General features: G+C 41.1%; 2 protein-coding genes, 1 long non-coding RNA gene and 1 pseudogene across 26 annotated transcripts; 2 read left to right on the forward strand and 2 right to left on the reverse strand.

Moving 5' to 3' along the window:
- Positions 1–32,208: 32,208 nt before the first annotated feature.
- Positions 32,209–34,506, reverse strand: LOC121818600 (uncharacterized). Its single transcript, XR_006058582.2, has 2 exons — positions 34,417–34,506; positions 32,209–34,103 (listed from the first exon to the last, which is right to left on the reverse strand). It is a non-coding gene; the product is annotated as an uncharacterized LOC121818600 (long non-coding RNA).
- On the forward strand, positions 33,417–115,435 carry SPIN1 (spindlin 1). Of its 20 annotated transcripts, XM_060409020.1 has the most exons (9): positions 33,417–33,485; positions 33,732–33,923; positions 37,438–37,635; positions 66,839–67,052; positions 73,590–73,668; positions 89,319–89,367; positions 102,805–103,058; positions 107,738–107,971; positions 111,925–115,435. In XM_060409020.1, exons 4-9 carry the CDS (start codon positions 67,047–67,049, stop codon positions 112,122–112,124), a joined length of 822 nt encoding a protein of 273 aa, XP_060265003.1. In that variant the 5' UTR covers positions 33,417–33,485; positions 33,732–33,923; positions 37,438–37,635; positions 66,839–67,046; the 3' UTR covers positions 112,125–115,435. The 20 variants fall into 20 exon arrangements, with proteins under 20 accessions (XP_060265003.1, XP_060265011.1, XP_060265008.1 ...); XM_060409028.1 differs by lacking the exon at positions 73,590–73,668; XM_060409018.1 differs by lacking the exons at positions 33,417–33,485; positions 33,732–33,923 and adding an exon at positions 34,656–34,748.
- On the reverse strand, positions 86,681–87,342 carry LOC121818558 (small ribosomal subunit protein uS3-like; annotated as a pseudogene).
- A 7,421-nt stretch (positions 115,436–122,856) lies between the features above and the next one.
- Positions 122,857–137,696, forward strand: LOC105608991 (uncharacterized). Of its 5 annotated transcripts, none has more exons than XM_060409015.1 (3): positions 122,857–123,741; positions 124,166–124,248; positions 128,576–137,696. In XM_060409015.1, the coding sequence occupies exon 3, from the start codon at positions 132,354–132,356 to the stop codon at positions 133,557–133,559; it is 1,206 nt and encodes a 401-aa protein (XP_060264998.1). In that variant the 5' UTR covers positions 122,857–123,741; positions 124,166–124,248; positions 128,576–132,353; the 3' UTR covers positions 133,560–137,696. The 5 variants fall into 5 exon arrangements, 1 of the variants encoding a protein (XP_060264998.1); XR_009599131.1 differs by lacking the exon at positions 128,576–137,696 and adding an exon at positions 124,338–128,448 and having other exon boundaries at positions 122,876–123,741; XR_009599132.1 differs by lacking the exon at positions 128,576–137,696 and adding an exon at positions 127,843–128,448 and having other exon boundaries at positions 122,876–123,741.
- Positions 137,697–140,583: the final 2,887 nt, after the last annotated feature.

The raw sequence follows: 140,583 nt of genomic DNA on the forward strand, positions 1-140,583 counted from the left end.
TGTCTCTTCATTCTTTCTGGAGCTATTTCTCCACTGATCTGTAACAGCATATTGGGCACCTACCAACCTGGAGAGTTCAGCTCTCAGTTTCCTATCTTTCTGCCTTTCCATACTGTTTGTAGGGTTCTCAAGGCAGGAATACTGAAGTGGTTTGCCATTCGCTTCTCCAGTGGACCATGTTTTGTCGGAACTGTCCACCATAACTCATCTGTCTTGGGTGGCCTTACACGGCATGGCTCATAGTTTTATTGAGTTAGATCAGCCTGTGGTCCATGTGATCAGATTGGTTAGTTTTCTGTAATTGTGGTTTTCATTCTGTCTGCCCTCTGATGGTGGAGAAGGCAATGGCAACCCACTCCAGTACTCCTGCCTGGAAAATTCCACGGACGGAGGAGCCTGGTGGGCTGCCATCCATGGGGTCGCAAAGAGTCTGATATGACTGACGACTTCACTTTCACTTTTCACTTTCATGCATTGGAGAAGGAAATGGCAACCCACTCCAGTGTTCTCGCCTGGAGAATCCCAGGGATGGCGGAACCTAGTGGGCTGCTGTCTATGGGTCGTACAGGGTCGGACTCGACTGAAATTACTTAGCACCAGCAGCAGCCGTCTGATGGAGAAGGATAAGAGGCTTATGGAAGCTTCCTGATGGGAGAGACTGACTGAGAGGGAAACTGGGTCTTTTTCTAAGGAAATGGCAGCGCACTCCAGTATTGTAGTCTGGAAAATCCCATGGACCGCAGAGCCTGGTAGGCTACTGTCCATTGGGTGGCAAAGAGTCAGACAGGACTGAATGACTTCACTTATGCTAAGTAAATCCTTAATCCAATTTTCTGTTGATGGGTGGGACTGTGTTCCCTCCCTGTTATTTGACCTGAGGCCAAACTATTGTGGAGGTAATGAAGATAATCAGGACCCTCTTCAAAAGGTCCCATGCAGGCACTGCTGCACTCAGTGCCCCCAACCGTGCAGCAGGCCATTGCCAACCCACACCTGTACCGGAGACTTCTGGACACTCATGGGCAAGTCTGGTCAGTCTCTTGTAGGGTCACAGCTCCTTTCTCCTGGGTCCTGGTATGCACAAGGTTTTGCTTCTGCCCTCAAAGAGTCTGTTTCCCAGTCTTGTTGGAATCTGAATCTGCCCTTTAGAACTCAGGGAAAAAGTCATGGAGGCTGGAATCTTGCCTACAAGCAATAGGGGACAGAAAGGCGTCTGTGCTTGGGAGTCATACAGGGTCCTGCTTGGTTTCAACAGTAGGAGAATTCACTTTCCTGTTTTATTTAATTCCAGTACTTTCCTAAAGTTTAGCTGACTGCTAGACTGGCACATAATGCTCAAAAAAACAAAAAAAACTTTAATTCAATGATTGCACAAACCCCATTATTCCTCTCTGAATAGGAAAGGAAGGTGTGGAGCCCTGTGCCAAGGTCACAGGGATGGGGCCCAGTAACAAGGTCACAGGATAAAAATCTGTGGAACTGACCAAGCCCCATAGCAACTGTTGCCATGAGCCTCTGGATGTAAACCAGCCAATTCCCTAACCCCATATTAGTTAAAATACCCACACTATTATACACCCTATTGCATCCAATGGGTCATGGACTGTAGCAGTACCTGCCTGGGATCTTTTGAGGGAGGTCACTATTATCTTCATTAACCTCTACCATAGTTTCAGTTCAGTCCCTCAGTCGTGTCCAACTCTTTGCTACCCCATGAACCGCAGCACGCCAGGCCTCCCTGTCCATCACCAACTCCCAGAGTTCACTCAGACTCACGTCCATCAAGTCAGTGATGCCAGCCAGCCATCTCATCCTCTGTCGTCCCCTTCTCCTCCTGCCTCCAGTCCCTCCCAGCATCAGAGTCTTTTCCAATGAGTCAACTCCACACAAGGTGGCCAAAGTACTGGAGTTTCAGCTTTAGCCTCATTCCTTCCAAAAGAAATCCCAGGGCTGATCTCCTTCAGTAGCATATTGGGCACCTAATGATCTGGGGAGTTCCTCTTTTGGTATCCTATTATTTTGCCTTTTCATACTGTTCATGGGGTTCTCAAGGCAAGAATACTGAAGCGGCTAGCCATTCCCTTCTCCAGTGGACCACATTCTGCCAGGCCTCTCCACCATGACCCGCCCGCCTTGGGTTGCCCCATAGGCGTGGCTTGGTTTCATTGAGTTAGACAAGGCTGTGATCCTAGTGTGGTAAGATTGACTAGTTTTCTGTGAGTATGGTTTCAGTGTGTCTGCCCTCTGATACCCTCTTGCAACACTTACCATCTTACTTTGGTTTCTCTTACCTTGGCATAGGGTATCTCTTCACAGCTGTTCCAGCAAAGCACAGCCGCTGCTCCTTACCTTGGATGAGGGGTATCTCCTTACCGCCACTATTCCTGACCTTCAACGTGGGATAGCTCCTCTAGGCCCTCCTGTGCTGCGCAGCCACCACTCCTTCCTGTGAAAGTGCTGCACTCAATTTGCCAGCAAATTTGGAAAACTCAGCAGTGGCCACAGGACTGGAAAAGGTCAGTTTTTATTCCAACCCCAAAGAAAGGCAATGCCAAAGAATGCTCAAACTACCACACAATTGCACTCATCTCACATGCTAGTAAAGTAATGCTCAAAATTCTCCAAGCCAGACTTCAGCAATACGTGAACCGTGAACTCCCTGATGTTCAAGCTGGATTTAGAAAAGGCAGAGGAACCAGAGATCAAATTGCCATCATCTGCTGGATCATGGGAAAAGCAAGAGAGTTCCAGAAAACATCTATTTCTGCTTTATTGACTATGCCAAAGCCTTTGACTGTGTGGATCACAATAAACTGTGGAAAATTCTGAAAGAGATGGGAATACCAGACTACCTAACCTGCCCCTTGAGAAATCTGTATGCAGGCCAGGAAGCAACAGTTAGAACTGGACATGGAACAACAGACTGGTTCCAAATAGGAAAAGGAGTATCTCAAGGCTGTATACTGTTACCTGGCTTATTTAACTTCTATGCAGAGTACATCATGAGAAACGCTGGACTGGAAGAAACACAAGCTGGAATCAAGGTTGCCGGGAGAAATATCAATAACCTCAGGTATGCAGATGACACCACCCTTATGGCAGGAAGTGAAGAGGAGCTAAAAGCCTCTTGATGAAAGTGAAAGAGGAGAGTGAAAAAGTTGGCTTAAAGCTCAACATTCAGAAAACGAAGATCATGGCATCTGGTCCCATCACTTCATGGGAAATAGATGGGGAGACAGTGGAAACAATGTCAGACTTTATTTTTTTGGGCTCCAAAATCACTGCAGATGGTGACTGCAGCCATGAAATTAAAAGATGCTTACTCCTTGGAAGAAAAGATATGACCAACCTAGACAGCATATTCAAAAGCAGAGACATTGCCGACCAAGGTCCATCTAGTCAAGGCTATGGTTTTTCCTGTGGTCATGTATGGATGTGAGAGTTGGACTGTGAAGAAGGCTGAGAGCCGAAGAATTGATGCTTTTGAACTGTGGTGTTGGAGAAGACTCTTGAGAGTCCCTTGGGCTGCAAGGAGATCCAACCAGTCCATTCTGAAGGAGATCAGCCCTGGGATTTCTTTTGGAAGGAATGATGCTAAAGCTGAAGTTCCAATACTTTGGCCACCTCATGAGAAGAGTTGACTCATTGGAAAAGACTCTGATGCTGGGAGGGATTGGGGGCAGGAGGAAAAGGGGACAACAGAGGTTGAGATGGCTGGATGGCATCACGGACTCGATGGACGCGAGTCTGAGTGAACTCCAGGAGTTGGTGATGGACAGGGAGGCCTGGCGTGCTGCGATTCATGGGGTTGCAAAGAGTTGGACACTACTGAGCGACTGAACTGAACTGAGCTGAACTGATCTCCTTCAGAATGGACTGGTTGGATCTCCTTGCAGTCCAAGGGACTCTTTGGCCCCAGGTAAATAGCAAGAAGGGAACACAGCTTCACCCATCAACACTTTTTTTGGTTTTTGTTTTGATGAACCCACTTTTTTTTTCTGTTTATTTAAATGAATCCATTTGTTTTTGTTTGTTTAAATGAATCCACTCTTTTTTTGTTTGAACGATTAGCACATTCTTATGGAGGCCCCACATGTATGTAGTATGTAATTAAATTTTATTTTCTCTTGTTGACTTGTCTTATGTCAGTGTGATTCTTAGACCAGCTAGAGGAACCTAGAAAGAGTAGAGGGAAACTTTTTCCTTCCCCAACATGGCATCATGCACTTCCTTCTGGTGGGCATGATAATGCCTCGTTCACTTTGCTGCTGCTTTTCCGTATTCTGGAAAACACAGCAGGTCCCCAAGGCATAAGCGATGTCCAACCCCATTACGAGGAAAGGTATTGGCTCTGTAGGGGAGGAAAAACTCTCTACCTCTCCCTTCCTAGGTTCTCCAGCTGGGGCCCTGCAAAATAGACTGATAAGAAAGATAGACTAAGAAGAGAAACTTGAGAGTTTCCTTGTGGCCCAATGGTTAAAACTCCACACAGCCAGTGCAAGGGGTCCAGGTTCAATTCCTAGTCAGGGAACTAGATCCTGCATGCTGCAACTAAGGCCCAGTGCAGTCAAAGAAAAAAAGAGAGAAAAAACTCAAATAGAGTTTGTTAATGTGGGTAGCACATATAGACCTAGGGAAACTCAGGGATGTGGGCATTTAACAAAACAATAAATTTCTAGAGAAGTGACCAGACTCAGAAAATGATGTTCAGGATTTAAAGGTAGCAAACTTTGGAAGGTAAATATATGGGGAGAACTCATGGGAAAGAAGAGTTGTTTTAATTGGCTCATTACCTAGATTGCTGTCCTGCTATTTCAAGGGCTCGGAAGAGACTCAGATCCATCCTCCTCTTCCTGGTACAGGACAAGGAAAAAGCTTTACAAATGGGAGTTTATATGCTTTTAGGCAGATGAGGGAGGTGTTTGGCTCCTGCTGTTTCTCAGTTGTCTTTAGCTCAAAATAATCTTTATGGCCACATGGCGTATTTTTGGGGTGGCCTGTTCTGACCCTTACACCCCTTAATAATCTCAAATCTTGACTGATGGCCAAATACGCTGCCTACATTTGAGGACAATCACGGTGATGCACAATTTATGTACCGATAGTACAGTAGAGTTTAAGACACCCTGGAAAGAGGTGGGGCAGACTGTCACCTTGTTCCAGAATTTTTAGGGAAAGCCTACCTAATGTAACAGGTTCTATGTCCTTGACTCTGTCAAAGAGTTAGATTTCTTTCTGCAAGCCTTTTAGTGAGTTGCACTGAATGCCTGTGATGTGCATCGAATTCTGGTTTAATGCTTTTATTCAATAATAATAATATATATTTTCCTTTCTACTTCTGTGGAGCAGTTTTTTGGGGTGGGAAAGAATTTTGCAATTGTATTTCTCTCTCACTGGTCAAGAACAAGCCTCAGCACACCTGGCCCAGAGCACCTCCAAGTGGTTGCAGACAGCCCCCTGACCCAGTGAGTGCTCTTCTCCTTGCCAAACCTAAAGCACTAGGGTGCTCTGGAAAAGACCAAGGCCCTGTGGGAGCCCAGGCCAATTATCACTGATCAAAATTTCTGGGGTAAAGCTTCCCTGATGTCTAGGTGGTAAAGAATCATCTGCCAATGTAGGAGACACTGGTTCAACCCCTGTAGATCAGTAAGATCTACATGCTACAGGCCAACTAAGCCTGTGCACCACAACTACTGAGCCTGTGCTCTAGGGCCTGGGAACTGCAACTACTATGCTCACTGAACTACTGAAGCTGCAACTACCGAACCTGTACATTAGGAGCCTATACTCTGCAGCAAGAGAAGCCACTGCGATGAGAAGCTCCTGTACCGCAACTTGAGAAAAGCCCGATCGGCAACAAAGACCCAGCACAGCCAAAAATAAACAAGGTAATAAAAAATTTAGAAAGTAAAAATTCTGGACTAGAGCTGGGAAATCAGTTGTTGTTGTTGTTCAGTCACTAAGTCATCTCCAATTCTTTGAGACCGCGTGGACTACAGCACACCAGGCTCCCCTCTCCTTCACTATCTTGAGAAGTTTGCTCAGATTCATGTCCATTGAGTCAGTGACGCTATCTAACAAATCTCATCCTCTGCCACCTGCTTCTTTTGCCTTCAATCTTTCCCCAGAATCAGGGTCTTTTCCAATGAGTTGGTTCTTTGAATCTGGTGACCAAGGTATTGGATCTTCAGCATTAGTCCTTCCAGTGAATACTCAGGGTTGATTTCCTTTAGGATTGACCAATTTGATCTTGCTGTCCAAGGGACTCTCAAGAGTCTTCTCTAGCACCACAGTTCAAAAGTATCAATTCTTCAGTGCTCAGCGTTTTTTCTGGTCCAACTCTCAAATATGTACATAACTACTAGTAAAACCATAGCTTTTACTAGATGGACCTTTGTATCTGCTTGTTAATATGTTGTCTATTCTTGTCAGAGCTTTTCTTCTTTTGATTTCATGCCTGCAGTCACCATCCACAATGATTTTGGAGCCCAAGGAAATAAAGTTTGTTACTGATTCCACTTTTCCCTACTATTTAATTCCAGAAAAACATCTCCCTGGCTTCATTGACTATGCTAAAGCCTTTGATTGTTTGGATCACAAGAAACTAGAAAATTCTTAAAGACATAGGAATACCAGATCAACTTATCTGCCTCCTGAGAAACCTGTATGCAGGTTAAAAAAAAAAAAAAAAAAAAGCAACAGTTAGAACTGGCCATGGAACAATAAACTGGTTCAAAATTGGGAAAGAGTATGTCAAGGCAATATATTGTCACCTTGATTATTTAACTTATATACAGAATACAACATGTAAAATGCCAGGCTGGATGAAGCTTAAGCTGGAATCAAGATTGCCAGGAGAAATATTAATAACTTCAGATATGCAGATGACATCACCCTTATGGCAGAAAGTGAAGAGGAACAGAATAGCCTCTTGGTGAAAGTGAAAAAAGAGAGTAAAAAAGTTGGCTTAAAGCTCAACATTCAAAAAACTAAGATCATAGCATTCAATCCCATCACTTCACGGCAAATAGATGGGGGAAAAAATGGCATCAGTGATATTAAATGCAACACTTTAACAGCATTGTCTTTTAGGATTGCAAATAGCTCAGCTGGAATTGCATCACCTCCACTAGGTTTGCTCGTAGAGATGCTTCCTAAGGCCCACTTGACTTGACACTCTAGGACGTCTGGCCCTAGGTGAGTGATCACACCATCATGCTTATCTGAGTCATTAAACCCTTTTTAGTACAGTTCTTCTGTGTTCTTGTCACCTTTTCTTAATCTCTTTTGCTTTTGTTAGGTCCTTACTGTTTTTGTCCTTTATCATGCCCATCCTTGCATGAAGTCTTGATAGCTCCAATTTTCTTGAAGAGATCTCTAGTCTTTTCCATTCTATTGTTTTCCTCTATGTTTTTGCATTGTGCATTTAAGAAAGCCATCTTATCTCCCCTTGCTATTTAGAAATATTACTACATTTAGAAAATGAATGAATGAATCATTAAAATATAGACATAGTGACTTCCAAGCATTTATGCACTGATTTGCCTTGATATTATTTTGAATTTATTAATAACATGCTTTGAGAGATGAGAACTTTGTCTACTTACCTACATTAAAAAAATATATAAGCTGCCATTGGAATCTGTCCAAATAACTCTTCTATCCTACTTTTTCATTTCTAATTAATTTTATTTTTGGTTGTGCTGGGGCTTCATTGCTGCATGTGGGCTTCTCGAGTGGAAGCCAACTAGAGAAACTAGAGGGGGCTTATCTCTAGCTGCCATGCTTGGTCTTCTCATTTCAGCGGCTTCGCTTACTGCAGAGCGTGGGCTCTAGAGTGCATGGGATTCAGTAGTTGCAGCTCCCAGGCTCTAGGGCACAGGCTCAGTAGTTCTGGCATAGGGGCTTAGCTGCCAGGAGGCATGGAATTTTCCTGGACCAGCGATGGAACCCATGTCCCTTGCGCTGGCAGGTGAATTCTTAACCACCGAGTCACCAGGGGAGTCCTCTTCCATCCTACTTTGTGCCTTTGTTGGCTTGACAGCCAGACATGAGAACCAGGTAATGTCAAATTTTTTCTACCAAAAATGGATTGTCCTTTGGTTCAGTTAAAATTTTAAACGAGTAACTCATACATGCGTCATGTGCTTTCCTTTCCTGACTGTGCAGTGGGCTCTCTGGCTTCCGCACTGTCTACGGAAGCTGAAATGAAAAGACATTCAAAGCTCAGTGTTTGAACAGTCTAGGATTAAAAAAGCTTTACAAGTAAGTATTAATGTAGCTTTATATTAAAACCAAAATGAGACCCCAAAAGAGGGAGGCCTTTTGTTAAATGGTATGAAAATAATATGTGATCAAGGATCCCTGTAGTAATAACTTTGTAGCAATTGTTCTAGACCTAAAGGCAAGCTAAAGAATGCAGCATTTTTCACGCCATGTATACATGGGATTGCTGTTTGACTGGCATTCCATTTTGCTCATATTAAACTAGTTAAACTAGAATGTGAATTTTATTGTTCTTGAGCTTGTTTCCTGAGATAGCACGTAACATGTGTATGAAGTAACAGGTGAGATGGTTAAAAGTAAGAATGTGACTGAGTAGAGCTAGTGGATCGCCCAGGGGCTGCTTCTGGTCCGTAATCCCCTCATTCAATAAACATGAAGGTCCTAGAGGACTGACCATTCACAGATCACAAAGGAAGGGATTCTCCTTTCGGTAAGAGTGGAGTAAGGGGGACAGAAATTATCTTCTACCTTACCCAAATGAGAAACAGACCAAATATAGGAAAAAGCTATGGATTACTGCCTTGTTGGTTTGCTATCCATGGAGCATAATGGGGGTCCCAGATGTAGCTCCGTAGTGGCAAGACCCCTGGGTTAAGGAGACACAGCTCAGAGATGGAGGTGGCCAAGGCAGCCATGCTTCACAGGTGAGAGTGTCCAAAAGAAGAGATCTCCACAGAGCACTCCCCAAATCTCTCTGCAAACATGTGAAAGAGTTCTGAAAAATGTAGGTATGTGAAGAGAAGGCCAGAGAAACATCACCAGAGAGGATCAGGGGAACAATCCCCACTCACACAGTCCAGGAATAATTCATGTTCCACCAGCCAGACTGGGAAGATTCCCAATAAACAGAGTATTGAAAAAAGTAGTCAATACTGTATTGTCTTAGGAGTAGGGACAAATTAGCCTTAGGGTAAAAATCAAGTCTCAGAAATATCAAGCTATTTCCAAGTACTTACAGTACGTATCAGAATAAAGGCTAGTAACATTTAAAGGAATGATAAAAAAATTCCCACACTCAAGAATATATTTAACATATCTATCATACAATTAAAAATTTACCAAATAGGCAAAGATCTAGGAAACTATAACTCATGATTAGTAGAAAAATAAATTGATACAGTTCCAGAAATGTCACCAATGATGGAATTAGTAGAAAAGAATGTTAAAATAGCTACTATGAATGTTTTTCAAATGTTCAAGAGAGCAGAGAAAATTATATGTATAGAAGAGTTATTGGAACATATGAAGAAAAAATAGACCCATATAATAGAAAGAGCCTCAAGAAATGAAATACATGATGCCTGAGATGAGGAGACATATGTATTACTATGGCTGATTCATGTTGAGATTTGACAGAAAACAACAAAATTCTGTAAAGCAATTATCCTTCAATTAAAAAATAAACAATTTTTAAAAATAAGAAAATTACAGTGGATGGAATTAATAGCATTTTAGACAATGTCCAAGAAAAGGTAAGTGAACTTGAAGACCTCGTAGCAGAAATCATCTGAAATGAAAGACTATCAGTGAACTGTGAGACAATATAAATGACAGTAGTTTTGGAACTTGAATCCTAGGGAGGGGATTTGATGAAAATCATAAAACTACAGCTTAAACAAACGAATAAGAACAAAAATAAAACTCAACAACCCCAAATAGAAGGATCATGAAGAAAATTACTCCAAGTTATATCATAATAAAACTGCTTCAAGTGATTGAGGAAGAAAAATCTCCCAGGCATCTGGAAAACAAAGGGCACATTAACAACAGAGAGATGAGGATGGTGGGGGCGGAGGGGGGTGGAGGAGGTGGGGGTGGGGGTGGGGGGTGTGTGGCCAGTGAACCTAGGATCCTCTGCCTGTAATGTTTGTATGTCCCTCATTTGTCCTCCTGGGCCCAGATCACAGGCCAGCTCCTGTGAGAGACAGGAAGGGACACTGCAACTCTTGATTTTTAGGGTCTGTTTTACTGATGTGGCAGGTGAGGGAAGATACCCCTCTCCCCTCACTATGTATCTGTCTCTCCGAACTGTCTTTGTGTTTAGAAGGGGTAGAGCAATAAAGACTTGCCCTAGCTGGATCTATGAAACACACTGACAACAGACAGAGTAACCAGAACAAAAAGTATGTAAATTAATTTATTAAAAACAATTTATTTATTTGGCTGTGCCAGGTCCTAGTTGCAGTACTCGGGGTCTTTGATTTTCATGAGGTATGCAAGATTTTTAGGTCCAGCATGCCAGTTCTTAGTTGTATCATGTATCTGTTTCCCTGACCCAAGATCAAACCTGGGCTCCCTACATTGGGAACATAGAGTCTTAGCCACTAGGGCACCAGGGAAGTCCCCCAGATAATTTATTTTTAACATCACAAGATTGGAGGAGTCTCAGGGAGAAAAAAAGTGAATACCCAAAATGGTGATGAGATTTGAGATCTTATATACTATCTTCATATGGGAAGGGAAGAAGGGAGATGAACGTTTTAGGGGAGAGTAAATTATTTTAAAACAACAACAAATACAAGAAAAAAAAAAGATTCAAACAGATGGAAGTTATGGTCATTTGTCTGAGTGTGGTGGTGACTTCCAGTCTTTTCTCCTATGATAAAAATTAATCTTCCCTGCTGGGTGAAAAACTCCTGGGAAGGAAGTAATGGCAATTGAGTTCTTTTCGGAGGATTTGTCTTCAGGCAGATAAGCACTTGCTTTGTTCAAGTGCCTTCGGATCAAAATAATCAATATACCAAAGAAGCATATTTTGGGGTGGTGTTCCTGAATTCCTTCAAAGGACCTGGGAATTTGTGGGTACAGAGTTAGACAGACTCCAAGTAACATCACTTAAACATCTAAAGAGTCACAAAAGACAAAGATTAAAAAAAAAAAAAACACCTCGAAAGGATGTTAAAAACCATATTAAGGGGGAGGCTGCCAATCTTAAGATAGGAGAATTACATAATGTACAACTTGACTGATCAAAACATGGGCTGGGAGAGCCTTTGGCACAGAAATATGTCCCTCATTTTGAGAAGGATCATCTGGAGTTTCTGGAGCTGAGAGAATAATCTTGCTTGGGATGGTTACTTCATGCCATTCAGGTGGGATCACATTCTTGTGTCTTTACAGTGTCAATGTGTCTTAGTCCAGAGGCTTCCCTGGTGGCTCAGCTGTAAAGAATCTGTCTGCAATGCAGGAGACCCCGGCTTAACCCCTGGGTCAGGAAGGTCCCCTGGAGAAGGGAATGGTTACCCAATCCGATATTCTTCCCTGGAGAATTCCATGGACAGAGGAGCCTAGTGGGCTACAGTCCATGGACTTGCCAAGAGTCTAACACAGTTGAGGAAGATTTAAAAATACTAGTATTTAAAATACTATACATAAAATAGATAAATAATAAGGACATACTATTTAGCACAGGGAATTCTACTCAATACTCTGTAATAACCCATACAGGAAAAGAATCTAATAAAGAGTGGATATATGTATATAAATAACTGACTCATTCTGCTGTACAGTAGAAAACATACCATTGTAAATCAACTATATGCTAATAAAAATCAATTTTAAAAAGTGCTAAAAGTATGTGTAGACCTGATTCATAAATCAAGAATATACTGTTAATATTTTTGTGCATACTTAGTATTTTATGTATTTTTGAAGTTTAGGAGATTTAGGGACCAACAATCTTGCAATTTCAGTTTAAAATGTGTAATTAAATAACTGATTAGACTATTTTTAATTTTCAAAGAAACTCCTAAACTTTGTAAACAATATTACCATGTAAAAGAACTTATAATTTATGAATCTATGAAGATTGATGACTACTTGGGAAAATTTTGTTAATTAATCAAACAACTAAAGAACTTATAAAGGAAATCAAATTTTTGCTTTTCTTAAATTGATGAATAATTGATGGAAATCAAGTATATTGTTAAATGCTTAAGGAGACTTAGGTTATATAAAAGTATATCATTAAAGTTTATTTAAAGATTGGCTAGATTTTGGAATAAAATAATATGAATTATGTTTGCTTAAAGAAGAACTAGGTTTCTACAACTTTAGGATTCACTAATATTAAATTTGTAACTTTGATAAACCAAGTCAGTTCAGTCAGTTCAGTCGCTCAGTCATGTCCAATTCTTTGCAACTCCATGGACTGCAGCATGCCAGCCTTCCCTGGCCATCACCAACTCCTGGAGCTTGCTCAAACTCATGTCCATCAAGTCGGTGATGCCATCCAACCATCTCATCCTCTACCGTCCCTTCTCATCCTGCCTTCAATCTTTCCCAGCATCAGGGTCTTTTCCAATGACTCAGTTCTTTGCATCAGGTGGCCAAAGTATTGGAGTTTCAGCTTCAGCATCAGTTCTTCCAATGAATATTCAGGACTGATTTCATTTAGGATTGACTGGTTTTATCTCCTTGTAGTCCAAGAGTCTTCTCCAACACCACAGTTCAAAACCATTAGTTCTTCGGTCCTCAGCTTTCTTTATGGTCCAATTCTCACATCCATTCATGACTACTGGAAAAACCAAAGCTTTGACTAGGCGGACATTTGTCAGCAAAGTAATGCCTCTCCTTTTTAATATGCTGACTAGGTTTGTCATAGCTTTTCTTCCAATTTCATTGCTGCAGCCACCAGCTACAGTGATTTTGGAGCCCAAGAAAATAAATTCTGTCACTGTTTCCGTTGTTTCCCCATCTTTGCCATGAAGTGATGGAACCAGATGCCATGATCTTAGTTTTCTGAATGTTGAGTTTTAAGCCAGCTTTTTCACTCTCTTCTTTCTCTTTCATCAAGAGGCTCTTTAGTTCCTCTTCATTTTCTTCCATAAGGGTGGTGTCATCTGCATATCTGAGGTATTAATATTTCTCCTGGCAATCTTGATTCCAGCTTGAGCTTCAACCAGCCTGGCATTTCTCATGATGTACGCTATATAAAAGTTAAATAACCAGGGTGACATTATACAGCCTTGAAGTATGCCTTTCCCAATTTTGAACCAGTCCATTGTTCCATGTCCAGTTTTAACTGTTGCTTCTTGACCTGCATACAGATTTCTTAGGAGGCAGATCAGGTAGTCTAGTACTCTTATCTCTTTAAGAATTTTACAGTTTGTTGTGATCCACACAGTCAAAGGCTTCAGCATAGTCAATGAAGCAGAAGTGTTTCTGGAATTCTCTTGCTTTCTCTATGATCCAATGAATGGTGTTAATTTGATCTCTGATTCCTCTGCCTTTTCTAAATCCAGCTTGAACATCTGGAAGTTCTTGGTTCATGTGCTGTTGAAGCCTAGCTTGGAGAATTTTGAGCATTACTTTGCTAATGTATGAGATGAGTGCAATTGTGCAGTAGTTTGAGCAAACTTCGGCATTGCCCTTCTTTGGGATTGGAATGAAAACTGACCTTTTCCAGTCTTGTGGCCACTGCTGAGTTTTCCAAATTTTTTGGCATATTGAGTGCAGCACTTTCACAGCATCATCTTTCAGGATTTGAAACAGCTCAACTGGAATTCCATCACCTCCACCAGCTTTGTTTGTAGTGATGCTTTCTAAGGCCCACTTGACTTTGCATTCCAGGATGTCTGGCTCAGGTAAGTGGTCACACCATCGTGGTTATCTAGGTCATTAAGATATTTTCTGTATAGTTCTTTTGTGTATTCTTGCCACCTCTTCTTAATATCTTCTGCTTCTGCTAGGTTTATACCCCTTCTGTCCTTTATTGTGTCCATCTTTGCATGAAATGTTCCTTTGGTATCTCTAGTTTTCTTGAAGAGATCTCTAGTTTTTCCCATTCTATTGTTTTCCTCTATTCCTCTGCACTGATCACTGAGGAAGGCTTTTTTATCTCACAGTGCTATTCTTTGGAACTCTGCATTCCAATGGGTATATCTTTCTTTCTCTTCTTTGCCTTTCACTTCTCTTCTTTCCTCAGCTATTTGTAAGGCCTCCTCGGACAACCATTTGGCCTTTTTGGTTTTGATCACCACCTCCTGTACAATGTGCTGGTTTTCTCCTGGCCATAGGCAACACCTCCTAGATGTTTGTTATCTGCTAGGATGCTGAAACAATGGAAACAGTGACAGACTTTATTTTCTTGGGTTCCAAAATCACTGTGGATGGTGACTGCAGCCATGAAATAAAAAGGCACATGACAAACCTAGACAGCATATAAAATAGCAGAGATGTGTTTGAAGATGCAGGATCTATCAGTTCCAGCTCCCCTGGGGTCCCTGCTATCTGTCCCTTCCCCAGATGGAGTCATGAGAACAGGGCCCAACATTTAGGAAACCCCAACGCAGGTTCCCGTGACTGCTCTGGGGTCAAAATCCCCTGATTTTCTGAAAGAGAGGATGAAGGGCCTAGGGCATCTCAGTGCACCTGAGCCTTGATGCAGAGCACATCTGGGGCCAGGGGCAGGGACAGATGGCCATTCTCACTGTCCACCGTATGCAGGGGCCATGGACATTCGTGGACATTCGTGGCCAACCTTTAAACTTTCAACATATTAAGTTCAGAGAGATTAAAAAAGTGAGTGAACCCACCCCAGGGGAGGGAGAGACGGCAGGGATCCCAGGGGAGTTGAAGCTGACAGATCCTACATCTTCAAGGCCAAGGAGATAGGGGTCATGATCTTTTCCAAGGTGGGGGGGTAGTCGCCCTCCCCCTCCACCACCTGGGGAACAATGACTGTCACCTCCAGTGGACATGGCTGTACTTCACACACGATTCTAATATTACTAACCTCCACCCATAGTTCTTTAGGCACTCTATTATATCTAGTCCCTTAAATCTATTTCTCACTTCCACTGTATAATCATAAGGGATTTGATTTAGGCCATACATGAATGGTCTAGTGGTTTTCCCTACTTTCTTCAATTTACATCTGAATTTGGCAGTAAGGAGTTCATGATCTGAGCCACAGTCAGCTCCCAGTCTTGTTTTTGGTGACTGTATAGAGCTTCTCCATCTTTGGCTGCAAAGAATATGATCAATCTGATTTTGGTGTTGATCATCTGGTGATGTCCATGTGTAGAGTCTTCTCTTCTGATGTTGGAAGAGGGTGTTTGCTATGACCAGTACATTCTTTGGGCAAAACTGTCAGCCTTTGCCCTGCTTCATTGTGTACTCCAAGGCCAAACTTGCCTATTACTCCAGGTATCTCTTGACTTCTTACTGTTGTATTCCAGTCCACTATGATGAAAAGGACATCTTTTTTTGGAGTTCGTTTTAGATGGTCTTGTAGGTCTTCATAGAACTGCTCAACTTCAGCTTCTTTGGTGTTAGTGGTTGGGACTTAAACTTGGAGTACTGTGATACTGAATGGTTTGCCTTGGAAACCAACAGAGATATTTCTGTCATTTTTGAGATTGCACCTAAATACTGCATTTCAGGCTGTTTTTGTTAACTATGAGGGTTACTCCATTTCTTCTAAGGTATTCTTGCCCACAGTAGTAGATATAATGGTCATCTGAATTAAATTCACCCCTTCCTGTCCATTTTAATTCACTGACTCCTAAAATGTTGATGTTCACTCTTGCCATCTCCTGTTTGACCACTTCCAATTTACCTTGATTCATGGACCTAACATTCCAGGTTCCTATGTAATACTGCTCTTTAAAGCTTCGGACTTTGCTTCCATTACCAGTCACATCCACAGCTGGGTGTTGTTTTTGCTTTGGCTCCATCTCTTCATTCTTTCTGGAGTTATTTCTCCACTGATCTCCAGTAGCATATTGGGCGCCTACCGACCTGGGGAGTGCATCTTTCAGGGTCATATCTTTTTGCCTTTTCGTACTGATAAAGCAAATATTGACTTAAAAAACAAAGTTTGCTCCACAAAGTAGGTGAAATGTGTATGAAGAGCTATTCTCAAGGATATCTGAAAGGGGCTTTGAAAAGAAAGAACTTTCCCAATAAGAGAGGGGCTCTGTAGGTCAATAAGTACTTTCCCTGAACAGTAAAGGGGCAGGTGGAGCTCATTTTATACATTTCAGGCATTCTTTGTATCTTTTACAACATGTATGCATCAACTTTCTGATAAGAAAGTGTTTTAACTAGAAAAACAATTCTTTATCTTTCCTTTGTGCCCAAGGATTACCTATCACTCATGTTGACTTACAAAGATCACACACAATGTGAGATCCGTGAGTTGAGTATATTCAGGATCTTACTGAAGATTATAGCCTGGGAGATAGTCTCTCAGCTCAGAGAAACTGTTCTGAAGCAGTAGGGGAGAAGCCAGGGTATATATGAAGTTTTTGCTGGAAAACAAAACCAAGCAAAAAATGAATAATCATGGAGTTAACATCAGATTACTGCTAATCCTAAAGAATAAACATCTTAAGTTAATTATTTTAGTGCTTTTCTGTATATAAAAAGAAGCAAGAATCTGGGATCATTGAAAGTTTTCCTTAGATATGCATTTTAGCTATTAAGGGATGGGTACCCAAAGCACAGACTGCTTCCGGTTTTTCTCCTTTCTGAATTCCCCTCAGGTGCACTGTCATTGAGCAGCTGCAGTGACTAATGGCTTGATCTTTGTAGAACTGGAAGAGCAGGTAACATTTTATTTTCTTTACACTCAGAAGTCTAACTTCATTTGCAGTGATGGAGGAGGGGTTCTGGAGCCTGCTGAGGAGCCTGCTCACTGCTTGGAACACAAGAGGTGAACAAAGGTAATAATGGAATGATTTGTCGGTTACTACTCCAAGAAGAGCTTCCAGGGGCCAGTTGACATTTTTCCTTGAGAACCAGAAATCATCTCTCCCGGAATTAAAAATTCTTCACCTCCTATTAGCACAAGCAGGTCGATTCTTTACTGTCTGAGCCTTCAGGGAAGCCCACCTATTATCTCAGCATTATCTTTAACACAGAGTCACTGCAAGTATTCTAGCTGAGTGAACTTATTCTGAATTTAATTGACATCCAAGGCAGAGAAGCAAAAGCTATGCTTTGCCAATTTTTTATATACAGATTAGCAGTAGTAAATATGGACACACATTAGGAGCACATTCACTCATGGGGTACTTGTGCAAAAGGTTTTCAACTTTGAGATCAAACATGTTTGGCATTCATGTATTTAGAACATCCCAACTATCCTGCTTCCCAGGAGAGTTGATTGTGAAAAGACTGGAGATAACAAAATTATTGGCTTTTGATTTATAAAGTAGGATTCTGAGGTCTCAAGGCAGAGATTCTAGTTTGAGTCAAAAAACTTGAAAAGTATACAAACTGGTTTTGAGACTCAAATGCCAAATCACTAGGGAATCACAGATTTGGGGGATAACAAAAGAATAGATGAAACCAGCTTTTCCCCATCCTCCTGAAATGCAGACACCCTTTTCCTTCCAGAAAGCTGATGTTGCTTTGAAAGATAGAGGGCACTGGGGTCAGGGCTTGGGAGAGATTATTCCTGGTGGGAGCCTCTCTGCCTCTAGGCTGTCAAGGCCTGGAAGCTAAAGTTTTAGCTACTTTTTCCATTGGTGTTGGTTTCCTCTTGGCCATAGGCAGCACCTCCTAGATTATTATCTGCTAGGATGCAGAAACAATGGAAACAGTGACAGACTTTATTTTCTTGGGTTCCAAAATTGCTGTGGATGGTGACTGCAGCCATGAAATTAAAAGATGCAATGAGAAACATAGACAGTGTATAAAAAAGCAAAGACATTACTTTACTGGCAAAGGTCTGTGTAGTCAAAGCTATGCTTTCTCCAGTAGTCATGTATGGATATGAGAGGTGGACAATAAGAAAGGGGAGCACCGAAGAATTGATGCCTTCAACTGTGGTGCTGGGGAAGACGCTTGAGAGTCCCTTGGACTACAAGGAGATCAAACCAGTCAATCTTAAAGGAAATCATCCCTGAACATTCATTGGTTAGACTGATGCTGAAGCTGAAGCTCCAATACTTTGGCCACCTGATGGGAAGAGATGACTCATTGGAAAAGACCTTGATGCTGGGAAAGACTGAAGGCAGGAGTGAAGAGGGAAAGTTAAAATTTTACATAACCTCTGCTCCTTCTACCTCGGTAACTCAGCTTGCTCCTTACAAAGTCTGGATCATGTAGGTCACATAGTCTCAGAAAGTGGGGACTCACAATACTAGGAACTGGAGCTTATCTCCCTCACCCTTGTCCTGCTCTTTGTAATTGCCCAGCCCCTGCAAACCCACTTAATCATGCCTGTCTGTGTATAAAAACTCTGCAACCCCTTTGTTCAGGGCTCAGAGTTTAGAGTGTTAACTCCTCTGGGCCCACTGGCATAATAAACCTGAGTTCTCCAACTTGCCGAGTGTGGTGCTTGGTTTCTCGAGTACTGGTTTCTGCAACATTTCTGGAGGCCCCAGAGAGATTCCAACCATGCTGGCCCCTTGAGCCACCAGACTGGTGGCTTGGCTGGGCTGGAGTGAAGGAACCCAGAGAGGAATGAGGAGGTGTGCCACCTGATGGTATTCTGGGTTCTCTTTCGGACCAGTGTTCTGACTCTCCGAATGGCCGAGCCCCATCCATACACATTGGAGGGTCGGACCATCTCACCAGGAATGGCCACAGGATCAGGTAAGGCCCCGGGGCCAGTCCCAAGTTAGGTCCTATCCCAACGGGTAGAAGAGGAGACTGATCATCTTCTTGGAGTTCCCAGGAAGGGAGCATCAGATAGGGAGGCATTGTGACTGATAGCTTCCTTGGCACTCTCAGGACAGGAGCAACAGTTAAGGAAAACTGGGGACTTGGAAGAAGGGAGGCATCGTGATAGCCTCTGAGTGATGGTGAGTGTGTGATTGCTGATTGAATGGAGTGAGAGAAATTTTTCTTCTGGAAACTGCAAAACCAATTCTTTTTGCATATGCCATTAAAAACATCTAGCTTGTTAAAAGGCCTGCCTAGGGAAAAGCTTGATGTTAACCTTTTCCATGTCCTTGAAATACACAGCCCACTTTGCCTGAGACCTCAGCCTAGGGCAAATTAGAAGTTCAAGCAAGGAAAAAACAAGGGGGTCAAAGAGATATTTTAAATCTCAAACAGAAAACTATAAGATCTCTGTCTGTCTGTCTGTCTGGATTTATGTATGTCTCAGGGTATGCCTTTTTTTTCTGATGATATAGTTAAAGTTAAATGAGTTCTAATTTAATGGGCCTAAAAATGTAAGCTCTTACAAAGGAAACAATTCTAAATACAAGAAAAGTTAACCTAAATAAATTTCAGATGTGTGAACTGGGAAATATTCAATATTAAATATCTAGTATTAAGGTTTGTTTGCTAATCTAATAAGGAAAATAGGATGTATGTTTTTAATAAAAAAGGTATAAAAAATAAAATTACATTTTATGAAGGGAAAAGAAAGTAGGTCTTACTTACAGGTGGCTGTTACAAAAAGTGATTAGAAGGTAGGTGGAAAGTGAACCCTGAAAAAAAATTTTGCGTATGGTTAGGATTGACTAAGTTTAAAATATGTTTAATTAAGTTTACCTAAATGAGTTTAAAGTAAGCTGGTATAAAAACGTGAATTTGGCCTTTCTCTCTGTTAAGAGGACATATTTTCTTCAGATGCTGAACTACTTTTAATGGTAGATTTAAGTTTCTTTACCTCTTAATTGATCTGTTCTATATTTACCTTTGAAATCTTTTGTTAACTTTGGCTAAGTGAATAACTCTTATGTTATAAACCCTTTTGACATTTATTGACAAAACTTCCTAAATAACTTGACTTCTAGCTAACTTTGGGATGCTTCAGAGGGACCCTGAGACATTCCAAAGAGCTATTAAGCTACCTTGGTTCACTGGACATGTTAAATTACATGAGAAGTACTTTTAAAGGGGTGATAAATCTTTTCAGGTTATACTGTATGGTTGATGTTACTAATATAGACATCCTAAAATTATGTAAAATTCATATAGATGTGATATGCCTTGATAAAATATGGTTAATTATAATTCTAGTTATCATATTAAAGTGTTACATATCACAACAATGACCAAGTTTCTTTGTCAATTGCAATAGAATCAGATTTTAAACATGCCTTCTATGGTTTTACTCTCATGCCTTTAGAAGAATACTGCTAGTTCTTCAAGATTTATGGAAAAGACTTTCTAAGATTAAACAGATAAACAGATTTTGTTATTAACAGTAAGCTGCTGAGAGGGTAACAGGCAGGAAGGCCAGGGGTCTTCAAATGGAGGAAATAGGCTGCAAGTGTCAGACATTTTTATCTCTCTTAAGCGGCAGGAAGAAACAAACTAGTGATATTTTTTTCCTTCTCTACAAATTTAAAAGAAGGTTCCTCTTAAAATACTGTGTTGCCATAATTACACCTGGTTTCACCTGAAGCTAACTATTCTCAAACCTTGAGTTAACCAATGCATTTTTCTTATGGAAATGTTTGTCTTAAGCTATGTTAATGTACTGTGCATTTACCCCAAACTCTGTCTTCAAATTGGTTCTGCCTAATGGCTCAGAACCTACTTGACAAACCAGTATGTTATACTCAGATATTGTTCCCCTAATCTATGTAAACGAAACTATTTGTATGGTAATCTGCCCTCCTACAAGATTCAAGTCAATCGTTTTATGGCCCAGGATGAATCATCTGGTGCCAAGATTATGGATGGGGGGCCTGGTGCCATTCTGAGTTTTAAGACATTCCTTTCTTTCATTAACAGACTACTAGATCAGTCCTGGGTGTTCATTGGGAGGACTGATGCTAAAGCTGAAACTCCAGTACTTTGGCCACCTCATGCAAAAAGTTGACTCATTGGAAAAGACCCTGATGCTGGGAGGGATTGGGAAGGGGAAGGGGACGACAGAAGATGAGATGGCTGGATGGCATCACTGACTTGATGGATGTGAGTCTGAGTGAACTCTGGGTGTTGGTGATGGACAGGGAGGCCTGGCGTGCTGCAATTCATGGTGTCATAAAGAGTTGGACATGACTGAGCGAGTGAACTGAGCTGAACTGAGTGACTATAAAACATCCAGCTGAAGACTAGCAGGGGAGTACTCTTTCTGCCCCCTTCTGATGCCTATGTCAGAAGCTTTCTCTATCTCCTTTGTACTTTAATAAAACTTTATTACACAAAAGCTCTGTGCAATCAAGCCTTGTCTCTGGCCTCGGATTGAATTCTTCTCCTCAGAGGCCAAGAATCCTGGTGTCTTCTCGTTCAGCAACAATCTTTTACTGGTACCAGACTGGAATTTGGTCTTTTTTCTGTTTAGAGAACAAAGTCTTCTTAGAATGCAGCTTTCAATAACAGATTATGAATTTCTTTGCTTTTAAGTGATTTATATTTGTTTTAAAAATCTTTTTGTTACTTTGGTAAAGTAAATAAACATTATTTAAGATGATGGTACATGTACATAAAGCTCATTCTGCTTCTACAAAAAATAACCCCTCAAGATTAGACTTTTGCTATCCTGATGTCCTTTTAAAACATGGCAATAGTCTGCTCCTAAATCAGGAAATTAAAAATGGGTAAACAACAGCTAAAAATCAAAGAGCCAGGGCTATGGGAAATCCAAGACGGCTGCTTGGCTTTTCCCGGCTCCCAGACAGACCTCATTTTTATTTGATGGGCTAAATCTTCCCCTGGCTACAGTGTTAATACCCTCACAGTGAGTTTTCCAAAAAAGAAAAAATTATGTTTCATTGAATATTAAGTACTAGTTCTGTTAATTAAGGTCTGTGCTTACTAAGACTCACTTCTGAGATAGTTCCTTGTTGTGTTATATTACTAAAAGATTTAATTAAGTTATTAAAAGGACACTCTAAGATTGTTTCTAAAGCTTATCTCAGTAACCAATCTTTGGATAAAGGTCAGATGCTCCATGATGTAGAACCAGGAGATTAACATTTGGCTATAATCATTTAACTGAGTCAGATGACCTGGGGTATACCAGGCTATACCCAATGAAAGTTCTTGACTTAAATTCTTGCTTGTGACCTTACTAATACCTGCTGCTGCTGCTGCTGCTAAGTCGCTTCAGTCATGTCCAACTCTATGCGACCCCACAGACGGCAGCCCACCAGGCTCCTCCGTCCCTGGGCTTCTCCAGGCAAGAACACAGGAGTGGATTGCCATTTCCTTCTCCAGTGCATGAAAGTGAAGTCGCTCAGTCATGCCCGACTTCCAGCGACCCCATGGACTGCAGCCCACCAGGCTCCTCTGTCCGTGGGACTTTCCAGGCAAGAGTACTGGTAGCTTTTTTTTTTTTTTTAATGTAGCTTGCTTCAGAAGATTATTTCTTATGTTACCAAATGTGTGACTAAGCCTGTGATAAAATGCTAATATGCAGTTCCTTATGAAATCAATAATTGTAATAATGTAACACTAGATATGAGAAGGAACAAGAGGAAATATTTTTCTGGATCAAGAGGCTAGTAAGACAGGTATGGTCCAGAGACATTTGCTACTTACAAGGCCTGGTCTAGTGACAACACTCTGAATGGCTTGTCAATGGAATCTTTGTTAGACCTGGGAAAGAGCCTTCCCAGCACCGTGGGACACACTGACCATGAAATGCCCCCAAAACATGGTCAAATATGTGGCTATGAAGGAGCCATGCTGACTGGAATGTGGCCCTTGCCAGCTGCCTCTACAAAGATTAAGTTAAGACCACTACAAGATGCTGACTTTCAACATCCCCTTGAAAGGAGTTCAGGGTGGAGACAAAAAAGTGAGGCACTCTGTGCTCTAGGAGAAACCTGGAAAAACAGGCCTTCAGATAATCAGAGGTTTTCAGGTAAAGATTTTTATAAGTCCAAATTCTTGCATCTTCTCATACTTAGAGAAAGACTAATGTCACGAACCAATGTCTGGACCTGGTTTTCCTGGCTAGCCCCACGACAGCTTTCCTACTTCTATTAATCTTTGGGCCCTATATCTTTAACTTTCTTGTTAAGTTTGTTTCTCCAAGTAGTAGTACAACAAGAATATCCCCCAGCCAACACCCAGACAATGCTGAAACAAACTGCCTTATCATTCTGTGGACTGTCATCTCCCTCTGTAAATGCATCCCGAGGTCCTCAGGCTATTCTCCCTTAGAGATCTTATAAGGGAGACCATTCCCAGTGATAGAAAACCTCAAGAGAGACCACCAACAACCAGCTCACCTGGAAATGTCCCAACACCTCCAGGCCCTGGGAAAAGTCTTCTGTCATATCGCCCGATAAACCTTAGAAAGGACATCCATTCCGTTGGGAAATTGAGTTCATCTCTATCAGCCAGGAGATGTGGTATGGGTTAAAGATTAGGGGGAAAAAAAAAAAAAAACCTTCAGCCAGTTTGGACAGGCCCTCACACAGTTGTCCTGGCAATCCCTACTGCTATTAGAGTTATAGGTGTCATCCCTTGGATCCACCACTCCAGAGTCAAGAAGGCAGCAACTTCCTGTGATGAGGATACCTGGAAAGCAATTTGGGATCCGAAAAACCTTCTCAAGGTCCAGTTCCAAAGACAACAGCCCTCACCCACGAAGGATGCTGAGCCCTGTTCTAGTCACTCTAGAAGCTGACTAGTCAATGCATGGCAGAAGCTTGAGGATTCTTCAGCCTTACTCCAGCCACACTCTAGCAGCTGGCTGGTCAATGCATGGTGGAAGCTTCAGGATCTGGCTATCAGAATATCGATGAATTTTCATTGTCAACTCTGGCCTCTATGCCTAATTGGTATTATTGCTGTACTCTTCATTACAGGACCAGCTAGACTCCTTGGCTGAGGTGGTTTTACAGAATAGGAGAGGGCTAGACCTACTAACAGCTGAAAAGGGAGGACTCTGCCTCTTCATTAATGAAGAATGCTGCTTTTATGTAAACCAATCAGAAATAGTCAGGGACATACCCCAACAGCTAAGGGAACAAATCATAAAAAAGAGAGAGAAACTACCTAATTCCTGGGGTAACTGGAACAATATCTGGAGCTGGGCATCATGGCTTCTCTCTTTAACCAGTCCTCTCTTCATGTTCTTTGGGGAGCTCTTGTTTGACACTTGTATTCTCAGTGCTATTATCCAGTTCATAACCTCTCGAATTGAATCTATAATATTACAAATGGTAACAGCTCCATATAGCCCCCTAAATGATGGGTAGCTCTGAACGTCCTACCAAAACATGAGATGATGCTTTCTACAATGAGTGATAGAAGCATCAAGATGGGGGAATGAAGAGGAAAAGTTAAAATTTTACATAACCTCCTGCTCCTTCTGCCTCTGTAACTCAGCTTTCTCCTTGCAAAGTCTGGATCATGTAGGTCACATAGTCTCAGAAAGTGGGGACTCACAATACTAGGAACTGGAGCTTATCTCCCTCACCCTTGTCCTGCTCTTTCCAATTGCCCAGCCCCTCCAAATCTGCTTAATCATGCCTGTCCGTGTATAAAAACACTGCAACCCCTTTGTTCAGGGCTCAGAGCTTAGAGTGTTAACTCCTCTGGGCCCACTGGCATAATAAACCTGAGTTCTCCAACTCTCCAAGTGTGGTGTTTGGTTTCTCGAGTACTGGTTTCTTCAACAGGAGGAGAAGTGGACAACAGAGGATGAGATGGTTGGATGGCATCACCAACTCATGGACATGAGTTTTGGCAAACTCTGGGAGATGATGAAGGACAGGGAAGCCTGGCATGCTGCAGTCCATGGGGTCACAAAGAGTCACACACAACTGAGCAGCTGAACAACAGGATGCCAATGCCCATTGTATGTGTTCCAGACTTTGCTCAGTCCTCTGAATCATCCTCACACCCAGAGGAGGTGCAGAGGGACACAGCACTTACACCAAGTCTGAAGTTGGCAGAAGACTCAGTCCTGAGGGCAAATTGTGAAAACAATCACCACTCAGGGTCATTGTTCACAAGCATGGCGGCTTCACAGATAAAATCGCTTCCATTTTATGCTATTTTTTTCCTAATTTACAAAGCAAAGAAGTGAGCTTTTATGCTCTTAAGGCAAATCTGGACAAGGGAAGAGGGTTTGTACCGGGGTCCAGCACCAGCAGGATCCAGGGATACCCTCAGGATATACGGCATTGGCTAAAAGAGAGAGAGAGAGAGAAAAGAATGATACGGGGAGACCAAGCTTCGGTGAGCAAGGCCCGTCACTTTATTTTCAGAGGGAGCTTTTATACCTTGAGTTGTACATTGAGCAAAGTGAAGAATGCAGAGTCATGCAGAGTCAGCTCAACATTCCAGCAGCATTAACTTTTATCGATACCAGGTTTTTTCCTGCATACTGTTTCATAAACAAGGGTCTTATTTTTTGTACATTATCTTCTGGCCCGGAGGCCTGCTGACATTTTATGACCCCTTTTTGATAAAGATTGGTCAGCTAGAACACTTACTTTTTCTTGAAATGTTTTTTCTTAAATTCCTTAGCCTGCATCACCCTTAAAGTATAGAGTTACATTTTTATGGAGCAAAGGTTCAGTGGGTTACAGCAAAGAAAGAACTTATTAACTCAAAGTCTAATGTTGCTAATGCTAAGGCTACTACTTGTTTTTTTCTACATCCTAACTATATGCACTCCCAGGAACACAATGGATAAGGGATGTGGGAACTTGGCAGCAAGCATTGGCTCAACAATGTTGCAAGAGTCTGGATGAACCTGCAAAGTAAGCTAGAATGCTAACAGAGGGTTTGCATTGAAATACTCCTTTCATGCCTAGGAGATTTATCAACTAGAGCCATAAGCTGATTTTCTCCAGAGAAAGGTGGTCGGGGATAGCCCCCTGTTAATGTCAGAAGAGTTGGTGAAAGACATAAAATAGTAAGACAGACAGATTCTGGTTTGGGGGTAGATGCTCAAGCAGGTCCAGGGGGTCCCTCAAGTCCTGATCCCCCTTCCCTGTCAGGTCTCTTCCACATGACCTTGTCATGGGTGGGATCTCCTGTGCTGGCTCCCGGCAGGGTTGGGTTCTTTATTATAGCCTCCTAAGTAAGGACATCCGGTCCCATTACTTCATGGCAAATAGAGGGAGAAAAGGTGGAAGTGGTGACAGATTTTTCTATTCTTGATCTCTAAAATTACTGTGGATGGTGATGGCAACCATGAAATCAGAAGATGTTTGTTTATTGGGAGGAAAGCTATGACAAACCTAGATAGCATGTTGAAAAGCAGAGACATTACTTTGCTGACAAATATCTGTTTAGTCAAGGCTATGATCTTCCCCGTGGCCACGTATGGTTGTGAGAGCTGGATGGTAAAGAAGGGGAACACTAAAGAATTAATGCCTTCAAACTGTGGTGTTGGAGAAGACTCCTGAGAAATCCCTTGCTGTCCTGACTCAGCAATGAGATCTAACCAGTCAGTCTTGAGGGAAATCAACTCTGAATACTCATTGGAAGGACCAATGCTGAAGCTGAAACTCCAGTATTTGGGTAATCTGATACAAACAGTTGACCCATTGAAAAAATCCCTGATGCTGGGAAAGATTGAGGGCAGAAGGAGAAGAGGGTGTCAGAGGATGAGATGGCTGGATGGCATCATCAATCCAATGGACATGAACTTGGGCAAACTTCAGGAGATGGTGAGGGACAGAGAGGCCTGGCATGCTGCAGTCCATGGGGTCTCAAAAAGTTAGACATGACTGAAGAGACTTACTGTGCATGCACACAAGCAAGGTGTACACCCTCGGAACAAGGAAAACCACACACTACACACACACAGCCAAAAGTGGACATTCACAAACACATATAGACCCAGAAGAAGTGACCCCAAGGAAAGTCTGTCTTTGATTTCTAGGGAAGTCATCCGTGGATGATAGAAAAATAGTCTATCAAATAAAACATGATAGAGAATGAAAGTGGAAGATTTTGACTATTTGACAATGTCAGCCACATTAAAAACATAAACAATATTTAAAGACAAAATCAAATTTATCTTTTCCAGTGCTTAAACTTATATCTATAGTTTTAAGTTTTTAAAGAACAAAAAAATTTTCTGAGCATGAAAGGGAGAAAGAATGCACTGTTTCAGTATAGGGAAGACCTTTCTAAACATGTTAAAATAAAGAAGCAGTAGAAGAAAAGAGTGAAAAATTTGTTAACATAATTTTTTTTTGGCTGTATGCTATGGCATGTGGGATATTTGCCCTTGGATTAGAAGTTCTAACTACGAACTGCCAGGGAAGTCCTCTACATAACATTTTTAAACTATGAAAAATTTCTTGACTGAAAAAATGTACAACCTAAAAGTTAACAATTGTATTGTATTTAGTGACTTCCTGAGGACTTATCCTGGGAAGCAGCCTCTCAGTTAGCTCTGAGGTACCGTTTCAAAGATGTAAGGCAGTAGTGAGGATAGATAGGAGTTTTTGCAACAAAAACCAGGTAGCAGAATTAAAGAAAACTAATTAAAGAAAACCAGACAGCTCCAGTTAGCACTTTTCTATGTACGTGAAGATGCAAGAGTCTGGGCTTATTGAAAGTATTCCTTTTATGCACACCTTAATTTCTAGCACTGGTATCCTGCTTTTCTCCATCCATCCTAAATTTCTTAATGGTGAACAATCCTGGGCAGCTGCAGCAGCTGAGGACTTGATGGCTACAACATCCATTATTTACTGGTATATTGTTCATTCCCTTAATGAAGGGTTGTTGTTCAGTCATTAAATTGTGTCTGACTTTGCATCCCCATGGACTGCAGCATGCCCGGCTTCCCTGTCCTTTACTATCTCTCAGAGTTTGCTCAAACACATGTTCATTGAGTCAGTGATGCCATCCAACCATTCCATCCTCTGTTGCCCCCTTCTCCTCTTGCCCTCAATCTTTCCCAGCATCAGGCTCGTTTCCTGTGAGTCAGCTCTTGGCATCAGGTGGCTAAAGTATTGGAGCTTAGCTTCAGCATCAGTCCTTTCAATGAATATTCAGGATTGATTTTCTTTAGGATTGATTCGTTTGATCTCCTTTCTGTCCAAGGGACTCTCAAGAGTCTTCTGCAGCACCACAGTTCAAAATTATCAATTCTTCAGTGATTTCTTTATGTTCCAACTCTCACATCCCTGCATAACTACTGGAAAAAAACATGTCTTTATCTATATGGACCTTTGTCAGCAAAGTGGTGTCTCTGCTTTTTAATGAAGGGAAACCTCACTAAAATAGATTTGGGAGGGCAGAAAGGGGAGCCCTCATACATGTAACCCCTTGAAGTCAGTAAGATTGCACTGGATGAGAAGTACTTTCCATCTCCTACAGGAATGACCCTACTTTATTGCCACCAGCAGGAGAAAGACAGATTTTCTTTTTGCCTCTCCATAGCTCAGACGAGAGACTGTCACAACTTAGCCAATGAAAAGTTACTATACTTTGAACACCCAGTTTCCTCTAGTGGACTTTTTATTTACAACAGCCCCTCCCAACTTTCCCTTCTCCTCAACAGAAACTTTCCTTTCTTTGCTGGACTTGCATGTGGTTTGTCATAGTTGTGTGTCTCAAATTGCACTTGTTTTCTAGTCCCAAACAGATTTGCTTCACTGGTAAAATAACTGGCTGTTTTATTGCCTTGGGCTAACAAAGTGTTTGCAGGGAAATAAAAAATATTACAAACAAAATAAAACCCAAATTAAAATATTAGGTAAAATTAAAAACAAACTGGGTAAAATTTTTGCTACACCTATAACAAAAGACTAGTACTCTTCAATGTGCAGAGTTCCTACAAATAAGGAGAAAAATAAAACAAAAATCCAAATAGAAGAATTCACCAAGGATATAGACAGTTCACAAGAAATCAATATCAAACGACCTTTTTTTTTATTTTTGAGATTAAATTCATTTACCAGATAATTCAACCATTTCAAGTGTAAAATTTCATGGTTTTTAGTATATTCCCAAAGTTACGATTCTATTATCATAATTAATTTGAGAACATTTTCATTACTCTCAAAAGAAAGTCTGCACCCCTTAGCCATCATCCCTCAATCGTCCTATTCCCCAGCTCCAGGCAATAACTAATCTACTTTCTGTCTTTACAGATTTGCCTCTTTGGGACATTTCATATGTAGCACTGCTGCTGTGTTGCTAATTGCTTTAGTCATGTCCAACTCTTTGTTACCGTATGTACTGTAACCCATCAGGCTCCTCTGTCAATGAGAAGCCTGCAAATTTCAACTAGAGAGTAGCCTCTGTTCAATGCTACTAGAAAAGGTTTGTACTGCTCACTGCTACTTACAAGAATGAAGACCCAGTGAAGAGAAAAAAAAATCGAGAAGTGTGATTCCTCAAATTTTATTCTTCTTTTTCAGTATTGTTTTGGCTATTTTGGATCCCTTAAATTTGTACGCAAATTTTAGAATCAGCTCTTCAAATTCTGCAAAAAAGTGATCAGGATTTTGATAAAGGTTGCATTGAATCTGCATATCAGTTTGGAGAGTACTGCCATCTGTAAATAGTCCTCCAGTTTGTGAACATGAGATATTTGCAAACTTACCTAGTTCTTCAATTTCTTTCATTGTTGTTTGGTAATTTTCAGAGTATAAATTTTGTACTTTTGTTAAATTCATTCTTATTCTTTTGAAATCTATAATAAAAGGAAATTGTTTTCTAAATTCCACTTTCGGTTTGCCCACTGCTACTGTATAGAAATATGATTGATTTTTGTATATTGATTTTATATTCTACAACCTTGCTGAACTTGTTTATTACTTCCAATAGTTTTTAGTGGATTTCATAGGCTCAAATGACTTTTAAATATATGAAAAGTGAACAATCTCTCTTAAAATGAGATAAATACAAACAAAAACTATATGGGATATGGTTTTGTTCACCTACTGCACTGGTAAAGATCTAAAGTGTCCACATCATTATATGAATGTGGTACCTATTAATATTCATATTCTTTATTCAGCAATTTCTCTTCTAGGAGTATATCCAAGAGCAGCTATCTTCCAGTTCACGTGCAGTATCCCTAGGGATGCATAAATAGTATTCAAGTATCATGTGATATATAGGTATGTCACTGTTTGATTCCATTTATATAAAGTTCAAAACCAGGCAAAATTAGTCCGTTGAGAGAAATCAGCATGACTATATCATCATATCATTTAATTAAAACTTTTCAGGATATTTCTTTAAATCACAAGGAGTTCTTCCTTCTCAGCCTAATGAAAATGCCACCATCATCCCCCTCTTCAATAACATAACTCCCCTCTATCATGCAGTTGGATGCTTGCTCTTTAAAAGTTATTATATTATCCTTTTCATAAGCACTGTATCCAATTCAAATTCTGTCCCCCAAAGTTATTACAGTAGCCTCCTACATGGTCTCCTTTATGTCATAATTTCCACTCTAAATTCTCTTCTAGATAGCACCTGGTTGATTTTAAAAAGTCACCCCACAAACCTGACTGAACATCTTCAATTGTTTCCAATGGGATGGAGAAATTCCCTCACATGTACATAGGTCTGTATAGAGTTTCTGTTGAACCTTGATATAACTCTGTGAGTAGGTAAGAGTTTAAATTCCCCAGTATTTTGGCACTTGAGGCTCTTCCTAAACCCTATGTTAACAAAGCCACATGATCCAGTATTCAGACAAGTCATCTATTCATTTATAATAAATAGCTATTGAACCCTTACAGTCCTCTGCAAGGTATAAAGGAAAACAGATATTGTCTCTGGCCATTGGACTTTCTAATGGGGTGGGTGGTGACTTAACAAGTCAGTGCTGTATGTAATTACAAGAGAATCAGTGCTACAAAGAAAAATAAACAAGGATGACAGTTAAAGAGAATAGAGGGCAACCTACTTGTGCAGGTGGTCAGAAGAGGCTTCTCTGAGAAGGTATCATTTTGAAGCATATATTTGGTTGCTGTGTAGAGAATGACCTGGAGAAAGGTGGGAATGAGCCAGGGGAGGAAGCTGTATGGTTGACCAGATAGTTGAATTCTGCTCCTGCTGTTCTTTCTTGGAGTCATACATTCAGTAAATGCTTTTTCAGCACCATGTGATGTTCCCTTCATGAAGTATAAACATTCTTGTGTATCTAGACACAATATCCCCTCCAGGGGCAAATGCAGTGCCCTGTGCCTGATAGGGTCCAGTTGATATATGTTGAGCCAGGTAGTGTGAAAGACTCTTCTGGTTCTCTTTTTCAACCAACAGTGTTATGATGGTGCTAGTTTCAAACTGTTGGAAAGAAGCCTGGAAGGGGCATAGTACTCTAACTGGTGATTTTCCTGTGGTTTCAGAAGCAAGTTAAGCCAAGAATGAGCATGGAAAGAGAGTACCTTTTGAGAAACAGGATTCTTGAGACGAAAGTGGTCCTCTTTGGTTCTTCAGGTCCCACTTCCAAAGAAAGAGTATTGCAACAATCTGACTCCCTCCCCACTAATAGGAAGACACTTTAGTGTGGGGTCTACTGAAGCTTCCTGGGAAGCAAGGTGGCCAGACCTCTCCAGTCAGAAGGGGAAAGGAAGGGACTCATAGCCTTCTGGTTGAGGTTTTTGGGGCACCCAGTGGACTGCCTCCAAATGTGCTTCAACGGAATATTATTTTGTATTAAAGTTACTTATAGGCTTTCCAGGTGCCATTAGTGGTAAAGAACCCACCTAACAATGGAGGAGATGTAAGAGACTGGGGTTCGATCCCTGGGTTGGGAATATCCCTTGGAGGAGGGCACAGCAACCCACACCAGTATTCTTGGCTGGAGAATCCCATCGACAGAAGAGCCTAGTGGGCAACAGTCCATTGGGTTGCAAAGAGTCAGACCTGACTGAAGTGACTTAGCATGCATGCACAGTTATGTAAGAAAGGGTCACTGCAAGAGGGACACTCTGACCTTCCCCTCTGTCTCCTTAAAAATAGGAAAAAATCTCCCATGTGAAAATTGCTGAAACCATGCAACTCAGATTGGGACTTGAACTCAGTTTTAACTGAGATCACACACATGGTCTCAGGACTTAATGAAACTCAGGTTCTTGATGCCTCATCACAGAAAGAATTCAGTGAGAGACAAAGTGATGGATAAGAAGTGGATCTATTTAGAGAGAAACATTCCACTGACTTGTCAGTTTTTACAGGGGTGGGTAATTTCATAAGCTAATGAGTGGGAGGAGTATTTTAGCTCTTTTGGGGAAGGAGTGGGGATTTCCAGGAATAGGGACCACCACCCATTTTTTGACCTTTATGGTTCGCCCTTGAACTGTTTATGGCACCTGTGGGTATGTCATTTAGCTTGCTGATGTGTTACAGTGAGCATATACTGAAGCTCAAGGTCTAGTGGAAGTCAACTCATCTGCCATCTTGGACCTATTTGGTTGTGTCCTCGGGCTACCTCATTCTTTTAAAGGTTTCGATACCTTTCTCAGGGTGGCTCAGAAGTAAAGAATTTGCCTTTGGAGAAGGAAATGGCAACCCACTCCAGTATTCTTGCCTGGGACATCCCATGGACAGAGGAGTCTGGGGAGCAACAGTCCATGGAGGGTCTGGTTTTCCATGGAGGGTCGAAAAAGAGTCAGGCAGGACTGAGCAACTGAACAACAAATACCTTTCTTGTACCAGAAATTACAGAGAGATCCTTATCACCAGAAACAAGGAAATCGGGCTGAAAAGCCTGTATAAACAAACCTTGTTAATGTTAAATTTACCATCCCAAGCCCAAATTTTGTTTACATTTTTCACTAATGAAGCATCCCAATCCTATTTGTCAACTCACAAGTTTATTTTTTGTCTAAAAAGTATAAAATCTGCCTGCTTTGGCCACCTCATAGATCCAATTTCTATGCGACCTATATGTGCATGCATTCAAATTTGTTTTTCTCCTGCTAATCTGTCAATTTTGTCATTAGTCCACCGCATAAGAACTCAAGAGGGAAATTTCTCCCTTTCCACTACTGTCTGGGTTATAAACATCTAACATTGTGGCAAGTTTATTTCCCAACGCTTTCTCATTGGTAAGTACAGTGACACACTTTTGTGTGTATGTATCTGTATATCTAAATTGGTCCTCTAGTTGGCCTGTGAACTTGCAGTTCTTGCCAAGTGTGTCATCTGAGATGAGCACTTTGTTTCAGCAGGCACGTATCACTCTTACTTGGAAGAAAAAGGTGCCAGCAAAATCCCACAGAGCAATGCTAAGCGACAATTGGACTGCAGGTTACGGTGTAGAGAGCGCTTTCCAATAATACGCCTGTCATTTAACCCGACAACATTGGGGCAGGCGGTTTATTACGAAGCTTTTCGCATTCTAGGAACCACGTCCGCCCAGTGACTCTCTGGAGGACGCCCGGGTGGTGGTAGGGTTGGGGGAAGGGAGGGCACCGGGCAAGTGGGGGAGGGAAGTGCTGGGCGAGAGTTGAGGGGGTATGAGGACGAGGGGAGAGGTGAGCGCCAGTCTTGGGATTGAAGCAGGTAGAGCTCCAGGCTGGCGTGCGGGGTAGGGATTCAGACCCCGGGTACAGCCTGCGGGCATTGCACTCTGAAGGAGTCAGAACTGTTCCGGACTCTTCCTTCCTCTCCCCCTCTTCCTGCAAACAACCAAGCTGACACGCAAAGGGCGTTTTGAGTGAAACAGAAGGCAAACAAGTTCGCGAGTGACCCTGAGAGTGCCTGGCTCCTGTCTTCTGCGGAAAGCCGAGCGAGCTGGCAAGTCTGTGGAGGGGGCGGAATACGGGCAAGGACGGAGTGCGTTGTCAAGCGCTGCAAAGCTCGTCCTCCTCCGCCAGGTAGGGCAGGTGAGTGGGCGAGACCAGAATTTCGGCCGCGGTGGCGCAGTGCGGCGGTGGGGCCCGACTGGGAAGCCCTCAGCGCTGGGTGCTGCGTTTCCTCGGCCACTACAGCTCTGTCAGCGGATGGCCTTGTCACTGTATTCCGCTTCTTCCAAAGGGGCGGCGTGTGCGACGCAGGTCGACTTGCTGCTTAAATTCAAGGACAGGGAGGATCAGTCAGTCGGTGAAAACCCTCCCACTGCGCGAAAACGAAACTTCTAAGGATGCCAGACTTCCGGCGCAACTCGCGCCGTCCCCGGCCCCCCGGCCTCTGGGCCCTTAATGCCGCCTCTCGGAGCGCGGCTGGGACCCAGCCAGGCCCCGCCCCCAGGTGAGAGCCGCGCCCGGCCCCTCCTAGCTGCCAGGCCCCACCCCGGCGCCAGGCCCGGGTCCGCTGTGCTTGGCTACCAGGTGAGTGGTGCCAGGCCCCGCCCTGTTGCACCACCAGGCCCCGTCCCACCTCCAGGCCCTCCTTTATTCGGTCCCGCCCCGCCGCCAGGTGAGCAGCCTCTAGCCGGGTCCTGCCGCCAGGCCCCGCCCTCTGTCCTCTAGGGCCCGCCCTCCAGCTGGAGCGCCTGCGCAATACGGCCCGTCGGGCCGGGGCCGGGTGGCGCTGCCGGTGCAGTCGGCGGGCGCAGTGCGCGTGCGCCGTGCGGTCGGGGGCGGGCGGCGGCGGCCGCGGAGCGGAGCGGGGGCGGGGCGGCGCCGTCTGGCTCGGTCGGGCCGGGGCGGGAGCGCGGCGCGGGACGGCAGGGCCCAAGGGCTGCGGACGGCGGCCTAGGAGGCCAGCAGGTGAGGCCTGTGCACCGCCGGGGAGCGGGCGCCGCAGCGGGACCGCGGGCGGGGCGCGTTGAGGGGCGGTGGCGCCCGGGGAGCAGCGGGCCGCGGCGCATTGTCCGGGCGGCGGGCGGCGCCTGTACAGCGCCCCCTGCCGGCCGGGCTTCGGGCGGGGGCCTCGGGCTCGGGCCGCGCGCCTTTGTTCGCCGCCCCCGCCAACATGGCCGCCGCCCCCGGCCCGGCCGGCCAGCCCCGCGCGCTTTGTTCGGGAGGCCTCGGCACTCGAGCGGGCGGGGGGCGCAGGGTGGCTGGGCCCGGGGAAGGGGGGCAATGCGGCGGGCGCTGGCGTGGGGGGGCGGGGCGGGTGAGTGTTGCATAACCCGGCCTGGGCGGGGGAGGAAGGAATGAGACCCTCGGGGCCTGAGGGGGCGGTGTAGGAGTCCCCTGGGGCGGGGGTGGGGGCTGGACCCCCGGGTGGTGGGAGGGGATGTAATGGGGGAGGGGAACGGCCCTCGGGGCTTGGGGAGGGGCTGGGGCGGAGGGTGGAAGGAGGTGGGGGTGGAAAGGAGGACCGGTCTCTGTAGCTAGAGGGGCGCTGGAACCTGACCACTGAAAGGGGAGGGGGTTCTCCGAGATCGGGACCCTCCGGAGGCCTGGCGTTGCTCTTCTACCCAGGGCTGTGTACCTACGACGGCGTAACCTCCCGGCTGGCTGCCCGGGGTTCTGCAGCAGTGGGCTTGGCGGAGAAGGTGGTTTTTCGGGGCTCTCGGTAACCCCCCCCCCATTTCCCCCGCCCCCTTGGCTGCCTGTCCACGCGCCCTGGGCAGCTCTGCGCGGGACTAGCCGACGGCGGGCGTTTCTGCACACGCACACTCAAACACACACACACTTTTCTTTTTCATCACGAGTGACCTTGAGCGCATTCCGCAAGCATTTGCTGAGATTAATCGCACGGCGCGGAAACTGCGCAGTGCCTACGGTTTGGCTCTGTTCGTCTTTCCTGTTGGGGATGCGTTGTCGACTTTACCGGGTTGAATTTTAGTGATGGCCTCAGCCATAATGCCACGAAATAGGCACCCCAAATCTGTTTACGCAGTTGCTTCACGCTTATTTGCTTTTTTTATGATTGGGTTGGGATTCCTGGTTTTGGAGATGGTTTTCCATGCACGTTGAAGTAGCAAATACAGATGTGCTGTACGTCAGAAAAGCAACCCTCAATACATTAAAGTGTTAAAGGATTGCGCTGTATAACATGACTTCTGCCAAAGACGACATACCTCCCCAAATGCGAATTCCTATATAACTTCTGTTGGAATTTTCTGGAAGGAACTCTGCGGTCTGAAGGGATTGATGGAGAGTACAGTAATTGCTTTCTACATACCTTTGTTAGGAAATGAAAACTAAACCTGTACTTGAGGGTGTGTATACCAGGACAGATTGAGTCTGTTAACGTTCTTAGAGGTTGTGAACTTTTAAGAGGCTGTGAAATTTCAGATGAGGGTCAAGTGAGATGAGGACGCTTCTGCCCTTCCCCCAATCCTTGGGTAAGAAGCAAATACCAAAAAATTGTAGCTAACAATTTACAGTACCTTTATTATCAGACTTGGTTTGTTGTTGAGCAGCTAAGTCGAGTCCCACTCTTTTTGTGACCTCGTGGACTAACCTACCAGGCCCCTGTGTTCATGGGATTTGACTTGATAATTGCATGTAAAGGTCGTTAAATGTTTGTCAGAAGATAGTAGGTGTGTGTTTCTTGTGAGAAAATAGAATTTCTTTGAGTAGCAAAATGGTTACTTCAGAATGCTGTGAAATGAATTAAGGAAAGAGATCTTCAGTCATGTCTGTGATTAACTTAGAGTTTTTATTTTATTTTTTTGAAGATTTTCGATGATCCCCAGTACTGTTTCTATATTTACTAGTTCAGAACCTAGCCATAATATTTACTTTGTTTTGGGTATATATATGAAGCAGCTTTTAAGGTGGTATTCTTTGTGACACTCATGCTAAGAAATGCTGCAGGAAAATCAAAGGAGTCCTTCATCACCTTAGTTTGGGAAACTGTTCTGTTCTTTTCCTTTTCCCCCAGGGTAACAATTCACAGTATCCGGTTAGTGGTGCTGAGAAATAGTATCAACATTGTTTTCCATATTTCACCTTGTATAGTTTGTTGTTTTTAGTGTAATATCTAGCAACACTCATGAAATCTAGGTAATGGTGAAATGTTGGTCATTGATGTCCTTACAGGTAATGGTACCACTCTCGTAAATCCTGGAGTGGAAGGTTGATGTGATTTTTGTTTGCCTGTGCATCCTGTGGGAAAGAGTACCTCAGATTTGACTCTTAACGGTATTGATATGATATAATTATGAGCTATTAATTTGAAATCTTAACTAGAAGAAATTTAATTATGCAGTGTTCTCTCTTCCCAATGACTTATCTGATTGTATACAGTTAAACTCCATTGGCTGTACTCCTTAATTGTTAGCATTTTTTCCTCTGGTATGTTAGAAACACATAAAAAGGATACTACTGTTCTGGAAGAATTATGGTGGATTATTGCAGACATTAAAAATAACAGTGTTGTTGGATATTTCTTTTGAATTAGCAGAATTCTAATTTGTTGAGAAAAATATATATCATGGAAATACTTGCTTATATTTATTAGATGCTTAATTGTGTTTTTTTCTTTCCTTTGAACAAAAAGAAATTGGAAATGGGGAATCCATTGTGAAAAAGATGTGAGCTCTGGAGTTGGACGTGGAGATCGAATGGCCTTCAACTCTGAAGAGTCTGGGTTGAAATCCAACCCCACTCCTTACTGGTCCAAAGCCACATACCTGATTGATCACATAGCCCTTCTAAGTGCTGTTCTTCAACTATAAACTGGGATGAAACCTATCATGTAAGGCTATTACAATAGTAAAATGAAACGGATGTGTAGAGTTCCCAGTACAGTTCCTGAAATGCAGCAGCTGGTGCCAGTCATTGTTGATTTCCTCCTCCTCCATGCTTTTGAACTTTGCTATAGTTATTAGCATTTTTTTTTTCAACAATAGGTTGCATAGTTGTGCTTCTGTTAAATTTTTAACTAAATCTTTATTGAGTGCTTATTTTTTGGCATGATACATGAAGATGTGTCCTTAGAGACTTTACAGCTTGGTAGGGAAGATACGCAGGCATATGGACAGAAGGTGATGTTCCTGCAGGGTTAAGAATATAGGTTAGAGGAAAGCAGTCTAGATGAAGGAACAACAGGCAGAGTCATGAAGAATGTTAGACCATTACAATCAAAAGTTCTTCCGTGTTATCTGTTACTTCCATGTGAGTGATTCCTACGGCCTCTGGATATCATAAGTTCCCTGTGGGTGTTGATCATACAACTGCTGACACCACTTAAGTTTGACATGATCAGTCTGTCTAGGCATGAATTTGGGGCCAGATTTTAAATAATTCAACATATCACATTAAGGTGGTTGCTGTTTTATTTGAAGGGTAGTGGTGATGGGCAGGTGCGGGGAGCCATCGAAAGGCATTAAACCTTCTGAAAGATGGATTGAAGGAATCTACCAGTGTTCCAGCTCAAGTTTACAAGAGTCTAGCCTGTTGAATAAGGATAAAGTAATTTGAAGCAAAGGCAGTTTGTCTGGAGACAGTAAAATGTTAAATGTGTTGACTTTTTTGGGGGTGGGTGGGTGATAGAAAAGGATCAATTCATCATAGGTATTGTTTTATCTATATGTTGAGGGAGTAAATAAAGAGACTAATGAAGTGTTTGAATACCACTTAAAATGTTTTTAGATTGTAGTAATAAAAGGCAGGACAAACTCGTTAAACGTAGATTATATTTGTTTGCTTATATTTGTTGTTCAGCTTGCTTATGGTTACATCCTTATAACTTAGGTTTACTATTTGGACCTGTCTGCAAATGATCTACATATTTATTTATAGATGGTCTATATAGTTACAGACATGTATGTCTATATGACCTCAGTTCAGTTCAGTCACTCAGTCATGTCTGACTCTTTGCGACCCCGTGAATCACAGCACGACAGGCCTCCTTGTCCATCACCAACTCCCGGAGTTCACTCAAACTCATGTCCATCGAGTTGGTGATGCCACCCAGCCATCTCATCTGCTGTTGTCCCCTTCTCCTCCTGCCTCCAGTCCCTCCAGCATCAGGGTCTTTTCCAATGAGTCAACTCTTCGCATGAGGTGGCCAGAGTATTGGAGTTCCAGCTTCAGCATCAGTCCTTCCAATGAACACCCAGGGCTGATCTCCTTTAGGATGGACTGGCTGGATCTCCCTGCAGTCCAAGGGACTCTCAAGAGTCTTCTCCAACACCGCAGTTCAAAAGCATCAATTCTTCGACGCTCAGCTTTCTTCACCGTCCAACTTTCACATCCATACACGACCACTGGAAAAACCCTAGCCTTGACTAGACGGACCTTTGTTGGCAAAGTAATATCTCTGCTTTTCAATACGCTGTCTAGGTTGGTCATAACTTTCCTTCCAAGGAGTAAGCGTCTTTTAATTTCATAGCTGCAATCACCATCTGCAGTGATTTTGGAGCCCCCCAAAATAAAGTCTGACACTGTTTCTACTGTTTCCCCATCTATTTCCCATGAAGTGATGGGATCAGATGCCATGATCTTAGTTTTCTGAATGTTGAGCTTTGAGACAACTTTTTCGCTCTCCTCTTTCACTTTCATCAAGAGGCTTTTTAGTTCCTCTTCACTTTCTGCCATAATGGTGGTGTCATCTGCATATCTGCTGCTGCTGCTGCTAAGTCGCTTCAGTTGTGTCCAACTCTGTGCAACCCCATAGACGGCCGCCCACCAGGCTCCCCTGTCCCTGGGATTCTCTAGGCAAGAACACTGGAGTGGGTTGCGTTGCTTTCTCCAGTGCGTTAAAGTGAAGTCACTCAGTCGTTTCTGACTCTTTAGTGACCCCATGGACTGCAGCCCACCAGGCTCCTCTGTCCATGGGATTTTCCAGGCAAGAGTATTGGAGTGGGGTGCCATTGCCTTCTCCGGCATGTCTGAGGTCATTGATATTTCTTCTCCTGGCAGTCTTGATTCCAGTTTGTGCTTCTTCCAGCCCAGCGTTTCTTATGATGTACTCTGCATAGAAGTTAAATAAGCAGGGTGACAATATACAGCCTTGATGGACTCCTTTTCCTATTTGGAACCAGTCTGTTGTTCCATGTCCAGTTCTAACTGTTGCTTCCTGATCTGCATATAGGTTTCTCAAGAGGCAGGTCAGGTGGTCTGGTATTCCCATCTCTTCCAGAATTTTCCAGTTTATTGTGATTCACAGTCAAAGGCTTTGGCATAGTCAGTAAAGCAGAAATAGATGTTTTTCTGGAACTCTCTTGCTTTTTCCATGATCCAGTGGATGTTGGCAATTTGATCTCTGGTTCCTCTGCCTTTTCTAAAACCAGCTTGAACATCTGGAAGTTCATGGTTCACGTATTGCTGAAGCCTGGCTTGGAGGATTTTAAGCATTACTTTGCTAGCGTGTGAGATGAGTACAGTTGTGCGGTAGTTTGAGCCTTCTTTGGCATTGCCTTTCTTTGGGATTGGAATGAAAACTGACCTTTTCCAGTCCTGTGGCCACTGCTGAGTTTTCCAAATGTGCTGGCATATTGAGTGCAGCACTTTGACAGCATCATCTTTCAGGATTTGAAATAGCTCCACTGGAATTCCATCACCTCCAGTAGCTTTGTTCGTAGTGATGCTTTCTAAGGCCCACTTGACTTCACATTCCAGGATGTCTGGCTCTAGGTGAGTGATCACACCATCATGATTATCTTGGTCATGAAGCTCTTTTTTGTACAGTTGTTCTGTTATATTCTTGCCACCTCTTCTTAATATCTTCTGCTTCTGTTAGGTCCATATCATTTCTGTCCTTTATCGAGCCCATCTTTGGATGAAATGTTCCCTTGGTATCTCTCATTTTCTTGAAGAGATCTCTAGTCTTTCCCATTCTGTTATCTTCCTCTATTATTTTGCATTGATCGCTGAGGAAGGCTTTCTTATCCCTTGCTGTTCTTTGGAACTCTGCATTCGGATGCTTATATCTTTCCTTTTCTCCTTTGGTTTTCGCTTCTCTTCTTTTCTCAGCTATTTGTAAGCCCTCCCCAGACAGCCATTTTGCTTTCTTGCATTTCTTTTCCATGGCGATGGTCTTGATGCTTGTCTCCTGTACAGTGTCACGAACCTCCGTCCATAGTTCATCAGGCACTCTATCTATCAGATCTAGTCCCTTAAATCTATTTCTCACTTCCACTGTATAGTCATAAGGGATTTGATTTAGGTCATGCCCGAATGGCCTACTGGTTTTCCCCACTTTCTTAAATTTAAGTCTGTATGACCTACTTATCCATATATTAACTAATCATATCTAAATTAATATTCCTAGCATGAGTTTTAGGTCTTGACACAAGGGTAAGAATGTTCTTTTCTCTGTGTACAGGGTTGATTTGTTACTGTGTACTTCCCTTTGCTTCCTCTCCTTTAGGATCCCTGTGGACCTGTGGAATTTTATGTATGCAGTGTGTCTTAATCAAGTGGTCATTGTTCTTTTTCCTCAGCTTGTCCTAGTTTGGTCACGGCTTGGTGCTTTCAAACTAGTTTTCTTCCCTTGGATGTGACCCTGTTAACCTTTGAACTGTTTCTTGCTCATGTTACAAGGTGTCTGAAACTCACTTTGTGCTTCTTCTGCCCAATATCTATCAACCAGTTCTTTTAGCTCTTTTTAATCAGGCAGTGGAGTTTAGATACCAAAATCTGGTGCTGTGTGTTCTTATTGCCATTGAGATGCCCTTGCTGTCATTGGACAGACTTGGGAAATACTAGTTTTGATTTTGTGTTGCTAATTCCAGTTCACATTTAACTTGATAGGGTTTTTTAATTTGAGTTTATCCTTCTCTAATGTTAAAAATTTGCATTCTTATCAACTTTAGTTACTTTCCTTTATCCTACAGTATAAGCATAGTAGTTCGAAAACTTTTTAACAGTAGAATGATTGTAGGTTTCTATTTTATTCTCTTTGTTTTAAAAATGTTTACATTCTGAATATAGAATTATTTGAAGACATTTTCTCTCTGATTTTGTAATCAATTTGATTATTAGTTTGGTTTATTTGAATGAAATCCCTAACATTTAAGGATTGCTTTAATGTTTTTCTAAACGTATTTTTTTCTGTGTGTAAAACATTTATACAGTTCCACAGTCAAATCTGCATTATAAAGGTGTGTTCACATTTTCCCTTCTTTTCCTGTCTCGAAAAGGTTCTCCTCCTCCATTTGAATTTCTGGCTTATTTTTCCACTTAGTTTTGCTATATAAGGAAACATTTTTTTTACCTGCTTTTCTTAAAAAAAAAAAAAAAAAAAAAGTTTGTGTTTCCAAAAAGCTTGTATACACTGTTGTTTCTTCCTTTTTACTTAATATATTCTGGAGATCACTTCATATACACTTCTATATTCTTGGTAAGTACTCTTTTGTGCTTGTAGTTCATTTCCTAAATGTGTATATAATGTTTATACTCTGCTGCTGTTAAAAAATTATTGCAATGAATAACCTTGTTTGATACATTGTTTTGTATTTGATCAGATATAGTTTCAAGATACTGAGATTGTTGGGTAAAAGGTAAATATGTCTATATTATAATTTGTTAGTGTCAGAAATTACCTGTTTAAAAAAAAGGCAAATCTAATTATATCACCGTTTGGGTAAAATTCTCAGTGGCTTCCCGTTGCTTTAAGGACAGAGCTTCATAGTGGCCTCAAGGGTGTGCATGATTTTCATCCTCTGGGCCTTGGCCCCACCTGCCCTGCCTCTCCCGTTGCACCAGCCACGCAGGTGCTTCTCATATCTCCGGTGCCCGTCGTCATCTCTGCCACTAGGGAGTGTGCCCTTGTTCTTTCCCTCTTCCTGGAATGCTTTTCTGTTCATATTTCAGTTCTTCTTAGTCTGTCTTTCTTGTCTCAAGCATCACTTTCTGATGAAAGCTGTTTTGATGAAAGTGTTTGTAAATTTTATAATAAAGGTAGAATAGAGAATCTCCATATATCCATCACTCACTTATAGTAACCATCAATTTTCTGAAGGTTTTGAAGTTTTTTGACTTTCGTCATGTCCTTATAGTAGAGACATTGCTGTCCTTCCAAGTGCTTATCAAAATTACAGGGTTACGTTTGTTCACATGATTTAACGAGGTTTTGTTTTCTCAAAAAGGCTGAGCTTCATGAAAGTAGAGATTCTTAATTGTTTTTGTCTACCAATGCTTTTCTGGTCCTTAGCTCAGTTCTTGGGTTCTGACAGCTCACATCTGCTGGGCCCTAGCTAGCATTGTCCAGAGGCAGATTGAGGCTGTACGGTTAAATGTGTGGTTTTCTCTCCAGGTGTCTGTCAGATAGTCTTATCCAGAGATCTCAGTTAATACAGTGTAGGAGCTGGCGATGCAGCTTGTGTGCCTCATGTTAGAGTTGTAGTCCATAGGACAAGAGTTTGAGAAAGAAAAGTGGAAGTGCCTTGGGGGAGAAAACAGACTGGAAGCCACAGCAAGACGGATGGAAAGCTGTGTCAGTTGTGTTACTTCTGACATTGGTTGTGTGGGCATCCGAAAGAGCTGGGCCTTTGTCTTGGAGCTGACCACACACACTTGGCCCAGGAGACAGAGACCCAGGGAGCCTGGGGGAAGGTAGAGTAGCTGTTGCAGCCTCGCATCAGTGAGGCAGATGGGGAGTTAGTGAGTGCAGATGTCCTGCCAGATGCCCTCCGTCTGCGGCATAGTGGTCTCTGTGGCCCACCCAGTCCTGAAACAAATAGAAGGGAAAGCCTGGGAATGCAGTTTAGCCTGGCCAAGTTAAAACATTACAAAGCAAAATGATGAGCTCAGGGTTTTAAATTCCCAGTGAGGGTTCCACATAAGGGACCTGAAAGCTTCTGTGACTCCCCTAATACTGCAAATTGAATTCCCTGTTAGTAGGTGAGAACTTGGATTGATTAGGAGTGGAATCCTGAAAATTGGATTAGAGACACATGGTCAGTTTCTGATTTGGCTGGAGATCTTGAACACCTAAATTCTGTTGGGCTACCTTTGCTACTAGAAACAGCCTTTTCATCCCCTGTCTGAACTTAATCTCTGTCTGAAAAACCTGCATTTGGCTTCACCTAGAATCCTCCCAGAAGGCCCCAAAGGATGAGGTGCCAGGTGTGATTCATGAAGAGGTAGACCTACCCTCCAAGAGAGTTTGCCTGGGGAATAATTGTGGGAATGGATGTTAAGGGTGTGAGATGATGGTGGAGGGAATGTAAAGTTGGGTTAGGCCAAATTTATTGATGTGGACAGGACACTGAACTGGGATCTGTAAATGCTGTGTTGACAATTCCATCTTGGGCTGGAAGGTCTGTTAAATGTTCTTTTTTATTTAGAATTAATCATTGGGTTATAATAGGTAATTTTTGGTGACCCTGGTATTTTTGTATAATCTTAAAAAGTTTTTCTTTAAATGGACTCAGTTCAATTCAGTTGCTCAGTTGTGTCCGACTCTGCGAGCTCATGGACTGTAGCACACCAGGCCTCCGTGTCCATCACTGACTCCGGGAGTTTACTCAAACTCATGTCCACTGAGTCGGTGATGCCATCCAACCGTCTCACCCTCTGTTATCCCCTTCTCCTCCCGCTTTCAACCTTTCCCAGCATCAGGGTCTTTTCAAATGAGTCAGTTCTTCACATCAGGTGGCCAAAGTATTGGCATTTCAGCTTCAACATCAGTCCTTCCAATGAGTATTCAGGACTGATTTCCATTAGGATGGACTGGTTGGATCTTCTTGCAGTCCAAGGGACTCTCAAGAGTCTTCAACACCACAGTTCAAAAGCATCAATTCTTCGTTGCTCAGCTTTCTTTATAGTCCCAACTGTCACATCCATACATGACAACTGGAAAAACCTTAGCTTTGACTAGATGGACCTTTGTTGGCAAAGTAATGTCTCTGCTTTTGAATATGCTATCTAGGTTGGTCATAACTTTTCTTCCATGGAGTAAGCGTCTTTTAATTTCATGGCTGCAGTCACCATCAGCAGTGATTTTGAAATCCCCCAAAATAAAGTCTGCCACTGTTTCTCTGTTTGCCATGAAGTGATGGGACCGGATGCCATGATCTTAGTTTTCTGAATGTTGAGCTTTAAGCCAACTTTTTCACTCTCCACTTTGACTTTAATCAAGAGGCTCTTTAGTTCTTCTTTACTTTCTGCCATAAGGGTGGTGTCATCTGCATATCTGAGGTTATTGATATTTCTCCCGGCAATCTTGATTCCAGCTTGTGCTTCCTCTAGCCCAGCGTTTCTCATGATGTACTCTGCATAAAAGTTAAATAAGCAGGGTGACAGTATACAGCCTTGACGTACTCCTTTTCCTATTTGGAACCAGTCTGTTGTTCCATGCCCATTTCTAGCTGTTGCTTCCTGACCTGCATGCAGATTTTTCAAGAGGCAGGTCAGGTGGTCTGTATTCCCATCTCTTGAAGAATTTTCCACAGTTTATTGTGATTCACCCAGTCAAAGGCTTTGGCATAGTCAGTAAAGCAGAAATAGATGTTTATCTGAAACTCTTTGTTTTTCAGTGATCCAGTGGATGTTGGCAATTTGATCTCTGGTTCCTCTGCCTTTTTTAAAACCAACTTGAACATCTGGAATTTCACGGTTCATGCCGGACCGTAGAAGCCTGGCTTGGAGAATTTTGAGCATTACTTTACTAGCGTGTGAGATGAGTGCAATTGTGGGGTAGTTTGAGCATTCTTTGGCCTTGCCTTTCTAAAGTACTGGAATGAAAACTGGCCTTTTCCAGTCCTGGGACCACTGCTGAGTTTTCCAAATTTGCAGGCTTATTGATTGCAGCACTTTCACAGCATCATCTTTTAGGATTTGAAATAGCTCAACTGGAATTCCATCATCTCCACTAGCTTTGTTCATAGTGATGCTTCCTAAGGCCCACTTGACTTCATATTCCAGGATGCCTGGCTCTAGGTGAGTGATTACACGATCGTGATTATCTGGGTCGTGAAGATCTTTTTCGTACAGTTCTGTATATTATTGTCACCTCTTCTTAATATCTTCTGCTTCTGTTAGGTCCATGCCACTTCTGTCCTTTATTTGAATCCATCTTTGCAGGACATGTTCCCTTGGTATCTAATTTTCTTGAAGAGATCTCTAGTCTTTCCCATTCTGTTGTTTTCCTCTATTTCTTTGCATTGATCACTGAGGAAGGCTTTATTATCTCTCCTTGCTATTCTTTGGAACTCTGCATTCAAATGGATATATCGGTCCCTTTCTCTTTTGCTTTTTGCTTCTCTTCTTTTCACAGCTATTTGTAAGGCCTCCTCAGACAGCCATTTTGCCATTTTGCATTTCTTTTCCATGGGGATGGTCTTGATCCCTGCAGTGCCACAAACCTCTGTCCATAGTTCATCAGGCACTCTATCAGATCTAATCTCATGAATCTTTTAAATGGAATCAGTAAGAGATAAAAGCAATCTTACGTGCTTTCTCTTCATAATTACTCTTCACCACAAGTTTTAGCCCATAAAGTAGTGTTCACTTAAAATGCATTACCTTTAAATAAATAAATAATTTACATAACTGTGGGACTATAATTTGGTAGAATTTTTTGGAAAGTGGTTTCACTGAAATATAAATTGCTTATGCTCTGTTCTCATTTTTTAATTGGAGTATAGTTGCTTTACAACTTTCTGTAGTTCCTGCTATAGAAAGGCGTGCATCAGCTGTAAGTATGCATGTATCCCTTCTCTCCTGAGCCTCCCTCCCACCCACTGCGTCCCACCCGTCTAGGTCATTGCCGAGCTCCAAGTCGAGCTTCCTGTGCTCTGTGGCAGCCTCTCAGTAGCTAGCTGTCGTACAGATGGTAGTGTGTATATGTCAGCGTGACTCTCTCAGTCCACCCCCCACCCACCCAAAGTCCATCCTCTACATCTGCATTTTTGTTCCTGTTCTGCAATTTGGTTCCTCAGTACCATTTTTCTAGATTCGATGTATATTCCATGTATATATGATGTTTGTTTTTCTAACTTCCCTCTGCTGTATGACAGATTCTGTGTTCATCCACATACTACAAATGACCCAATTTTGATCCTTTCTATGGCTGCTGAGTAATATTCCATTGTAAATATGCACCACATCTTTATTTATTCATCTGTCAATGGACATCTAAGTTGCTTCCACATCCTTGCTGTTGTAAACAGTGCTGCTGTGAATATTGGGGTACATGTGGCCTTTTGAATTATGGTTTTCTCAGGGAGTATGCTCAGTAGTGGGATTGCTGAGTCATATATGGTAGTTTTGAGAGTAGCGTTGATGTCTACTCAGATGGATACTAAGGTGAAGGTAAGAAGCGGGAGAGAGGGAGGGAGAAAAAGAGGAAGGAATCACTGTTTCCTTTGGCCCTCATCACCCTCAGCATCACCTTTGGGCTTCCCAGGTGGCTTTGTGATAAAGAATCTGCCTGCTAATGTGGGAAACTCAGGAAACACTGGTTCGATCTCTGAGTCAGGAAGATCCTCTGGAGGAGATGGCAACCCACTCCGATATTCTTACCTGGAAAGTTTCATGGATAGAGGAGCCTGGTGGGCTGCAGTCCATTGGGGCGCAAGGAGTCGGGCACAACTGAGTACGCACGGATGATACTTTTATTCTTAGTTATTTAAGGATCCTCCACACTGTTCTCCATAGCGGTTGTATCTGATTAATAGTAGCCAATTCCCTTTTTGGTTTAAGGACAGTTGACTTCTCAGAGTCTTACCTTTGTTTTTTTTTTTCAGTGAAATATACTGAAAGTACAGAAGTAATTACAAATCTGTGGTTTGTGACATACTACCCATGCAGCTGTTACTCATTTTTGTCATTCATTCACAAGGTCACGTATAGTTGTGGTTTATGAATTTAATGATTTACTCATGTATTATCCATGGCTCTTCATTCTCCTGCTGATAAATGTTAGGTTGTTCCCACTTTGAGACTGTTCAGTTTCCCCCAAGGACAAGAAAGGAAGTTTGGATTAGGTTTTGCAGTATTGGGAGAAATACTTGTGAGAGAGTGAACAGCCCCTTGCAGGTCTGATGCATGTGGAAGAGAAAGAAATTGAAGAAAATGTCTGGTAACTTAGGACTTAAGTGCTGTTCTAAGAAAGTTTTAGCAAGGCCAGTGACATGTCCTCTAGCCAAAGTTGGGACCAGAGGAGTCCCTTGTCCTGCTGAAACAGGCATTCTTTAGCATCCTACCTATGGCCAGTCATTGGCTAGAACAGCCTGTGGGAAGTATTGGTCTAGGGCAAGGGCCATGTTGGATTTAGAACCAAGCATCTCCTGATAATAAGTGATCCAGGAGGCTCATTTCATGAGTGTCACGGGGCTTGGGTAAGTGGATGTGCTCTGAACATTCAGGTACATGTCTCTTGGTTGCTTTTCTGTTGGGTAGACTTAGGAGTAGAATTGCTGGGTCTTTTATGCCTATGTTCAGTATTAGATAATGCCAAACATTCAGTGTGGGTATACCTATCAGTTTCTTTTCTGGTGAATGCATTCTTGTGACTCCACATCCTCAACAGTATTAAGTTTAAATCTTTTCTGAGAGCATGTGGCAGTATTTTTGCTTTTAGTTTCTGCCTCCAAAGTTAAGTAGTCATGTGATTTGTCTTGGCCAGTGAAGTGTGAGCTGAAGAGACTTGTCACACAGGCTTTAAGACTAGTGGTGAGATTTGCCATGCTCCCTCCCTCTTGCCAGTGATCATGTTTACAAGCGGAGCTTCTTGCAGTGCAGGTCTTTATGTGTCTAGTGCAAACTGAGAGCTGAGGGTGTGGGAGGAGGCAAGAGGGGAGAAAAGGGAGAAGGCAGGAAGTGGGAATTTCTTTGGTCTTGAGCAACCAAGATTTTGAGAGTTATTTGTAATCATAGCATACTTATTAACCTAGCCTGCCAGGTAGGTAAACTTTTTTTTCCTTATTTCCAAATACACTTTTATTTTTAAGGGCAGCTTTAGGTTCACAGCAATACTGAGTAGAAAGTACAGAGTTCCCTGTACCCCCTGATCCCACACAAGCACAGCCTCTCCTATCAGCAACATCCTGTACCAGATTGTACATTTGTTAGAGTGGATGAACCTACGTTGACGTCATTGTCATCCAGGGTCACATAGGGTTCTCTGTTCTTTTTAAAAATGTATTTGTTTGTTTGTTTGGCTGTACGAGGTTTTAGTTGCGGCATGCGAATCTTCCATTTTCAGTGATGCGTGCGTGATCTTTAGCTGTGTCATGCTAACTCTTAGTTGTGGCATGTGGGATCTAGTACTAGTTCCCCGACTAGGAACCAAACCTGGGCTGCGTGTGTTGGGAACATGGAGTATTAGTCACTGGACCACCAGGGTTCACTCTTGGTTTTATATAGTCTGGGAGCCTTTACATTTGTAATGTGTATCCACCATTATAATTACATACAGAATAGTTTCTTTGCTCTAAGAATCTTCTGTATTCTATGTGCTTTTTTTTTTGATTTCTGTTTTGATTCCTTTGTGGTCAGAATACTATATAATTAAAAGCTTATGACATTTTTTTGAAGCTTGCTTTATGGCCTAACATACAATCTGATCAGGTTCTTTTTTTTTTTTTTTTTTAATATGATTGGGCTAAGTGGCTTTATTAGAGAAAGCCAAGATTATGGAGGACTTGAGAGTTGGCATTGGGGCCCTTCTTGCCCAAAATGGGCACAACACTGACAGTGCTGGTTCTACTGCGTAGGCTTCTTGGCTCAGTCTGTCTCCTTTTCCTCTTGTTTGGCACCTTCGGAGTCTGACCCTTACTTCCCCAGCAGGGGCCAGGGACCCATGGACCAAGCATGAGGCTGGCTACTTGCAGAGTGCTCAGAACCTCTAACCCACACTGGCCCAGGGTACGCTCATCCTCTCGGGCGTGCCTGCCAGGAGCAGGACTGGATCTTTTGGAGCAGTGCTCTCCAGCGAGAGACTGCATGAGCCTTGATCTGGGCGACTGTCTCCTGGCTGCTCACCTGGAGAGTGTGTAGCTCCTGTGCGCAGACAAAGAGCTACTTGTTGGCGACTAGAGCATGGACACTGCTGCTGCTACCACAAATACGGAGTAGAGGAAGAGGAGGGAGTAGTGCGGGCGAGCATGTCCTTTCTGCCTGCTGTGTGCAACGTCACTGCTCTGATCAGTTTTTGTAAATGACCTGTGTGTGCTTGGAAAGAATGTGCTTGAACATTTGTTTTATATTTGTTAGTCAGCTCTGCTGGTTGTGTTAAATTCTTCTTGTCCTTTTATCCCTTCAGTTTACTGGTTGTATTGGTTATCAAGACAAATGTATTGGTATCTCCTTAATAATTTTTGCTTTATCTATTTTGTGGTTATGTTACTAAGTGTATACATGCTTAACATTGTATATTTTCCTCACCATTGAGTCTTTTAAAATAATGTGTCCTTTAAGGCAAAAGTATTATTAGAGGTGAAGTTTGATTAGCTTGATATTAATGTAATTGCATTATCTTTTCTCTGATGAGCAGGTATAGTGTGTGCCTTTTGGTTTTTATAACTTGTACTTGCAGTCTTTCTGCATACTTTCCATGGATTTTTCTGTTGTCAACAATACATAGCTGGGATTTAAAAAATCTAGTCTGACAATATTTCTTGTGGAGTGTTTGGTCTATTGATATTTAACAAAATGACTGACATGAAAGTGAAGTTGCTCAGTCGTGTCCTACTCTTTGCGACCTTGTGGACTGTAGCCCACCAGCTCCTCCATCCATGGGATTCTCCAAGCAAGAATACTGGAGTGGGTTGCGATTTCCTTCTCCAGTGGGTTTAAATATGTTCTCGTGTTTTCTGTTAATTGTGCCTGTTTTATGTCTTTTCCCTCATTTCTTTGGTTTTTTTTTTTTTTTTTAACTCTGCTAACCTCAAGGTTACTTAAAACATGCATCTTTGACTTGTCAAAATCTAACTTTTGGTCGTTTCCCCCTCTTTGTGGACGCTGAAACTCCATTTATTTTATTTTCACTTATGTAGCTCAGTTGGTGCTATTTTAACTCTGTATATTTTATCTCACACATTATTAATTTGTATGGTAATAGCCATTTATTTATTATTTTTAAAAACCCCTCATTTGACTGTGTCAGATCTTGGTTGCGGCATGTGGAATCTTTGCTGCCGCAGGCGGGCTCTTCGTAACTGCCTGTGGACTTTTCTCCATTTGGGGCGTGCAGCCTCACTAGTTTCAGCGAGCGGTCTTAGTTGTCCCACGGCATGTGGGATCTTAGTTCAGTGACAAGGAATCAACGCATGTCTCCTGCATTGGAGGGCAAAGTCCTGACCGCTGGACCTCCAGGGAGTCCCCTAGTACTAGCCGTTTACCTTAATCCTTTTCCTTGCTCTTCATTCCTTGCTGTAATTCCAGTCAGTCCAATTCCAGTTTCATTTTACTTCTGTCTGAAGAACACTCTGTTTCTCCCCTGTTGTGTGACTCCTAATAGTGAACTCTATGAGTTTGTGTTAGTCTAAAAATATCTCAAATTGACTTTTCTTTTTGAAGGATATTTTTGATATGTATGGAATTTTAACTTGTTGGTTTTCTTCTAAGGTGTTGAAAGAAGTTACTGAATTACATCTTCAGCTTTCATTTTTTTTTTTTCTCAAGTAAACTGTCAGTTTAGTATTTGCTGTCATGGATAGAATCTTTTTTACTTCATGCTTTTTATTAATTTGGTCTTTCGTTTTGAACAGTTTTTGTGATTTTTTAAATTTATATTTTGTGTGTTTATATTTTGTAATTTTTGTATTTTGTATTTTATGTATTTTTTAATTTATGTTTTGTGTTTACAGGTCTTACTGAATCTACGGTAATGCTTTTTATTCTTTTGAGATGTTTGCAGTCATTGTCTTTTAATGTATTTCTGCTGCCCTGCCTCCCAACCCTCCATGCCATTAAAACACTTGTGAGATTTTCCTGATGTTTTATTTACCCTTTGCATGCTTCATTCCTGATATTTCTTCTGATCTCCCTTTGTTCACTAATTTTTAACGAGTCTGCTGCTGCTTGAGACTAGCTTACTGATAATCTGTCCATTGAGTTTATTGTGTTTTTTCACTTCTGGAAAATCTGGTTCTGTGGTAGTTTTCTACCAGAGTTTTATATCTTATTTTTAATCACTTCAAACGTGATAGTTGCAGATATTTTTGCATTTAGCTATTTATTCCTGTAGCCTTCCTCCCATAATTTACTTTAAAGGATAATTTTGTAACTGCAGTAGCCAACAGCCCAGTTCAGTTCAGTCGCTCAGTCGTGTCCAGCTCTTTGCGACCCCATGAACCGCAGCACGCCAGGCTTCCCTGTCTATCACCAACTCCCGGAGTCCACCCAAACTCATGTGCATTGAGTTGGTGATGCCATCCAACCATCTCATCCTCTGTCGTTCCCTTCTCCTCCTTCCCTCAATCTTTCCCAGCATCAGGGTCTTTTCCAGAGAAGGCACTGGCACCCCACTCCAGTACTTTTGCCCGGAAAATCTCATGGATGGAGGAGCCTGGAAGGCTGCAGTCCCTGGGGTCGCTGAGGGTCAGACACGACTGAGAGAGTTTACTTTCACTTTTCACTTTCATGCATTGGAGAAGGAAATGACAACCCACTCCAGGGGTCTTGCCTGGAGAATCCCAGGAATGGGGGAGCCTGGTGGGCTGCCATCTATGGGATTGCACAGAGTTGGACACGACTGAAGTGACTTAGCAGCAGCAGTAGCAGCAGGGTCTTTTCAAATGAGTCAGCTCTTATCAGGTGGCTGATGAGAAGTATTGGAGTTTCAAAACTCAAGTATTGGAGTTTCAGCTTCAACATCAGTCCCTCCAATGAACACCCAGGACTGATCTCCTTTAGGATGAATTGGTTGGATCTCCTTGCAGTCCAAGGGACTCTCAAGAGTCTTCTGCAACACTGTAGTTCTAAAGCATCAGTTCTTCAGTGCTTAGCCTTCTTTATAGTCCAACTCTCACATCCATACATGACCACTGGAAAACCATAGCCTTGACTAGACAGACCTTTGTTGGCAAAGTTTTTTATCATGCTGTCTAGGTTGGTCATGGAGAAGGCAATGGCACCCCACTTCAATACTCTTGCCTGGAAAATCCCATGAGTGGAGGAGCCTGGTAGGCTGCAGTCCATGGGGTCGCAAAGAGTCGGACACGACTGAGCGACTTCCCTTTCGCTTTTCACTTTCATGCATTGGAGAAGGAAATGGCAACCCACTCCAGTGTTCTTGCCTGGAGAATCCCAGGGATGGGGGAGCCTGGTGGGCTGCCGTCTGTGGGGTCACACAGAGTTGGACATGACTGAAGCGACTTAGCAGCAGTAGCAGCAGCAGGTTGGTCATAACTTTCCTTCCAAGGAGCAAGCGTCTTTTAATTTTATGGCTGCAATCAACATCTGCAGTGATTTTGGATCCCAGAAAAAGTCAGCTACTGTGTCCACTGTTTCCCCATTTGCCATGAAGTGACGGGACCAGATGCCATGATCTTAGTTTTCTGAATGTTGAGCTTTAAGCCAACTTTTTCACTCTCCTGTTTCCTTTCATCAAGAGGCTCCTTAGACGTTAGTGGGTCTTGCTTTTTTTGGTGGTGGTTATTTGTTGTTTCAGCTGGTTTTTATTTTGTCTCTTTATGGGTTAATTTACATGGTTGCGCATGTAGTAGATTATATTTTTTCAATTGAGATAATTTGGGCTCTGGGATGGTATTCCTGGAGAGGGTTTATGGTTGTTCTGGCAGACATCTGAGGGATCAGGTGGTTTAGGATAGTTTCAGCTAAGTTTTAAGGTAGAGATGAGTTGCAGCTAGGTCTCTTACCATTCCCTCAGATCCCAAGAGCAGTTCAGGATTCCATTTTACAGAGAGATGGATTTACTAGCCCCCTCCTTTCTTTGGTATTCCCTGGGTTCTGGCCTTTGGAATGAGGTTCCCTCACCTTGCAAAGTTTTTACCTTTAGCTGCCCCAAACACTTGGCCGTTACCCTCAGGGATAAAAGTGGTTGCAAATTTGGGGTTTACCTCTCAAGGCCCTATCTCTGGAAGCACTATCTTCAAATTCTTTGATACCTGCAAGCATGTGATTAGGGTATATGTCAGTGTGTGTCTTCAAGTTTTGGTCTGTGGACATTTTCAGTCATACACAGTTGTTCCTCAATATCTGTGGGCGATTGGTTCGATTATCCCCTGAAGAGAGCCATAGATGCTCAAATCTCTTCCAAAAAACGACATAGTTTTTGCACGTAACCTATGCACGTCCTCCCATATACTTTGTCATTTCTAAATTATAATACCAAATGCAACGTAAGTACTGCATAAATGGTTGCAAATGCAACATAAATTCTGTGTAAGTAGTTACCAGTGCTATGGGGGAACTTTCTGGAATTTTTTTTTCCTTTGAATATTCTTTATCTAAGGTAGGTTGAATCTGTGGATGTGGAAGTTACAGATACAGAGGGTGAACAATATAAAAGTCAAGAAAATAGTGTAAAAGAACCCCCTTTGTCTCTGTGACACCACTCCAGTGATACTTTCTTAAGTTGGATAATTTCCTGGCTTCTGGTATGAGCAAGATGTTCCAAGCTCTTCGTGTATTTCCTCCCCCTTACCTGGAATTAACCATTCCTATAAGAAACCCTGGTTCCCAGTAGTTCTTGTTAGTATTGTTCTTTCAAATTTTATTTAAATATTCTAGCTTTCAGGTGAGTGGTCTAAATTACCAGTCCATCATCAGTGATGGTAGTCCATCACTACCAGGGTTGTCTGTTCTTTATAGTGATTTCTGTGTGTATCTTTGTAAAGACACACCAAAGATTCAGAGTTGTTTTTTTGCCAGTGGTTTAAGGCAGGAGTGGTTTTGTCATGGGTCTTTTGGCAGTCTAGCGAAACCTATGGATACCTTCTCAGAATGTTTCTGAATACAGTAGGTTAAATACAAGGGAGCAAAGGAGAAATAAATTTAAACATTTAAATAGTTGACTAAAATATGAAAACTTTAATTTAGTAATAGTGCTTTTTTGTTAATATATTATGTTGCAGATAAGACATATAGGTAAACAATTTTTATATTTTAAGGTGCTGAAATGGTAGTTCTTGATGCTTACCGGAAGAGTGAATTGAGGTGGTCTTTGACCTTTCACATTTGTTGTTGGTTGTTCGGTCATTCAGTTGTGTCTGACTCTGCGACCCTATGGACTGTAGCATATTGAGCCATAAATAATTTATGATAGGGAATACAGGAGAGCATTATAGATCTGTGGGTCAGTGCATATAATCCTAACATGCTAGCTACTCAGAGTGAGGCTACACTTTACAGGCTGAAGCATTGTCCTCCATAAAACTGCCCTCACTGCAGATACCAGCAATAAACTTGGGGTCCACAAGCCATCCACATTTCTGACCACCTGGGCTACAAAGTCAGGGGTTCCCATGACCACCTCAGATTTGAGAATTTACTAGAAGAACTCATAGAACTCAGGAAAATGCTATCCTTATGATATAGTTTCATTGTAGCAGAAAAGGATCCAAATCCATGACCATCCAAAAGAAGAAACACACAGGACGAGGTCTGTAATGGTCGGAGTGGGGATCATTCAGTTTTCTCTGGTGGAGTCAGGAGTTTCACTGACCTGCACATGGATATGTAATGGTGTGTAGGGCTGGAGTATTGCTGACCAGGGAAGCTTGGCTGTCCAAAGTGTTTATTGGGGCTTTGTTATGTAAGCATGGCTGATTGAATCATTTGCCATAAGGTTGAGCTCAATCTTTAGCGTCTCTCCTTGAAAATTGACTTGTCAGGGGATTCAAAATCCCAATTCTCTAATCCCCTAGTTGATCTTTTTGGTGAGTCATCTTGTTAGCACAAACTATCTAGGGGATCATAAATCAAAAGCACTCCTGTTACTAAGTACATTCCAAGGATTTAGAAGGTACTTCCTAGGAACTGGGACGAAGGCCAGCCAAACTCTTTGTTTTACAGCAGTCACCAATTCTGTTTTCATAGTTGGATGACTAATTCCCTGATGGCTCTGGTCATGTCTGTTCTGTGGCAGGCCATGCAACTTAATTTAGAAGGAGTGCATGAGCTTTAAAGCTATTTTGAGATCTGTAACATATGCAGTGAGGGTTGGAAAGATCTGTGATTTCTATTGTTTGAGAAAATCAGGGATACTCAAATAATATTGTGTTTCATACACATGATGGAAGTAAAAGGAAAATGAAGATAAGATTTTTCCCTTGTCCAAGTTCATGGTGCTTGTGAATTTTGTCCATGCTTAAGAGCTCTTATATTAGAACTTGGTGTTTAGATGTCTAGTGATTTAGACTGTTTTAATGGTTTTGTTTATATTGATAGTTTGGGGCTCTGAAGGCCTTCCAAGTATACTCTTGGTATATACTGTAGCCAAACACTGGGTAGTTAATGATGTTGTGTTCAAATTGAGCCCTTCATTTTAATCTTAAAGTTTTAGCCAAAGGTATGTCAGCACCGGAGGCCTGGAGTGCTGGTTTTACCTGCCATCCATTGACTGGACTTTCTAGTAAATTCGTTTAGGTACTTAGGAAGTTTTTAAGTTGTAAACCAATGCTTTTTCTTTCCAGATTTATAAAATCTGAAACTGTTGAATCTTTTTCTCTCTCTTACCATTTTATTGTGAAAATTTTCAAACATGTAGAAAAGTTGAAAAAGGCATTTGAACATCTGTAATACTTGCCATCCAGATTCAGGAGTTGCAAATATTTTGGCACCTTTTCTTAATTTATTAAAAAAAAATCTCATCTTAGGAAATAAGCTACAGACTGTTGAGTGCGTGTAGTGAATCTGTGTTGTTGCCACTAGTTCCAAACTCTGCTGTTCTCTGTCTGCTGTTCCCCATCCCCCAAGCTTTTAAAGTGAAATTTCCTCTACATTGAAAGGTTAAAGCTATGGCTTAATTATACCTGTATGTTTTCCGTTGAGATTTCATTTGCTAACATTTTGCTCTACTAATATTTTTTGTTGAGCCATTTGAAAGTTGAAGTAAATTGCAGGCACCATAACACTTTTAAGATTTGGGTGTTTTTCTTTGTATCTTCAATATCTTAGTTAAGAAAATTATTTCTTGTCTAATGTTTAGGTCCTATTCAGATTTTAGCCATATGTCATTTTTCATATAAATATTTGTGTTAACATAAATTCTCCCCCACACTCTGAACCCTCTATGATGACAACTTTAAGACTCTTGTTGGCAGCCCAAACTTCAGCTTACACGTGATGTGTTTGGCCTTTAGTGTTCCTGTGTAGTTTTGCATTGGTGTTGAGACTTGTTTGGAACATGGCACTTTTGCTTAAGCAGCTTTAGGAATTTATAAATAGCACTGTTTGGTGATAGCAGCTGGCAGCAAATATTTTGATATGTAACTTCTGCTTTGTGTTTATTACTTAATTTTACATCTGAAAATTTGAAACATTCATTTCTTAACCTTTTTGGCGACAACAGCGCTGTGTCATTGATTTTTTTTTTGTGTGTGTGTGGTGTCCTTTTCCTTTATGGGCACAATCTGTGTTTTTAGTTTTTGTTTGGTTTGTGCGCCACACCGTGTGGCATGTGGGGTCTTAGTTCCTGACTAGAGATTGAAGCCATGCCCCCTGCAGTGGGAGCTCGGGGTCTTAACCACTGGGCCACCAGGGAAGTCCCTGGGTTTACTTTCAAAGTAAGAAATATATCTCAGTAATACTTCTTGCAGCCCACTTGTGAGCTGTTTTAATTTCGGTGCCATAGGTTTTTAATTTCCAAAATGGAACAGCTATAGTGTGTGTGCCTCCTGGTGGCTGTGTAGGGTCTGAGTTGTTAATGTATATCAGTGTGTGAGATACAGCATGTGCTTGGGGACAAACAACCTTTGAGATGGTTATAGACGAATTTTGAGCTCTAAAACTAAATTCGTAACATTTTAAAAGTTGTCTAGCAAAATTGCATACCAGGATAGCTAGCTATATTTAATACAGATGGATTTAGCAAAGGGAAATCCAAGATCATCTTTTCTCCAAATTTCATTATGAAAAATTTTATTTATTTTTTAAATTTATATTGAAGTAGGAATTTGGAAAATAACATTAGTATGTTCTTTGTTTAGATTCAGAAATTAATATTTTGTCATTTTCACTTGATTGTATGTATTGCTTTCTTCACCTGAACTGTTTGAAATTCACTTGCAGACATTATGTCACCCTACCTGTAGAAATTTCAGTATGCGTTTCCTAAAAATAAGTGTATTCTTGTGCATAACTATAATGTCACTGTGCTTTTAAAGTTTAACGATAATGTGATAAGGGGTTATCTATTATATAGTCCCTATTTAAATTTCCCCATTTGTCTTCAGTGTCTTCTACAGCTTTTCCACCTCCAAACCATTCATTTAGGGTTTACTTGTCTGCTTTTAGTCTCTTAATCTAGATCAGTATGTCTGCCTTTTTTTCTTATGACATTGAACTTTTATAGAATATGACCTGTTTGTCATGTAGAAGCTTTCCTACCTGCTCTTGTGCCTGGTGTGCTTTGCATTACATCATGTCTGGAGGACTCCGAAGTGTGGTTGGCTCATAATTAGTGGTGTTGAATGGTTTGGTCCCTCCACTGTCAAGCGCTGTTCATAACCAGTGGGTAATTTGGGGTGATTCTTTGGTACTATGCAACATTATTCTCCAGAAGCCTTTTGCCTCATGGGGTTAGCAGTCTGCTGGGTTGAGTCCTGAATATAGGGCTATTTTTTTTATGGCCATCAAATTAAACTTCACTTGATAACATTTTCTGTGATATTTGAAAAAATTGTGACTCCTGCTATCTTAGAGGAGAAGGCAATGGCACCCCACTCCAGTACTCTTGCCTAGAAAATCCCATGGATGGAGGAGCCTGGTAGGCTGCGGTCCACGGGGTCGCTAAGAGTTGGATACGACTGAGCGACTTCACTTTCCCTTTTCACTTTTCTTGCATTGGAGAAGGAAATGGCAACCCACTCCAATGTTCTTGCCTGGAGAATCCCAGGGATGGGGGAGCCTGATGGGCTGCCATCTATGGGGTTGCACAGAGTCGGACACGACTGAAGTGACTTAGCAGCAGCAGCTATCTTAGAAATGAGATTTTGCTATATCATTTCTAAGATAAAATCAGGCAGTTTGGAATAGTAATTGCAACTCAAAAATGGGGAAGGACTTTTGTGTTATTAAAAAAGCTCCTGTATCCTTTCCTGCTGCAACTCTTCAATCTGTGTGTTTTACTTTCTGTGAAAGTATTATAACAAGTTTAACCTGAAAATTTTAATGCAGTGGTAAGCAATAGAAAATCATACAAAGACAAGCTTATATCTGCTAGTGAGAAGGGTGCCTTTAGATCATCAGTAAGCCAAATTTTTTATGTTATAGAACCAAGTTGATTTATTAAGTTAGGGAACATTGATACTTGTGTAGGTTAAAATATTCTTTAATCTTTGAAGTAGCTTTGTAGAGAATGTCAGAAAAGGAACAGAGTCGTGAGCTGTTTTTAAAATTGGAAAATACTACATCCTTTGTTAGGTGTTGTTGAGAATTTTTTAGTGGTAAGGGAAATTGATACAGAAGATGGGATTTGCAAAACATATGAAAGGGTTGAATTGAAACAGTTCGTCTGTTACTATAGTAGGAGGAGCTACCAGTCAGCTAACAAATTTGGTAGTGCGAAAATGAGTAGTTCTCTTTTGTTTGCTTCCATCTGACTAGCAAAAAGGAAGCTTACCTGCTGAGGGTGGGCATGGTATTGTCAAAAGCTCACTTGTTTTTCAGCCATGCTTAATGGCTCAAATTGTGGCCGTGGTAAGCAAGAAGTTCGTTTTGGCAGAAAGTGCCAGAGACAAGCAAGGGAGTCACTATGTAGTTGACCATCTGTGGAATCTAAGCTGAGTAATGAGGGCGGTTAGTACCCAAGGAGATAAAAATCAGGCCGTCGTTTGGAGGCAGTGGTTGCATAAAGTAACTGTTGGGAGTAGCGTGGCTGGTATAGGAAAAGTGGAGTGACTAGAGGTTGTTTTGAGTGTGAGATGCTTAAAACAAAGGTTCCAGAGATATTGGAGTGATGCTAATGAGAAGGGTGAGGTTGTGACTGTGGAGATCGTTGGCTGGCGTTGGATAGATTGAAGTAAAGATGTCTTAGAACCAGGGGGGCATGTTGTTCAAAGGATCTTATGCTGCAAAAAAAGTAATGGAAAACAAGCAAACCAGGAACCAAATTTTCAAAAATGTGTGCAGATGACTAGAGGGTTAACAGGTAGATAGAGGTCTGAAACAAAAAGTTCACAGTTTAGTTGCTCTGTTGTGTCCGACTCTTTGCAACCCCATGGACTGCAGCACACCAGGCTTCCTTGTCCATCACTAACTCCTGGAACTTGCTCAAACTCATATACATCGAGTTGGTGATGCCATCCAACCATCTCATCCTGTGTCATCCCCTTGTGCCTTCAGTCTTTCCCAGCATCAGCGTCTTTTCTAATGAGTGGACCCTTCGCATCAGGTGGCCAGCATCAGTCTTTCCAATGAATATTCAGGACTGATTTCGTTTAGGATTGACTGGTTTGATCTCCTTCAGTCCATGGGACTCTGAAGAGCCTTCTCCAGCACCACAGTTCAAAAGCATCAATTCTTTTGAAGAAAAAGGGAGGCCTGTTATTACTAGTGAGTGCTGTGGCACATGCCTCCACATTAGGGTGTGGGGGTGGGAGAGATCCTGTAAGTAAAGACAGTGGAGAACACAAACAACCACTTTGGAGGGAGCTACTGATGGAGAGGTTTGGACAGTTGGAGGATAGGGGCTGTAGGGTTCCAGTGGGGGAAGCTACAGCATCTGGGAAGAGTTGAATGTGGAAGCCTCGATTTCTAGTGCGAAGGAGGTAGAGCTGTGCGAGGCTTGCATGGCTGTTGGGTGGACTCTTGGGAAAGGTGGATGTCTGTCTTTGCTGTCATGACACCTTGAGCTGAGGAAATCAGTCTATGTGGGAGAGCCCCTAGGAACAGGTTGGGAACCTTCCGTGGGGGAAGAGTCACCTTTAGAGAAGGTGCTGCTGCTTCTACAGACACCAGCCAATTCTGACTCCATGTTGGACCTGTTTCTTCAACTTGCTTTTTGTTGCTGTTATTGTAATCTTACTTAATCAGTTAAGTTCAGTCATTCAGTTCAGTTCAGTTGCTCAGTCGTGTCCGACTCTTTGCGACCCCATGAATCACAGCACGCCAGGCCTCCCTGTCCATCACCAATTCCCAGAGCCTACTCAGACTCATGTCCCATCGAGTTGGTGATGCCATCCAAACATCTCATCCTCTGTCATCCTCTTCTCCTTCTGCCTTCAATCTTTCCCAGCATCAGGGTCTTTTCAGATGAGTCAGTTCTTCGCATCAGGTGGCCAGAGTATTGGAGTTTCAGTTTCAGCATCAGTCCTTCCAGTGAATACTCAGGATTGATCTACTTTAGGATGGACTGGTTGGATCTCCTTGCTGTCCAAGGGACTCTGAAGACATCTTCCCCAACACCACATTTCAAAAGCATCAATTCGTTGGTGCTCAGCTTTCTTTATAGTCCAACTCTCAATCCATACATGACTACTGGAAAAACCATAGCTTTGACTAGACAGACCTTTGTTGGCAAAGTAATGTCTCTGCTATTTAACATGCTGTCTAGGTTGGTTATAACTTTTCTTCCAAGGAGCAAGTGTCTTTTAATTTCATAGATGCAGTCATCATATGCAGTGACTTTGGAGCCCCCCAAAATAAAGGCTTTCACTGTTTCCATTGTTTCCCCATCTATTTGCCATGAAGTGATGGGACCAGATCTTTGTTTTCTGAATGTTGAGCTTTAAGCCAATTTTCTCACTCACCTCTTTTCACTTTCATCAAGAGGCTCTTTAGTTCTTTGCTTTCTGCCATAAGGGTGGTGTCATCTACATATCTGAGATTATTGATATTTCTCCCAGCAGTGTTGATTCCAGTTTGTGCTTCATGCAGCCCAGATGAACTCTGGATGAACTCTTTTCATGATGTACTCTGCATATAAATTAAATAAGCTGGGTGTCAGAATACAGCCTTGACATACTCCTTTCCTGATTTGGCACCAGTCTGTTGTTCCATGTGCAGTTCTAACTGTTGCTTCTTGGCCTGCATACAGATTTCTCAGGAGACAGGTCAGGTGGTCTGGTATTCCCATCTCTTAAAGAATTTTCCAGTTTGTTGTGATCCACACAGTCAAAATTTTGGCATAGTCAATAAAGCAGAAATAGATGTTTTTCTGGAACTCTCTTGCTTTTTGCATGATCCAGCGGATGTTGGCAATTTGATCTCTGGTTCCTCTGCCTTTTCTAAAACCAGCTTGAACATCTGGAAGTTAGCCTGGCCCGGAGAATTTTGAGCATTAATTTGCTAGTGTGTGAGATGAGTGCAGTTGTGCGATAGTTTGAGCATTCTTTGGCCTTGCCTTTCTTAGGGATTGGAATGAAAACTGACCTTTTCCAGTCCTGTGGCCACTGCTGAGCTTTCCAAATTTGCTGGCATATTGAGTGCAGCACTTTCATAGTGTCATCTTTCAGGATTTGAAATAGCTCAACTGGAATTCCTTCACCTCCATTAGCTTTGTTCATAGTGATGCTTCCTAAGGCCCACTTGACTTCACATTCCAGGATGTCTGGCTCTAGGTGAGTGATCACACCATTGTGATTATCTGGGTCATGAAGATCTTTTTTGTACAGTTGTTCTGTGTATTCTTGCCACCTCTTAATATCTTCTGCTTCTGTTAGGTCCATGCCACTTCTGTCCTTTATTGAGTCCATCTTTGCATGAAATGTTCCTTTGGTATCTCTAATTTTCTTGAAGAGATCTCTAGTCTTTTGCATTCCATTGTCTTCCTCTATTTCTTTGCAGTGATCACTGGAGAAGGCTTTCTTATCTCTCCTTGCTATTCTTTGGAACTCTGCATTCAAATGGAAGTATCTTTCCTTTTTCCCTTTGCTTTTTGCTTCTCTTCTTTTCGCAGCTATTTGTAAGGCCTCTCAGACAACCGTTTTGCCTTTCAAATCTTTCTTAATGGCCTGCCTCAAAGGACCCTGCCTCTCTGCCTCCTGTTCAGTCGCCAAGTACTCTTCGTGACCCCATGAACTGCAGCACACCAGGTTTCCCTGTTCTCATCATCTCCCAGAGTTTGTCCAAGTTCATGCCCATTGAATCCTTGATGCCATCCAGCCATCTCATCCGCTGTCTCTCTCTCCTCCTTCTTCCTTCAATCTTTCCCAGCATGAGGGTCTTTGCCAATGAGTTAGCTGTTTGCATTGTGTGTGTGTGCAAAGTCACTTCATTTGTGTTCAGCTCTGTGACCCCATGTACTGTAGCCAGCCAGGCTCCTCTGTTCAGTGGGTTCTCCTGGAGTGGGTTGCCATGCCCTCCTCCAAGGGAACATCCAACCCAGTGATTGAACCCATGTCACCTGCAGCCTTTGTACTGCAGGCAGAATCTTGACCACTGAGCCACCGGGGAAGTAGCCCAGCTCTTTGCATTAGGTGATCAAAGTATTGGAGCTTCAGCTTCAGTTGTTCCAAAGAGTATTCAGGGTTGATTTCCTTTAAGACTGACTGGTTTGATCTCCTTGCTATCCAAGGTGCTCTCATGGGTCTCCTCCAGCATCACATTTCAAAAGCATCAGTTTTTCCTTGCTCTGCTTCTTTAATGTCCAGCCCGAACATCCATACAATGACTACTGGAAAGACCATAGCCTCGGTTATATAGACCTTTGTCGGCAAAATGAAGCCCTTGCTTCTTGACACTAAGTTTGTCATAGCTGTCCTGCTTAGAAGCAGTGGTCTTTTAATTTCATGGCTGCAGTCACCATCTGTGATTTTATTGCCCAAGAGGAAGAAATGTGTCACTCCTTATACCTTTTCCCTTTCTATTTGCCATGAAGTGATGGGACCGATCTTAGTTTTTTCGATATTGAGTTTTAAGCGGGCCTTTTCACTCTCCTACCTTCACCCTCATCAACAAGCTCTTTAGTTTCTCTTCACTTTCTGTCATTAGAGTGGGATCGTCTGCATATCTGAAGTTTTGATGTTTCTCCTGGGCTAGCTCGTGAGTCATTCAGCCCAGCATTTCTCATTGTGTGCTTTGCATATAAGTTAAATAAACAAGAGTGACAATAACAACCTTGTACTCCTTTCTCAATCCTGAACCAGTCAGTTGTTCCATACAGGGTTCTAACTGTTGCTTCTTGACCTACATACAGATTTCTCAGGAGACAGGTAATGGTCTGGCATTCCCATCTCTGAGTTTTCCACAGATTGCTGTGATCCACACAATCAAAGGCTTTAGTGTAGTTTGTGAAACAGGGGCCGATGTTTTTCTGGAATTCCCTTGCTTTCTCTATGATCCAGCAAATGTTGGCGATTTGATCTCTGGCTCATCTTCTTTTTCTAAACCAGGTTGAACATCTGGAAGTTCTCGGTTCACATAATGCTGAAGCTTAGCTTGGAGGATTTTGAACATAACTTTGCTAGAATGGCGGATGAGTGCGATTGTCCTGTTGGACCATTCTTTCGTACTGTCCTTCTTGGGAATTGGGATGAGGATTGACATTTTCCAGTCCTGTGGCCACTGCTGGGTTTTCCAGATTTGCTGACATATTGAGTGCAGCACTTCACTAGCATCATCTTTTAGGATTTTAAATAGCTCTGCTGGAATTCCATTACTTCCACAAACTTTATTGTTTGCCTGTTAAACTACAATGCCTTGTTCAGCTCATAGATAATCTGACCCTGCCCACCTGTGAATGGCTGCAAAGAAAAGATTTACACATTCTTTCCAGAGGCTTGGCCATTCCTGGAGATATTTGCAAGACTGAAAACCCTTTATACTTTACGTCCTCACTGCCTCCCTCTCCATTCTGCCTTTTGACTGTGGTTCCTCATTGCTTCTCTCTTGGGTTCTATAAAAGAACCTGGCATCCAGACCCAGACAGGATGGTTATTTTGAGATGTTAGTCGCCACCTCCTTGGTCAGCCAGCTCGTCTCTACACCTTGTCTCTTGGATTCTCTGCCCTGTTGTGTGGCAAGCAGGATGAGCGTGGACTTGGTGGTACTGCTTCCTTTTTTTTTTCATTACAGGCATACCTCATTGTATTGAAGGTTTGTAGCAACCTGGCATTGGCAGATGATGGTTAGCTTTTTTAGCAATAGAATCTTTTAAAATCAAGATATGTATGTAGTTTTCTTCAGGTATAATGCTGCTGCATACTTAATAGACAACAGTATAATGTGAACGTAACTTTCATATGCATTGGGAACAAAAAATTCATGTGACTCACTTTATTGTGTTGACTTAAAAACCACATGAGAGTTGTGAGTTAAGTTTTATTTGGGACAAAATGAGGACCGCAGCCAGGGAAACAGCATCTCGTACAGCTCTGAGAGACTGCTCCAAAGAGGTAGTGAGGGAAAGTGAATATAAAGATTTCGGTGAAGGGGTAGTTGAGTGCAATCAAGCTCTTAACCTAATAAGAGGTTTTCTGCTAGTCATGAGGAGCTGATGTCTTCATGAAGGGATTTAGTGCTTTTCTAGATATGAGGAGATACAAAGATTGGGGTAATGAAATCAGTTCTTGAAAATATCCAACTGTCTAAAGACCTGTTCCACCAGATTCTGTGGCGCACAGAGTGCCTTATTCTCTACCCTGAACTCCCTCAGGGGGTGTTGAAGGTCAGCAGCTGCAGCAGCCCAGTGTTCAGTCTCCGCAGAGGCAGACGGCAAACGCCCTTGGCAAGCACCAGTTTGTAGTTGACAGTTGACAATAATTGCTTCATTGTGGTGGTCTGGAACTGAACCTGCCATGTCTCTGAGGGATGCCCTGTGACTTACTGCCAGTTGAGATACTATCTCCTTTGCTTGCTTACTTGTGTAGTGTCTCTCCCCTTCCACCTTAGCTTCAAACAATAGTCGTTCTGAGTATTCATTGAATTATAAAGTCCATTTGATTTTAAATTTCCCTTGAGGTTTTCTGAAGCTTTATTTGTGTAGTTAAGAATTTTTTACCAGTTAAAATGATTCCTTTTCCCATTGTTATTTAGACTTATTAAATTATTTTAACTATTATGTTACATTTTAGTCTCTAGAAAATGCATTCCCTTTGGTTCTTAAACCTGTGAACACATGCCTATAAGTTGTATATATGGTAACTAATACATGAGAACTGAATGTAGTCAGGTGGTTCAGTTTGTGAGCTGAAATTTGTGGTAGATATTTTTGTGTTTTATGAGAATATGTTTCCATAGATGTTTTACTGCGTGGACTGTAAACTGGACCCAAATTTGGTTTAAAGGATAAACCATTTTTATAAGATGATTTAACTTTTTGCATGGGAATGAATGAAAATTTCTTTAAGGCTCCTCCAGAGTTAGTGGATCTTTCCCTCTGGTTTCTGGAATCTTGGGAGCAGAAAGGGAACTGCTAAGTCTCATTGACTAGTCCCTTATCTTGGTTTACCGACCTTCCACCTGGCAGCGGCTCAGGCTTGAAGTAGATTCCAGTGTTGCCTCATCCTCCAGCGGTTGTTCCACTGTGTACCTGCTGCGCCTGTTCCTCACTGCTGCGGCTTGCTGGGTCTTTTTGTGTCCCATCAAGAAGATGGGCTGTGCCGTTCTAAATCTTTTTTGACATACCAATGTCTACCCTTTTCTGACTTCTGCCAGCAAAATGGATTGGGATACAGCGTGGAAAGCCCAAGGCTGTATTATGTTCAATTGACTGCCAAGGAACTGCCCTTTTCTTTGTTGAAGGGTCTAGTACTTCCTTTTCTCTTGCTTCTCTGTGCAGTCCTTGGCACTGAGGACTGAGAAATTAAAGTTAATTGCTTCTGGGCAAAGTGCGTTTTCACTGATGTTACTGAAAATAATGTCACGTTTGATGGCTTACTTGGAGAAGTTTGCTCTTGTGTGATGCTCTAGTAATGAACTGTTATTTCACTGTTTTACAGAGTACTTAAGATTTCACGTATTTTTGCTGAACTTGTTAAAAAAAAGGCGCTTGGGATGATGGATTAACAAGAACATTGAAATTCTGTGAAAAGTTTCAAATTGGAGCATATTGAATTTTCACCCTAGTCCAGCAGCTGTGCTGCTCACTTAAATACAGATGAATGAAGACCCCATTCGGAAAGACACCTGGCCAGCGGTCCAGAGCTGATGCAGGTAGGCAGTGCAGTTCTACACTTACTTTAGTATAATAAATTTGAAACAGTTGTAAAAATGGGGAATGCACTCATGTAATTCCTAGTGGTTTGCTATTCTTAAAGCTTTGTGTGATTTCTAGTATTTTATACATGTGAAAAACATAGGTTTAGGTTTTTGAAAGGTAGGGAATCATTAGTTTTTCCTGTGGTCTTTTGCAGTAAGTTATGGATGTCCAGTAAATTCAGCAAGTGAATTGTAAATACTTAAGAGGTTTATAGTAAGTAAAGGTTTTATCACTGGTTTTTGAAAGAAGTGAAAGTGAGATGACTAGATGAGTATTAGATTTAGTGAGATTTAGAGTTTTTAATAGGAAAAAAGGTAAACTCAGTTTTTTGTGTATTTACTTGAAAGAACTTTACTGGAATGTAATGTATGGAAATGAATGTTTAATAGAAATTCTTATTTTTGTGGCATACAGCTGATACTAGAAGTTTAGACTTTGCATGGTTTTTGTCTACCCTAGAAAACTAAAAGGTAAAAATCTTATAGGCTACAGAATAAAATAGGTAAGTAATATATTCGTCTGTTGTTGTTGTTTAGTCACTAAGTTGTGTCAGATTCTTTTTCGACCCCATGGACTGCAGCCCCGCAGGCTTCTCTGTCCATGGGATTTCCCAGGCAAGAATACTGGAGTGCGTTGCCATTTTTTTCTTTAGGGATCTTTCTGACCCAGGGATCCATCTTGCGTCTCCTGTGTTGGTAGGCAGATTCTTTACCACTGAGCCATCAGGGAAGCCCAGTGTTCTCTTTTGGACTTACATTTTTCTCCATTCCAGAAATATGTTTGAATATTGAAAACATCTGTCAAATATAAGTGAATCTGAGAATTCAGCTAGCAAAATTACTAGTAATCTTAAAATGGTTGCTGTGGTTTAGAATTTATTATATTTATTCGCTATGGAGTTCGTAATTCCTTTGTAGAGGAGCCACAGGGATTAAGATTTTCAGTTCCTTTTATCTCTTTGATTTTAGTTCCTCTCTTGCAAACATTGATTCAACTGGTACATTTGTTGATAAGATTAACTTGCAGTCATGGTGACAGACTGGAGTGTAAGTCAGCTGAGAGTTTACTGTTCTGATTCCAACTCTCTGATCGGTTCTGTCCTGCTCTTTTTCTTATTTCTTTACTTCTTAAAATTTTTTAATAATTTGCGTGTTTATTTTTGTTTACACTAGGTCTCTGTTACTGCGTACAGGTTCTCTAGCTTCTACTAGCGGGGGCTGCTCTTTGTGGTGCATTGCCGTGACTTCTGGATGCAGAGCACAAGCTCGAGACACACGGGCTTCAGTAGCTGCCACAGGTGGGCCCTAGAGCGCAGGTTCCCTTGCCACAGGTGGGCCCTAGAGCGCAGGTTCTGTTGCCACATGCGGTCTCTAGAGCATAGGCTCAGGTTGCACATGGGCTTAAATTGCTCTGCAACATGTGGAATCTTCTCAGACCAGGGATCAAACTTGTGTCCCCTGCATTGGCAGGCGGATTCTTATGCACTGCACCACCAGGGAAGTCCTATCCTGCTCTTTTACTAGCTGTGTAAACATTGGTGCATTTTGTATCTTCTTAAGCCTTGTTTTTCTTTATCTAAACAATAGTACTGTTATGTATCTACTGGGCTTATTATGAAGAAATAAATGTGTTTTTGTATGTTAGGTGCTTAGCTACATGCCTACCACATTACAGCTGCTCTGCAAAAAGCATTGTTTTTGTTGATCATACTATTTTAACAAAATGTTTATTTCATCTCATGGTTCAAAAATTGCTGTTGACAAAAGTTTTTGTTGATCATGTTTCTGTAGCTTGAAATAGTAATTGTACCCCAAGTTTTTTAGGCACACCATTCTGAATTCATCACTCCTATTTTCTTTATTGATTTAAAGTCATATTCTTAGTTAGGAGAGAGAATTGATTAAAGTGATTTGTAGTATGGTATAAGTAATTGAAAGGACTAAACCAGGAGATGTTATTGTTAAGGGAGCGATTGTTTAGTCCTAGCCAGTACTTTGATCTTACATTTTCTTATCCTTTGATAATTTCTTAGAGTACATGGCATAGCACTAAAGACAGAGTGGGTACTCTGTAAATTACAGATGACCTTTTGTTTAATATTTTAATGTGTAAGATCCTGGGGTCATTTATTTTTCACTGTTACGTATTATGCTCTTAGATTAATGATCCCTTGATCAGTATTATTTATAAAATTATCTTAATCATTCTTCCTGTTAACAAAAATGTAGGCTCTGTTACTTTTAAATCCTTACATCAGTAACAGATGTGCCCATTAACAAATAAAATTCACCTAGAAAGGGGGTTTCTTATTTTCATGCATCAAGAAACCTAGATAGACATTCCAGAGTTGCTATGGTGGCTCAGATATGCCCTTAGTCTGGTGCCATCTCAAAACTGAAACGGGAAGCCTTCAGTGTATAGGGCTCCTAGGATATTTCTCTTCCACTGTGGGCCATTGGATATCTGGACTTATTACTTAAGGCTCCCAGAGCAAGTACTTGAAGAGAAACAGGCACAAATGCATGGTGTCTTCTGTTGGGAGTCTTGAAAGTTACATGGGTTCACTTTTGTTGCGTTTTGTTCATTGACGCAGTCTCAAAGGTCTGCTCAGGTTCAAGGGAGTGGGCATGCACTCTGCTCGATGGGAGAAGTGTCAGAGAATTATGGTCATGTTTTAAAACCACCACAGTGGGCAAAGCCTAATACATGACAGTGTTTGTCATTAGGGCATGTGTGATCAATAAAAATTTGAAAATTGAATATTTGCATTATCTCTGTATACATAATTGACTTTGCTGGTGGCTCAGACGGTGAAGCGTCTGTCTACAATGCGGGAGACCCGGGTTCGATCCCTGGGTTTGGGAAGATTCCCCTGGAGAAGGAAATGGCAATCCACTCCAGGACTATTGCCTGGAAAATCCCATGGACAGAGGAGACTGGTAGGCTACAGTCCATGGGGTCGCAAAGAGTCGGACACGACTGAGTGACTTCACTTTCTATATACATAGTTCAACATAATAGGGATTTCTGTTTTTTAAATCACTTAGATTTTATTTGTATAATTATGTTGAATTTTAATCGGTTTCTCAAGTGGTAGTTTATATATACCTAATGATGTTGAGCCACAAGTCCTTTTACCTGATAAAACTTTTTTTTCATGTTTTCCTCCCGTAGAGTTAGCCTCCATTTTTACTAGTTTATCAAATATAAATTTTCTCTCTTTATGACATATTTTAATCATACTTACAAGTACAGGGAATGGAAATAGTAGATGGATCTGCCTAATACTCAGATTAACAACTATTTTTACTATATTCAGATGGTTTTAAAACCTCGATATTTATGTTTACCAATCAATAGAAATTCATGAGTGAATTGTCAAATAGTGCCAAAGACTTTTATCAAAAAGTAGGCATTCTGTGCATTCTGTTCATTTTGATTTTTGTCTTCAGTATTTGTAAATAATGAGTATACAAATTTCTCTATTAGATTTTGAAACCTGTTGAGGATTCTTTTTCACATAACATCTTTTTCTCTCATTAGTCTTTTTGTTTTTTTAAAAAAATGGAGTCTATTTTTCAATTGAAATACAGCTAATTTGCAGTGGTGAGTTAGTTTTAGGTATACAGCAGAGCAAGTCGGTTGTATATGTGCTGCCGCGACTGCTGCTAAGTTGCTTCAGTCCAGCTCTTTGCAGCTCTGTAGACTGGAGCCCACCAGGTTCCTCTGTCCGTGGGAGTTTCCAGGCAAGAATACTGGAGCGGGTTGCCATTTTCTTCTCTAAGGGATCTTCCCGACTCAGAGAGTGAACCAGCGTCTCTTACGTCTCCTGCATCGGCAGGCGGGTTCTTTACCACTAGCGCCACCTGCGTATACATGTCTGTTTTTCAGATTCTTTTCCATGTTAGGATATTACAAGATACTGATTGTTCCCTCCACTGTATGGTAGGTCCTTGTTTACCTATTCTATATGTGATAGTGTGTTTATGTTAATCAGAAACTCCTAATTTATCCCCTCCTCCCATTATATCTCCTTGGTAGCCATAAGTTTGTCTTCTATGTGTGTGAGTCTATTTCCGCTTTGTAAATAAGTTCACTTGTGTTACTCTTTTAACTTTCGCATGTGGGTAATAGCGTGCGATAGTTTTCCTTGACTGCAGTTACTATGATGATCTCTAGTCTGTACGTGTAGCTGCAGTGCTGTCATCTCACCTGTTCTTATGGCTGAGTAACAGTCTGTTGTGTATGTGTACCGCATCTTGGTCCGTTCATCTGTTGGTGGGTACTTCTAGGTCTTGGCTATTGTAATTAGTGCTGTTATGAACATTGAGATGCATGGATTCCAGTATCATATGGTAGCTCTGATTTTAGTTTTTTAAGGAACCTCTGTACTGTTCTCCATAGCAGCTGTACCAATTTACGTTCTCCAACTGTGTAGAAGAGTGCCATACTCTCTGTAGCATTTATTGTTTATTGACTTTTTAAAGACAGCCATTCTGACTGGTGTCTATCAGTCAGATACCTCATTATTTGTACTTTTGATTTGCATCTCTTTAATAATTAGCAATGTTGAGCTTATTTTCATATGCCTGTTACCCATCTGTGTGTCATCTTTGGAGAAATGTCTGTTTAGATCTTCTGTTCTTTTTTGATTGGGTTGTTTGTTTTTTGATACTAAGCTGTATGAAGTTTGTATATTTTAAAAATTAATCCCTGTTGGTAGCATCATTTGCAAATATTTTCTCCCAGTCTGTAGATTGACTTTTGGCTTTGCTATGGTTTTCTTTGCTGTACAAAAACTTTTTGAGTTTAATTAGATCCCATTTGTAAAATTTTTGCTTTTATTTCCATTACTGTAAGAGACAGAGCCAGCCACCCCCAACCCGTTCCCCCCACCTTCCAAAATATTGCTGCAATTTATGTTGGAGTGTTCTGTTTTCCTCTAGGAGTTTTATAGTACCCAGTCTTACATTTAAATCTAATTCCTTTTGAGTTTATTTTTGTATATGGTGTTAAGAGAATGTTCTGATTTCATCCGTTTACGTGTAGCTGTCCAGTTTTCCCAGCAGTACTAACTGAAGAGACTGTCTTTTCTTTACTGTATATTCTTGCCACTCACAAACTCAAAGTGTGTGAGTTTATTTCTAGGCTTTCCATCCTGTCCATTGATCTCTATGTCTGTTTTTGTGCCAGTATCATACTGTTTGATTACTGTACCTCTGTAGTATAATCTGGAGTCAGGGAGCGTGATTCCTCAGGTGTGTTCTTTCTCAAGATTGTTTTGGCTATTTGGATTCTTTTGTGCTTCCATACAAATAAAATTTTTTGTTCTAGTTCTATGAAAAATACCACTGGTAATTTGAAAGGAATTGCATTGGCTGTAGATTGCTTTGGGTAGTGTGGCCATTTTAACATTATTGGTTCTTCCATTCCAAGAACACAGTATATCTTCAATTTCTTTTCATCAATGTTTTACAGTTTTTGAAGTTCTGGTATTCTGCTTCCTTAGGCTTTATTTATAGATAAATTCTCTTTTTTAATGCTTTATTATTATTTTTTGATATTTATTTATTATTTTGGCTCCTGTTCATGGATCACAGCCTTCTCGTGGTGAAGAGGCTTGTGTAACTAGAGATCTCTTCAAGAAAACTGGAGATATCACGGGAATATTTCATGTAAGGAGGGGCATGATAAAGGACAGAAATGGTAAGGACCTATCAGAAGCAGAGTAAGAAGGGTGGCAAGAATAAACAGAAGAACTATACAGAAAAGGTCTTAATGACTTGAATAACCACGATTTTGTGGTCATTCACCTAGAGTCAGAAATCCTGGATTGTGAAGTCCTGGAGTGTGAAGTCAAGTGGGTCTTAGCATTTACTACCAACAAAGCTAGTGGAGAGGTGGTAGAATTCCAGCTGAGCTATTCAGAATCCTAGAAGATGATGTTGTTAAAGTGCTGTACTTAATACATCAGCAAATTTGGAAAACTCAGCAATGGTCACAGCACTGGAAAAGGTCAGTTTTCATTCCTGTTTCAAAGAAAGGCAGTGCCAAAGAGTGTTCAAATTACTGTAAAATTGTACTCATTTCACTTGCTAGCAAGGTTATGCCCAAAATCCTTCAAGCAAGACTTCAGGAGTTTGTGAACCAAGAACTTCCGAATGTACAGACTGGTTTAAAAAAATGCAGAGGAACTAGAGATCAGGTTGCCAACATTTGTTGGATCATAGAGAAAGCCAGGGAATTCCAGAAAATCATTTACTTCTGCTTCATTAACTGTGCTAAAGCCTTTGACTTTGTGGATCACAACAAACTGGAAAATTCTTAAAGAGATAAGAATACCAGACTACCTTACTTATCTCCTGAGAAACTGGTATGCAGGTCAAGAAGCAACAATTAGAGTGGGACATGAAACAACTGACTGGTTCCAGATTGGGAAAGGAATATGACAAGCTGTATATTGTCACCCTGTTTATTTAACTTCTATGCAGAGTACATCATGTGAAATGCTGGGCTGGATGACTCACAAGCTGGAGTCAAGATTGCCAAGAGAAATATCAACAACCTCAGGTATGTAGATGATACCACTCTAATGACAGAAAGTGAAGAGCAACTAAAGAGCTTCTTTGTGAAGGTGAAAGAGAAGAGTAAAAAAGCCAGCTTAAAACTTGATATTCAAGAAACTAAGGGGTATCCGGTCCCCTCACTTCATGGCAAATAGATGGGGGAAAGTGGAAGCAGTGACAGACTTTATTTTCTTGGGTTCCAAAATCAACGCGGACAGTGATATAGCCACGAAATTAAGACACTTGCTCCTTGGAAGAAAAGCTATGACAACCCTAGACAGTATATTCAAAAGCAGAGACATCACTTTGCTGATAAAGGTCTGTCCAGTTAAGCTGTGGTTTTTCCAGTAGTTATGTATGGATGTGAGAGTTGGACCAAAAGAAGGTTGAGTGATGAAGAATTGATGTTTTTTAATTATGGTGCTGGAGAAGACTCTTGAGAGTCCCTTGGACTGCAAGAAAGTGAAAGTGGTCAATCCTAAAGGAAATTAACCCTGAATATTCATTGGAAGGCTTGATGCTGAAGCTCTAGTACTTTGCCTACCTGTTGTGAAGAGCAGACTCATTGGAAAAGACCCCGATGCTGGGAAAGATTGAGGGCAAGAGGAGAAGGGGGCGATAGAGGTGAGGTAGTTAGGTAGCATCACCAACTCAACAGACATAAATCTGAGCAAATTCCTGGAGATGGTGAACGACTGGGGAGCCTGGTGTGCTGCCGTCCTTGGGGTCACAAAGAGTCGGACCACGACTTGGCGACTGAACAGAAACAACAATGAATTTATTTGGCTGCAGCAGGCCTTAGATGTGGTCCACAGGATCTTCGATCTTCATTGCAGCATAGGAGATCTTTTAATTGTGGCATGTGAGCCCTTATTTGTGGCATATGGATCTAGTTCCATGAGCAGGGATTGAATGTAGGCCCTCTGCATTGGGAGCATGGACTCTTAGCCACTGAACCCCAGTGAAGTCCTAGAGTCTTTTTGATGCAGTGGTAAATGAACTTATTTCCTTAATCTCTCTTTCTGATGCTTCATTGTTAGTATACAGAAATACAAGTGATTTCTGTATATTAATTTTGTATCCAGCAACTTTCAAATTCATTGATGAGCTCTAGTAGTTTTCTGATAGCATTTTTTAGGATTTTCTTTGTGAAGAAAGCTGAATGCCGAAGAATTGATGCGTTTGAACTGTGGTGTTGGAGAAGACTCTTGAGAGTCCCTTGGACTGCAAGGAGATCCAACCAGTCCATTCTGAAGGAGATCAGCCCTGGGTGTTCTTTGGAAGGAATGATGCTAAAGCTGAAGCTCCAGTACTTTGGCCATCTCATGCGAAGAGTTGACTCATTGGAAAAGACTCTGATGCTGGGAGAGATTGGGGGGCAGGAGGAGACGGGGACGACAGAGGATGAGATGGCTGGATGGCATCACCAACTCATGTGAGTTTGGGTGAACTCTGGGAGTTGGTGATGGACAGGGAGGCCTGGCGTGCTGTGATTCATGCGGTTGCAAAGAGTCGGACACGACTGAGGACTGAACTAAACTGATGCATAGTGTTATGTCATCTTGACAGTTTTACTACTTCTTTAAACTTCTAAAAAAGCTTTGGCTAAAAATGTATTTATTGTTTCTGTCATGATTACTACATAAATATTGAACATTTGAGCCAAGTAATGCAGTATGGTTGCTTTTTTTTGGTACATTATGTTTTTCTTGGAGTTTTGTGATTGCCTTATTTTTTTTTCTATTTGTTTAAGTTTCTTTGCAAGTTGGAGTCTCCTAGAACCTCTGACAGCTTTATGAAACTCCTCTCAATATAATTTCCTGCATACCGAATGTAATAGATAATCCATCTGTCCTTGTTTTTTTTAAGAGTTTTTTCTAGCACCTTCTGTCATTTTCTATTCTGTTGATTATTCTCTCGATCTGATACAACATTGTCATCCTTGGAGTTTCTTTTTCTTCTTTTATATGTTAGATTCTCCTTTTTCTTGGTTGCTGTGCCTTTGTTTCTTAGTGTGTACTCTTGCCTAGCTAAAGCATGTACATCTTTAAAAGTTACATGAATAGACAGTGGATGAGTTGATTGTTAGAAAGCTACAGGTGTGATGTATAGTGACTCATTCATATTCTTTACTTTTCAGTTCTCAGGTTTACTGAAATTGTCTCTAATAACAATTTTCAAAAATGCACATAAAAAGGGCTTCCTTTGTGGCTCAATGATAAAGAATCTGCCTGTCAGTGCAGGAGACATGGGAAGATCCCACATGCTAAGGGGCGATCAAACCCGTGCGCCACCACTATTGAGCCTGTGCTCCACAAAAAGAAAAGCCACTGCAGTGAGAAGTCTGCACTGAAACTGGAGAAAGCCTACACAGCCAAAAATAAATAAATAATACAGTAAAAGTAAATTTTTAAAAAATGCTGATTATTTTGGAACTTGTGTCTGGATGAGTTTGTTAAAACAGTTTGAGTGTATATAGTTTTTCTTGCCTGTTTCTGTTTACGACAGTCCAAACGACTGTACTGTTAGGTGAATCATAGAACAGCTTATTTTGTAAATTATGCTTATTTTTCCTCACTTCAATCAACAAATAGATGTAACTGTTGCTACCTAGTGTAGGGTCTTGTTCTGTTTTCTGCTGGAAAATCTGTGATCCTCAGATGGGTGTCATGAAGCCATTGTGAATAACAAACTAATCTTCAGTTCAGTTCAGTTGCTCAGTCGTGTCCGACTCTTTGTGACCCCATGAATCGCATCACTCCAGGCCTCCCTGTCCATCACCAACTCCCGGAGTTCACTCAGACTCACGTCCATCGAGTCCGTGATGCCATCCAGCCATCTCATCCTCTGTCGTCCCCTTCTCCTCCTGCCCCCAATCCCTCCCAGCATCAGAGTCTTTTCCAATGAGTCAGCGCTTCGCATGAGGTGGCCAAAGTACTGGAGTTTCAGCTTGAGCATCATTCCTTCCAAAGAAATCCCAGGGCTGATCTCCTTCAGAATGGACTGGTTGAATCTCCTTGCAGTCCAAGGGACTCTCAAGAGTCTTCTCCAACACCACAATTCAAAAGCATCAATTCTTCTGTGCTCAGCCTTCTTCACAGTCCAACTCTCACATCCATACATGACCACAGGAAAAACCATAGCCTTGATGACAGACTTTGTTGGCAAAGTAATGTCTCTGCTTTTGAATATACTGTCTAAGTTGGTCATAATTTTTCTTCCAAGGAGTAAGCGTCTTTTAATTTCATGGCTGCAGTCACCATCTGCAGTGATTTTGGAGCCCAAAAAATAAAGTCTGACACTGTTTCCACTGATTTCCCATGAAGTGATGGGACCGGATGCCATGATCTTCGTTTTCTGAATGTTGAGCTTTAGGCCAACTTTTTCACTCTCCACTTTCACTTTCATCAAGAGGCTTTTTAGTTCCTCTTCACTTTCTGCCATAAGGGTGGTGTCATCTGGATATTTGAGGTTATTGATATTTCTCCCGGCAGTCTTGATTCCAGCTTGTGTTTCTTCCAGTCCAGCGTTTCTCATGATGTACTCTGCATATAAGTTAAATAAGCTTAGTGCCCAGTTAATATATACATACCTACCTGTTCTTCTGTTACTTGCCTTTTCCACTGAACAGTATGTAGTTGTGACCTCTTAGCAATATATAGAGAAATGGCTCATGGTTCCTTACAACTGAATAGTATTCCATTGTGTAGTAGTATGAAGTTAGTTTGTAGGGTAGTCATTTGTTTGGACATTTGTGTTGTTTCTACTCTCCTGCTATTGGAAATAATAACTGCAATGAATAGCCTTGCCCATTTGTCTTACCACTGTCATTGGGATAGATTTCTTGAGGTAGCACTGAATCAGATCTTAAATATATATATATAGTTATGTAAGATACCATCACCTTCCCCTGTATGGGCTTTGTACCACTTTGCACATCTACCAGCAAGTAATTTGTCAGTGTTTCTTACACAGTCTTGCCAGTGATGTATGTCATCAGCAGTGTAGGTTTTTTTCCATCTGAGATGAGGAATGGTATCACTGTAGTTTTAAAGGTCTCTTTGGCCTTTCCCTGTTCTTACCGCACGCATTTTTTCTGCCCTGCTTTCTGAAAGTCTTTTAATATCAGAGATAGTAAGTTTGTCTGTGTTGTGACTAATTTATCTACACGCTGTTGTGTGGTATCGGCTTCTTGGAGAAAGCCTGTTTGCATCCTTGTCTCTTGCTCCCAGCTGTGTGGGTCCCAGCCTGCTTCTCAGGAGTTGTGCTGGGCTTCCAACATGGCTTCTTGAGTCCTGTGTGTCTACAGTGCTTTCCTGTCAATTTCTGGAATATCTTCCAATAATTTTGAGAGATTTATTTAAGCTGTAAATTTTTGAGCCCATACGTGAATGTAAGTGCCAGTTGGTAATTTATCTGATTACAGAATTCAGGCTTTGAAGTAATTTTACCTCAGGTTTGAAGGTATCACTTAACCTCTTGTTAATCTAGCCCAGTGTTGATGGTCAAAGAATAAGTCTGGTACCTCTTTATTTTTTATAAAGAATTTTTAAGAATTAGACTATTTTGTAGAGCAGTTTCAAGTCATAGCAAAATTGAGCCGCAGGTACGATGGTTCCTCATATGTTCCCTGTCTCTTCAGTGTTGCCCGGCAGCAGCATTCCACGCCCAGTTGTACTTCTGTTAAATAAATGCAGTTGTTACAGTGACGCATCATCATCCTAAGTCTGTAGTTCACCGTAGTGTTCGCTCTTGGTGATGTATGCTCTGTGGGTCTTGACAAATAAGTAATGACACGAATCCACCCTTAGAGTATCATACAGAGTGGCTTCACGGCCCTAAAATTCCTCTTTGCTGCAGCTATTCATCCCTGCCTCCCCCTTAACCTTTTATTGTCTGGCCTTTCATTGTCTCCATAGTTTTTGACTTTTCCAGAATATCATATAGTTGGAGTCATAAAATATGTAAACTTATCAGGTTAGTATTATGGATTTAAGTTTCCTCCATGTCTTTTCATGGCTTGATGGCTCTTTTTTCTTTCAGTACTGAATAATCTGTTGTTGGGATATAGTACCAAGTGTTTATCCATTCACCTACTGAAGGATATCTTGTTGATTGCTTCCAAGTTTTGGCACTTATGAATAAAAGTCCTATGAACATCCATGTGTAGGCTTTTATATGGATATAAATTTTCACCTCCTTTGGGTAAGTGTCAGGGAGCATAATTTCTGGATCATATCGTAAGAGTTTTGTTAGAAACTGCCAGATTTGCATTTCTATCAGCTTTGAATGAGAATTCCAGTTGCTTCACATCCTCTCCAGCATTTGCTGTTGTCAGTTTCAGCATTCTAATAGGTGTATTAGTGGTGTCTCATTGTTTTGAGCCTGTATTTCTCTGACGACCTATGATACAGAGCATCTTTTCATGTGTTTATTTGCCATCTCTGTCTTCTTTGATGAGGTGGATATTAAGGTTTTTGGTTCATTTTTTAAAGGATGTTTATAATCAGTTTGTTTTCTTGTTGCTGAATTTTAAAAGTTGTGTATGTTATAGATAATAGTACTTTATCAGATATGTCTTTCACAAATATTTTCTTAGCATCTTGACATTGTCTTTCATAGAGCAGAAGTTTTACATTTTAATTAAGTCTGACTTATCAGTTATTTTTTTCATGGATTGCACCTTTGGCATTGTATTGGGTTGGCCAAAATGTTCCTTTGGTTTTAAAGTAAAAATAAAAGACACTTTTTTCATTTTCTTCAAGAACATATTCATTGTTTTTTGTTCCATTACCTTCTGTGATTTTTTAAGGCAACTTTGTAATTCCTTCTTCCCAAAACTTTATATCTTCTTGCACAAAGAACTGTTCCAGGTGCTTTTTACAGTCTTCCAGGGATTTGAAATTGTTTCCATTAAGAGAATTTTGTAAAGACTGAAATAAATGGAATTTTTAAGGTGCAGTGTCTGGTGAAATGGTATATGAATCAGAAGTTCCCAGCAAAGCTGTTACAGTTTTTGCCTGATCATCAAAGAAACATGCAATCTTGTGTTACCCTGATGAAAAGATTTTGTGTTTTCTGTTGACTAATTCTGGATACTTGTTGTCAGGTGCTCTAATTGGGAGCAGTACTTGTTGGAATTGTTTGATTTTCCAGAAAGAGCTCTTAATAGAGGACTCCGTTACAAATCCCATCATATATACTATATAATCTTAGGATGAAGACCAGCCTTTGGTGTGGTGGTTCCTTTTGCTTGTCCCACAGTCTCTTACAGTTATTATTCAGTGACTACTTTTCATCACCCGTCACAGTTTGTTTTAAAAACAGAATGTTTTCATGACGTTTAAGTAGAATTGCTTGCAGAAATACTGTTTCTTCATGGGGCTTCCCTGGTGATCCAGTGATCAGGAATCCACCTGCCGTTGCAGTGGGCATGGGTTTGGTCCCAGGTCTGGAAAGATCCCACATGTTGTAGGACACCTAAGTTGTGCCGCAAGTACTGAAGCCCACATGCCTAGAGCCTGTGCTCTGCAGTAAGAGAAGCCGCCACAATGAGAAGCCCTTGGCCTGCAGCTGGAGAGCAGCCCCCATTTGTTGCAGCTAGAGAAAGCTGCTGTGCCACAGCAAAGACCCAGCACAACCAAAAACGATTTTTTTTTAATAAAAGAAGGTTTTTCCCACTTAACTTATGTGAAACCCAAATACCAAAGTGATTAACATAACCAAGCTGGTGCAAATGATTTTCAGCGCTTGGTTTGGATGTTTTGAGTATGTTGGCTGTCTCCCACGTGGTATAACATTGATCTTTCTCGGTTAATGTCTGGGTTTAATGGCTATCAACTTCAACTGATCTACCTGATAAGTCACAGCACCTTCTCCATACACTGCACAAATCAGTTGTGTTTTCTTGAAATAATATTTCTTCTGTCTCCAGTATTAAAATGACTGGAAATGGCTACACAAAATTTCACCAATTTTGATAAGGTTTTTTTTTTTTTTGATGCACACTGAGATGACAGCTGTCACAATACAGTCTAACAGGATTGTTTCAAATGAAGTTAAAGACCGCTAAGCACTGGTGATGGCACCCCACTCCAGTACTCTTGCCTGGAAAATCCCATGGACAGAGGAGCCTGGTAGGCTGCAGTCCATGGGGTCGCGAAGAGTTGGACATGACTGAGCGACTTCCCTTTCACTTTTCACTTTCATGCATTGGAGAAGGAAATGGCAACCCACTTCAGTGTTCTTGCCTGGAGAATCCCAGGGATGGGGGAGCCTGGTGGGCTGCCATCTATGGGGTCACAGAGTTGGACATGACTGAAGTGACTTAGCAAGCACTACCGCAGCTATCTTATACGAAAACTGAATGAACTTTTTGGCAGACTCAGTATCTAAAATGTGTTCAACATAACCAAGGTTATCTAGATTTTCTCCTATTACTACCTTTTAGGGATTTTATATTTTATAGTTTTTAATTTTACATTTAGGTATATGATCTGTTACGAGTTCATTTTTGTGATGGATATAAGGTCTGTGTCTAAGTTCACTTTTCTGCATGTAGAAGTCCAGTTGTTCAGCACCATTTGTTGAAAACACTCTGTTCATTTGTATTACCTTTGTTCATTTGTCAAAGGACGGTTGACTGTATTTATGGAGGATCTCTTATGGGCTTTCTATTCTGGTTTTTTTTTTTATGATGTATTTGTTCATTCTTTCACCAATTCTTTCACACTGTCATGATTAATGTAGCTATATAGCGGGTCATGAAGTCCAGTAATGTCCTCCAGTTTTGTTTTTCAGCTTCAATGTCCTGTTGGTTGTGTCTTTTTGCCTCTCTGTAAAAACTCTAGAATCAGTTTGTTGATATCCTCAAAATAACTTACTAGGAATTTGATTGTGATTGCGTTTAAAGTCTATGGATCAGGTGGGGAAGAGCTGACATCTTGATGATATTGAGTCTTCCTGTCTTCAATTTCTTGTAGTTTACCTCATATATATATATTTTGTATGTGGAATCAGTACTGATGTCTTCTTTCATCTTTCGTACTAGTGATTTGTATCTTTTATTCTTAGTTAGCACAGCTAGAGATTTATCAGTTTGGATCTTTTTGAAGAACCAGGTTTTGTTTTTGTTGATTTTTCTCTGTTGACTTGCTAATTTAAATTTTGTTGATTTCTAAGTTCTATAATATCTGCTTACTTTGCATTTAATTTGCTCTTCTTTTTCTGGTTTCCTAAATTGGAAGCGTAGCTTTTTGGTTTTAAATCTTTCCTCTTTTCCGATATATGCATTTCATTTAGTCCTATAAATTTTCCTTTAGTTAGTATCAGTCACTCAGTCATGTCCAACTCTTTGCAACCTCATGGACTGTAACCCGCTAGGCTCCTCTGTCTATGGAATTCTCCAGGCAAGGATTCTGTAGTGGGTTGCCATTCCCTTTCCCAGGGGATCATCCCCAACCCAGGGGTCATCTCCTGCATTGCAGCCAGATATTTTACCATCTCAGCCACCTGGGAAGCCCAGATACCCCTTTGAGCACTGCTTTATCTGAATCCCACAGATTTTAGTAAATTGTACTTTCATTTTCATTTAGTTCAAAATATTGTCTTAAAATTTCATCTTCAAACCATGTATTTAGAAGTGTGTTATTTAATCTTCGAGTGTTTGGGGATTTTCCAGCTGTCTTTCTATTACTGAGTGTAAATCTCATTGTGGTCTGAGGATATTTCTTTTATCCTCTTTTAAATTTGTTAAAAGTGTGTTTGATGGTTCACAATATAGGCCCTCTTGATGAATACTCCAAGGGATCTTGAGAAGAAGGTATATTCAGTTGTTGGGTAAAGTGCTATATATATGTCAGTTTTATTCATGTGATTAATGGTAGTATTGGGTTCAGCTATGTCTTTTTCTGATTTTCTTAAGGCTGAAGCTGTCCATTTCTGATAGAGATAGTGAAGTGTTTTCAACTGTGATAGTGAATTCATCTATTTCTGCTTGTAGTTCCTATCGGTTTTTGCCTCAACTAGTTTGATGCTTTGTTGTTAGGTACATACACATTAAGGATTGTTATGTCTTCTTGGAGAATTGAGACCATACTCGTTACATAATGCTTTTCTGTATCCCCAGTGAATTTCTTTGCTCTTAAATCTCTCTCAACATTGAGAGAGATTGGCAGCTCAGCTGGTAAAGAATCCACCTGCAATGCAGGAAACCTGGGTTTGATCCCTGGGTTGGGAAGATCCTCTGGAGAAGGGAAAGGCTACCCACTCCAGCAGTCTGGCCTGGAGAATTCCACGGACTGTGTATAGTCCATGGGATCACAAAGAGTCGGATACGACTGAGTGACTTTCACTTTTACTGGGAAACCCAAATACCCCTTTAAGGGCTTTCTCTTGATCTTTGTTACCTTAGTACCTCTTTCTCCATCTGTTTGCTTTCACTCTGAATATATCTTTGTTTTTAAAGTGAATTTCTTATAGAACATCTACAATATGGGATTGCTTTTTCATTCAGTATGACAATCTCTTTATTGGAGTGCTTACTTAGACCACTGGCATTTCAGGAGATTATTGGATTAATGTCTGCCATCCTTACTGCTGTATTGCCCTTCTTCTTGGTTCATATTTTGTCTTCTCTTTTTCTGCCTTTTACGGTTTTTCTTGCTTATTTACTTATGGTTGCACTGTGCTGTCCTTGCTGTGCACAGCCATCCTTCTAGCTTCTGTGAGTGGGCACTGCTTTCTGGGTACAGTCCTTAGGCTTCTCATTGTGGTGACTCCTCTTGTTGCAGAGCTCAGGCACTCAGGCACGCAGGCTTCGGGAGCGGCGGTGGACTTCAGTAGTTGTGGCGCTTGGGCTCTGAAACAAGCAGGCTTCAGTGGTTTTGGTGGGTTGGCTCAGTAGTTGTGGCTCACAGGCTTAGTTAGCTGCCCTGTGGTACATGTGATCTTCCCAGACAAGGGATAGAACCCGTGTCCCCTCTATTGGTAAGCAGATTCTTAACCACAGGACTACAAGGCAAGTCCCCTTTTATGGTTTTAATTGAGCATGTGCTTGATTCCCTTTACTTTCTTTTCTTACCTTGTCAGTTATACTTAAAAAAAAAAAACAACTTTAAGCTCTAGAGTTTGCAGTGTACAACTAATTCTGGTACACTGTCAAATAATGCGGTAGAGCTTCATTGGTAGTGAGAGTATCTTATGACAGCAAAGCATTCTAATTCTTCCACTCTAGTCCTTTGTACTATTGTCTTTCACTTTCATATAAGCTCCATAATCATCTAGTACATTGTTGCTAATATTACTATGAACAAATTTATCAGTTCAATTAAAAATCAAAAAATAAAAGTTTTTATATTACTTTCACTTACTCTGTTTCTAATGTTCTTCCTTTATGCAGATCTGAGTTTCAGAGCTATCTTGTTTTTCTTCTCTTTGAATAATCTCTTCTAGCATTTTTTTCAAGGGCAGATCTACTGGCAACAGATTCCCTCATCTGTGTTTGAGCAAGTCTATTTCTCTCACTTTGAAGGATACTTTTGCAGAATACAAAATTTAATATTTTGCTCCAGTATCTTTTTGCTTCCATGCTTTCTGAGGAGAAGTAGGATCTAATTCTTAATTTTGCTTTTTTTTAAAATTCTGGCTTCTTAAGAGGTTTTTTTCTTTATCTTTGATTTTTCTCACATTTGAATATGAAAAACCTATTTAGGTTTTATTTTTGTTTCCTTGGCACTTTTCCTGTTTGGTGTTCTCTGCGCTTCCTTGTCTGGGGTTTGGTGTCTGACATTAATCTGGGGCAAATTGTCGTTATTACTTTACATATTTTTTTCCTGTTTCTTTCTTATCTTTCTGATATTCTCATTATGTACATATTACCCTTATGTTGTTATTTAACAGTTCTTGGATAGTCTGTTTTCCCCTGCATCTTCATCTTTTTTTTTTCTCTTTACTTTTCAGTATTGAAAGTTTCTTTTGACAAATCTTCAAGCTCAGAAGTTGTTTCCTTAGCTGAGTCTACTCGGTCTACTAATGAGTCTATCAAAGCATTCTTCATTTTTGCTTTGGTGTTTTTGATTTCTGCTGTGTCTTAAATCTCTTTGATCTTAAAAAATATTATTTTGGTTATTCTGGATTGTCTTTAGAACTTCCCTGGTGGCTCAGACGGTAAAGTGTCTGCCTGCAATGCAGGAGACCCAGGTTTGATCACTGGGTTGGGAAGATCCTCTGGAGAAGGAAGTGGCACCCCACTCCAGCACTGTTGCCTGGAGAATCCCATGGATGGAGGAGCCTGGTAGGCTACTGTCCATGGGGTCGCAAAGGGTCTTCTCTGCTGTGCAGGCTTTTCACAGCAGTGGCTTCTCTTGTGTGGAGTCCTGGCTCTAGGCCCGTGGGCTCAGTAGTTGCTGTTCCTGGGGTCTGTCTAGAATACAGGCTCAACAGCAGTGGTGTAGGGGCGTAGCTGTTCTGCAGTATGTAGGATCTTCCCCGACCAGGGATCAAACCTATGTTTCCTGCACTGGCAGTGGACTCTTTACCACTGAATCGTCAGGGAAGCCCATCTGCCATGTCTGTCTGTTTTTTCTTAAACATTCCATTTTTCTGCTCATATTACTCATTTGTTCTTATTTATTGTCTACTTTTTCATTAGAGCCTCTTTGAGGGTGGAGATACTAATATCCTCTGTACTAAGGAGGAACTTTGAGACTAAAAGTGAAGTGGGCGTAAAGTGTGATTATGAAATTTATTGTGGGTTGACAGGATCAGCTGGACGACCATCCATAGGCATTTGCAGCTGCACTTCATGCGGCTGAAAGGGCTCTTCTAGAGATGCTTCGGGTAGATTCCGTCTCTGTGCAGCCTGTGTCTTCATGTATGCGCTGCCCACTTCATCAGTGTATGTCAGCATGCTGGGTGAAACTGAGGGGGAATGGCTCTCTTAGCATTTGGGATCATGTTTGGCAGTTTTCATCTGTGAAGTAGAATGGATAGTCCTGTACAGACCAACTGACTATATATATCCTTTTTCGTTTATCTTTTTAGAATTGTTATGTAATTGCATAAATTTATGTTTAAAAACTGCACATCTTGATGTAATGCCAAGGAGAGAACTTTGCAGATAACCCAGAAGCCTTCTTCCTCCACACAGGTGGATTATGTTACTTAGTGTGAATTTTGAACAATATGGTATACATTTTGAAGCACTCTGTAGATATTGATAAGTTGTTGTTTTCTTATTCAAAATATTTGAATTTTCATTGTGACTTTGTGTTTGAAACATGCAGTTTTAGAAGATTGTTTAATTTTCAGATATTGGGGTATTTACAAATATTTATTTCTAATTCTGATGTAGTCAGAGGACTTATTTTGTATGGTTTCACGTTAAGTGTATTGAGAGTTTGCATTCTGAGTAGCATATGGTGTATCTGGGTTAATGTCCCATGTGAACTTGGAAAAAAGGTTTATTTTGGCATTACTGAATTAACATTCTGTAAATGTCATCTAAGCCTAGTTGGCTGTTTGTGATGTTTAGGTCTCCTATATCCTTTTCTTATGTTTTTACCCACTTGTTATATCAATTACTGAGAAGTGTTTATATTTTTAAATATGAGTATGTCAATTTTTCTTATTCTTATTTCTTATTCTTATAAAGTTTTTGCTTTATATATTTCAGTATACTATAATTAGGTTTATATACTTTCAAGCTCGTTACAGCTTCCTTTTTTGTTTTGTTTTGTTTATTTTTGACTGTGCTACATGATTGTGGGATCTTAGTTCCCTGAACAGATATTGAACTCAGGCCCTCAGTAATGAGAACTGGGGGCCCTAACCACAGGACCACCAGCCCTGTTGTAGCTTCTTTTTTTTTTTTTTTGTCTTTTAAAAATATTTTATTAAGGATCTATATAGAGCAACATCCAGGCTCCAGACCCAGGGGCCAAGGAAATCTGTCTTGCCTTGGTTACTGGCTAGGGCCTGGCAGGCAGCTCTGGCGTCCCACTTTCCTATTCATGGTGTCAGTAGGCAGCATTTTCATCTCTGGGTTCCACAGTGTTCCTGTGATCAAACAAAGGCTTCTTAGGGCCAGTCTTAGCGGTTGGGTCCCAAGGCAGCATGATCTTTACCTTGATGCCCAGCACACCCTGTCTGAGCAGCACGTGGTATGTGGAGGTGTCAACATAGTAGTTAACAGGGTCCCCACTGTGGATCATGAGGCCATCCACAAACTTCATGGATTTAGCTCTCTATCCTTGGAGTTTCCCAAACACCACAACCTCACAGCCTTTGGCCCCGTGATAAACCTCAACACACCATAGTAGGCCCTTTGCACAGCAAGGCCTTTTAGGAGCGTGTAAGGCAGAGACTCTGCCTGGACAATGGCACACAGACTTCCTGTGGCTACCTTTTCGGCATATAGCCCTACACTGCCCTCAGGGAAGCTGCATCTCTTCTGAACTACAACAGTCAATTCCCAGATCCGCCAGCCCTCCTCACCAAGAGCATTCTCTGTCCTTGTGGCCATAATAATGATTTCTGTCCTGGTTGGTGTAACTCGGACCTCACCTCCAGAGTACCCATCTTCAGCCATCTTCCTGAGTGAGAAACTCATTCAGTTCAGCTTTGAAGATGCCATCTTCTTCAAAGACAAACTTCTCTTCTTGGAAATCTGCACTGCCATCTTACCTCCCACACCCTGGAAAGGAAAGTGTTGGGGCTTCTTAATTGACTCTGTTATTTATCATTTTGGAATATCCTTTTTGATGCCTGATGCCTTTGGTTTTAATAATTGTTCCTTCCTTCTTTGTATGGTCTCTTAATTGATGTATTTAAACTATATTTATTGAAATAATATTGTTGGGGTTGGAAAGATTTTTGCTGTATATAGTATTCACAAGTAGATTGTTTTCTTTATCTTAGCAGCACCTTAAAGATTTATTCCACTGCTTTTTCTGGCCAACATTGTTTCTGACAACAAATCTGGAGCCACTGTTTTGTTTTCCTAAATTTAAGATGTCTTTTATTGTTAGGCTGTTTAAAAGTATTTTCTGTGTCACTGGTTTTCAGAAATTGGTAAGAATGTGCCTTGTGGTTTTACCCTTTGTTTTTTATCTTACTTTGGCTTCATTGACCTTGTTGGCTCTATGTTTGTGTACTTGGACCACATCTGAAAACCTTTCTGCCATTATTTTTGTCAGACTTTTTCTTCACCCCTCTGTCCTCTTTGTGGAGTCCATTTCATTTGTGCTGGGCCAGTTGCTATTGTCCTAGAAGTCACTGAGGCTGTTTGTGTTCTATTTTGGTTATGTTGTGTTACAATGTCTCACATTCACTGCTTTTTCATTTGTGGGGTCTGATCTGCTACTAACCACATCTTGTGTATTTTTTTTTTTTCTTCTTCATTTTGGATCATGTATTTTTCATCAGTTTCATTTGTTTCTTCTCCTTCCCCATTCATCTGTTTTAAGTGTTTATGTCTTCCTTTAACTGTTAGAGCATAGTTGTTAATCATTCTTTTAGCATCTTTGCTTGCTAATTACATTGTTTTGGTTATAACCTGTTTGCTTATGGGGTTACAGTTTGCTGCTTTCCCACAGACCTAGTACTTGTAGTTGGGGTGTTGGACATCTGAAGTGTCCAACCCAATTGTGGAGCATTGGGTTTTACTGGTGTCCTTTACTGAATATTAGAGTTTTGTTTTGGCAAGCAAGTTCTGGGATGTGTCTGTAGCAGCTTTCCTTCTTAGGGCTGCTTCATCCTCCTGCCAAGGAATTATCTTTATGGTTTTTCCTGATTGTCCTGTGTGCTCAAAGAGGTGGCTAGATGGAGTCTGAACAGCTCTCATGCCTTTGCAAGTTAGTATCTAGCCAAAGATTGAAGACCACCATACCTTTTCCAGATGTTTGGAGCCCCCTGTGAGATCTCTTTCCTTGCCAGCGCTCTGACCCACGGCTCCCAGCTCACCTCGCCTCCTTAGCTTCCATCTGACTCTCAGTGTAGTACAACCTCAGTGTCCTTGGTTACCCTTCATGCACCATTGTCCTCAAATGGTCCTTGGAATGCACTTGGTTGGTGTAGGGGCCCTTGTGTGGGTTTTCAGCTTCCTGGTTCCATCATCCTGTGTTGCCTGTTGTCCTGATGTCTGCATCGTTTCATATCTCTTGTCCCATTTTCTAGTTGTTTGTGGCAGGAAAATGAGTTCTATACCTTTTAGTGCTTTATGACTAGGATTGTCACCTTTTTTGGCTGTAGTTTTTATCCATGTGATTTTGCTTTTTTGTGTTTCATGGGCAATTTAGGCAGATAAAGTGCTCTTACTGTCGTTTTATCTTCCCAGAACCCCTTATATCTTCAGTCTAAAGGATAAGTAAGCAAATGGTTTTCTTACATTTTGGCTGTTTTGGGGTTTTTTGTTTTTTGGCCACATCTTGTGGCGTGTGGGATTCTGCAGAGTTCCCTAACCAGGAATGGAACCTGGACCTTTGGCAGTGAAAGCAGAGTAGTGCAGAGTCCTAACCACTGGGCCTCCAGGGAATTCCCTTGTGGTTTATTTTAATTGCATCCTTTATATGGCAGTTTTTCATAAGTTAACTTTTTCCTGAGTTTGAACAATTTTTTAATCCAGTTTTCATTGACATATACTTACTTCTCTTTTAGGCCATGCTGGTGTGTCTGCAAGCATGATGAAGAAAAGGACATCCCACAAGTAAGCGGCTCTGAAACTTGCCTTTTCATTTATTTATTTTTTAAGTAATTAATTTTAGTTGGAGGATAATTGCTTTAAACACTGTGATAGTTTTTGCCATACGTTGGCATGAATTGGCCACGGGCACACATGTCGCCCATCCTGAATCCCACTCCCTCGTCCCTTCTCACCCCATCCCTCTGGGTTGTCCCAGAGCACTGGCTTTGAGTGCCCTGCTTCATGGGTTGAACTTGCACTGGTTATCTATTTTACAGAAACTTGCCTTTTTAGATAGCACACTATGGCCTTTGGTTACTTGGGCTGTGGGGTCATCTCTTTGAGGCCCTCTCTTGAATCCTCAGAGCAGCCAGCCTCACATGGAGCCTCGCTGCACACTGACTAATGGTGTGCTATCTCGCCCCTGTTCATCAAGAACCTAGCTAGCACTCTGCCAGGCGCACTCACTTCTTCATAAAATTTTCAAATGAATGAAGATATTGTAATGTAGAGAAAGCATATTCGTGTTGAAAGACAATTTTAAGTGACAAAGTGGTATGCATCTTAAATCCTGTAGGTACTAGAGTGTAAAAGCAACTTTTTTCCTTCCTGCAATTTTTTTGTATGTGTATAGTTATGTCCAGAATGAAAATTGAGTTACTATTTTAACAACATCCACTGGTACTGTGGTACTGTGATGGCTACTGCACCATGAAATCCTCTCTAACAAATCAATTATGATTGTATGAGTGTTCATCATAAGGTTGTTAAATATGGGAGACCCTCACTGTGACCCTCACACCTCCTAAGACTGATTATACAATTATTTTCAAATTATTCATATTGAAATGCTTGTGCCACTTGGTCATCAGTCTAGTAGTCGAAGAGTGTGAGAGTCCTCTGGGCTGTTATAGAAGGTCTGGATGAATAAAGGTGCCTTTCATTAATTGCTGGTAGTTAAACCAAAACGTGTCTCTATTTAAAGGAAAACTTGGATATGTAATATAAATATATGTGATACTCAGTTTAAGAAATGACTTGAAAAGTAAAAATATGAAGATAGGGCAAGTCCTGAGGTTTGATAAAACATTTCTCAAATTTCACTTATTTGCCCATCATCTTCATAGTTCTGTCATATCTAGTGATCTAATAATTTATGTAATATATCTCCACTCGTTATCTTTACCATAAGTAGTAAACCATCTCTTGGTATAAATAGAAGGTAATTAAAAAAAAAAAACTTAAATACAATGGGAGATGAAAGCAAATTACACATTAACTTTGCAAAACTAGCATTCTTTATCTTTTTTCCCCTAAAAAGGAATAAATACCTATGCATTTGATTTTTGAAGTTCATACATGTACAGCTAAAGAATCTCTCATCCCATCTGTTACATGATGCAAGAAACGTGATCTAGGGTTTTAATATGAGGTGTGCTTGTCTTACTTAAAGAGTAGAAGTTTTGAACATAGCAAAAAGGAGAAGTTGAAAAGTTACCAGTCATTTTCCTATTTTTTTCTGATGTCAGTGCAAATTTGAGGATGGGTGGGGTGGAAAAAAACTGAAACAGAAGTTTCCGCATATCACAAATGAAAGCTGTTAACTGTTGTCCTTGAATGGGTAAGTGGGGATGATGGGTGGTGGAGAGGCTGGCCTTGGAGTGGGAAGCCCCACTGGCCCAGCTGTGGGCTTTACCAGATCCCTTGTATGCCTAACGCTCGCTTAACTTGTATTAAGTCATGGTATTGGACTGGAACAGTGAGGTTTTTGGGTTTTCATTACAGATGAAGTGTTTATAGCAAACAAATACAGGAAAGCAGAACTTGGAGCCTCGCTCTCTCCTTGCCTGCCTCCACTGTGGCCCTCCAGAGAGTAAGGCACTCAGACTCCTTGTGTGCAGCCGCTGACCCGTGGTCATGCCTCCTCTCGCTTTCCATGCTGGTACAGGGGGACGGTGCGATAACAACTCCCTGTGCACATGCCTCTGCTTGCTTGAGAGAGTCAAAGGAACACCCAGGAGACAAGGGCTGGCAGAGCCCAGGTCCTGCAAATGGCACCTCCTATCTCTGTGGGTGTGAGGGGATTCTGGTAATCAGATCCAAAGTGCCTGGAGCAGTGTCTCTGCACCCGGAAATGTTGCATAGCTGAGTCTCGTTCTCATTTTTTGAAGTAAATAGAAACTTTTGTGCTTCTTGTGAGCCAGGGTCCTTGGTGTAATTTGGGGACAAGCTGGTGGACATTTCTTTTCTGGCTTCCCAGAAGGTTGTTTGGGAATTATGTCTTCACTGAAGGTACATCTTGAAGGCAGATGTAGTTGGGGAACAAATAAGGTGGATGTAGCTGTAGTGATTCTTCGTTTTAGTTTTCGATTGTGGGTCTGGCTCTTTTGCTTCCGTAATTTGGATAGTCGATAGATTTACATTTCAGGGAGGTGTGACTGGCCTTTGGTATCTTTTCCACTAATGTACATTTGAAAAATGGATCAGGAGCTGTTAACACACTGAATTGAGGATTTCTAGGGAATGTTTTCCTTTTTCTAAGACACCAGTAGTCACTGACCAAGGCTGTCACTGTGCTTCTTCCCCTCCTCCTCCTCTTGTCCCTGTTTTAGTCTCATTCATGACATCCCTTGTCAAGTAGGGACCTTGAACCCTTCTGTGAGAAGAAAGTTTGAGTCTGCGGTCATCACATCTAAGAAATAGCTAGGACAGTATGATTCTGGAACCTATAGTAACTGTTGATACCATGTCCTGTTTCTGAACTGTATGTTTTGTTGTCTCGTATATGAAAAATATTTCTGTGACAAGCACACAGACCTAGATCACAGTTGGAGTAAGCATCTAAATGAACCATGATATTATCAATCTTAAACTGGTTAAATGTGGAATACTTTTTAATCAGTTTGCCAGTAGCTCTGTTATTCACACCAGTGAAAGTGAATAGTGCTTTGGAAAACCCTTGAGGCATTTGGATGCTTGCCATGAACATCTCTGAATACTCTCAGTGTGCAGTGTGTAGACAAAATAATGAAAAAACCAGAGTGAAATGGGTAGAAAACTTGACTTTCTCCATTCTGTTTTTTTATTGTCGGTTTAAGCTGGGAATGCCAGTTTCAGCTGTAGAACTCTTAACAAGCAACAAGTACTAAAGAAGCAGTTTTTTTTTTTTTTTTCCTCTCTCTATTTGCTACTGTGCATCTTGCAAAAAGACAATTATTTTGACTTATTTTCTTTTGAAATCTGCTGGAACACAGTAAGGAAGCTGCTTCTATCTCACAGTATTAAAAAAATCGGGAAAGAGGTCATACACCAAAGTATGCAGTATGTGGCTGTCATTACTGGTTTATTATAGGAGAATTATAATAGTTAAAAATGTAAGAAGTACGGTGCCTTTAAATGTTGACTATAAAAGTAAGATATTTACTGATGAGAAATGGTAGTCAACTTAAGTCATTAAGGGAGTCTAGATAAAGGGTGAAAGGTCTTTGAGCACAGATTTTGTTTGTTAAATCGACATATAATTGAGTTATACAATGTTCTAGGTGTACAACATAGTGTTCCACAACTTGTAAAGATTATACTCCATTTATAGTCGTTAGAAAATATTGGCTAGATTCCTTATACTGTACAGTATATCCTTGTTTGTTTTATACACAGGAGTTTATACTTAATCTCCTGTTTCTGTTTTGCCCCTCCACCTTCCCTTTCCTTACTGGTAACCACTAGTTTGTTCTCAGGAATTCTTTTCTTGATGGCAGAATAATTGGAATGGTACTTTCAGTACCATTATTTAAAATATTGAGCAAAGTACAGAAGTGTTTTCTGTGGTCTTGGTTTTCCTTTTTGGGAACGTGGATGTATAAAAGTTACTGTTTACTCTGAATCAATTCTGCTGCCAGAGGTGTGGTGCCTAGGTCAGCAGTGCACTTGGAAGCTTGTTAGAAAGTCTTTGGTTCTTCTTCAGACTTGCAGAATAAAATGGAACCCAGAGTTTCTGGGACAGGGCTTGGGTAACTGTTTTCAGAAACTGTAGGTGATTTGATGCATGCCTAAGCTTGAGAAGCACTGGCCTAAACCATCATCAGAACTGATATCTTAAAGCACATCAGATAACAAAGTCAAGTTGTTTGGAAATTAATATACACAATTACAGCAATGAAAGGTGATTGGATGCTGTATACTTGGTCACCATTTACTCCCATTGAAACTATAGGAAAAGCTGTTTATAACTTATGGAGATGACAAGGAAAGTGATTATAGATGTTTAATTCTGGTTTCTCTGCTTTTATCCTTGAATTGTTTGGATCCTGACACAATACAGCCTTTTATTTGCCCTTGGCGCTATAATTCCATGTGTCTTCAGTTGAATGAGATGTCTTGGTATTTGTTTATAATGTTGTTGTTTGTTTATTGACTACCTGGTAAGTGATAGTCAAGAATATTTTAGACTTTTTTCCCCAAGAAAATGCCAGACACTAAGGCTATTAAAAATAACATATCCAAGGAGAACCTATAAAGCAAAATCACCATATTCCAGAAACTCTCATTTTAAATTTAAAAAAGTTAGTTGCTTTAAATTGTTAATCTTGCATCCCTTTTTGTACTGCCTGTGGGATCTTAGTTCTCCAACCAGAGATTGAAACTCAGTCTTCAGTTGTGAAAGTTTAAAGTCCTAACCACTGGACCACCAGGGAACTCCCTGTACTGTTCTTTTTAAAAATATGTTTATTTTCTGTTCTGTTTTGTTTATTTTTGGCTGCACTGGATCTTTGTTGCTGCAGCATGAACCTTCTCCAGCAGAGAGCAGGGGCTACTCTCTGCTGTGGCACACAGGCTTCTCATTGCAGGGGCTTCTCTTGTAGGTCGTGGGCTCTGGGGCACGAGGGCCTCAGGAGTTGCAGCATGCAGGCTCTAGGTGGGTGCTCAGTAGCTGTGATGCACGGGCATAATTGCTCCACGGCATGTGGGATCTTCCCGACCAGGGATCAAGCCGGTGTCCCCTGAACTACAAGGCAGGTTCTTAACCACAGTGGGACCAGCATGGAAGCCCTGTATTGCTGTTAGATTGAACTACCTAGAGATATGACCATCTAAGTGTGTTTTTGATCTTTTTGTATCTTCTGCCAGTTATCTGACGTGTTCTTATTGTTTACTTTTATATATACTATTTCAACTCATGTAAGTAAGCTTTAATTTTTATTAAAATTTTTCTTACTGATTTTTGAATCTGAATTAGTGATTAGAATTAAAAAACAAAAAAATTAATATGTAATTTTTAACTTCTCTAGTATGGAAAATTTCAAATACATACAGAAATAAAGTAGCAAATATTTTTTCACTCTTAACATTAATAATTACTAGTTTAACATATTTAAAAATATTTTAAAACAATACTTGTAAACTCTGGCTGTAAGGGTATTTGAACAGTTTGGACATTCAGGGAGCAGTAATTGGAAAGCTTGGCCTACGATTTTTAGAAGTATTGTATTAGTTTAATTACCATTTTTGTCTTTAGTATTCATTGAGGCATCCATTCATTCTCTTCTTTTTCTCTTTTTGGGAGCTGCACTTTGCTGTGCAGCTCCTAGTTCCTCAAACTCGTGCCTCCTGCAGTGGAAGCTCAGAGTCCCAACCACTGGACCTCCAGGAAGTCCCATCTGTTCATACTTTCCTGCCTCTACCTTTTCAATCAAATTAGGTTGTTGATTAAATAAATTTGGCAAAAATGGTATCTATATTAGATCTTTAATTCTTCTTTTAGAATTAGTGAAATGGTATTCTAAAAGTGAAGTTACTCTTGACTAAAAAGGCAACAGAAATAAAATTTGGAATTTATAATGCTAATATATATAAATCTATTTTTATATATAGTTTCTTGCAGAATTAGGAACCCATTGCATTAATTTAAGCATAATTATAAGTTGTATTTTATCTGCCTATAAAAGTAAAGTACTTAAGTCATAAAAAAATTTGAAAATAACAGGTGAATGCAGAGAAAGGCAGCTTAATTATTTTTGATCCACTGTCATCCAGAGATTATCCCTGTAAATAATTTAATGTATGTTTTAAAAGTTTTTTTCCCTCCATATCTGGATGATTGTGTATATTTTTTAAATGTCTTTATATTTTTCTGTGATTTTAATAGCTATGTAGTTATTCATCATATAGATACAGTATTACTTACTAAATCAGTGAGACCTATTGAACTTCATATCAGGTTTCCCGTGGTACAAACACTGCTCAGAACATACTGTTTGCTCTAGTTTTGTGCTTGTCCATTGTTTTCTTTTGATCAATTCCTAGACATGAAATCACTGAGACAGTGGATGCCAGATTGTTTGTTCACTAGAAGGGTTGTATTTATTCTATACGCAAATAGAAAATAGCACTTCACCATAATTTGCATTAAGTTTGCAGTTTTTGTTATTGATACAGAAAGATCATCCCACCAACAGATCAGAACACTGAGAAATCTCTGCAAGATACACAGCAGATAGGAATAGATTTATATCAACATAAAAGCTAAGCTAAGGTAAGGTACTCTCAACAAGTTTGAGTTGAAAAAGAAGACCTCCAAAAAGTTGAATGTTTGAACTAGACCCTAGCATCTATTCAGGTTAGGGACAGCACAGGCTGGCCGCAGTTACCTTCGTCATTACAGGCGAGAAACCAGCCGCATTAGGCAGTAGGTGTTCTCTCCTGGCTGGAAGTTTCCACACAGTCTCAGCTGCTCTGAAATTCCCTGGGTCCTGGCTGCTTTGTCAGAACCTATACTTCATACTGAGACATCAGAGACCCTGACTTGGCCTGAAGAAACACATCTCAACTACGGATACCACTTTATATCTTTCCTTGCATCTGAAAATATGGACACCAAGAATCATCAGGCACCTGAGGAACTCTGACAGCACCAAAGAAAGTCATGCATAGAACAGGAGCGTTAACCTTGCTCTCCTGCAGGTGTGAAGAATGCTGCCACCCAGATGGCAGCAGATGCAGCAAAGACAAGGCTGAACCCAGAAGTTCATAAGGAATCCAGGAAAGTGAAAATTATCCTCACATCAGGTGTTGCACTCATTACAAAGAAAAATCATTTAAGATAAAGAAATGATCAGTTCATAGAAATCAAAATATTAGGTAAGATATTCAATAGATAGGCTGAAATTCAAGCCTATTTTACCTAATTCAAGAAATTGACCAAGTCCTAGTGAAGGATACTTAGAAACATGTCACGAGTACTAGGGACATTTCAGAATCTAGTAACAAACAAAATTCTAAAAGCAGCTTGAAGAGGAAGATGGGTTACCCTCAAAGGAGCAAGGATGAGATTGGCATCTGGTATGTGTGATTCTGGAAGGTAAGATAAAGACAATGAAAATACCTTTTTGCAATAAGGGTACTGAAGGCAAAGGGAATTTGAGCCTGCCTTGCATACCTAGGCAAGTCAAGGATGAGAACAAAATAACAGTATTTTGAGGCTTGCAGGAATTTGTAGTTTGCATTTGTGAACCCTGTCTGACTACCAGAGAATATATCTAGAAAGAGCAAATATGCACGAGAAAAAAATAAATGTTGCAAAAAGCAACAAAAATCCTCTTTGTTTACTACTAAATAAGGGAATGTTTTTAAAAAATTATTTTTAAGATAGTAGCAGCCTGTAGGCAAGTCAGGAAGCAACAGTTAGAACTGGGCATGGAACAACAGACTGGTTCCCAATAGGAGTACGTCAAGGCTGTATATTATCACCCTGCTTATTTAACTTATATGCGGAGCACATTATGAGAAATGCTGGGCTGGAAGAAGCACATGCTGGAATCAGGATTGCCAGGAGAAATACCAATAACCTCAGATATGAAGATGACAGCTCTCTTATCGGAGATGGCAATGGCAACCCACTCTATTACTCTTGCCTGGAAAATCCCATGGACGGAGGAGCCTGGTAGGCTGCAGTCCATGGGGTCACGAAGAGTCGGACACGACTGAGCGACTTCACTTTTACTTTTCACTTTCATGCATTGGAGAAGGAAATGGCAACACACTCCAGTGTTCTTGCCTGGAGAATTCCAGGGACGGGGGAGCCTGGTGGGCTGCCATCTATGGGGTCGCACAGAGTCAGACATGACTGAAGTGACTTAGCAGTAGCAGAACCCTTATGGCAGAAAGCAAAGAAGAACTAAAGAGCCTTTTGATGAAAGTGAAAGAGGAGAGTGAAAAGGTTGGCTTAAAGCTCAGCATTCAGAAAACGAAGATCATGGCATCCAGTCCCATCACTTCATGGCAAATAGATGGGGAAACTGGAAACAGTGGCTTTGTTTTTTTTTGGGCTCCGAAATCACTGCAGATGGTGATTGCAGCCATGAAATTAAAAGATGCTTACTCCTTGGAAGGGAAGTTATGACCAAACTAGACAGCATATTCAAAAGCAGAGACATTACTTTGCCAACAAAGGTCCGTCTAGTCAAGGCTATGGTTTTCCAGTAGTCATGTATGGATGTGAAAGTTGGACTGTGAAGAAAGCTGAGCACCGAAGAATTGATGCTTTTGAACTGTGGTGTTGGAGAAGACTCTTGAGAGTCCCTTGGACTGCAAGGAGATCCAACCAGTCCATTCTGAAGGAGATCAGCCCTGGGATTTCTTAGGAAGGAATGATGCTAAAGCTGAAACTCCAATACTTTGGCCACCTGATGTGAAGAGCTGACTCATTTGAAAAGACCCTCATGCTGGGAAAGATTGAGGGCAGGAGGAGAAGGGGACGACAGAAGATGAGATGGTTGGATGCCATCACTGACTAAATGGACATGAGTTTGGGTAAACTCTGGGAGTTGGTGATGGAAAGGGAGTCCTGGCGTGCTGTGGTTCATGGGGTCACAGAGTCGGATATGACTGAGTGACTGAACTGAACTGAGCAAGATTAATAACAATTTGGAACAAAAGACTAAATTTCTGATAGTGAGTGTGGTGAAAGTGGTGAGGAAAGGGTTACTAAGGTGCTAATATGTTTAAAAAAAATTTTTCCTTCCTTTACTAGGAATTTTTTTGTTATTTAATTTTTTTTTTTTTGGGTTAGTTTTCGTCTTGCTTTGGTTTTAATTGTGTACTCTAGTAGAAAATTGTAAGCTTAAAAAGTAGGTTATTTATTTATTTGTATTTTTTTGACTGTGCCATACGGCTTGCAGGAAGTTCCCCAAACCAGGGAGTAATCCAGGCATATTATTACCACATTTATGTAACAAAAGTTGATGATTAAAATTCCCTTAAAAAAAGTGAGAAAATCCATGCAAAGAAGGAAGGGTCATGTTTCTTCAGAATTAAAGGATATAGGAACCACTCTGAATAGGGCTGCTTGCTAACTAGGTTTGAGTCCCTCTTGTTGTTTGGAAGAGGGGAGGAGCGTCTCGTGTACTTCCACTGGAAGCGACCAGGATGAGAATGCTTGTTCTGAAATGTGATTAAAGAGAGCACCATGCATCTCCCTCTTCAGAGGCAACTGCACGTTACTGAAGGATGCCACTAGTGAATGTGGGAAGGAGGGATGGCTGAACTGCTCTGAGTCTTCCAGTTGCCCTTTTCTGCTCTCAGTTGCTAAGTGTATTTTGGTTTTGTTGAGAATCATGGTAGTAGAAAATTTCATGCCTCTGAATCTAGGATAGAATCTTTTCTGTTTGTAGTCAGTGTTTTCCAGAGAAACAGCACCAATGTTTTATGCACAGAGATTGGAGATCCAGGGACGAGCTGATATTAATACTTTCAACTGATCGGATGAGACTCACCTATGTAATGGAAGGCAATCTGTCTGCTGATTTACGTGTTAGTTTTATGTAGAAAAATATCTTCACAGAAAACATTTAGAGTAATGTTTGACTAGGTATCTTAGTACTGTGGCCCAGCCAACTTGACACATTAAAATTAATCATCATGCTGGTAAAGATGCTATATTTGCTTATAATTTTGGTAGTAATAATAGAATGTCTGTGAATTATAAAATGGTGCATATGACTGAATTCTTTCTTCAGTGAGTTTTGGGGACCAACCTCTGCCTTTGCTTTGAAGAAAACCTGATCCTGTACACAGGATGAATCACAAGGACTTTTTCCTAAAGATCAAAAGAAGATAGGTAATTGTCTATTTGGAGAAAAATGTAATGCTCGAAAAGATACCTGTATTCTAAAGAAGAAATGTAATCACCTTCTCAGCCATATATCCCCACAGAAGGCCAGTTGGGTGTAGTGGCCCATTTTCAGGGAGTATGAAGAGGTCTTGAGTTCACTTTTAGGTTTGAGTATTAGTAGTAGTTACAAGTTACTGACTGATAGTATGTTATTAAGGCGTTTCTCTCCAGTAAGTTTTATACTGCAGTCTTTTTAAATTAACCAATCTTTATTTATTTTAGGTTTTATAGATTGGTTCCTTACTATGAACAGTATTGAATTTAGCTCCCGCTTCTCTGCTTTATCTCCATTTAATATAAGGTACTCTGTTCCAATCATACTCTTTTGTTTAGCGAACGTCTTGTACTTTACAGGTATTCTTCTTTCCTTCCCCTTTTCAGAGTGGTGTTAACTCTGTTGTCAGAGCAGATAATAGTTACATATTGCTCTTTTCCCTATGTTTGTTCTGCAGTAAAAGATGCTCACTTTTACTTATTATCAGCTCTGTGCTGAAAGCTTTCTAAGCATTCTTGATTATCTGAAACTGTCCTATACAGTGGTTCCTTGGTATCTGGGTGATTGATACCAAGATACCAAGATTGGATTGGTTCTAGGACCCTTGACACCATACCAAAATCCACAGTTGCTCACGTCCATTGTATAAAATGGCCTAGTATTTGCACATAACCCACACACATCCTCCTATATACTTCACATCGTCTCTAGATTATTCATAATACCTAATACAGAGTAAATACTGTGTAAATGGTTGTAAATACAATGTAGATGGTATGTAAATTGTTGCCTACATGTGGTGAGTTCAAGCTTTGCTTTTTGGAACTTTGTTTTTCTGTCCACATTTGGTTGAATCAGGATGTGGAACCCATAGATATGATGGCCAACTGTTAACTTCTTCAGGAAGCATCTGTAAGAACGATATTCCTCAAGTCCTTATTTGTTCACAGTGTTATCGGTGTACTTTTACCTGGAGGATAGTATAGCATTCTTGGCTGACTGAAATCACCACCTCGCGTTTGCTTTTCTGGGAACTTGGAAGGTCATCACCCTGGGTGTCTAGAGGCACACAGGGTCGCTGTCACGTTGGGATTTGCTTTTCCTTACACGTGATGCCATTCTTCTGCTTGGACGCCCAGGAGATGTTGTTTTCCGTACAGTTTGTTTGTTTTACTGGATGTCTTAGCGTCAGTAGTTCTGTGTCAGTTTTACCAGGGATGCGTTTGTACATTTCAGTCTTTCAGGATATTTTTCTTGAATTATTTTAGTATTTTTTCTGCTCTGATTTTAGCTGTTGGGTGATTCTGTTATATAGAAGTTAGAATTTCTTATCTGTTCCCATCTGTCTTCTTTTTTTATTATCTATTTTCCTTACATGGACATGAATTTGAGCAAACTGGAGATAGTGGAGGACAGAGGAGTCTAATGTGCTGCAGTCTGTGGGATTGTCGAGTTGGACACGACTTAATGACTGAAGAACAACAATTTTCCTTAAATGCTCCTTGGTGTCAATTTCTTCCATGTTCCTCTAGTCTAGTGTTCATTTCTGAAAAGATTTCAAATCGCTGCTTGTTTCTTGACTGTGTCTGATTCTTCTTGCATCTTCTCTCGTGTGGCTGCCTCTCATCTGGGCTCTTCTGTTTCTGATGTAAGTTCCTGTTTCATGGCCTTTGTGTGTGCATAGTATTAGGTGATAGTTTCCATCTACCTTGTGGATATGTTCTTGGGTTTGCTTCCATTGCCCGTTGTTGCCACCATGGTCCTCTCCTGAGACTCTTGTACATGGGAAGGGGTGGCATTATACCAGGAGAGCTGTCTGTGCTGCAGAGCTCTTCAGTATTCCCATGCACACTTAATACACTTCTTTGTGGTCTCCTCTGTATTACCTGTTGAGGTCTGCCTAGCACCTGAACCTCATCTTTCCTTTATCCCCGGGCCTCATCCTGTTCAGGATGTTAGTCTCAGCTTATGGCCTCAGTGCATGATTCTGCCTTTCCTGGAAGGCCTTTTGGCTGGGTGTGTGCAAAGCCTTAAGGGCTGGGCAGACACAGTGTCTTCTGGTCTCATGGTCTCACAATCCTGTATGTAATCTGTGAACCCTTTTACAGCCCGACTGGAGAAGTTTTCCTTCTGAGATGTTCCCCAAATGGTGTTCCCTCTCTTAGGTAAAGGATTGTGTCAACTGATTATAGGCCTTATTAAGGCAGCTTTAATGGTTTGCTGTATAATCTGTTTTCTCTGCTTACAAACCCACTAAGTTTACCAAGCTGTTCTACTTCAAATAAATATATAATTGTAATTTTAAATATTACATCCTGTAATAAATTGCTTGTTTTTTTTTTAAGGTACATTTGTATTTATGCCATTTATTCCCACTTTTATGGTTTACCAGATGAGAGCTTTATGCCTATAAAAGTGTAGCAGAAAAGCAATTCTTTTCTGCTCTCTAAATTTTTTCATTTTTGGCATATATCCATGTGCCATCATGGCTTCGGCCTTCAGCTTTCATTCAAGCTGAGTCTTGCCCCTTGTCTTTAGATTGCTCCATGAAATGAAGGTTTTTTCCACCTCACATCAAGAGCCAGGTGTATTGTTTGTAAACATTGTATGTAGGTTTTTCAATTGTTTGTAACTGATGTATGTCACTTGAATAATTTTTAATATTACATTATTTGCTACAGATTTAAGGGTTGAAGGTTATGTGCTTTCTAGAGAAGTAGTGATGGTATAGATGCATGAATATAAGCCAGCCTGGGCTTAGTTTAAGAAAAAGTGAAATGTATAGTTTATTCTTATTGTTTAAGCCAATGGGAATAAAGTTATGTGGGCATAAGAATGGTTGAAATTGAATAGTTATACATTTCCCTTTGACAAGAAATGGATTTCTGTTTCATAAAGCCATATGCACATGCAGTATTTCATGTAGTCAGCCCTTGTCTTTCTTTGACTAATTTGGATAACTGTAAGTTGATTGCATTAAAAGAAACTCAGAAAGCTGAAAAACTGATGCTTAATTTTAGGGCTTAGTTGCTACGGGCTAGGCCTGTGTTTTTCTGCCTCCACACTTAAGGTGCACAGGGAGCTCCTATTGCTTGAAATGGGCCCCCTGTGAGCCACCACTGCAAGGCTGTGGGACTGCGAGATGGCTGGCTGGAGCCACCTGAACCCTGGGTGTGGCAGCGTTAGCCTGCACAGGACCGGATCATTTCTGATGAGAGCATGCTAGGTAGCAGTAGTTGTGTTGGTAGGAGTGCATACTTTGAGAAGATACCTTACGTGTGTATATGTGTGAATACAGAAAACATCGGAGCAGTGTGGGACCAAGCAAACCTGTTTCCCAACCTCGGCGGAACATCGTAGGCTGCAGGATTCAGCATGGGTGGAAGGAAGGGAATGGCCCTGTCACCCAGTGGAAAGGAACCGTTCTGGACCAGGTGCCTGTAAACCCTTCTTTGTATCTTATAAAATACGATGGATTTGACTGTGTTTATGGACTAGAACTTAATAAAGATGAAAGAGTTTCTGCGCTTGAAGTCCTCCCTGATAGAGTTGGTAAGTTCTCTTTACTATTTGTGTGTTATATGCTTTAAAAAGGATTTCTGAAATGGATGCTTTTTGATTATTTGCATTACTGGTATTTTGTCTTTTTATTGGAGAATAAGTACTTCTGATACATATTTAAATCAGTCACCTAAGACCATGAAAACTGCTGAACAGATGTCCTGAAACCACAGTTCAGAGGAACTGTGAGGGATATAAAGATGTATAAAATTGTTCCCTAAGAAGTTGACAATCTAATAATTTTTAATATGATTATTTCCCACATTTTGCTCACAGTTTATCTGGACTCTGATGGGTAAGAGTATTTCTCATTAGCTCAAATATTCAGTATACTTATTTTATCATACAGTAGTTAAGAAAAATTTCATGTGTTTATTTTAGAATCTTTTAGGTGAAGTGTATCTTTCATTGTATATTATTACAAAAGTGATCATTGCACTTAACCAATGCATGTGAATTTTATCATATTTTTAAGGGTTTGTTTTGCAAGGTTTGTGGGAAATGAATGGCTTTTTTCCTTTTTTTTTTAATGACAGCCTCAGTTTATTTTTTATATACACAGATGGTCATAGGAGCTATGAATGACTTTAAATGTCATATGAATCAGTTTTGCCTTGCATACCTTAGGCATAATGACTGGTTTTATTTTTAAGAATAAAGTAAAATAGGTTTTATTTTTAAGAGCAATAGAATACTCCCAAATGAATGTTCCTTTCTTCAGAGTATTTGCATTTTTACAGTGATGCTGCCATTGCCTGAATCTGGTTTATGTTTTTGTAATTGTCCTTTAAAAGCCTGTATTTTTATAAATATAGCTTCAGCAGTTCTGTACCTGGAGGATAGAATTTTGGAATCAGATTGTCAAGGGAAGAAGCTTACCCAGTCCCCTGTCCCTTTGTTTTTACCGTTGTGTTCCTGGGACAATGCTTCCCCATCAGGTTAAGTTCAGCAGAGCAGCAAGTTACTTTTTAATCTTCGCTTTAGATAGCAGAAGTTGTCTTTACTCATCCTATATAAATATAGTTCTATTTTCACAGAAGTCTGTCTTTAAATTTGTGTTTTTAACTACAGGCAACTAATTGTGTAATAGTAAATCTTTGGCATTTTAAATTTTATCTCTTTTAAGTGACTGAACAAATTGTTCCTTGTGAGGCATGTCCTCTTTCCTCTTGATCTTGAGAGCAGTCCATTTCCCACATCAGAAACTAGCAGGGAAGAATCTTCCCTTCAGGGCTTAAAAAGTACCCTCACTTTTATATCAATTATTTGTGCTCATTAATTATCATAATTCTTTTTCTGACCCCTTCAAGGGCAAGACTGCTAGCTTATTTGAGATTTTACTGCATTCTTCCACATGACCTATGTTAGTTCTTTTGTGATCATAGAGCAAAAATACTTAGCTTGATTTATTAAAAAACAGTGATTTTACCAACCAAGATATCCAGAAATATATGAGTGTATCTGGTGATGAGATTTAAGGGTTTATTAATGTTCTTCTTTCTAGTTCAATTTTCAAAAGGAAATCCAAAGGCCTGTTTGCAAAGCAGCAGTATGTTATATGCCTAATATAATTATCAGTTAATTATAGTATTCCCTGTGATACTTTATTCTGAAAAGTTATTTGGACTTCATTTATATTCCATGTAGAAATAAAATGGTTTTTCCTAATTTGCTTTAGGCAGTACATTTAAGTTAGTTTTGTTTTCCATAACCTTAAGCTAAAGGTGAGAGAAAGTGACATCACAGAGTACTGATTCCCAAAGTGTGGTCTAGGACTGTTGACGTTCCCTGAAGCATATTCATGTACCTTATGAGATCAAAATTCATAATAATCTTAAGGTATAATTTGCCTTTATCACTCTCATCCTTTCACAGTTATATACTGAGGTTTCCAAAGATCTGCATAGCTCAGTGAATGTATTTTTGATACGAACAGTGCATGATGTTACCAAATCATGTATTGGTGAAAGATCCGTTCAAAGACCAACAGGTTTTTTTTGTTGTTATGGTAAAAAAACACAAAACATTAAATTTTTTTTCCTTCCCTGCCCCCCCCACCCCAAAACATTAAATTTACTGCCATAACTGTTTTCAAGTGTACAGTTCAGAGATGTTAAGTATATTCACATTGTTATGGAATAGATTTCCACATTTTTTTATTTTGCAATTCTTTCCTCATTAAACAACTCATTTTCCCCCTCCCACCAGCCTCTGTACCTACCATCCTGTTCCTGTGAATATGATAACTTTAGGTACATCATAAGTAGAGTTATGTTGTATTGCTTTTCTGTGACTAGATTCTTGCCCTTAGCATAGCGTCCTCAAGGTTCATTCATGTTGTAGCATGTGACAGGATTTCCTTCCTTTCTGCTGCTGCTTCTAAGTCGCTTCAGTCGTGTCCAACTCTGCGACCCCTCAGGCGGCAGCCCACCAGGCTCCGCCATCCCTGGGATTCTCCAGGCAAAGGCTGAGTGATATACCATTGTATGTGTATACCACATTTTTCCCCATTCATCCTTGATTGGACTCTTGGTGGGTTCCTTCTTCCAGGGCTATTGTGAATAGTGCTGCTATGACATGGATGTACAAATATGTCTTCAAGCACTGCTTTCAGTTCTTTTGGGCATTTACCCTGAAGTGGAATCATACAGCAATTTTGTTTTGAGGTGCCTGTATACGTACTGTTTTTCCATAGTGTCCATTAACATTTTACAGTCCCACCAACAGTGCATAAGGATTTCAATTTCTCATCTTCCCCAGTATTTGTTATTTTCTGTTGGTTTTGCTTTTTGACCATTCATATGTCATCTTTGCAGAAATACCTGTTCCTTTGCCCACATTTTTTGATTGGATTATTTCAGTTTGTTTTGTTTGTTGCAGAGTTATAGGAATTCTTTATGTATTCTGCAGACGAATTTTAATTTAATAGTTTGACAGAAGGTTATTGATAATGATTTCAGATTCTACAGTGCAATTAGCCTTTAAGGAAAATCAAGACTTGCTGAGTTTTGATGTGATATCAGAGAAGAATATCTAGAATTATTTGAAAAGACAAATAAAATACTTTTTCAACAGCATATCTTTGTGATTTTAAATGTCAACTAAAAGTACATGCAAAAAAGATTGAATATTGAAACAGATATGAGTCTAGCTGCCTGTTTCTAAAGCTAGATATATATAAAAATTTTGTTAGAAAATAGTTATTTTTCCTTAAAAGTGTATTTCTGTGGGTATCTTAAAATATCTTTAGATACATCATTTATAATTTTTAAAATAGTTGATACTGATATTTATCATCCATATAAACAAATACTTAAAAATTTTAGGAGTCCTGAGATCAGAAAGTTTGATACCTTCTGGTTTGGAGAAACTGGTGAGATTTTGCTTTAGTGTTGTGCAGCAGAGAATCTGTTGTTTTTGGGAATTATTGCACATGTAAACAAAACTACCATTTGTATTTACAGTGTCTTTCTGATAAAATTGAATAGCAGTATCTTTAAACAAAAATAGAAGCTCTCATGAATGAGATAGGAGTGCCTTTTTTTCCTTAAAGAATTATCTGAAATATGAAGAATGGAAAAATCTTAACATCAATAGATTCCTCCATAATTATCTCAGTATTAAAAAAGAAAAGAAGCTTGTCATTTTTCACCTGTGTTCCTAACGACAATCTAGAACAACCTGCTTTTCCTCTGAAATAATTAATTCACACAGCAGTGTTGAACCCATATGATCACAGTATTGAAAATAAGATGGGAAAGGCCTCTGCTGTCATCACTGTGCAGTCTAAAAACAAATAAACAAACATGTAAAACAAGATGATTATAGTTAGTGGTGAATGTCCTTAAGAAATAAAACTCAGGTGACCGAGCGGTGGGGCACTTTTCATTACATGGTGCTAGAGAGCCTCAGGGAGGACACCTGCTCAGGAAGAGCCAGGCCCTGAGGATGTGGGGGCCATGGTCAGCCCAAGGGCATCCCAGAAAAAGATGCCCATGCTGCTGAGGTGTAGGCAGTAGGAGGGAGGTGACAGAACAGGAGAGCAGAGGACCAGCAGGGAATGATGGCTGAGGGGCTTTGGCTCTGGAGAAACAGTTTGTTATTCAGATTATGAAAGGAAAATGCTGGAGTATTTTAAGCAAATGATCAACATGATCTGGTGTAACTGCCACAAATACCACTCTGATTACTGTAAAAAATAGATTGTAGGGGCAAGAGTAAAAACCTATGCCTTGAAGGTTAATATCTTGATTTTAATAAATGACCATTTTTTAAATGTAAATGTAAGGGGAAGGTGAGTGAAAGTTACATAGGGACAATACTAATTTGGGAACTTTTCTGTAAGTTTATAATTAATAATTTAAAAAAATTATTGTAACCAAAATACTTTATACCTTGAATAAACAGCTAAAATTTTTAATTAAGTACAGTGCCAAGAGCAGATGAATTCAAAGAAAAACAGATTCTCTCAGTAACATGACTTTGGGGCATAGTAATTCCATGGAATCCATCCTGGGCGGGGTCAGTAATGTGAATTTGGTGGTTGTCCTTCATACAGCCCTCCACATGATTCTGAAGCCTGATAGTGTATTTCAGAATCATTTCTTTGAGTAAGTTCAGTCTTCACAGTGCATATTTTGTAAATCATCGTTTGCTTTTTTCATCCCTAGCAACATCTCGAATCAGTGATGCGCACCTAGCTGACACAATGATTGGCAAAGCAGTGGAGCACATGTTTGAGACAGAGGATGGCTCTAAAGACGAGTGGAGGGGAATGGTCTTAGCACGCGCCCCTATCATGAACACATGGTTTTACATCACCTATGAGAAAGATCCTGTCTTATACATGTACCAGCTCTTAGATGATTATAAAGAAGGCGACCTTCGTATTATGCCCGATTCTAGTAAGTATAAATCGACAGCTTTTACTTTTGATACTTCAAAAGGAATTTGAATTTCAAAACAAGGTCTTTGATTAATTCTTACGGGGATACATTTGAAATATTTAATTATTAGGGATAAGTGATTGTTTTAGTTAGGTTGTAAAATTATTCACCCTCTTGTCAAGAATATTTTCCTTTCCCTGTTCTGAACTTTGGGTTTTTATATGAATAGAATATATAATTTGGGATCCTTTAACTGGCTTCTTTAACTCAGCTTAGTGTTTTCAAGGCTCATCCATGTTGTCGTGTGTGTCCATACTTCATTTCTTTTAACGCCCAAATACAACTCCATTGAGTAGATATACTATATTTTGTTTATTCGTTCGTCTCTGAACTTGCCTTTTTGAATCTAGCCATCCTGGTGGTAGTAAAATGATACCTCATTGTGATTTTGGTTTTCATATTTTTGATGACTAAAGTTGTCAAGTATCTTTTCTTGTGTTACTGGCCTTTGGTTTGTCTTGTTTGGAGAAATCTATTCATGGTCTTGGCCTGCAGTCTCAGTTCTGCTGTCTTTTTGTTACTGAGTTAGAGGCAGTAGTCTAGGTACAATTTTCTTGTTAGATGCATGACTTGCAGATACTTTTCTCTCCTCAGAGTTGTCTTTTTACTTTCTTGATAGCCTTCTTTGAAGTACAAAAGTTTTTAATTTTATGACATCCAAGTTGTCTGTTTTTCCTTCTGTTGCCCATGCTTTTTTAGTCATATCTAATAATCCCTTGCTAAGTCTAAGGTTATAAAGATTTACCTCATGTCTTCTAGAAGCCTTGAATATGTTGGGCTTTAACTCTTACTTGGATCTTTGATACATTTTGAGTTAATTTTTGTTTATGATGTGATGTCAGGTCCAACTTCATTCTTTAAGTTTTAAAATCAAGAAGTGTGAATCTTCCTTCTTTTCTTTCAGAATTGTTTTGGCTGTTCTTTACAATTTCATATAAATTTTAGAATCAGCTTGTCGGTTTCTGCAAAGAAGTCAGCTGAGATTGTGTTAAGATATTATGTTGAATCTCTCGGTCAGTTTGGCATGAGAGTATTGCCATCGTAACAATGTCAAGCTATTGACCCGTGAGCATGGGGTGTTTCTTCATTCATTGAGATTTTTTTTTTCTGTGAATAATGTTTTGTAGTTTTCTAAGCTTTGCACTTTTTAAATGTATTCCTAAGTATTTCATTCTTTTTGATGCTGTTGTGATTAGAATTATTTTCTTAATTTCACTTTTAGGTAAGCCTTTTTTTTTTTTTAACTACTCAATAGCTTTTCCTTAAACACATGAAGTCTTGGCCTTAGACAAATGTGGCTGATAGACAATGGATATATTAACAGTGTGATATCCTCTCCTTGTTTTTGTGTGTGTGTGTGTGTTTTTTTTTTAAGCTCTCCCTTTGAACATGCTGCTCAGTGAACCCACTCATGGTCATCTGGCCCTGACTTCTGCCTTCTTAGAGGGTTTTTTTTTTTTTTTTTTGGTTTCCCCTAGTTTGTGTATATTTGTTATAAGTGTATAATGGAAAGTGTTTATATAGGCAAAAATTTAGTGATGAGAGCATTCCTTAAAAGCTTTTCTCCAACCTATATGAAATTTTTAACGTTTTTGTAGAGAAAGGCCTAAAGCAGGTGCTGTTGACTTGATAATAGAAAGTATGGGGTCATTTGCACATTATCCATTGCCTGTACTGACCATGTCTTTATCCTCTCACTCCTTTCTTTTGAGTGGTATGCAAGTTTATTTGCTGTTACAATCTCTGATGATGTTCTGGTACAAAGAGCTCCATGGCGGCCTTTGTTTGAGTCTCTTGCTTCATTCATGGTTACTATAAAACGTATGGCACTCATGTATATGGGATTTCTTCATCCATATGAGGTGCCATGAAAGTGTGGTGTGGTACGATGCTGCTACTTGACGGAAGAGCGCTATTGAAGAAGCGTTCAGCTTGGATTTCCTCTTTACTCCTCCAGAACTGATAACATGCTCATGTGGATTATTTGTATTATGTGAGATCAGAATTGCAGGTTCTGGATTATATCATTCAGTGAGAGAATTTATTGTAATCAAAGAGCAAACTGCTGTTAATGTAAATACAAGATATGGTCCAGACCAAGATACATGTGGAAATTAAAAGGCGCACTGCTACTAGTGTGTCAGGATGGCTGGCATAAGCATGGACAACCAGGATACCTGGTCGTCCTACTTGCAGGCTCTCTGTTGCTCCATAGGAAAGGAGCAACAAAGTTACTCAGGACCAGTAAGGGGTTTCTTAAAATAAAAATGCAGCTGCCTAGCGCCATCCCCTTGCCAGCCCCCTTTCCCCTTTGTACATTGTTTCTTTGTTGTTGATAGTGATAATTTGCTCTCATTTTCATGTGTTTTCCTAGAATTTACAGAGTTCTTGTTAGGTCATAGGGTGAGCAATGTTTTCCAACACTCAAGATTTTCTTAGGGACTTTTTAAAACTGTTCAGGTGCCCCGTTCATCCTCTCAGATTCAGTTCCACTCACCTAGCACCTGTTTTTATAGCATGAGAAATCTCTTTTATTTTGAAACTGGGTTAGGAGGACCATGTGTAATGAAATGAAGTTGAGGCAAAAAAGCTTTAAGGAGTCCCAAGATAAGGCAGGGATTCTTAGGCATTTTAAGTGTGTACTACATTCTCAGCAATCCCAGTAGGCATTGTCTGCTTTAAAATCATTTCAAAGTAAAGCAAGAATTCCACTGAAAGGAATTAGATTTATTATGTATTTTTGGCTGCATCAGGTCTCAGTTGTGGCGTGTGAGATCTTCCTTGTGAAATGTGCAGGCTTCTCTCTGGTTGTAGTATGCAAGCTCCAGAGCCTGTGGTCTCTAGTTGCAGCACCCATGGGCTTTAGTTGGCCTGTGACTTGTGGGATCTTTGTTACCTGACCAGAGATCAAACCCGCATCCCCTGCATTGGAAGGTGGATTCTCAACCACTGGACCACCAGGGAAATCACCAGTGCAGACTAATTTTTAAGAAGTTATAAAACATAATAATTGTAAATCAGCCTCATGGCTCAGAGGTTAAAGTGTCTGCCTGCAATGTGGGAGACCTGGGTTTGATCCCTGGGTCAGGAAGATCCCCTGGAGAAGGAAATGGCAACCTACTCCAGTATTCTTGCCTGGAGAATCCCATGGACTGAGGAGCCTGGTGGGCTCAAGTCCATAGGGTCGCAAAGAGTCGGACATGACTGAGCGACTTCACTCACTCACATGTCAATAAAATTTTTTTTTTTTTAAAGAAAGATGTTATTATAGCTGACAAGTGAACAACTTGGGGGTTGCGGCGGGGAACTGATCCCTCTGAGCAGTTGAAAATTTGCATATAACTTATGGGCAGCCCTTCATTTCTGTGATTCCTCTGTATCCATGAATTCAACCAACTGCAGATCTGTTTACTGTTGGGAAGAAATCCCGGTATAAGTAGACCCATACAGTTCAAACTCTTGTTGTTTAAGGGTGAACTGTATTTAGTTTTTTCTTGCCCTTTTCCTTCTTTTAGTCCTTATTACTTCATTAGGTAATTATAGCTATAATTAAATATGAGCCAAAGGAATTTCTGGTATGATTTTTGAAATTGTTTACATATCTAGATTTTTGTAAATAAAGTTTTATTGGCACACAGTCAAACCATTCATCTGTGTGTCATCTGTGTCGTCACAGATGTGTCATCACAGAGAGGTACAGCTGAGTAGTCGGTACAGAGACCACATGACTTCAAGCCTGCAATATTTATTGTTTGGCCATTGAAGAAAAAGTTTGCTGACTCTTGGTCTAGAAAATCAAGATGAATGCAGGATATTAAAAACATTTTTAAAAATTATTAAAATATGTGAGTTGGTGTGTATCTAAAAACTGACTCTCAATTCTTTTTTTTTTCTCCCCCCTTTAAATATAGATGATTCACCTCCAGCAGAAAGGGAACCGGGAGAAGTTGTGGACAGCCTGGTGGGCAAACAAGTGGAATATGCCAAAGAAGATGGCTCTAAAAGGACTGGCATGGTCATTCATCAAGTAGAAGCCAAACCATCTGTCTATTTCATCAAGTTTGATGATGATTTCCATATTTATGTCTACGATTTGGTGAAAACATCCTAGATGTCATCACAAACTTTACCAAATTTGTGGAACTATTAAATGTATAATTTGTAGACATAAAGACTTGATTGCTTTCCAGTTTAATGAAAGCTTAAATGTCCCTGCGAACCCACAATCTCTGCCAGCAGAACTGGTTTTGTTCTGAATCGTACAGATTTATGTGAACACAAAGCATTTTGTGTAAGGAACTCCTTCCTCTTAAAAGAAGTCTGTCTGTTTGGAAGGGAGTTACAGGCAAGTCTGGTAAAAATTAAGCTAGTATCATAGTCATTTAAAACCGTAATAGATCTTATCCACTTTCCCCTTCACTCTTAACACTTATTCTGCTGCCACAATGCAAGCATAGTTTGGTTGCATTTTTGTTACTGCCTTTTTTTTTTTAAGATATATATGTATGTATATCTCTACCTATCTATATCTGTGTGTATACATATATAATATATATATACACACACACACAGATCTGTGTACACACACACACACACACACACACTTCATTGGCAGTTCTTTGTGGATTGAGGTAGGAGTTAAATAATTTTCTCCAGTTTAACAGGAGTTCTTGACTTTATATCACTGCTGTGTATTTAAAAATTAAATCTAGGCACAGGAAGAACATGGGGACATTCAGCTTGTGTTGAAAGTCAGAAGTTCAGAGCGCCATTTCAATCCAGAGTTTTTAAACTGTAAATTCAAACATGAATCACTTGTGGGTGTTTAATGACCCACATTAGAATTTACAAAACAATTAGGAATCTACGTAAAAGGCTGCCTTTAATTCTAAGCTTTGTACATTTTTTGTTTACATTTTTTTTAATCTTAAATACTTTTTTAAAGCAAAGCCCAGGTACTTGGTCCACATTGTGTAATACTGGTGTATTTTGGATGATGCATTTGGTCCACTATTTGTACAAATTAGTACTAGTCTGGGTTTTAGTACATGGATTTAAAAGGCAACAGTATATCAGTGGTTTATGTGTATTTGGTAGGTTCCTGGAAGAACATAGTACTTTTATATTAGAAATGTAAGAATGGCATTGTTGTCTTTTACCAAGTTCTCTCAGATCCCTTTGTTATTATTACTGTTATTACTGGTGTATGATTATGGTCAGAAGGCTTTTCCCCCTCAAAGAATATCTAGACAATTAACAGCTTCAATTCCTGACACCTCTTTTGGTGCTGTGTGTTCTTGCTCATGGTGTGCTAATAATGTGGATTGATTCCAGTTGGTGGGTTGTGCCACATCAGGGTTGGTCACCTGCACTGGTTTGTGGGTGTGACTGATAGCAGCCCTTAGCCTTTGAAACCTTCCCTGCAAGGCTGTTTGAACTAAAATATAACTGCAAAAGTGGTTCGTTTAGCAGCAAAACATCAGCCTACCACTTTGTTTTGGATGATCCCTGGCAATTTGAAAGCTGGCTGGGAGAAAGATGGTTTGTGAAACCAGTCTTGTAGAGGTTGAAAATCTTACCTAAGATTTGTGCAGAAAGCTTAAATACATAGGCTGGCAATCAAACACCACATCTGTGTGACCCCTCTCGTAACTGTTCTTGATGTTAGTTTCAAGGCCATGCTGTATGTGGTTTGTATGATGCCCATTTTTGCTCAGGAAGGCTTTGCCGTGTCGTGCTGGTGTACGGTAACCTCGTGTGCCATGTAAATCCAGCACCCTGGTTCTCTGCAGTGTGCCCTCACCCAGGGTGGTCAGGGGTGAGCTTCTCCATGCAGTGAGTACCTAGGTCGTAGGTGTTCCTTCTGTGGTTGAAACAAGTGTCACACTACAGATCTATCATCTGTTCTGCTGGTGGCTCTTGTAAGAGCTCCTGCATGTGAGTCTCAAGGCTGAGCCCAGCTCCCTGAGTCCAAGAGGACACGAATGGCCAAGAGAGTGAGTTGTCCATTGTGCACGCATGAACAGGACACAGTGACAATAGGCTGAAAAACAAAGTCCTTTGGTGGTATCTTGAGGGTTGGATCAGTTGAAACAATTCTTGCATTACTCAATGACTTGCATTGTGGTTTTTCTGCAAGTACCTTTAGGAACTTTTAATATACCACATGATCTGCCACTCTCTAGATAAATGTGACATGTGATTTGTTATTATTATTTTAATCATTGTTCCATTTATTGCCTTTAGGGTTGAAGGAAGGGGAAGGGGTTTTATGTTGTTATTTTCCCTTTTTTTTTTCATTCTTTTTCTTTTGGTGGCTTAAACCACACTTCCTGATGCCGTGACTAACTCTGCTTCCCAGCTGAGTATTTCAGGCTTCGTTTAGGCTCATGTTTCAGATCTGCATGCATTGCTTGCATTTTCCTGGTATCGGAATGTTGGTTCCTTGTTCTAGGAATACAACATTAATTTCCAAAATTATCATGGGACTTGTGACAACACAAGACATGAATCTCTGTATAAAATGTATTGGCCTTTCTCATTGACCTGCTATAGTATTATTGTGTCGTGTGTGTGCGTGTGTGATGTCTGGCTGCCACGTAAAGCTTCAAAGGAAGACCTTAAAAGCAGACCATCCTTTTTTGCATGCTCTATTCTAAGTAGAATGTTCAATGTAACTAACTAAAATTGCATGTTAAATATATTTAGGTTTTTTGTTTTCTATCTTTGTTTTTATTTGTTTTCAGTTTCTGTATATTTGCTTAACTGTGCTGTTTTAGTGGTTGTAGGATATAAATGCACTGGTGAAGCAAATGTAGTGCCAACAGAAGGTGATTTTCCTGTTGTGTATGTCTTGCAGCATTTGAAGGGACTGTGCATTCTTAAAACAATCACAGTTGCTTCTAAACCAGATTTCATTTCTATTATTGTTTTACGTGCCAAACCCCGAAGTGCATTGGGCTTGAATCTCTGAACGCCGTGGACCCATTAGAAGACTGTTTTGATTGTCACAAATTGTAGTGCCTGAAAACATTATCAAGCTGATTGTCTTAAAAAAAGAAAGTTCTCCAAAGACAAAACAGGAATAATTATTATAACAGAAAACAATTATGGTTGAAATGTCTGTGGTTCCTTGGAAATGCTGCGCTTTTTGTATTTTCCATCATTAGTGCAGTTGAACGAATGTGTATAGTTCAGAGGTCTTCGTGTTCGCATTTTAAAATTAGGTAAATGACCTCATCTTTCAAGCTTGAATTCATTTTTAATTTTAATTTTATTTTATACAATGTGTAGACAGTTCCCTGTTCTCTGCATTTAGAAGTATAAACAATATAAAGCTGTTAATTCTGTAAGTAATTTTTATAATTATGATGTAACTCTATCCTATCCTTAAAACATTTAAAATAAACCCTTTATGTGCAACTTTTGACTGCAAATTTTGTGCTTATGAGCAGACTGTGATGTGTTAAAACTGCTTCTGTGAAAAGAGTTTTTGAAGTTTTACTTGAAGACTTAAGTAACCTTTTTCCCTCTTTTCACCAGTGTAAATGTCAGGTATACATATAGGAACAAAAAGAAGTAGAATTTTTATTTGAATGATAATTAATACTACCTAAGAAGAAAAGGGGCAGTAATCAGTAGCCCCAATATATTATATAGTCCAGAGTATTAAACTTCATGATTAACAATTAATAAGAAATTTCAGTTTGTCATAAAATTTTAAACTTAAAAGAATTGTTTCAAATAGGATTAAATAATGTGTTTTATAGTTTCATATCTTTTCTTGCTGTAATTGCATATTGTTTTTATTAATACTTAAGTAACAATTAGATTCTGTAGTGAAAAATCTTCATTTTAAGCACCAAGGCATATAAGTACTGAAACTGTATGTACCCTGTTTTATCTTCCTGGATAATTTTATCAGAGGAAAAAGTAGAATTTATGGTATTCCTATACTTAATTAGATTTTTTTTTTTTTAATGTTACCCTCTTTGGCCCAAGGATCTGTGGTTAAAGCTGGGATGGGACAGGTCACCTTTCCTGCTGGCAGAGTGGCTGGCATGGCAGCCACAGTGGCCACTGCCAAGGCCATGGCCAGGGGGATGCAGGGTCACCGCTTGGGCTCTGGTGGGAGGAGCCACAGACAGACACGGGGAGGAGATGGACCTGGAAGCATAGGTGTTCCCCCTGAGTGAGATCTTAGAGTCTTCTTCCTGGAGGTAAATCACGCATTGCAGTAACTGAAGGTGCAGCTCCGGAAATATTTTTTCCCCAAAATAACAAGGCAGGCGTAGTCTGAAGGTGGGCGGTTGCTGGCTGCTACTTGTAAACTGAAGAACTGAGTCTAAAGCAGTCACCACTGGAGGAGAATTGCAGGGGTGGGCGCGCTTTCCACTGTTTCTTCATTCGGCACTGTCAGCTCTGTGATGATAAAAGCATTTGACACTAATAAAGCACTAGCAAAAGTGCTTAATAAGTACCTTACCAAGCACTTTCCACCCAGTTCATTTAGTGCTTTTTGTTTTGGTTGTGTGTTTTGTTTTGCTGTTGGCTTGTGTGTGTGTGTGTGTGTGTGTGTGTGTGTGTGTGTTTTACCATGCCACGCAGCATGTGGGATCTTAGTTCCCCAGCCAGAGACTGAACCTATGCCCCCTGAAGTGGAAGCACTGAATCTGAATTGCTCAACTGCCAGGGAATGCCCTTCATTTCATTCTTAATCCTGTGAAGAAGGCATGATGTTTTTTCATGTTGTGCTTATCTAAAAGAGATGAGGGTGGGGCCCCTTGTCCAGGATTACAGAAGCAAAGGAAACTCGGACCCCCAACACTGTGTCAAGACTGCAGGCTGCTTCATTCTTGCATCGGAATTACTTCAGTGGAGTGATTAAGTCACTAGAAAGCTATGTCTCTTCAGAAAGCTATGTAGAAAGCTATGCCTCTTTATAGTGAGAATTATAACCCAAAATGACAGCTAATAAAAGATACAAAAATATCTATTATTTAGAGAGAGAGTATACGGGAAATATTTTAACAATTTCCAACACGAGAATATAGGTACTATTTTATATTTTCAAGACACTTCAAACATTAAATTAATAGCCCTATTAAACCTGGACTCCTATCTAATTAGAGTAATTAGTTTGTCATTCATAGATAGCTGGATTTATATGTAGTTCTCAAGTTCTTAGGCTGCTGAATTTCAGAAGATGAAGTGAGTCTGTTAACTGTTTCTCCAGATATTCTTAGATAGTCTCTGTCCTTACATTGTCCATAAAACTCAGGTTTTGGTAACTCAGTGGCAGATGGTTTTGGGGTACTGCCTTGGCACATTATTTTGCTTAAAATAACATTGCATTCTTTCTGCTTAATTTTCATGTGAAGGGCACTGGACCAGGTGGTCTGTTGACACTAGTCAGCTCTAGTGATAGCGACCTGGAAGTTTGGGCCTTTGCGTGCATTTCTTTCTTATGTTGGCTGTTAACAGTAGGTGAGTGGGCTGCCATGTGTACTGTCAGGCACGTTCTTGCTTCTGTTTTTATCTCCATCCTCCTCCATTACTTGTAGCTTATGCCTTGAAAATTCATCCTCTGGGAAAACATAAGAGCTTGAAGTACCATGTGAACTACCTGGAAATCCCTTATAGGATTGGCATATTACATAGAGCTTTTGAATTCTGTGTCTTCATGTTGGAATCAGAGCAGATAGATCATGATGTGAAAAGTAGAGAAGGAAGACAGTTTAAAACTCTTGACATTAACATAAAGAGTTAACAACTGAAGATTGAAATTCAGCATTCTAAATTGTCTTCAGATATTGATTGTGAAAGTAGCTTTAAAGCTTTTGCCTTGAATTTGTCTCCTAAAGGATCTATAAGAAATCTGGACGTGACCACTTGTGCCCTGTGCACTCTCCCACTAGAAAAACAAGGAGAGTAGTCCCTGGTGACCCTGGCTTTTCTCACAAGAGTTAGACTTTGGGGTGGACTCTCTGTGTGTCTGATTTATGGGGGACCTGTTTGGAGCAAAGTACTGCTTCACGTCCTGTAGTACCATGGCTAAGTAGTTGTAACCACTGAATTTCTCTTTATTCCAAATCTGATCTGTCACACTAGAAGGACAAAGGAGTGGTCGTTTTCAGACAGTCCAGCAGAGGAGAGCAGTGAAAACACGTCTCAAGGGATGGAGTCCATGGTCTGTATGGTCCTACAACCACAATCACTGCTTCTGATCAGTTTGTAAGGGGGAGATCACACAGAGCACAGGAATCTTAATACCCATTACTGGATGTCTCTTTAATTCACAAGCATTTGTAAAAAGAAAAAAAAAAAAAGCTGTTGTCACTGGCCCTTTTTAAAAATTTGATAATTGCAGTTTTTTGAAAAGGGCCATGCTCTGCTCAAATTACATGCGGTAGACCAGTGGAGGAATTTTTTCTGCTACTGCTCTGCATATTATATGCATCAGGTCAGGCTGCCGTAACAAACACCACAGACCTGGGGGCTTAATAAACAGGAGACATTTGTTCTCTCAGTTCTGGAAGCTGAAAGTCCATGGTTGAGATGCCAGCAGGCTGGTTTCTCCCGAGGCCTTAACTTTTGGCTTGCAGACGTGTTCTCTCCCTCCATCTTCACATGGTGTTCCCTGTGTCCATGTCCTGGTCTGTTGTAAAAACATCAGTCACATTGGATTAGAGTCCACTGTTAACCACCTCATTTAACCTTAACTGCTTATTTAAAGGGTTTCCCTGGTGGCTCAGACTGTAAAGAATCTGCCTGTAATGCAGGAGACCCAGGTTTGATCCCTGGGTCAGAAAGTTCCCGAGAAGGCAGTGGCAACCCACTCTAGTATTCTTGTCTGGAAAATTTCATGGCCTGTGTAAAGGCCCTGTCTCCAAATACAGTCACACTTTGAGGTGCCAGGTAAATTTTGAGGGAATGCAGTTCAATCTGTAGCACCATGTTGGATTTTCTTATTGTTAAGCTTACAATAGAAAAGAAATCTTATTGGGAGGGTATTATATTTTACAGTCTACTTATTTAAAAATTAATACTAATTATGGTTTTATATAATAGAGATGGATAAATTTAGTGTACTAAAAAGCATTAAAAGAAGAACCAAATCTGAGTTCTAGTCACTCACTTTCTACTGGTGTGAACTTAGGCAGATTACTTAGCCTTTGTACCTTCTTTTCCTCATCTAATTAGGGAGGATCCTGCCCCACATACTGAAGATGCCTGTGAGTTTCCAGTGATGCAGACCTGAGCCTGATGCAGGAAGGACAAGTCCCTTTTGGTGCTGGGATTTCATTGAGTGGCAGAGCCTTACACAGGCAGTGGCTCCGTCATTTCAGGCATTGCCATGTTTTGCTTTGATTTTATAATCTTTGAGATCCTAAGTTTAGTTTCACTTATGTAACGTCAGTTGGGAAGATTTCCGTTTTTATGTTTTATCAGAACACTGGCATCTCCCAGCATATGTAAAAATTGTTATAAAATCACTGCTGAAGGGTTAGTGGCTGTTCCGTATTTTCCGTTTTATTGTGACTGAGAAGTAGACTGTAAAGGCAATCTTGATGGATAAAGCTTTGCTTGTATTCTCACATTGTCATAGGGTTCATGAATGTTGAACTGCCTCCTCGGTGCTTTTGTTAAACGTGGTGCTAGAGTTTTGCGGTGTCAGCCAGGAGCCCGATTCAGAGTAATTTAAACAGTGTCCACTTTCAGAATGATTTGCCGCCTATGAGGGGAGATGTGTCTTTAAACCAGGACAGTTGCACCCATGAAATGTAACTGTTATGTGCAAGCATAACGACCACTCTGCTCCCTCCCACCCCAGACAAGGCCTTGGTTCACTGTGTCTTTAATCACCACCTTTGCTTTTTCTCTAATATGGTCTGAAACCGGGCCGTCTTTGGAGAGGTTTTAAAAGTTAATTATGTTTCTGCATGATCACAGGGGTGGTGTGGAGATTTATGGCAATTAAAATTCACCTTAGTATTTGACATTCCATCATTAATTTCTGGTATGGATTTTTAACATTGGGTCCTATACTCTAAATAATGCTAACAGCTTTATTTAAACTGCAACAAAATTTCATTTTCTTTTCAGGGGTGCTAAAAGAAATAACCCTCAAGATTGTGAGAGAATGGTAGCTGGCAGCTGGTACATAACTGTGCCATTGCCTATGTTCCGTGAGGCGCCTGGGAAGTGGTTGACGAGTGTGTTTTGTTCTGAGAAAGTGAAAACAGCAGGCTGCCTTCCTCTAAAGGGTTAATGTTTAGGGAACATTCTAGACCTTTGGTCTAGAAGTTATAACTGGAGGTGAGGGTTTATACAGACTTAAGAGTTAAATTTCAAATGTTGTTATGTTGTAAGGGTTTATTATAACCTGTACATAAGTCAATTCTAAACTAATTCAGCTTTAATGCTCTTCAGATAGTAGTAGAAATATACATTTGCCTGTAGTGTATTTTTTAAATGTGGAAAATATACAAATAATTTCATAAGACACCTAAAATACTGTATAGAACAAAACAGGTGTACATTGTTACTTTGCCCTTGAAAATTCTCTACCCTTCAGTGAATTTTTAAGTCTCCTGTGGAAAATTGATCTTTTTTTTAAAAAAATTATTTTTTAAAATTAATTTTGATTGGAGGATAATTACTTTACAATATTGTGACGGTTTTTGCCATACATCAGCATGCATCGGCCACAGGTATACATGTTTCCCCCCATCCTGAACCTACCTCTTCCCCCACCCAATCCCTCTGGGTTCTCTTCTCTTTTTTCAGGTGATATAAATTGATACAGTGTACTGCCACCTCAGAGGGACATTTCACTGAGATGGCTCCTAAAACTTGTCGTCACTGTTATGTGGTTAAATTCATCAGTGCATGAGTTTTATGGTGGTTTTAAGTTGGGACTTTGGGTGACACTGTGGTTCAGCAGCTGGACTTTACAGGGTAAATTCACAAGGCCTAACAGAATTAGCATCGGGCAGATATCTGCACTCTGCTCTCTGTTCTCTGTTTGAAAATATCTCTGTGCTCAGTTTCTTTCTTTGCATGATTTGTTTTTTTAAACATCTCTGAGAAAGGCAATGCCAAAGAATGCTCAAACTACTGCACAATTGCACTCATCTCACATGCTAGTAAGGTAATGCTGAAAATTTTCCAAACCAGGTTTCAGCCATACATGAACCGTGAACTTCCAGATGTTCAAGCCGACAAGGGTCCGTCTAGTCAAGGCTATGGTTTTTCCAGTGGTCATGTATGGATGTGAGAGTTGGACTGTGAAGAAAGCTGAGTGCTGAAGAATTGATGCTTTTGATCTGTGGTGTTGGAGAAGACTCTTGAGAGTGCGTTGGACTGCAAGGAGATCCAACCAGTCCATTCTAAAGGAGATCAATCCTGGGTGGTCTTTGGAAGAAATGATGCTAAAGCTGAAACTCCAGTACTTTGGCCACCTCATGGGAAGAGTTGACTCATTGGAAAAGACCCTGATGCTGGGAGGGGTTGGGGGCAGGAGGAGAATGGGACGACAGGATGAGACGGCTGGATTGCATCACCGACTCAATGGACATGAGTTTGGGTGAACTCTGGGAGTTGGTGATGGACAGGTAGGCTTGGTGTGCTGCAATTCATGGGGTCGCAAAGAGTCAGACACGACTGAGCAACTGAACTGAATTGAACTGAACTGCTCATTTGTTTATCCAGAATAAATTATGATTTCCTGTTCATTAGGAAAGGGTAACTTTTTTTTTTTTTTGCAAAAATACCTCAGAATAAGTGACCTTATTTAAACTATGACTTTTAAACTAGTAGCAGAGTAATTTAGATAGCAATTAGCTTGTATCTTTTCTGAGTATTACTACATCTCAGGCTTCTCACTGCTCACCTGGTTCAACAAGTTGCCTTATGTCAACAGTTACTTTGGCTGATGAACATGAAGTTTATGAAGGTGTTTGTTCCTACCCAGTGTCATCCCTATTAGGCTGTGCCCCATGGAGTGGCTTCCAACTGCCATATAAGCATTTTAGTTCTCTGTGACACTAAAGAAGGGTGTGGTGTAACTTTTAGAATGAGAAAACAAAGTAAAATGTAAATTGCAACATGTTCTCAGTCAAAAGTCTCCCAGCCAACCACCATTGGCCAACAGACTGCTAATACATTGGAATCCGCTAGGGCTATTAACTGCCCAGCGTCCTCCAGCCAGGGGCTTTCTGCGAGGCAGCAGGACAAACTCGTGTTCCTTGTTCTAGCAGGATTTGTTTGGCTGTGGTCAGGACCTGCCTGATTGGGTTGTCATACCTGTGCTTCTAAGGTTTTACGCACCCTTTATAGTTTTATCATGAGGTACAAAGTTAGATTTCAAGTTACTTACCATTACTATCAGAAAAATCCAAAATCTTTCCCTCAGTTTCTGTCTTTGTAATTTAAAAGATCCAAAAATTGTTTGTCATTGTTTCCAAAGTGCTTAAAACCGTTCTGGTTTCACATGGAATAAGGGTAAAAGGCATGATTTTTGTCTAGACGCCATCTTACTACAGTAGCTCTGTTTTCTTATCTCTATCTCCTTTGGAGAAAAGACCAACTTTACCTGCTTTATCTTTCTGATGTGGCAGAATTTACTGGATTTCAAAACATTTTAAATATTTTGAGGAGAGAAACTATTAAAATGCGACCTTTGTGTACCAGTTTTTTAAAATATTTTCATCATACTATGGAAAGCATCCTAGGTTCGGCGTAGTAGTTTTCATGCTCCTTCAGCACTGAACTGAATTAGACATTTTTCAAAATTTATTTGAAGCTTTTACTCTGAGATTGATTGTTAATTTTTCCAAGAAAATTAAGTTTGTTTTGTAGCTAACCATATTAACAAATGGGGCTTCCCTGGTGGCTCAGATGGTAAAGCGTCTGCCTGCACTGTGGGAGACCTGGGTTTGATCCCTGGGTTGGGAGGATCCTTTGGAGAAGGAAATGGCAACCTACTCCAGTATTCTTGCCTGGAAAATCTCATAGATGGAGCCTGGTAGGCTACAGTCCATGGGGTTGCAAAGAGTCAGACATGACGGAGCAACTTCCCTTCCTATTAACAAAATTCCTTTGCACTTTGTAGAAACCATAACTTCCATACATTAGACATACTTTTATTTTTTTTTCAGGGTCATGTTAATATAATTTTGTGCTTAACTTATTTACTTTTTATGATCTTTAAAGGCAAGATTTTAAGATTCTTGTGTCACAGATTTTTTCAGATAGTAAAGTTCTATCTAGTCCCCTGGGAAGTCCCCTCAGAGTACTACTCACACCTTTTGAAAGAGTTCTGGTGTGAGTTGGTTTGAGCAGAAAATCCCCCCCAGAGGGAAGTATATGAAAGTATGTTACTGAAAAAAGGAGTAAGCTAATACAGTACCTAGGTTACTTTTATGTGTTAGAAGAAACACTCTGAGCAGATCCATCTCAGGTTCACCTGAGAGTCCCATCTTTAAATGGCTCTCCACCTTGGGAGCTGTCTGCCAGCTCCCGAGTGCCTGACAAATGTGTGTGAAGCTGAGTGCTTGGGCAGAGGCCCACAGTGGAGTCAGGAGGGCCTCCATTAGGGCCTCTCACTGCCCGCAGGGCATGTCCATAACATTGTGACCGGTGTCACTAAGAGTTGGTGCTGTCATCTGTCATTCCTCACGGCATCTGTAAAGTCGAGGGAGCAGCCCAGGCCTCAAGGGCCAGTGGTGAGTGTAGCCCCTGGTAAAGAGATTGTGTCCTGTCTGCGGGACATTGAGAAGACACTCACATCTCAGGTCACAATATCCACCTACCCCCAACTTCTTCCTGGAAGGAGGAGTAGTGAGATAATTGCTCGTACACAAAGATCAGTTGTGTAACCACTGTCTCAGTTACACTCCTATTGTGAACGGTCAGGAGGCCCCAGAAGAAAATGGTCATAGACAAAAAGTGTCAAGTGCAAATCCCAAGTGACCATAGTGGATTTACAGCTTTGAGAGATGGTCCTCCCTGACTGTTAATGGAGAATGTGTTTGATGGTGGGTTTGCTGTGGCAGCTAGGCACACTTCTTATTTTTCAACGTGGGAATTCTTTCTCTGAGTGGTGCCTGTGAAGGCCAGTGAGGATCTAATAGCTCCCTTTCACCTTAGTACCACACATTGATGACCAGGATTGCAGAGAAAAGAGCCGCTACCGAGCCCCAGGTTGCCTGTTGGAGCTGATGGCTAAGCAGGTACATTTACTATGATGAAATGTTGGCTGATGTAACCATTTTCTCTCACACAAATTACTCCCGAGTCTCTTAGTGCTTTTATTTCCTAGCCCTAGAGTGAAAACCACAATCACAGAAAACTAACCAAAATGATCACATGGATCACAGCCTTGTAAAACTCAACGAAACTATGAGCCATTCTCTGTAGAGCCACTGAAGATAGATAGATGGGTCATGCTGCAGAGATCTGGCAAAACGGGGTCCCCTGGAGAACGGAATGGCAAACTACTTCAACATTCTTGCCTTGAGAAGCCCGTGAACAATATGAAGAGGTGAAAAGATATGGCACAGAGATGAACCCCCCCAGCTAGCTAGGTGTCCACTATGCTCCTGGGAAAGAGTGAAGAAATAGCTTCAGAAGAAATGAGAGGCTGAGCCAAAGCAGAAACGATGCAGCTGTGGATGTGTCAGGTGGTGGAAGTAAAGTCTGATGCTGTAAAGAATAATATTGCATGGAAACCTGGAATGTTAGGTCTGTGAATCAAGGTAAATTGGAAATGGTCAAACAGGAGATGGGAAGAGTGAGCATCAACATTTTAGAAATCAGTGAACTAAAAAGGATGGGGATGGGTGAGTTTAATTCACATGACCATTATATATACAGCTGTGGGCAAGAGTCCCTTGGAAGGAATGGACTAACCCTCATAGTCTGCAAAAGAGTATGAAGTGCAGTACTTCCATGCAGTCTCAAGAATGACAAAAAGATTTCAGTTGTTTCCAAGGCAAAACCAACATGACAGTTACCCAAGTCTATGCTCAAACCGCTAATGCTGAAAAAGCTGAAGTTGAACAGTTCTGTGAAGGCCTACAAGACCTTCTAGAACTAACACAAAAAAAGATGTCCTTTTTCTCATAGGGGACTTCACTGCAAAAGTAGAAAGTCAAGAGACCTGGAGTAATAGGCAAATTTGGCCTTGGAGTGCAAAATGAAACTGGGCAAAGGCTAATAGTTTGCCAAGAGACTGCACTGGTCATAGGAAACACTCTTCCAACAATAGAAGGGACAGCTCTACACATGGAAATCACCAGGTGGTTCATACCAAAATCAGATTGATTATATTCTTTGTAGCTGAAGATGGAGAAGCTCTATACAATAGGCAAAAACAATAGAGAGCTGATTGTGGTTCAGATCATGAGCTGCTTATTGCAAAATTCAGACTTCAAGTAGAGACAACCACTAGGCAATTCCAGTGTGACGTTAATCAAATCACACAGTGGAGGTGACGAATAGATTCAAGGGATTAAATCTGATACAGTGCCTGAAGAACTATGGATGGAGGTTTGTGACATTGTATAGGAAGTGTTGACCAAAACCATCCCCAAGCAAAAGAAATGCAAAAAGGCCAAATGGTTGTCTGAGGAGGCCTTACAAATAGCTGAAAAAAGAACAGAAGTGAAAGGCAAAGGAGAAAAAGATATTCCCATCTGATGGCAGAGTTCCAAAGAATAGCAAGGAGGGATAAGAAAGCCTTCCTCATTAATCTATGCAAAGAAATAGAGGAAAATAATAGAATGGGACAGACTAGAGATCTCTTAAATTAGAGATACTGAGGGAACATTTCATGCAAAAATGGGCACAATAAAGGACAGAATCGATGTGAACCTAATAGAAGCAGAAGATACTAAGAAGAGGTGGCAAGAATATACAGAGAAACTGTATTAAAAAAGTCTTAATGAACCACGATGACCACGATGGTGTGATCACTCACCTAAGAGCTCTCAGACATCCTGGAATGCGAAGTCAAGTGGGCCTTAGGGAAGCATTACTAGGAACAAAACTAGTGGAAGTGATGGAATTTCAGCTGAGCTATGTCAAATCCTAAAAGATGATGCTGTTAAAGTGCTGCACTCAATATGCCAGCAAATTTGGAAAACTCAGCAGTGGCTGCAGGACAGGAAAAGGGTAGTTTTCATTCCAATCCTAAAGAAGGGCAATGCCAAAGAATGTTAAAACCACACAGTTGGTGCTCATTTCATGTGTTAGCAAGGTAAGGATCAAAATCGTTCAAGCTAGGTTTCAACAGTACAAGAACTGAGAACTTCTAGATGTACAAGCTAGGTTTAGAAAAGGCAGAGGAACCAGACATCAAATTGACGACATCTGTTAGATAACAGAGAAAGCAAAGGAATTCCAGAAAAACCTATTTCTGCTTGATTGAGTATGCTAAATTCTTTGTGTGGATCACAACAAACTGTGGAAAATTCTTTAAGGATGGGAATAGCAGAACACCTTACCTGTCTCCTGAGAAACCTATATATAGCAGGTCAAGAAGCAACAGTTAGAACTGGACATGGAACAACAGACTGGTTCCAAATTGAGAAAGGAATACAACAAGGCTGTATATTGTCACCCTGTTTAATTTCTATGTTGAGTACATCTTGCAAAATGCTAGGCTGGATGAAGCACAAGCTGGAATCAAGATAACTGGGAGAAATATCAACAACCTCAGATATGCAAAAGACACCACCCCTATGGCAGGAAGCGAAGAGAAACTAAAGATTCTCTTAATGAAGGTGAAGGAGGAGAGTGAAAAGGCTGGCTTAATACCCAACATTCAGAAAACTAAGATCATAGCATCCAGTCACATTATTTCATGGCAAATAAAAGGGAAAAAAGTGGAAACAGTGGCAGACTTATTTTCTTGGGGTCCAAAATCACTGTGGATGGTGATTGCAGCCATGAAATGAAGACACTCGCTCCTTGGAAGGAAAGCTTTGACAAACCTAGTAAGCGTTTTAAAAAGCAGAGACAAAACTTTGCGACAAAGGTCCGTCTAATCAAAGCTATGGTTTTTCCAGTAGTCATGTATGGATGTGAGTTGGACCATAATCCAAAGTCCAAGAGTTGTTGAAGGTGTTTCAGAGTCGGACATGTTAACAACTGAACAACAACGATTTCTTCGGCTGAGCACTAAAGAATTGATGCTTTTGAATTATGGTGCTGGAGAAGATTCTTGAGAGTCTCTTCAAAAGCAAGGAGATCAAACCAGTCATTGCTAATGCAAATCAACCCTGAATCATTCCAGTCATTCATCATTGGAAGGACTGATGCTGAAGCTGAATCTCTTATACTTTGGTCACCAGATGTGAAGAACTGAGTCATTGGAAAGGATCCTGATACTGGAAAAGGTTGAAGGCAAGAGGAGAAGGTGGCAGCAGACAATGAGATGGTTGGATGACCTCACTGACTCAGTGGACATGAGTTTGAGCAAGTGAAGGGAGATAGTGAAGGACAGGGGAGGCTGCTGTGGTGCAATTAATGGGGTTGCACAGAGTCAGACATGACAGCAACTGAACAGTTTCTGCATGTGCTACTTTATGAGGTTTCTCCATATCAGTTTCCAGTTGCTTTATTGCAAGGGAGTTCCTCCACAGTCATAACTGGGAACACCGTGCTATTCCTCTTGGGCATTTTGCACGTCCTTTGCAGTCTGCCCCTGCTGTCCTGGTGTTTCCATGGCCTGGATGTTTTACTCAGTAAGTTAGTGGTCGGCTAATACCAGCCACAGCCTTGACCTCAAGGGCAGTGACCGCCAGTTCCTCATTTCTTCTCAGGTTTGGATGTGTTTCCTCCTTCAAGATCCAGACAAGAAAGACAGCTGCATCCAGATGCAGAAGGAAGAGAGCCACCTTCCACGTTCGAGTGGGACTTCCTCTCCATTCTTTGTTGTTACTGTTACTCAGTCCCTGAGTCGTGTCTGACTTGTGACCCCATGAACTGCAGCATGCCACATTTATGGGCGATCACTTCTAGGTTCTGCTGACTGCACTTTGCCATGAGAACTTTGTTTCCCCTAGCGTGCACCATGTGTCCCCAAATGTGTAGTGTTTCATGAAAACAAGCCCTGAAAAGAATGCCCACACTGTAATGACAGATGTACACGCTTAGGAACTGGTTGCCATTTTTCACAGCATAAGAACATAGGGTTTTGAGTCCAAGGGAAAAGGCAGCCAGGTGATACCCACCTCTGTTCTTATGGCAGCCTTGGCCTTGGCCTTGACCTGTGCTTTGTTTTATGGCCCATGTCTCAGAAGCCTCTGATGCTAGTCATTTCCAAACTGCTTTATTTCATGTCTGTGTAAATGTATTCGTCTCTCTGAATATCAGTGATACTCTTGTCTAAATTATGTACAAAAGTGTAAAACCTAATATCAGTCCTAGGTTTTAATGTCTTTTTTTAAAAAAAATAATAATGTATTTTGGAGAGGTTGGTCACCACAACATGGAATTAATGGTTAATGAGTAACTCACACTGCCTCTATCCTTCTCTCTGTCTGGGACCCACAGCAGTTGTGGATTGGAAGGCCTCCTCCAGGGGTGTTTCATGACTTCGCAGTAAGTTGAAATTCTTTTAAAATTCACAAATCCACATTTAATCGTTTCCAAGGAAGTCCTTAGAAATCTGGTTGCCTGGTGGTTGCTACTAAGAAATGGGATTTACTGGTGCATCTTTGAGAGATGAAAGTCTCTCAAGAATAAAAGGTGTTTTTTTCCAAGGGGCATACCACACAGCATGTGGGGGTCTTAGTTAACCTGTCTCCTCTGTGGTTTAAATGCAGTCTCTTAACTGCTGGACTGCTGGGGAATTCCCTACAAGGTGGTTTGGATTTGTGGATGAAGGACCTAGAAAGAGAAGCATGCAATCTGTGGCTTGCAGAGGATTCTGGTGGAGAGACGTTATCACTTATTTATCACTTGCCCCTCATCCACGGATGGCTACCAACACAATGGTGAGCAATAAACACTTTCTAAGGGAGTAACAAGCAACTCAGACATAACCAGGGTAAAGCAGCTGAAATCAGGGTAAAGTCTTCTGAAATGACCATGCATTTCAGAAGAACATCTTGGAAGAATCCAAGATGGAGAGAAATCCTGGGTAGGACAGGAATGTTGCAAGCATTTCAGAGTCAGATTTCCTCAGGCCTTTAAGGGATCAGAGATACTGCTGTTCAGTCACTCAGACGGGTCATACTCTTCGTGACCCTATGGACTGCAGCACACCAGGCTTCTCTGCCCTACACTGTCTCCCAGACATTGCACAGTCATGCCCATCAAGTCAGTGATGCCGTCCAACCATCTTGTCCTCTGTCATCTGCTGCTTCTCCCACCTTCAATCTTTCCCAGCATCAGGGAGTTTTCCTATGAGTAAGCTCTCCGCATCAGGTTGCCAAAGTATTGGAGTTTCAGCTTCAGCATCAGTCCTTCAAATGAATATTCAGAGTTGATTTCCTTTAGGATTTACTGGTTTGATCTCCTTGCTGTCCAAGGGACTCTCAAAAGTCTTCTCCAACACCACAGTTCAGAAGCATCAATTCTTCAGTGCTCAGCCTTCTTTTGGTCCAACTCTCACATCTGTACATGACTACTGGAAAAACCGTAGCTTTGACTATATGGACCTTTGTCAGGAAAGTAATGTCTCTGCTTCTTAATACACTGTCTAGGTTTGTCATAGCTTTTCTTCCAAGGAGCAGGCATTTTTAATTTCATGGCTCTCCCGCAGTGATTTTGGAATCCAAGAAAATTTAAGTCTGTCACTGTTCCATTGTTTCCCCATCTATTTGCCACGAAGTGATGGGACCAATGCCATGATCTTAATTTTTTGAATGTTGGGTTTTAAGTCAGCTTTTTTACTCTCCTCTTTCATCAAGAGGCGCTTTAGTTCTTCTTCACTTTCTGAAACAAGGGTGGTGTCATCTGCATATCTGAGGTTGTTGATATTTCTCCCAGTAATCTTGATTCCAGCTTGTGCTTCATCTAGCCTGGCATTTTGCATGATGTACTCTGCATATTAATTAAATCAGCAAGGTGACAGTATGCAGCCTTGACGTACTTCTTTCCAAATTTGGAACCAGTCCATTGTTCCATGTCCAGTTCTAACTGTTGCTTCTTGACTGGTATACAGGTTTCTGTATCTCATATCAGAAACAAATAAGGACTCCAAGGAGAAGCATGTGTGTCTCCATGAAGACAGAAACTTGAGCCCATGGTGTAGGCTGTGTCTCCCCAAAATTACTGTGTTAAATCCTGATGCTCCATGTGGTGGTATTAGGTTGGACCTTTGGGAGGTGACTAGGGCATGAGGGTAGAGCCCCTGATGGGCTTGGTGACCTTACAAAAGAGACCCTAGAGATCTCCCTTGCCCCTTCGTGTATGTGATGGCGGACAGCAGTAAGTCATCCGTCTATGAACCAGGAAGCGGGTCCTCCTGCTGGTGCCCAGATCTTGGACTTATAGCCTCCAGAACTGTGAGCAGTTCTTGTCTATAAGCCACCCAGTATTTGGTTTTCTGTCACAGCAGCTCAGCTCAAGTGGACCAAGACCCAGTAGTTACTCAGATTTATCAGGCAGCAAAACACCACGTGTGTACGTGCTGAGAAACCGGTTGCTCTGTGTGTATGTTTCATATATGAGATATAAAAATCTTACAGTAACTTCTTCAAGGTTAGGCGCTATCATCATTTTGCAGATGGGGCCACTTGAGTGACTAGTCAGACTCATACCTGTGCTTTAGGAAGCTGAGCTTGCACTGAGCAGCTTAGACAAGGCTGTCCAGTAGAACCTTGGGGGACGAGGGACGTATTCTGTTTGTGCTGCCCAATGCACTAGCTACATGTGGTTTCTAAGCACCCAAAATGGTCCTTGGGGCTGAGGAACTGAATTTTTAATTTTATTTCATTGTAATGAAAATAGCTCCATGTGGCCTGTAGCTGCTGTGGCAGATAGTGCGGACAAGGCCTTAGCATAACCTAACCCGGGTGGTTGTCTGTCTCATTGCTCTTCTGTAAACTGTACAGGTAAGTCTTAATGCCATGTATTTGTCAGTAGATAGGGTACATTCCGGGCCGAGAGGAGTAACCCCACATCCAAGGAGTGGCAGCTGTGCGGGCTCAGGAGGGCCGAGAGGAGCTACTCCACATTCAAGGTCAGGAGGGGCAGCTGTGAGGAGATAGCCCCTGTCCAAGGTAAGGAGCAGCAAACACTTCAGTATTCTTGCCTTGAGAACCCCATGAACAGTATGAAAAGGCAAAATGATAAAATACTGAAAGAGGAACTCCCCGGGTCGCTAAGTGCCCAATATGCTACTGGAGATCATTGGAGAAATAACTCCAGAAAGAATGAAGGGATGGAATCAAAGCAAAAACAATACCCAGCTGTGGATGTGACTGGTGACAGAAGCAAGGTCCGATGCTGTAAAGAGCAATATTGCATGGGAACCTGAAATGTCAGGTCCATAAATCAAGGCAAATTGGAAGTGGTCAAACAGGAGATGGCAAGAGTGAACGTTGATATTCTAGGAATCAGTGAACTAAAATGGACTGGAATGGGTGAATTTAACTCTGATGACTATTATATCTACTACTATGGGCAGGAATCCCTTAGAAGAAATGGAGTACCCATCATGGTCAACAAAAGTGTCTGAAATGCAGTACTTGGATGCAATCTCAAAAATGACAGAATGATCTGTGTTTGTTTCCAAGGCAAACCATTCAATATCATGGTGATTCAATCCTACGCTCCAACCAGTAATGCTGAAGAAGCTGAAGTTGAACGGTTCTGTGAAGATCTACAAGACCTTTTAGAACTAACACCCAAAAAAGATGTCCTTTTCATTCTAGGGGACTCAAATGCAAAAGTAGGAAGTCAAGAAACACCTGGCTGCTAAGTCACGGTAGTCGTGTCCGAATCTGTGCGACCCCACAGATGGCAGCGCACCTGGCTCCCCTGTCCCTGGGATTCTCCAGGCAAGAACACAAGTGGGTCGCCATTTCCTTCTCCCGTGAATGAAAGTGAAAGTGAACTCGCTCAGTCGTGTCCAACTCTTTGCAACCCCATGGACTGTAGCCTACCAGACTCCTCCGTCCATGTGATTTCCCAGGCAAGACTACTGGAGTGGGTTGCATTGCCTTCTCCAAAGAAACACCTGGAGTAACAGGCAAATTTGGCCTTGGAGTATAGAATGAAGCAGGGCAAAGACTAATAGAGTTTTGCCAAGAGAATGTACTAGTCATAGCAAACACCCTCTTCCAACAACACAAGAGAAGACTCTACACATGGACATCACCAGATGGTCAACACCGAAATCAGATTGATTATATTCTTTGCAGCCAAAGATGGAGAAGCTCTACAGTCAGCAAAAACAAGACCAGCAGCTGACTGTGGCTCAGATCATGAACTCCTTATTGCCAAATTCAGACTTAAATTGAAGAAAGTAGGGAAAACCACTAGACCATTCAGGTATGACCTAAATCAAATCCCTTATGATTATATAGTAGAAGTGAGAAATAGATTTAAGGGACTAGATCTGATAGATAGAATACCTGATGAACTATGGACAGAGGTTTGTGACATTGTACAGGAGACAGGGATCAAGACCATCCCCATGGAAAAGAAATGCAGAAAAGCAAAATGGCTGTCTGAGGAGGCATTACAAACAGCTGTGAAAAGAAGAGAAGCAAAAAGCAAAGGAGTAAAGGAAAGATATAAGCATCTGAAGGCAGAGTTCCAAAGAATAGCAAGGAGAGATAAGAAAGCCTTCTTCAGCGATCAATGCAAAGAAATAGAGGAAAAGAACAGAATGGGAAAGACTAGAGATCTCTTCAAGAAAATGAGAGATACCAAGAGAACATTTCATGCAAAGATGGGCTCGATAAAGGACAGAAATGGTATGGACCTAACAGAAGCAGAAGATATTAAGAAGAGGTGGCAAGAATACACAGAAGAACTGTACAAAAAAGATCTTCATGACCCAGATAATCACGACTGTATGATCACTCACCTAGAGCCAAACATCCTGGAATGTGAAGTCAAGTGGGCCTTAGGAAGCATCACTACGAACAAAGCTAGTGGAGGTGATGGAATTCCAGTGGAGCTCTTTCAAATCCTGAAAGATGATGCTGTGAAAGTACTGCACTCAATATGCCAGCACATTTGGAAAACTCAGCAGTGGCCACAGGACTGGAAAAGGTCAGTTTTCATTGCAATCCCAAAGAAAGGCACTGCCAAAGAATGCTCAAACTACCACACAATTGCACTCATCTTACACGCTAGTAAAGTAATGCTCGAAATTCTCCAAGCCAGACTTCACCAATACGTGAACCGTGAACTTCCTGATGTTCAAACTGGTTTTAGAAAAGGCAGAAGAACCACAGATCAAATTGGCAGCATCTGCTGGATCATTGAAAGAGCCAATGAGTTCCAGAAAAACATCTATTTCTGCTTTATTGACTATGCCAAAGCCTTTGACTGTGTGGCTCACAATAAACTGTTCTGAAAGAGATGGGAATACCAGACCACTTGACCTGCCTCAGAAACCTATATGTAGGTCAGGAAGCAACAGTTAGAACTGGACATGGAACAACAGATTGGTTCCAAATAGGAAAAGGAGTACGTCAAGGCTGTATATTGTCACCATGCTTATTTAACTTCTATGCAGAGTACATCATGAGGAATGCTGGGATGGAGGAAGCACAAGCTGGAATCAAGATTGCTGGATGAAATATCAATAACCTCAGATATGCAGATGACACCACCCTTATGGCGGAAAGTGAAGAGGAACTAAAGAGCCTCTTGATGAAAATGAAAGAGGAGAGTGAAAAAGTTGGCTTAAAGCTCAACATTCAGAAAACGAAGATCATGGCATCTGGTCCCATCACTTCATGGCAAATAGTTGGGGAAATAGTGGAAACGGTGTCAGACTTTATTTATTTATTTATTTATTTTGGCTCCGAAATCACCACAGATGGTGATTGCAGCCATGAAATTAAAAGACACTAACTCCTTGGAAGGAAAGTTATGACCAACCTAAACAGCATATTCAAAAGCAGAGACATTACTTTGCCGACTAAGGTCCGTCTAGTCAAGGCTGTGGTTTTTCCTGTGGTCATGTATGGATGTGAGAGTTGGACTGTGAAGAAAGCTGAGCTACGAAGAATTGATGCTTTTGAACTGTGGTGTTGGAGAAGACTCTTGAGAGTCCTTTGGACTGCAAGGAGATCCAAACCGTCCATCCTCAAGGATATCAGTCCTGGGTGTTCATTGGAAGGACTGATGCTGAAGCTGAAACTCCAATACTTTGACCATCTGATGCGAAGGGCTGACTCATTTGAAGACCCTGATGCTGAAAAAGATTGAGGGTGGGAGGAAAAGGGGACGACAGAGGATGGGATGGCTCGATGGCATCACCAAGTCGATGGACATGAGTTTGGGTAAACTGCGGGAGTTGGCGATGGACAGGGTGGCCTGGCGTGCTGCGGGTCATGGAGTCAGAAAGATTTGGACACGACTGAGCCACCAAACTGAACTGACATGGTCCAGAGGTTGAAGGTGGACTTGCTGGGACAGGGCATTTAAGCAGAGTCCTGAAGCGGGAGGAGGACTAGTGAAGTGAAGAGAGGTAGAAGAAACAGCATGTGCAAAGGCCCTGGGGTGAGGAAGCACATAGGTTGTTATGTTAGAGAAACTGGAGGGTGGGCAGTGAGGGTGGCAAAGAAGGAGAGTTGGGCAGGATGAAGTTTGATCTCAACAACCATCTCAGGCAATATAATTAATTGTCAGTGTTAGCATACTCAGGCCAGAGGGGACCAGTGAGAGCTACACCTGCTTGTGTCCTGTATCCTCCAACACACACTCACACTTTGTATTTCTCTGTTTTAATTCTCTCACAGACCTCTGTGTAAGATCAGCTCTTATCAGTAAAGACTTTAACTTCCTCATGGGGGCTTGCCTGGTTGCTCAGTAGTAAAGAATCTGCCTGCCAATGCACGAGATACAGGAGACTCAGGTTCAGTCCCTGGATTGGGAAGATCCCCTGGAGGAGGAAATGGCAACCCACTCCACTGTTCTTGCCTGGAGAAGTCCTTGGACAGAGAAGGCTGCCAGTCTAGGGTTCATAGGGTCACAAAGAGTCAGACAGGGCTAAGCAACTGACCATAAGCATGAACTTCTTCATGCCACATATTTGTGATCTATCAGAGAGCCCTCCATGCACTGTTAGTTACAGGGATTTCCATTTGTAGTTACAATTGATGTCTATGGGGCTGCCCATTGGCTTCTGAAAATGATAGTCCTCTCTGACAGAGTCATTGCCTGTGGACCAGATCTCTGCAGCAGAGAAGGCGAGGGGGTAGTACACAGAGCCCTGTGTTTTAGGGGATCCTCTGTAAGCAAAGCAACAACATAATATATATTCTGTTCTGGCAAAACAAGTTTGGGTGCCAGGACAGTAGGTCGAGGTTCTGTGTATATGTGTGTGTGTGTGTGAGAGAGAGCGAGAGCGCACGCAAGTGAGCAGTGGCAGGGGTTACACGGAAAGGACAGAGTGCCAGCCATTCACCATGTGCTTTTAGAGGCTTGAAGGACGTTGTACATGGGGAGTCTGGAGACAGTTGACACAGGTACCTTGAGCTAATGGTTTCCATTATTGTACATGAGGAATCTCATTGGAAACTAACCATCTCTTAGCAAGAAATCATTTCAGCTCTTCATGTCCTAACAGGCGACTCATCTCTGCCTTCATGCCCTGTCATGCAGGGTGTGGTGGTCAGGCTTCAGATCTCCACCTTTAAAATAGGCTCATTGCCCCCTTTAGGACCTCTTTAAGGGGCTGTCACAGGGAGTGAGTGTGACCTCCACCACAGTGACCCCAGGAAAGGGTAAAGGCACTGCGGGTCTGACTAGACGCACCTGTCCAATCATGATTCTGAACTGCCTCGTCTCCCTGAGATTGCATCACAGTCAGTAGGAAAAGTATCTGGCATGATACTTTATACAAGATAGAAATTTTAGACAAAGTAACACCTAGGGTATTTTCCACAACAGTGATAGAAAACATTGGCTCAGACAGGAATGGATCATCTCCCATAACTGAAGGCTCTCAGAAGGGGAGGTGTGATGAGGCGTAGTACATCAGGGTCGCCTCTGTCTTCTCCATGATCAGTTTTACCCATAGCCTGACAGCAAGATGGGTGCTGCTGTCCCAGATATCATGTCCACTCCTCGTCCAGTCCCGAGGACCTAAGTCTGTTAAGGAACAGTAGGACCCTGGGCAAGAGGATCAAGACATAGGCCAGAAAGTCCACACAGACGGGTACTTTCTGGGGGATCCCCCTTGCCTGCTGGGAGGCCAGACAGAGGGGTTGGAGTGGTCAGGACCCTGCTCGCAGGATGCATGCCAGCTTACCAACAATCAGGGCAGAGAGAGATGGACTGCTACCTTGATGTACTTCCCAGCCCGAAATGCATACCAGATGGGGTTTCCAGTACCAGCAGCAACTAGGCACTGAATCTGGGGTGGATGGGGCCTGGGAGAAGACTCGATCTAGCTGCACAGAGACAGCCTGGTGGGCTGGGGTGTGATATGGTTTGAACCTTGGAGCCCATCGTTAACATGGGAATGACAAGTGTGGTCCTCCACTGGAGCCCATTGTCAGTGTATTAACAGTGGGGCACAGGTCCAGCAGAAGCAGGGGTTGCTGGCATGCACATCTGGGTGGTGCCTCAGAAACACACGTCTTACATGGACAGCCCCTGGGGAGGAATATGCAGCAGTTCCTTTCCTGGCAGGAGTGCTTTGGTTCTACCCACCCCTTACCACTGTTTAGAACTGGATCTGGGATGATCAGGTCCTGGGAGAGACCTGCTATAGAAGCGGCCAGGTCCCATGCGGTAGCACAACTACCTTGGTCCCTGTAGCCACAGTGCCCTGGCCCCCAGCACCAGCCCAGGACGAGGTGTAGGAGAAACACAATGGAGAAAAGGATGTGACCTTGGGCTGCTTCCACGTTTCCATGGACTACAGCACAGCTGGTAAATGGGACCTCAGTTGCTTCAGCACTCACCTCCTTTGGGACAGAGCATGCAGTCAAAGGCAACAGAATGTTATTTAATCCATCCATCAGGGCTTATACTCCAACAACTGGGGAGCAGACCCTGCCCCTGACAGGGCTGTGATGGCTATGGAACAGAGAGGAGCCCCTGCCCAATAACCAGTGCTGGCTCTTGATATCACAGCATTATTTACACCCACTGTTGAGTGGAACCTAGATGGCTCAGAGGTAAATAATCCATGTGCAGTGCCGGTGATGCAGGAGACACAGGTTCCATCCTTGAGTTGGCAAGATCCCCTGGAGGAGGAAATGGCAACCCACTCCAGTATACCTGCCTGAAAAACCCCATGGACAGGAGCCTGGTGGGCTATAATCCTTGAGGTCGGAAAAAGTCGAACATGACTGAGCAACTGAGCACAGCACATCACATGGGAAACAGCCAGCACACACTGACAAAATCAAAAATATTGGACTCACGCAGTCTACACCGAGATGCTCCTACAGAAAAACACCCGTTCAAGGACCATAATAGATAATTTTCTCCTAAAGTTATACAGGCAGAGAAAGTAAAGTAAAATGAAAAATCAGAGGAATCACTCTCAATTAAAAGAAGAAGAAAAATCCCATGAAAGAACAAATAATGAAACAGATCTCACCAGTCTACAAGACACTGAGCTCAAAAAAGAGGTAATAAAAATGCTGAAGGAAATAAAGATTTTAAATAGAAATGCAGATCACTCTAACAAGAAACTAGAAACTATAAAAAGGAACCAATCAAACTTAGACAACTCGACTGCTGAGATAAAAACCAATCCAGAAGCAGTTAATACAAACTAAGTAACACAGAAGAACAAGTAAGTGATCTGGAAAATAGAATAATGGAAATCACCCAATCAGAACAGCACACAAAAAGGCAAATGAAAACAAATGAAAGCAACATACGCGATTTGTGGGATAATATAAAGCATGAAAAATACAGGTACCAGAAGGAGAAAAGACAGAAGAGGATCAAAAATGTATTTGAAGAAATGATGGCTGAAAAATTTCCAAACTTCAAGAAGGAAATAGCTATTCAGGTGCAGGAAGTACAGAGGGTCCCAAATAAGATGAACCCAAACAGTCCCACACTAAGACATAAATATTATAATTAAAATAAAGAGTTGATATAATTAAACTTAAAGAGAGGATTCTAAAGGCAGCAGAAGCAGGGACAGAGGATGAGATGGTTGGATGGCATCACCAACTCAGTGAACACAAGTTTGAGCAAACTCCAAGAGATAGTGAGGGGCAAGGAAACCTGATGTGCTACAGTTCATGGGGTTGCAAAGAGTTGGACCCGACTTAATGACTGAACAAAGGTAGCAAAAGAAAAACAATGGGTCAGTCACACGAGAACCTTCATAAGACTATCAGCTGATTTCTCTGCAGAAATTTTGCAGGCCAGAATGGAGTGGCATGATATATTCAAAGTCCTGAAAGAGGAAAACCCACAACCAAGGATACTCTGCCCAGGAAGATTATCATTTAGCATAGAGAGAAAGAATTTCTCAGAAAAGCAAAAGCTAGAAGAACACAACAGTACTAAGCCTATTCTAAAAGAAATATTGAAAGGTGTTTTCTAAATAGAAAAGGAGCAAGATTCCATAGAAAAGGGAAAATCACATAGGAAAGGCAAATATAGGAAACTATTGAAGATCACTTTAAAAAGTCAGTTGTTTAGTCACTAAGTTCTGTTGAACTCCTTTGCAACCCCATGGACTGTAGCCCACCAGGCTCCCCTATCCATGGGATTTCCCAGGCAAGAATACTAGAGTGGGTTTGCCATATCCTTCTTCAGGAGATCTTCCCAACCCAGGGATCAAACCTGGGTCTCCTGCGTTGGGAGATGAATTCTTTACTACTGAGCCACCAGTTGTTCAGTCACTCAGTTGTGTCCGACTCTTTGCGACCCCATGAATGGCAGCATGCCAGGCTTCCCTGTCCTTCACCATCTTCCTGAATATGCTCCAACTCATGTCCATTGAGTCAGTGATGCCATCCAACCATCTCATCCTCTGTCCCCTTCTCTTCCTGCCCTCAATCCTTCCCAGCATCAGGGTCTTTTCCAATGATTTGGCTCTTCACATCAGGTGGCCAAAGTATTGTAGCTTCAGCTTCAGCATCAGATCATTCAATGAATATTCAGGGTTGATTTCCTTTAGGATGGACTGGTTTGATCTCCTTGCTGTCCAAGGGACTCTCAAGAGTCTTCTCCAATACCACAGTTCGAAAGCATCAATTCTTTGGCACTTAGCCTTCTTTATGGTCCAGCTGTTACACTGGAAAAAATCATACCTTTGGCTATCTGGAACTTTGTCAGCAAAGTATGTCTCTGCTTCTTAATACACTATCTAGGTTTGTCAGAGCTTTTCTTCCAAGGAGCAAGTGTCTTTTAACTTTATGGCTTCAGTCACTGTCCACAGTGATTTTTGGAGTCTAAGGAAATAAAGCCTGTCACTGTTTCCGTTTTTTTCCTCTTCTGTTTGCCATGAAGTGATGGGACCAGATGCCATGATCTTAGTTTTTTGAATGTTGAGTTTTAGGCCAGCTTTTTCACTCTCCTCTTTCACCTTCATCAAGAGGCTCTTTAGTTCCTCTTGCTTTCTGCCACTAGAATGCTATCATCCGCATATCTGAAGTTGTTGATATTTCTCCCCAGAACCTTGATTCCAGCTTGTGATTTATCCAACCAGGCATTTCACATGATGTATTCTGCATAGCAGTTAAATAAGCACCGTGACAACATATAGCCTTGTTGTACTCCTTTCCCCAAATTTGAGCCAGTCCTTTGCTCCATGTCCAGTTCTAACTGTTGTTTATTGTCCTGCATACAGATTTCTCAGGCGGCAGGTAAGGTGGTCTGGTATCCCCATCTCTTGAAGAATTTTCCAAAGTTTGTTGTGATCCACACAGTCAAAGGCTTTAGCATAGTCAATGAAGTAGAAATAGATGTTTTTCCAGAATTCCCTTGCTTTCTCTATGATCCAACAAATGTTGGCAAATTTTATCTCTGGTTCCTCTGCCTTTTCTAAATCCACTTTGTACATCTGAAAGTTCTCTCTGCATCGGGAAGTATATCTGTCTCCTGAGAAAACTGTATGCAGGTCAAGAAGCAACAGTTAGAACCTTACATGAAACAACAGACTGGTTCAAAATTGGGGAAGGTATACATCAAGGTTATATACTGTTACTCTGCTTATTTAACTTCTACACAGAACATCATGCAAAATGCCAGGCTGGAGGAATCACAAGCTGGAATCAAGATTTCTGGGGAAAATATCAACAAGTCCAGATATGCAGATGATACCACTCTAATGGCAGACAGCAAGAGGAACTAAAGATCCTCTTGATGAAAGTGAAAGAGAAGAGTAAAAAAGCTGACCTGAAACTCAACATTAAAAAAGTAAGATCATGGCATCTGGTCCCATTACT

Source organism: Ovis aries, chromosome 2 (genome assembly GCF_016772045.2).
Source record: "Ovis aries strain OAR_USU_Benz2616 breed Rambouillet chromosome 2, ARS-UI_Ramb_v3.0, whole genome shotgun sequence".
NCBI lineage: Eukaryota > Metazoa > Chordata > Mammalia > Artiodactyla > Bovidae > Ovis > Ovis aries.

Coding starts and splice junctions, on each gene's coding strand:
- SPIN1 (XM_042242964.2), top strand. Junction 73,669..89,318: donor AGAAATATCAACAACCTCAG/GTATGTAGATGA, acceptor CTTCTCTTTTAG/GCCATGCTGGTGTGTCTGCA. Junction 89,368..102,804: donor AAGAAAAGGACATCCCACAA/GTAAGCGGCTCT, acceptor GTGTGAATACAG/AAAACATCGGAGCAGTGTGG.
- LOC105608991 (XM_060409015.1), top strand. CDS start 132,354: ATGGTCAACACCGAAATCAGATTGATTATATTCTTTGCAGCCAAAGAT.